The 144,179-nt window shown below is 44.4% G+C and overlaps 2 protein-coding genes and 1 non-coding gene across 3 annotated transcripts in view; 2 read left to right on the top strand and 1 right to left on the bottom strand.

The window, feature by feature from the left end:
* Window positions 1-44,191, top strand: part of ATF7IP2 (activating transcription factor 7 interacting protein 2) — a 52,331-nt gene extending 8,140 nt beyond the window's left edge. Inside the window, exons 4-11 of the mRNA XM_030798634.1 lie at window positions 945-1,079; window positions 3,530-3,628; window positions 20,167-20,324; window positions 35,016-35,089; window positions 36,373-36,428; window positions 36,806-36,872; window positions 41,445-41,530; window positions 42,372-44,191. Of these exons, the coding sequence (XP_030654494.1) occupies window positions 945-1,079; window positions 3,530-3,628; window positions 20,167-20,324; window positions 35,016-35,089; window positions 36,373-36,428; window positions 36,806-36,872; window positions 41,445-41,530; window positions 42,372-42,785 (1,089 nt within the window). The 3' untranslated portion in view covers window positions 42,786-44,191. The remainder of the gene's footprint in view (window positions 1-944; window positions 1,080-3,529; window positions 3,629-20,166; window positions 20,325-35,015; window positions 35,090-36,372; window positions 36,429-36,805; window positions 36,873-41,444; window positions 41,531-42,371) is intronic.
* A 12,760-nt stretch (window positions 44,192-56,951) lies between these two features.
* LOC115831420 lies at window positions 56,952-57,055 on the top strand. The gene has a single exon (XR_004026918.1). It is a non-coding gene; the product is annotated as a U6 spliceosomal RNA (small nuclear RNA).
* Window positions 57,056-93,133: 36,078 nt separating this feature from the next.
* On the bottom strand, window positions 93,134-141,823 carry EMP2 (epithelial membrane protein 2). Its single transcript, XM_030798379.1, has 5 exons — window positions 141,657-141,823; window positions 107,832-107,964; window positions 103,891-103,981; window positions 98,288-98,434; window positions 93,134-93,454 (listed from the first exon to the last, which is right to left on the bottom strand). The coding sequence occupies exons 2-5, from the start codon at window positions 107,907-107,909 to the stop codon at window positions 93,267-93,269; spliced, it is 504 nt and encodes a 167-aa protein (XP_030654239.1). The 5' UTR covers window positions 107,910-107,964; window positions 141,657-141,823; the 3' UTR covers window positions 93,134-93,266.
* Between the last annotated feature and the right edge of the window lie 2,356 nt (window positions 141,824-144,179).

The raw sequence follows: 144,179 nt of genomic DNA, 5'->3' as shown, positions 1-144,179 counted from the left end.
CCGAGTAGCTGAGACTATGTCGCCTGCCACCATGCCTGGCTAATTTTTGTATTTTTAGTAGAGTCAGGGTTTCACCATGTTGGTCAGGCTGGTCTTCAACTCCTGACCTCGTGATCTGCCCACCTCGGCCCCCCAGAGTGTTGGGATTACAGGCGTGAGCCACTGCACCCAGTTGGCTTCTTTCAGTTTTAGCACCATGCTGTAACTAGCTGAGCTAACCAATTGATTGATATTATTTCCATTTTAACAATAAGAAAGGCACCTCCTAAAAAAATTATGGAAGTAGTGGCGATTTTGTTACATATTTATTTCTCTCATATCAATTCAATGTTTTTTATTTTATGGTGCTCTTTTGCGTATTACCTTATGTTCCTATAAAAATCCTTTGAGTATCACTTGTTCAACATTTATTATCTACTCATTTGTCAACAAGGAAAATGAAGCTCAAAAATAATGTGACTGACTAAAGGATCAAGTAGCTTATTAATGGTAATGTCAAGTCTCACACTTGTGTAATTTGTTCTATATCTACTACAGACCAACCAACCATTTTCATCAGGCTCTGGTTTTCAGATAAGTAGAGTTCCTTTATATGGAATAGTAACTAGGAGTTATGGACATTAAAAAATATAAATGGCATATAGTCTTTTAATTGTTTCTATAATGTATAGTATGGAATTTAAGTGGAACTATAGGAAACTAAAGTTAGCATTATGAGAATAAATTTAATTTCTAACATGTCCAGTATACTTAAATATTGGGTGTGTTCTGAGTTTAATATTCAAGTTTTATAAAACTTACTGGTGTAGTTATATAAACATACATATATAAATATTTAATTGGTTACAGTAAATCTGGAAAAGAGCAAGGCTTTTTAAGTAGAAAGTAAAATTGCTTTTAAATTTGAAACATAGGGTGTTTTGGTTTTTATTTTAAAATTCTAGGTCAGACATTTGATTCAACAGGAGATCCATAGCGTAAGTTATGAACTATTTGATAAGAAACTGAAAGAATTGAACCAACGCATTGGGAAGACAGAGTGCAGAAATAAACATGAAGGAATAGCTGATAAACTCTTGGTAAGTTTTGATTTCACTTGAGTCTTTTTTAGGGGAGTAGGGGGTGTTGTTGCTCTGTTGCTCGGGCTGCAGTATGGTGGCTCACTGCAGCCTCTGCCTCCTGGGCTCAAGCAGTCCTCCCACCTCCGTCTCCAGAGTAGCTGGGACTACAGGTGCACACCACCAGGCCCTGCTAATTTTGGGTTTGTTTTTTTTTTTTTTTTTTGGAGAGATGAGGTTTCACCATGTTGCCCATGCTGCCCTCAAACTCCTGAGCTCAAGTGATTCTCTAGGCTCAGCCTCCCAAAGTGCTGGGACTACAGGTGTGAGTCACCACACCTGGCCCATTTGAGTCCTTTTAAAAAGAAGAATTTGGTGATATTTTTCATATTAGCAAAGGAAAACAAAAAGGGAAGACATACCTGACTTCTGGCCATTAGCCTAATGTACGAACATATCATAGGCAATGTAATTTATTATAGCTTAGCAATATTGGCTTTTGAGAAATACTCAGAACTGTTAGGCATTCTGTGTCAATTGACAGGCTTAATACTTAGGCAGTTTTGGCCGGGCGCAGTGGCTCGTGCCTGTAATCCCAGCACTTTGGGAGGCCAAGGTGGGCAGATCACAAGGTCAAGAGATTGAGACCGTCCTGGCCAACATAGTGAAACCCAATCTCTAATAAAAATACAAAAATTAGTTGGGCATGGTGGTGTGTCCCTGTAGTCCCAGCTACTCGGGAGGCTGAGGCAGGAGAATTGCTTGAACCAGGGAGGCAGACATTGCAGTGAGCAGAGATGGCACCACGGCACTCCAGTTTGCCGACAGCGAGACTCCATCTCAAAAAAAAAAAAAAAAAAAAAAAAAGTTACATAGGCAGTTTCTTTTAAACCTAAATATATCCTTTATTAGAACTTGTACAACCTGTTTCAAGTTTTTTTGGACTTTTTGTTTTCCTCTTCTAGTATTACTTGCTGATTGATGTTTTTAACCACATTAATTTTATTATAGACCAATTAGAAGTTTGAGTTTTTTGTTTTGTTTTGTTTGAGATGGAATCTTGCTGTGTCGCCCAGGCTGGAGTGCAGTGGCGCGATCTCGGCTCACTGCAAGCTCTGCCTCAGGGTTCACGCCATTCTCCTGCCTCAGCCTACTGTAGTCCCAGTAGCTGGGACTACAGGCGCCCGCCACCACGCGCGGCTAATTTTTTGTAGTTTTAGTAGAGACAGGTTTCACTGTGTTAGCCATGATGGTCTCAATCTCCTGACCTCGTGATCCACCTGCCTCGATCTCCCAAAGTGCTGGGATTACAGGCATGGAGCCACCGCCCCCCGGCCTTTTTTATTTTTTTTTTTTTTTTTTTTTTTAAACAGTCTCACTCTGTCGCCCAGCCTGGAGTGCAGTGGCGTGATCCCAGCTCACTGCAACCTCCACCTCCCAGGTTCAAGCGAGTCTCCTTCCTCAGCCTCCCCAGTAGCTGGGACTACAGGCGCGTGCCACCATGCCTGGCTGATTTTTTGTATTTTTAGTAGAGACGGGTTTCACCGTGTTAGCCATGATGGTCTCAATCTACTGACCTCGTGATCCACCTGCCTCGGCCTCCCAAAGTGCTGGGATTACAGGCATGAGCCACCGCCCCCGGCCTTTTTTTTTTTTTTTTTTTTTTTTTTTAAACAGAGTCTCCCTCTTTTGCCCAGACCGGAGTGCAGTGGCGTGATCTCGGCTCACTGCAACCTCCGCCTCCCAGGTTCAAGCGAGTCTCCTGCCTCAGCCTCCCGAGTAGCTGGGATTACAGGCACCTGCCACTACACCCAGCTAATTTTTTGTATTCTTAGTAGAGATGGGGTTTCTGCATATTGGTCAGGCTGGTCTCAAACTCCTGACCTCAAGTGATCTGCCCGCCTCGGCTTCCCAAAGTGCTGAGATTACAGGCGTGCGCCACTGCGCCCGGCCGAAGTTTGAGATTTTTATCTTCCTTACCTTTAACATTATACAAGCACAGGCTGGGCATGGTGGCTCACGCCTGTAATCCCAGCACTTTGGGAGGCAGAGGCGGGTGGATCCTGGGGTCAGGAGTTCAAAACCAGCCTGACCAACATGGAGAAACCCCGTCGCTACTAAAAATACAGAATTAGCCAGGTGTGATGGCACATGCCTGTAATCCCAGCTACTTAGGAGGCTGAGGCAGGAGAATCGCTTGAACCCAGGAGGCAGAGGTTGCAGTGAGTCGAGATCGCACCATTGCACGCCAGCCTGGGCAACAAGAGCAAAACTCCGTCTCAAAAAAAAAAAATTGTATATATATTATACAAGCATAAAATGTGATTTCAAGCTTTTGCATATATTAGAATTTCTCATTTGGGTAGATGCCTAGGTCTTACACAACTACTTTGGCAAATAATTTACCCTCTATCTCTATATGATATATAGTACTCCGGCTTAGTATTCCTTTTTTTCTCTTTTTCTTCTAGGCAAAAATAGCAAAACTTCAAAGACGTGTTAAAACAGTATTATTATTTCAAAGGAGTTGTTTGAAACCAAACATGTTATCCAGTAATGGAGCCTGTAAGGTTTGTATAAACACACAGGAATTTTAATAATCTATTTTACTCGTATAAGTGGTTTGATTAGAAGAAATGAATATATTTCCAAGCTAGGACAGAAGGCGTAAAGGTAAGTAAGTTTTTACTTAGTGTTCCCATGAATCTGTCTCTAGAGAAGACACCCTTAGGTAGTACCTGCCACTTGTATTTCTGTAGTAAAGGGAGTAGAAAGAGGATTGGTGATTGCCAAGATTGGCTTCCCCCACCCCCATTTTATCATGAAAAGTATCAAATATATAGAGCAAAGTTGAAATTATGTATTTTTAATTATAGTTTAAGTTCTGGGGTACATGAGCAAAATGTGCAGTTGCATTACATAGGTATACACATGCCATGGTGGTTTGTCAGACGCATCAACCTGTCATCTACATTAGGTATTTCTCCTAATGCTATCCCTCCCCTAGCCCCCAACCCCCCGACAGGCCCTGGTGTGTGATGTTCCCCTCCCTATGTCCATTTGTTCTCATTGTTCAACTCCCACTTATGAGTAAGAATATGTGGTGTTTGGTTTTCTGTTCTTGTGTTAGTTTGCTGAGAATGATGGTTTTCAGCTTCATCCATGTCACTGCAAAGGACATGAATTCATCCTTTTTTTGGCTGCATAGTATTCCATGGTGTATACGTGCCAGATTGTCTTTATCCAGTCTATCATTGATGGGCATTTGGGTTGATTCCAAGTCTTTGCTATTGTAAATAGTGCTGCAATAAACATACATGTGCATGTGTCTTTATAGCAGAATGATGTGTAATCCTTTGGGTATATACCCAATAATGGGATTGCTGAGTCATGTGGTAGTTCTGGTTCTATACATCCTTGAGGAATCGCCACACTGTCTTCCACAATGGCTGAACTAATTTACACTTTGACCAACAGTATAAAAAGCGTTCCTATTTCTCCACATCCTCTCCAGCATCTGTTGTTTCCTGACTTTTTAATGATCACCATTCTAACTGGCATGAGTTAGTATCTTACTGTGGTTTTGATTTGCATTTCTGTAATGACCAGTGATGAAGAGCTATTTTTCATATGTTTGTTGGCTGCATAAATGTCTTCTTTGGAGAAGTGTCTGTTCATATCCTTCACCCACTTTTTGATGGGGTTGTTATTTTCTTGTAAATTTAAGTTCTTTATAGATTCTGGATATTAGCCCTTTGTCAAATGGATAGATTGCAAAAATTTTCTCCCATTCTGTAGGTTGCCTGTTCACTCTGATGATAGTTTCCTTTGCTGCGCAGAATCTCTTTAGTTTAATTAGATCCCATTTGTCAATTTTGGCTTTTGTTGCTGTTGCTTTTGGTGTTTTAGTCATGAAGTCTTTGCCCATGCCTATGTCCTGTATGTTATTGCCTGTGTTAGAAACAAGAGCTTGGAGTCACAAAGAAAACAAGCACCCAAACAAAAGACTTCTCAGCAAGGCAAATTTACTTCTGCAGAAAGGTGCTGCCTGCATCAGTCACGATCGCAAAAGCATACTGAACAAAGGAAAGCAGGGGATTTTATTCCTAATGCCATTCCTGTTTCTGTGTCCTCCCCCCATTAATTGGGGTCGGATTGCACAATCTAAACTGATCCCAATTGACTAGATTTAGCATTTAGAATAGGACAAAGAACCAGGAAGTTTGTTTGTACCTAACACCTTAAAGTAAGGTGGTGTGGGTCAGCTACAACCTTGGTAGATAGAGGCATGCTTGGGTGTGTTAAAGGCAGGAAAGGTTACTTATAAAACAGAATAAAGGACAAGGAGGGTGAAACCCTTTGAAGAGAAACTTTGTTCCTAACAATTTTCCCCCTCTTGAATTTATACACTTTCTTCTTCAAACTTACCTAACATGTCTTGATTTTGCTGTTCTTCTTGATTGTCTAGAAGTAAAAGCTTGTCAGTATAGGGTGGAAAAGAAATGAGGAAAATTTTAGTAGGGGCTGTTTTTATAAGTTTTATTGTTTTATTGAACTAATCCATGAATAGAAGGTATGATACAGCAGCCAATGGGAATGAGTACCCTAACTATAATTGCGAGGGAAGTAAAAATAGAAGCCATGAGTCCTTTCCATTTACCAAACCACCTTTGTAACCATCCTGTAAAGGGGTCATTTACCCCAGAATTCCTGGTTAACTCATTAGATAAGGAGGTGAGACTTTGTAGAGGTTTAGTGATTATTCCATGAGGGGCTGTATTGTTAGAGATGAAGGTACAACATTGGGTTCCTGTCATGATTCAGACTCCATCTTTTTCTGCTAGTATCATATCTAGTGCCATCCTATTTTCACAGGCCATTTGGCCCTAATTGCTCAGCTGTTCCTTTAATGGCATCCTTAGTATAATTGACAAATTGTTGTTCGTTATAGTAGATATAATTTATCCAATCCACGTTTTTACTAACAGTTACCCACCAGAACAAGGATTCGAACCCTGCAGCTGTTTGGTTTCGTGCTTTAAATTTATCTGGTACCCCCTGTGGGACTCCAGTGGCATCTATATAAACGTGAGAATCAAAAGATCTTGAGGGGCCTCTCTTGTTTTATGGTGGTGTTTTTCCTTCTTCTGGTTGATGGAATGCCAGGGTGAAAGGGATGGCCAATTGAATTAGAGCGCAAGTACTACTCCAGTTATTTGGCAGAGTGTCCAATAAGGGTCCACCACAGTACCACCATACATCCATTCAAGGATGAGTAAGGGCAGACCGATTGGTAAGCTCTTAGAAAGGCTTAAGCTCACTGCATCCCTTTAGGTCTCCAAGAAATGCCAAATTTTCTCCCTGTTGTGAGAGACACAAAGTAAAATTGGCATCGTTAGATGGAAGCTGGGTGGTCCTCAGGGACTGACCTGCAGGGTGCTGGACTTCAGGGTATAGCAGAGAGAGAGCTTGGCATGACTTATTATCCCAGGCTGTGGGGTGCTAGAAGAGAGCTACCATACAGTCCACGCCAGGTCGATTTGAAGGCCATGCAAGTGGAAAGGGGACAACCTGGGCCTCTGGCCTACCGTGTGCACAAGCGTAACAACTGCTTTTGTTGAGAGTGCAAACAGAATATTCAATTCATTGCATGCAGGCATTTGCTTCTTGGTATCCAGTCTCAATTGCTAAAGTCTGTTTTAAATCTTTTACTTTTACAATAAGGCTTTAGGGCGGCAAAGGGACCTTCCGTGAAAGTCCAGCCTTGGTACTGAGTGGTCCAATAAACATGTTCCCAAGAGCTACATGGTTTCAAATACCATGCTAGATGGTCACAATGGTGAGAGTTAGGGGTGGGTTCTGTGTGTTCTAGAGGGCAAGGGCAAAGGTACTTACTTGAAGAGGCTAGTTGCCTTTGGGTTTGTAGGTTCCCACAGAGCATAACAAGACAAGCATCAAATGTAATTGTTTGAGGAAATGATGATCAGGTTACATTGATAATAAAATGTTCCTGGGTAGCTAACGAAAGAAAGAGGAAGCAAGTTGGACAGGTTAAGTTGTTTTGAATATTAGTTTGGAAGGTGTTGGCCCAGGAGTGACAACCTATGACTCCAAAGGGGGTCATGCCTTTTTCACCTGGGTGTGATGGGTCTACCCTTTCTTAATGGTCCAGACTGCTGTCTCAGTGGTTAGGAGCACTAGATAAGGTCCCTCCTAGGTTGGTTCGAGTTTTCTTTCCAGTTTTTGATGAGGACATAATCTCCAGATCGATATGGATGCACTGGAAACTCAAGAGGCGGTGTTTGTGCTAAGAGACCTTGGGTCCTAAAAGAAGACAAAGTAGAAGATAGACCAAGTATGTAATGTCTTTTTGAGGGGCAGTTCAAATTCTGAGCAGGGCAATGGGGAGACACTTGGTCCAAGGCAATGAAGTTTTCAAAATCAATTTAAATGATTCTTTAAAGTTTGGTTCATTTTTTTCTACCTTCCCCGATGAAGGTGGATGCCATGGAGTATGATATTCCCAATTTATTCCTAGAGTTTGAGTAAGCCCTTTAACAATATTTGCAGTGAAACGAGTTCCATTATTTGAATCAATATTTTTTATTATTTCAAACCTGGGTACAATATTTTCAGTTAATGCCTTAACTACATTATTAGCAGTTGCATTTGAAAAGGGAATAGCTTCTAGCCAGTGAGTGAGGTGATCTGCTATTACTAGTAGCTATTTTAGATGACCGATTGAGGTATTTCTGTGTAATCAGTTTGGACTGTGGAATGGTCTTAGTCCTGGACGTCTTCCCCCAAGTGCTGATTTTTTTAGAGTTTGCTTATTAGTTTTCTTACGTATTAAGCAGCTAAATATAACTTGTTTGGCTAGGGTATAAATTCCTATATACCTGTAAACTCTGAGAACTGCATCACACATAGCTTGGGGTCACCAATGGGTACCTTGATGCAGCTGAGACAAGACCTCCTTCATGAGGGGTTTGGATAACATTTCTCTTTGGTCTGATAATACCCATTTCCCTTCTGAGTTTTCTTTAGCCCGTTTTTATTAATTTTTCTTTTTCAGTGGAAGAGAAAATGGGGACTGCGGTAGGGGGAGGAAGGCAAGGAGTTAAGTGAAAAACAGGCCTCTCAGAGGAAACAGCCACTCGTTTGGCTATTTGATCTGCAAGGTTATTTCCCCGACTTTCAAAAGAAAGGCTTTTCTGGTGTCCTGGGACGTGGACAATAGCTATTTATTCTGGCAGCTGGAGATTGTTTATTTTATTTATTTATTTTTTTGAGACAGGGTTTCACTCTTGTTGCCCAGGCTGGAGTGCAATGGCGTGATCTTGGCTCACATCAACCTCTGCCTCCCAGGTTCAAGCAATTCTCCTGCCTCAGCCTCCCAAGTAGCTGGGATTACAGGCATGTGCCACTGTGCCCGTCTAATTTTTTTGAATTTTTAGTAGAGACAAGATTTCTTTATGTTGGTCAGGCTGGTCTCAAACTCCCGACCTCAGGTGATCTGCCCACCTCGGCCTCCCAAAGCACTGGGGTTACAGGCGTGAGCCACCGCACCTGGCCCTGGAGATTATTTAATACATGGGTGATTAACTCTTTGTGAATTAGGTCTTGACCTTTGCTATTAATAAGGCCTTGTTTGGTCCAAATTTTTCCAAAAGTGTGAGCTACCCTGAAAGCATACTTGGAATCAGTATAAATAGTCCCTTCTTGGTTCTGCAAGTGCTTTAGGCTTGATATAATGCAAACAATTCACATGTTTGGGCAGACCAATTATTGGGCAGTCTTCCTGACTCCCTCAAGGGCTTCCCCACTGATTGACTACTGAGTACCCATTATATCCTTTTCCTTCAGTTACTCAGGAAGAGCCACCTATAAATAAGTGCTGCCCTGTTTTGAAAGGGGTCTCTCTTAAATTAGGCCTAACTTTTGTATGGTAATTAATTAATCTAAACACTCATGTTCAGGTCTCTTTGGATTTGGATCTCCAGTCAAGAAACCTGCTGGGTTAAGTGAATTATCAGTGGATAGTGTTAAATAATCTCTTTCTAACAGGATAGCTTCATATTTTAAAATTCTTGAGTCAGTAAGCCACCTTCCTGCCTTTTGATTTAAGATGGTTCTAACTTGACGAGGTGTGATTACAACCAACTTTCCACCAAAGGTTAGTTTTTGACTTGTTCCCTCGAGAGTCTTTAGGGGATGAAGGAGTACAGGTCCTTGCCACCAACACAGGGCATAACCTATTTCCTCTTGGGAGGTAGGGCTCTTACTATTAATATGTTCTATTGAAAGCTGACAAATCCAATCCTCATATGACCCAAACTTTGGCCAGAAAACTGAGGGTTCGAGGATTGGTTCCTGAGTCCAAATGAAACAATATTTTGTCATCTGTTGCTTTTTCTTGTGTTTAGTCTTTTCATTATCTTTCCAATATTTTAATATAAGCCGTAGGGGACTATCAGGGGGAATGTTATTGCTGCTAGTGTTATCCTTTTTATGCCCTACCTTATTTGGGGTATTTCCCATCTTGGGGATTTTGGGGTGAGGCTCAATATCCCCTATTGGAAATTTCTTGCCTTCCCAACTATTGGAAGTTTGTGTGAGGCTCAGTGCCCCCTACTGGAGATTTCTTGCCTTTTCTTTCCTACAGCCTCAACCCGCCCCTCAACCACTGGAGGTTTCTTGCACTCTTCTCCTTTTGCTTCGTCTTCTCTGGCCACTTCTCCAGAGGGAATTTAGGTCTCTCTTAACATTGATGGATCAGTATAAAACCCTGACGGGACCCCCAAAGGGCCGCCATAAGTTGACCACGGAACTGCAGATTGGACTCACTCACTCTGCACAGCAGTAGTGCTTGTTACCATTCACGCACTTTCAACCTCCAAGATATCCCAACCATCAAGGAAGTGCTTCACGGCCCCAGCGGGTTTTCTTACCTTGGTCTGTGCATATAGTTACCTGGTGGCCACAGTATTTGTAGTCCTTCTCTTCTCGTGTTGCTGAGATTCCAGGTTTATTTGTCACAACGGGTGGGTCTCAGTCTCCAGCCTTTGAGGCCACTGCACTGAGTCAGTGGGATGCATCCCCCCCCAGAAGATGACCGGAGACCCTTCCCCAGAGGAGAATGGGATCCCAGGCAGGGCCCCCAAATTGTTAGAAATGAGCTGGGAGTTGCAAAGAAAACAAACACTCGAAAGACTTCTCAGCAAGGTAAATTTACTTCTGCAGAAGGGTGCTGCCTGCATCAGTCACAATCACAAGAGCACACCAAACAAAGGAAAGCAGGGGTTTTTATTCCTAATTCCGTTCCTGTTTCTGTGTCCTCCCTGCCTCCCCCCACCTCCCCTGTTAATTGGGGTCAGACCACACAATCTAAACAGATCACAATTGACTAGATTTAGCATTTAGAATAGGACAAAGAACCAGGAAGTTTATTGTTTGGACCTAACAACTTGAAGTGAGGTAGTGTGGGTCGGCTACAAGCTTGGTGGATGGAGGCATGCCTGGGCCTGTTAAAGGCAGGAAAGATTACTTATAAAATAGAACAAAGGACAAGGGGTGTGAAATCCTTTGAAGAGAAAATGTTCCTAACACCTAGGTTTTCTTCTAGGGCTTTTATGGTTTTAGGTCTTCTGGTTAAGTCTTTAATCCATCTTAACTTAATTTTTGTATAAGGTATAAGGAAGGGGTCCAGTTTCAGTTTTCTGCATATGGCTAACCAGGTTTCCCAACACCATTTATTAAATACGGAATCCTTTCCCCGTTGCTTGTTTTTGTCAGGTTTGTCAAAGATCAGATGGTTGTAGATAGGTGGTGTTATTTCTGAGGTCTCTGTTCTGTTCCGTTGGTCTATATATCTGTTTTGGTACCAGTACCATGCTGTTTTGGTTACTGTAGCCTTGTAGTATAGTTTGAAGTCAGGTAGTGTGATGCCTCTGGCTTTGTACTTTTTGCTTAGGACTGTCTTGGCTATGTGGGCTCTTTTTTGGTTCCATATGAAATTTTAAGTATTTTTTTCCAATTCTGTGAAGAAAGTCAAGGGTAGCTTGGTGGGGATAGCATTGAATCTATAAATTACTTTGGGCAGTATGGCTATTTTCACAGTATTGATTCTTCCTATCCATTAGCATGGAATGTTTTCCATTTATTTGTGTCCTCTCTTATTTCTTTGAGCAGTGGTTTGTAGTTCTTCTTGAAGAGGTCCTTCACATCCCTTGTAAGTTGGATTCCTAGGTATTCTCTTTGTAGCAATTGTGAGTTCAAATGGGAGTTCACTCATGATTTGGTTCTCTGTTGTTGTTATATAGGAATGCTTGTGATTTCTGCCATTGATTTTGTATCCTGAGACTTTGCTGAAGTTGCTTATCAGCTTAAGGAGATTTGGGGCTGAGACCATGGGGTTTTCTAAATATACAGTCATGTTATCTGCAAACAGAGACAATTTGACTTCCTCTCTTCTTATTTGAATACCCCATATTTCTTTCTCTTGCCTGATTGCCCTGGCCAGAACTTCCAATACTATGTTGAATAGGAGTAGTGAGAGAGAGGGCATCCTTCTCTTGTGCCAGTTTTCAAAGGGAATGCTTCCAGTTTCTGCCCATTCAGTATGATATTGGCTGTGGGTTTGTCATAAATAGCTCTTATTATTTTGAGTTATGTTCCATCAATACCTAGTTTATTGGGAGTTTTTAGCATGAAGGGGTGTTGAATTTTGTCAAAGGCCTTTTCTGCATCTATTGAGATAATCATGTGGTTTTTGTCATTGGTTCTGTTTATGAGATGGATTAAGTTTATTGATTTGTGTATGTTGAACCAGCCCTGCATCCCAGGTATGAAGGCAACTTGATCATGGTGGATAAGCTTTTTGATGTGCTACTGGATTCGGTTTGCCAGTATTTTATTGAGGATTTTCACATTCATGTTCATCAGGGATATTGGCCTGAAATTTTCTTTCATTGTGTCTCTGCGAGGATTTGGTATCAGGATAATGCTAGACTCATAAAATGAGTTAGGGAGGATTCTGTCCTTTTCTATTCTTTGGAATGGTTTCAGAAGGAATGGTACCAGCTCCTCTTTGTACCTCTGATAGGATTCGGCTGTGAATCCATCTGGTCCTGGACTTTTGGTTGGTAGACTATTAATTACTGCCTCAATTTCGGAACTTGTTATTGGTCTTTTCAGGACTTCGATTTTCTTCCTGCTTCAGACTTCGGAGGGTGTATGTGTCCAGGAATTTATACATTTCTTCTAGATTTTCTAGTTTATTTGCATAGAGGTGTTCATATTATTCTCTGATGGTAGTCAGTATTTCTGTGGGATCGGTGGTGATAGCCCCTTTATGATTTTTTATTGTGTCTATTTGATTCTTCTATCTTTTCTTCTTTATTTGTCTGGCTAGCGGTCTATTTTGTTGGATCTTAAAAAAAAAAAAAAAAAAACCCAGCTCCTGGATTCATTGATTTTTGTTTGTTTGTTTGTTTGTTTTTAAGGGTTTTTCATGTCTCTGTCTCCTTCAGTTCTGCTCTGATCTTAGAGTTATTTCTTGTCTTTTGCTAGCTTTTGAATTTGTTTGCTCATGATTCTCTAGTTCTTTTAATTTTGATGTTAGGGTGTCGATTTTAGATCTTTCCCGCTTTCTCTTATGGGCATTTAGTGCTATAAATTTCCCTCTGAACACTGCTTTAAATGTGTGCCAGAGATTCTGGTACATTGTGTATTTGGTCCCATTGGTTTCAAAGAACATCTTTATTTCTGGTTTAATTTTGTTATTTATCCAGTAGTCATTCAGGAGCCAGTTGTTCAGTTTCCTTGTAGTTGTGTGGTTTTGAGTGAGTTTCTTAATACTGAGTTCTAATTTGATTGCACTGTGGTCTGAGAGACTGTTAGGATTTCCATTCTTTTGCATTTGCTAAGGAGTGTTTTAATTCCAATTATGTGGCCAGTTTTAGAATAAGTATGATGAGGTGCTGAGAAGAATGTATACTCTATTGATTTGGGGTGGAGAGTTCTGTAGATGTGTATTAGGTCCACTTGGTCCAGAGTTGAGTTCTAGTCCTGAATATCCTTGTTAATTTTCTGTCTCGTTGATCTGTCTAATATTGACAGTGCGTTTTTAAAGTCTCCCACTATTACTGTCTGGGAGTCTTAAGTTTCTTTGTAGGTCTTTAACAACTTGCTTTGTGAATCTGGGTGTTCCTGTATTGGGTGCATATATATTTATGATAGTTAGCTCTTCTTGTTGCATTGATCCCTTTACCATTAGGTAATGCCCTTCTTTGTCTCTTTTGATCATTGTTGGTTTAAAGTCTGTTTTATCAGAGACTAGGACTGCAACCCCTGCTTTTTTTTTTGTTTTGTTTTCCATTTGCTTGGTAGATCTTCCTCCATCCCTTTATTTTGAGCCTATGTGTGTCTTTGCATGTGAGATGGATCTCCTGAATACAGCACACCAATGGGTCTTGACTCTTTATCCAATTTTCCAGTCTGTGTCTTTTAATTGGGGCATTTAGCCCATTTACATTTAAGGTTAATATTGTTATGTGTGAATTTGAACCTGTCATTATGATGCTAACTGGTTATTTTGCCGGTTAGCTGATGCAGTTTCTTCCCAGAGTCGATGGTCTTTACAATTTGGTGTGTTTTTGCAGTGGCTGGTACAGGTTGTTCCTTTCCATGTTTAGTGCTTCTTTCAGGAGCTCTTGTAAGGCAGGCCTAGTGGTGACAAAATCTCTCAGCATTGGCTTGTCTGTAAAGGATTTTGTTTCTCCTTCACTTATGAAGCTTAGTTTGGCTGGATATGAAATTCTGGGTTGAAAATTCTTTTCTTTAAAAATGTCGAATATTGGCCCCCACTCTCTTCTGACTTGTAGGGTTTCTGCAGAGAGATCTGCTGTTAGTCTGATGGGCATCCCTTTGTGGGTAATCTTACCTTTCTCTCTGGCTGCCCTTAACATTTTTTCTTTCATTTCAACCTTGGTGAATCTGACGATTATGTGTCTTAGGGTTGCTCTTCTGGAGGAGTATCTTTGTGATGTTCTCTGTATTTCCTGAATTTGAATGTTGGCCTGTCTTGCTAGGTTGGGGAAGTTCTCCTGGATAATATCCTGAAGAGTGTTTTCTAACTTGGTTCCCTTCTCCCTGTCACTTTCAGGTACAACAATCAAACGTAGATGTGGTCTTTTCACATAGTCCCATATTTCTTGGAGGCTTTGTTGGTTCGTCTCTAATCTTGTCTTCTCGCTTTATTTCATTAAGTTGATCTTCAATCTCTGATATCCTTTCTTCCGCTTGATCAATTCAGCTGTTAATAGTTGTGTATGCTGCATGAAGTTCTCATACCATATTTTTCAGCTCCATCAGGTCATTTATATTCTTCTCTAAACTGGTTATTCTAGTAAGCAATTTGTCTAACCTGTTTTCAAGGTTCTTAGCTTCCTTGTATTGAGTTAGAAAATGCTCGTTTAGGCTGGGTGCACTGGCTCACACCTGCAATCCCAGCACTTTGAGAGGTCTAGAGGGGCACAAGGTCAAAAGTTCGAGACCACCCTAGCCAACATAGTGAAACCTCATCTCTACTAAAAATACAAAAAATTAGCTGGGCGTGGTGGTGCGTGCCTGTAGTCCCAGCTGCTCAGGAGGCTATGCAGGAGAATCGCTTGAACCCGGGAGGCAGAGGTTGCAGTGAGCCAAGATCGCTCCACTACACTCCAGCCTGGGTGACAAGAGCAAAACTCCATGTCAAAAAAAGTGCTCCTTTAGCTCATTGGCGTTTGTTATTACCCAAAGCCTACCTCTGTCAATTCGCCTGAAGCCTACTTCTGTCAATTCGCCACCCTCATTCTCTGTCCAGTTTTGGTCTGTTGCTGGCAAGTAGTTGTGATCCTTTGGAGGAGAAGAGGCATTCTCGTTTTTGGAATTTTCAGCCTTTTTGGGCTGGTTTCTCCCCATCTTCGTGGATTTATCTGCCTTTGGTCTTTGATGTTGGTGACCTTCGGATGGGGTCTCTGAGTGGACATCCTTTTTGTTGATGTTGATGCTATTCCTTTCTGTTTGTTACTTTTCTTTCTATCAGGCCCCTGTGCTGCAGGTCTGCTTGAGGTCCACTCCAGACCTTGTTTGCCTGGGTATCACCAGTGGAGGCTGCAGAACAGCAAAGATTGCTGCCTGTTCCTTCCTCTGGAAGCTTCATCCCAGAGGGTCACTGACAGATGCCAGCCAGAGCTCTCCTGTATGAGGTGTCTGTTGGCCCCTACTGGGAGGCATCTCCCAGTCAGGATATACGGGGGTCAGGGACCTACTTGAGGAGCCAGTCTGACACTTAGCAGAGCTCAAACGCTGTGCTGGGAGATCCACTGATCCACTGCTCTCTTCAGAGTCCTGTCCAGCAGGGACATTTAAGTCTGCTGAAGCCCTCAGCTGCCCCTTCCCCCAGGTGCTCTGTCCCAGGGAGATGGGAGTTTTATCTATAAGCTCCTGACTGGGGCTGCTGCCTTTCTTTCAGCGATGCCCTGCCCAGAGAGAAGAAATCTAGAGAGGCAGTCTGGCCACAGTGGCCTTGCTGAGCTGCAGTGGACTCGGCCCAGTTCAAACTTCCCAGTGGCTTTGTTTACACTATGAGGGGGAAACCGCCTACTCAAGCCTCAGCAATGGTGGATGCGCCTCCCCTCACCAAGCTTGAGCATCCCAGGTCAACCTCAGACTGCTGTGCTGGCAGCGAGAATTTCAAGCCAGTGGATCTTAGCTTGCTGGGCTCCGTTGGGGGTGGGACCTGCCAAGCCAGAACACTTGGCTCCCTGGCTTCAGCCCCCTTTGCAGAAGAGTGAACGGTTCTGTCTCACTGGCGTTCCAGGCACCACTAGGGTATGGAAAAGAAAAACTCCTGCAGCTAGCTCAGTGTCTGCCCTAACAGCCACTCAGCTTTGTGCTTGAAACCGAGGGCCCTGGTAGCATAGGCACCAGAGGGAATCTCCTGGTCTCTGGGTTGTGAAGACCATGGGAAAAATGCAGTATCTGGGCTGGAGTGTACCGTTCCTCACGGCATAGTCCATCACGGCTTCCCTTGCGTAGGGAAGAGAATTCCCTGACCTGTTGTACTTCCCTGGTGAGAGGCCCACCCTGCTTTGGCTCGACATCCGTGGCTACACCCACTGTCCAACCAGTCCCAATGAGATGAACCAGGTACCTCAGTTGGAAATGCAAAAATCACCTGTCTTCTGCATCAGTCTTCCTGGGAGCTGCAGACCGGAGCTGTTCCTATTCAGCCATCTTGCCAGCAATCCGAAATAATTTTATAGTGAATACTTGTATACTCAGCACTTAGATTCTGAAAACTGAGCAAGGAGCTTTCTTTTTTTATTTATTTATTTTTTTCAGATGGAGTTTCACTCTTGTTGCCCAGGCTGGAGTGCAGTGGCACGATCTCAGCTCACCGCAGCCTCCATCTCCTGGGTTCAAGTGATTCTCCTACCTCAGCCTCCCACGTAGCTGGGATTACAGGCATGCGCCAGCACACCTGGCTAATTTTGTATTTTTAATAGAGACAGGGTTTCTCCATGTTGGTCAGGCTGGTCTTGAACTCCCGACCTCATATAATCTGCTTGCCCTGACCTCAGGTGATCCACCTGCCTCGGCCTCCCAAAGTCCTGGGATTACAGGCGTGAGCCACTACACCTGGCCCGCAGCTTTCTTCGTAAGAAGGATTTTACTTCAAAATCCAATTCTTTCGTAGGTACAGAGCCATCCAGATTTTTTTTTTCCATCTTTTATCAGTTTCGTAAGTTATCTGTGTAAGGAATTTATCCATGTTTTCTAAATTATTGAATTCACTGTCAAAGTTATTAGTAAAATTCACTTGTCCTAGGCTGGGCACGGTGGCTCACGCCTGTAATCTCAGCACTTTGGGAGGCTGAGGCGGGCAGATCAAGAGATCAGAATTTCGAGACCAGCCTTGCTAACACGGTGAAACCCCATCTCAATTAAAAATACAAAAAATTAGCCAGGCATGCTGGCAGGTGCCTGTAATCCCAGCTACTCGGAAGGCTGAGGCAGAAGAATCGCTTCAACCCGCGAGGCGGAGGTTGCAGTGAGCCGAGGTCATGCCACCGCACTCCAGCCCGGTGATAGTGTGAGACTCTATCTCAAAAAACAAAACAAAACAAAAAAAATTTCTTGTCCTTTTAATGTTTGGGGTTCTACAGTGTATCACTGTACTTTGTTTCTGATATGGGTTAATCTGTATTTTTATATTTATTATTTTTCCTTTTTGATCAACCAAATTTTGTTATTTCTATCATTTGTTTTATTTTGATTCCTGTTTTTTTTTTAATTGTCTTTCTTTTGCTGACTTTAGTTATAATTTGTTCTTTTTCCAGGTTTTTAAGAGACCTTTTCTAACATTAAACATTTAAAGCTAAATTTCCAAGCATCACTTTTTCTAAGCATCTTCTTAGTGGTTAGATTATGTACTACTTAATGCAAAGATTATAATCTTTGATACGTCATATCTTTGTTTTCCATCAGTTCAAAATGATTTATAATGTTCCTTGTATTCTTTGACGTATGAATTATTTGGAAGTGTGGGTTTAATTTCAAAATATTTGTGACTTCTAGGTATTTTATTTTTATAATACCTGATTTCATTTGGTCAGAGAACATACTATGTAAAACTTAAATTTTGAAAGTTAAACTTATAGGCCAGCATATTATTTTACTTGATGAATGTTCCATGTACAGAATGTTGGTTCTAATGTTCTGTAAATGTAATGTTTGAGTTAATTGTGCCAAGAGGGTTGATAGTGGTTTTTCGACCTTCTACAGCTGTGGTAGATGGAAAAAATGGTCCCTGCAAGATGTCCATGACCTAATTCCCAGAACTTGTGAATGTTACCTTACGTGGTGAAAAGAGTCTTTGTAGCTATTATTAAAGTACCTTCAGAGAATGGGTAGTTAATCCTGGATTATCTGTGTGGGCTCATTTTAATCAAAAGGGTTCTTACAAAAAAGGTGGCAAGAAGGTCAAAGGCAGAAAAAAGAAATGGGACAATGGAAGCAGAGGCTAGAATGAAGTATACTGAAGATGGAGGAGGGCCTCAAGTCCAGAAACGCAGGCAGCCTCCAGAAGGAAGGCCAGTACCTTGATTTTAGCTTAGTAAAACTGACTTCAAACTTTTGGCTTCTAAAACTGTGATAAAATAAGCCATGCAGTTTGTGGTAATTTTGTTAAGGTAGCTTCAGGAAATTCACAGAGAATTTGGTACCAGGAAGTATGGGGTGCTGCTGTAACCAATACCTAAAAATGTGAAAGTGGCTTTGGAGTAGGGTAATGCATAGAGACTAGAGGAGTTTTGAGGAGCATGCTTTATAAAAAGCCTAGATTACCTTGAACAGACTCTTAGTAGAAATTTGGAAGTTAAAGACTGCCCACAGGGGTTAAAAGGAAATGAGGAGCGCAGTGGAGAAAACCTACCATGGACTTAGTACCTAGATCTTCATAAACAAACTTTTGGTAGAAATATAGACATTAAAAGCATTGTTGTTGAGGACTTGAAAGGAAGTGAGGATACATGTTATTGGAAACAAGAGGAAAGGGGATTTGTGTTACATAGTGGTAGGAAGTTTAGTTGCATTGTATCATACAGTTACATGGAAAGCAGAACTCGTAAACAATGAAGTTGGATTTTGTTTGACTTACGAGATTTTATTCCTTTTTTTTTTATTATTTTTTTTTATTTTTTTTGGAGTCAAAGTCTGGCTCTGTTGCCCAGGCTGGAGTGCAGTGGCACAATCTCTGCTCACTGCAATATCCGCCTCCTGGGTTTTTAATCAATTCTCGTGCCTTAGCCTCCTGAGTAGCTGGGATTACAGGGGCGTATGAGGTTTCTGAGCAAAGTGTTGAAGGTTTGGCCTGATTTCCTCTTGCTGCTTTTTACAATGTGAGAAAAAAAAAGAAAAATTGAAGAAGAAACAAACTGTTTAGCAGAAAGGAACCAGGACTTAATGATTTAGGCAATTCTCAGCCTGACCAGATTGCAGAAGACTCTAAGAGGCTCGCTATCAGAAGAGTATGCCCTGGAGAGAAAGTCAAGATTTTAGCTGGACACCCTTTTGCTAGTGCCTTGGAAGGATCAAATGTCTCAGTATCCAGTCACATGGAGGGCTGTTTGAAAACACTAAGCATAGGACTCTCTTTCAGCAGGAAGTTCCCATTTAGGTTTAGTGTGTAGCTCCTGGCCTCTTCGTTTAAGCTGCAGTTTTAATGACAGTTTACTTTTCAGAGCTCTTACAGTGCCATACTGCTTAGCTTCATTCTTCGGGCTCCACTGGGTCTCCCATTTAGCCCCTGCCGGTGCGACCTCAATCCCCAGTGCCGTTGGGTGGGAAATTCAGGAATAGTTGGCCTATGGTCACTACCACTGCAACAGATTGGTAGTGATCTTGCCATTGACCCAGATGTCAGATGAGCACCCAACTGATAGTGCTGCTGTGGTGAATTGGGCCCCCGATCCTGTAAGTATGGAATTGGGGGGTTAGCCACCACTGCTACAGGTTTGGGGCAACGGATGGGTGCCTGGCTTCCATGGCATCCAGTGCATTTTTGTTCATGCTCTCCCTTGATCCTTTTGAATTAATGTACATATATATTTACATATATATAAAATGCTGCAAGTTCTCAACCAAAGCTGAGAACACTGAATGTTTCAGCTTCAAGTTTTAAAGCAAGTTAGCAATCTGAGTTATTTCTAGTCTTTATTAAAAGTATAACAAAAGTAAAATTTTCTTAAGCATAGTGTTTATTAGTTCCTAAAACTTAGTCTAATAGGAATAAAGTGTTGTCTAACTACCTGAACATTTCTTTTTCCTTCTTTCCATCCAAGCTAGGAAGTTGATGTATACCATTATTTTTATTTCTTCAGAGTTTTTAAAAATTCATTTTGGCAGGCAAATCACAATCATGGTCATCAGCCATCGAAATACATGTGATTTAACTTATGTTTTGCCATATGTATGCAAGAATACTTTGAAAATGCTAATTTTGTTTGGAAGGATACAATTGGTAAAATTACCCTCAACTGCTTTTTTCTCACCTATTTAATAGGTTGCAAATTCAGAGGCTATAATTTTGGATAAGAATTTGGAGTCAGTTAATAGTCCAATTGAAAAGTCTTCTGTGAATTATGAGCCTTCTAACCCTTCAGAAAAAGGAAGTAAAAAAATTAACTTGTCACCAGATCAAAATAAGTCTGTTTCTGAAAGGTAGGTGTTTCTGCAAAAATGCATAAATTTATCTAAATCTATAATAATGAATTTTTTCTTCATTACAGTTTTGGATCTTTATAATATTGATTATTCTTAACATTCACTCTTAAAATGTCCTGTAGTTTTACTTTTACATATTATACTTCAGTTGTGGGGTTTTTTTTTGGTTTTTGGGTTTTGTGGGTTTTTTTGAGATAGGGTCTCACTTTGTTGTCCAGGCTGGAGTATAGTGGTACAATCATGGCTCACTGCAGCCTTGATCTCCTGGGCTCAAGTGATCTTCCACCCCAGCCTCCCAAGTAACTGGGACTACAGGTGTGCAATCACCATGCTGGGCTAATGTTTTATATTTTTTGTAGAGGCAGGGCTTCACCATGTTGCCCAGGCTGGTCTGGAATTCCTGGGCTCAGGCAATCCGCCTGCCTCGGCCTCCCAGAGTGCTGGGATTACCGGTGTGAGCCACTGTGCCTGGTCCTATACTTGAGTTTTTAAAAAGAGGAAAACATACAATCAAAAATAAGTAGATTAAATGATGGCCATTGTTTGAAGAACACCCTTTCCCACAAATAACTATGCATACACAAGGACACTCCAAAGGAGAACAAAGGAGAAGCATTACAGATCTAAACCATTTATGTTTGTTTTGGGGGATTTAACATGCAGTTGTGACCCTTCAGGAGATGCCCTAATATTCTGTAATATTGGGCCCACATTTTAGTTTTAAGCCAGGAAGCTGCTGTGAAGGAGGCATTTAGTTGATGAAGGCAAGAGCCACATTTCAATGACACTTTGCAGTGTGACCCCTTATTGATCCATGTGCTGAGACTCATGAAGTAACAAAAAATAAAAAGTGCTAGTAATGGAAGTGAAAAAGACACCATTAAAATAGTGCTTTATAGAAAAATATATCCAATTTAGCAGTGGTTTGTGTCTTTTATATGAACAAATCTATCTCATGTTCTATTCTGAAGGAAGAACCCTGCAATTTCTAAAACTGTTTGAGGCAGCACTCTCAGCCCAAGGTGAATGTGCGGATAGGTGTAACAAATGTGTAACTTGATTCTGATGGCTTTTATGGTGAGTTTTATAAAATATTTAAGCAAGAAATAACACCAGCTTTGAGCAAACTCTTCCAAGGGATAGAAAAAAAGGGAACGTTCTTCAGCTCATTTTATGAGACTAGCATAACCCTAATACTATTATAAAATCAATTTTAAAATTTTACACAAATGGAAAATTATAGCCTGCTTTAAACCACAAAATAGATGCAGGTGTCCTAAACAAGATAACTAGTAAACCAAGTTCAATAGTCTACAAAGTTGAGTTTGACTCAAGAGTACGGGAACCTTGGTTTAACAATTAAACATCAATTAATGTGGCTGGGCACAGTGGCTCACGCCTGTAATCCCAGCAATTTGGGAGGCTGAGGCAGGTGGATCACTTGAGGTCAGGAGTTTGAGACCAGCCTGACCAACATGGTGAAACTCCATCTCTACTAAGAAAAATAATAATAATACAAAAAGTGGCCAGACACAGTGGCTCATGCCTGTAATCCCAGCTCTGGGAGGCCAAGGCGGGCAGATCACCTGAGGTCGGGAGTTCCAGACTAGCCTGACCAACATGGAGAAACCCTGTCTCTACTAAAAATACAAAATTAGACCGAGTGCAGTGGCTCAGGCCTGTAATCCCAGCACTTTGGGAGGCCGAGGTGGGTGGATCACGAGGTCAGGAGATCGAGACCATCCTGGCTAACACGGTGAAACCCAGTCTCTACTAAAAATAAAAAATTAGCCGGGCATGGTGGCGGGCTCCTGTAGTCCCAACTACTCAGGAGGCTGAGGCAGGAGAATGGCGTGAACCTGGGAGGCAGAGCTTGCAGTGAGCTGGGATCACACTACTGCGCTCCAGCCTGGGTGACAGAGCAAGCCTCCATCTCAAAAAGAAAAAAAAAAAAAAAATTAGCTGGGCATGGTGGTGCATGCCTGTAATCCCAGCTACTCAGGAGGCTGAGGCAGGAGAATGGCGTGAACCTGGGAGGCAGAGCTTGCAGTGAGCTGGGATCACACCATTGCACTCCAGCCTGGGAGACAGAGCAAGCCTCCATCTCAAAAAAAAAAAAAAAAAAAAAAAAAATTAGCTGGGCATGGTGGTGCATGCCTGTAATCCCAGCTTCTCAGGAGGCGGACACAGGATAATTGCTTGAACCCGGGAGGCAGAGGTTACAGTGAGCTGAGATCACGCCACTGCACTCCAGCCTGGGCGACAGAGCAAGACTCTGTCTCAAAAAATAAAATAAAATAAACTAATGTGATTTGCCTGGAGAAAAACCATTATCAACTCACTATAGATGCAGGACTTGATAAAATACCCATTTATGATTAAAATAAATTCGTGGCAAACTCAGAATTAAGAGGTAACTTCTTTAATCTGACAAAAATTATCTACAAAATCCCTAAGACAAATCTGATGGTAAAACATTGGAAGTGTTCCTTGGAGATACAAAAGAAAGATGCCTGCTGTCACCATTTTATATAACATACTGGATGTCTTAGCTAATGCAAGAATGCCAAAAAATCAGGGAAAAAGGAAAAATACAAAGTATAGTAAAGAAGGAACAATATTATTACTATTTTTGGGTGACTGGGGTGTGTGTATGAAATCTAGTGAAACCTACAGATTAATTATTAATAAAGAGTAAAACAAGATTGCTGAATGCAAATATCTAAGAAATCTTTCATCTTCCTGTTCAGAATCAAGATAGAAACAATCAGGAAATAAAATTTTGGAAAAGCTGTAACACCATTATAGAAGCCCCAAAACATATCAAGTACCTAGGAATACATTTAATAAGACAAACAATAGCTGAAGAAAATATAAAACGTTAGATATTAAAGAAAAATCAATTAAAAAGGTATACTATATGGCGTGGACAAAGGAGTATTATATTTATCGAGTACAATTTCAATCAGTATCTCTCTGTAATTTTATAGAACTTAATGACGTGATTCAAAAATGCAATGGGTTCAGAGGTCAAGATACTCTTTAATTAGAGAAAATGGAAGGAATTTGCCATCAGATGTTAGGGTATTACAAAGCTACAGTGATAGCATAGTATGAGATTGGCACGTGCTGGACAAACAGATCAGTGTAACAGTAGAGAATCCAGAAACCCATGTATGTATGTACGTGTGATATGTGATGGAGATTGTGTGGCAGTCAGTCATTTGGGAAATGATTGACTTTTAGTAAATGGTAACATCTTGTTTGCTGTTTATGTTGGGGGGAATATGAAATTAGACTTCTATGTAAAGCTATACAAAAAAACTCATGGATTATGGAACTAAAAATATCTAAAGGAAATTATAAAGCTTTAGAATATATATTATAAAGCTTTTAGAATATATAATGTCTTCATGAACTTGGATAGGGAAAGATTTCTTAAGACATAAATGCCCTTGCCATAAAAGAAAAATTAATTTTACCACATTAAAATTAGAAACTTCTTTTCTCAAAAGGCACTATAAAGATAGTGAGAAGACAGGCCATCCGAATTGGAGAAGATACTCGCAGCACATATAACCTGTAGAGGACTAGTACGCAGAATATATATAAAGAACTTCAACAAATCAATGAGTAAAAGCCCAATAATACAAAAGAAAAATGGGCAAAAGACTTGTGCATCCACTTCACAAAAGAGGAGTTCGAAATGGCCAATAAACATATGAAAAGGTGTTCATCTTCATTAGTAATCAGGGAAATGCAAATTAAAACCACAATGAGATATCATTTCATATCAGGTAAGGAAAAAATACATTTAAAAATCTGACTACTGGGTAATGGTGAGGTTTTGAAGTAAAGGGAGTAGTATTTAATATTTTGTTGTTGGGTGAGTAAATTGGTATAGTACTCTAAAAGAAAATTGGCATTATCTGGAAATATCAAAGATATGAATATCCTTTGACTTAGCAGTCCCAGCTCTTGATATATCCTAGTTAGAGGTATATCTATTGCATGTTGATATGCCATAGAATATATGTATAGGAATGTTTATTAGCAGCATTTTTTATACTGGCCAAAAACTGAGAGGAAAAAGTGTCCATCTACCGTTGAAAAAGAAATTACAGTAAATCTATATGGTGGAATGTTGCACATGAAAGAAAATGAAGGAACTGCAGTCACATGCAACAGTATGGATTATTCCCACAAAGTATGATTGGAAAGCACACACAAAAGACTTGTATGATTCCGTTTAAATGAAGTTCAAAAATAGCCATAAAACAAAAGTGCATGATTCAGGGATTCTAAGCTGGATAGTAAATCTAAAGAGTAAAACAAGGAGATTAGTACCACATATGCCATTTATGGTGAGGAAGTTTATGATATAGGATAGAAGCATATGGATTTCTGAAGTGCTGATAATTTAAAATTACCGGAATATGGCTACATGGGCACTAGCATTGTATTTATTTAATGGAAAATATATTTTTAATGTAATCTGAAAATAATTATCTTTTAATCAGAAAAGTGATTTATGCTTAGTGTAATCTGACTGATGTGTGTGGATTTATAATTACAATCTTACTATCTGTTTTCTATTTGCCCTGTTTTATGGTCCTTTTCCTCATATGTATCTGTTTCTCTGTTTTAGCCATCTTTTGAATTAATCTTTTTTTCCATTCCCCATTACCTTGTTAATTTTACCGTTTTCATTATTCCTTTAGAAGTTATCCTAAGATAATGATAAGTATTCTTTACTCGTTGGAGTACTACTTCTGCTATTTTATAGACAGTGCTTGATCTTAGAATACTTTAGCTTTGTTTACTTGTTTTCCCCATCTTATGTGTTTTTGTACATTTCAATTTTACATTAAGTCCCAGAGAATGACTACTATGTACCATCATTGTTTATTTAGAGTTACCCACATACTTATGTTTTCTCTTGCTCATTTCTTCCTGTAGTTTCATCTTTCCATCTGGGCTCATTTTTTTTTTCCCACAAGAAGATCTCCATTTATTATTTCTTTTGCTTTTAGTTTTGCTTAGAAAAAATTCCATCAGTTTTTATCCAGAAATGACTTCATTTTGTCTTTATTTTTGAAGGGTATTTTAACTTGGGTATAGAATTATAGGTTGGCAGTTATTTTCTTTCAGCACTCTCATTTTCATCACATTGCTTTCTGACTTCTATTTCTGTTGAAATGTTTTAACATTTGTTTTATTTTTGCTTTTTCGAAGATAAGTCTCTAGCTGCTTTTAAGATATTCTACTTTGGTTTTCATCAATATACTATAAGATGTTACTATAGGATGTTAGGTGGTGGGGGGGTGGTAGTATACGTTGCCTTTTAAATTTATACGGATGGGGGCTTGTGGCCCTTCTTGAATCTGTGGCTTGATACCTTTCATTATCTTGGGAAAATTCTTGACATTATTGCTTCAGATACTGCTTCTGGAGCATTCTATGTCTTCTGTCTTACTGGTTTCTAATTATATGCTTTTCTGTATACTCCCATCTGTTTTGCTCTAGATACTTTTGTCTGGGTATTTTCAACTAACCTGTGTTGTGTTGCAGCTTATTAATCTTTTCTTTTATTGGATCCAAGTAGCTATTAAACCCATGTATTGAATTCTTATTTCAATTTGTATATTTTTAAGTTCTTGGTTATTTTTTACAGATTCACGTTCTTCGGTGAAATTCTTTACCTTGCCATCCATGTGTTGAACATTTTAGTCACTAAGATTTTCAGATCGATTTCTGATGACTGTCCTATCTGGGTCACTTTGAACTCTATTTGTGGTTGCTGTTTTACATCTTTGTCCTGTTTTTTAGGACAGTTACTAATTTTGTGTTTGATTACTGGATATTGTATATTGGAAACTGTAAAGGCTCTAGATGATGTCTTCCACCAGACTAGGTTCACTGTGTACTCTGGAAAGCAGCAGAGAGACACAGCACCTGTGATGGATTTTAGATATGTCCACAAACTTTCAATACCCCTCCTTTAAAATGTGGAGCCTAATTTCCATCTTGGACTATACTTAGTGACTCACTTCTAATGAATAGAATATGGCACAAGTGACATTATTTTAGTAGGTCATAAACGACATTAGCTTCCTTGCTGTCTCTTAGATCACTTGCTCTGGAGCAAGTTAACTGTCATGTCATAAGAACATCAAGCAATCTATGCAGAGCTCTACATGGTGAGGCAGCCTGCTAATAGCTATGTGAATGAGCCATTTTAGGTTCTGACCCCCAGCCCTGGTCAGACCTTTGGTGACTACAGCACCTGCCAACATCCTGACTGCAACCTCATGAGAAAACGTGAGCCAGAACCCCTGAACAACACGACTTCCTACTTATTTACCCACAGGAACTGAGATAATGAATGTTTGGATTTTTAGGCCATTACGTTTTGGGGTAAATTATTACATGGCAATAGAGATACAATACAATATTTCAGTCTGTTCAGAAATTGAGCAGAACTGAGGCTGATCTACAGATTTTATAAGACTTGGTGATTTCTTATTTTCCCCCATTCTTGTGTTACAGCCCTCTTGCCTGGGATATGGTCTGTGGCACCCCTCCTATTGCTGGTCTTATATTCCAGTTCTTGGCTCCTCAATACCAGCCCTCTGTGATTTCAGTCACATAGCATCCTGCGTGGCTGAGTTCACAAATGCCTTGAGAGAAGAACACTGGCCAAGTGTCTAGCTCACTTCTCTTGGATCTTGGTCTCTCTACTTATTGGTCTCTCAAGTTATGGCTGCCACCACAGCTTTCTAATGTCTTCAAATAGATATTTTTTCCCCAATTTTTCAAATTGCTCAAGTGTGGGGCTCCATCATAGCTGTTCTACATGTCCTTCATGTACTTTTGTATACATTATCTTCTATTTTTAAATTAAAAACATTTAAGAAATAAAGGAACCCTTACAAAGGAAAAAAGAAATATATTGTTCCCTCTGTTATTATCCTGGCTCTAGAAAAAACCAGGAGATTTTATAATTGTTTTTTCTCATGCCACAGGTATTGAAGGAATTAGTGCCACTGTTGTCCATGTCTACAGTATGGCTAGATTTAGAAGTTTAAGCATTTTTGTTTTTAGAATCAGGAGGAAATGGGAAAGGCACTAACAACGGAGCTGCAGAAGCTCATAGAAGAGAAAGTTTATGGCCCAAAACACATGACAAAAATGAAACTTGCTCAAGTTGGAAGAAAATGCCTTTATGTGCAATTACTTCCAAAGAGTAAGCATCAGGTTCTAAGGCACCAAGAGCAGACCATTTCACCGATACTGATTGAATAAAATATTAATACTGCCTAAAAAAATCTCGCATTGAATTTCGTGTGATAAAGAAATGTTTACAGAGATAGAAAGGGGGACAGGAAGGAGTTACTAGCCATAGTATCTTAAGAAAGTTACTACTATTTTGCATGTGTTGCTCCCTACTCATTCTTTTGTTGCTGTTGTTGATGTTGTTTGGAAGACGGAGTTTGGCTCTTGTTGCCCAGGCTGGAGTGCAATGGCACGATCTCAGCTCACTGCAACCTTTACCTCCCGGGTTTAGGCGATTCTTCAGCCTCAGCCTCCTGAGTAGCTGGGATTACAGGCATGTGTTGCCACGCCTGGCTAATTTTGTGTTTTTAGCTAGCAGAGACAGGATTTCGCCATGTTGGTCAGGCTGCTCTCGAACTTGTCACCTCAGGTGATCCATCTGCCTCAGCCTCCCAAAGTGCTGGAATTATAGGCGTGAGCCACCACGCCTGTCCATCCTACTCATTCTTTATTAAAATTTATTTAATCCTAATAATAAATGTATCCCTCTTTTACAGAGTTTCTTGCCCCAAAACACTCAAGTAGTAAATGGCAGAGCTGGGATTTGGATCTAAACATTCTGTCTCCACAAACTGTGCTCTTACCTACTACATAATAACAATGTCTAGAGAAATGAATCACTAATTTTAGACATAGAAAATGTTTCTGCAAGGTGAACTACAAGTACATAACATACGTTAGTCACATTCAGGCTTCCATAAAAAATTAGCAGTTTCCTCAGTTTTCCTCCCAGATGTGGTTCATTAAAAAAGAGCTGGGCCGGGCACAGTGGCTCACGCCTGTAATCCCAGCACGTTGGGAGGCCGAGGCTCCTGAGCTCAGGAGTTTGACACCAGCCTGGGCAACACGGTGAAACCCCATCTCTACTAAAAACACAAAAAAATAGCTGGGCGTGGTGGTGTGAGCCTGTAGTCCCAGCTACTCAGGAGGCTGAGGCAGAATTGCTTGAACCTGGGAGGTGGAGGTTGGAGTCACCTGAGATTGCGCCACTGCACTCCAGCCTGGGGGACAGAACAGGACTCCGGCCCATAAACAAAAAAGAGCTTTCATTGGTAGCAGTTAGTTGAATAGTTTCATGAAAGTTTCATATCATTACATTAAAATCTAGTGGAATTCCAGTTAGACCATAAGTTTGCCGTTTTACAAATGGATTTCTCAGGATAAGCCTTAACAGCTTTATATACAGACATAATTTTTAAAGTTAGTTGACATGTAATATCTACTAAAAGCTACATGAACAGTATGTTAGCCAGATGAATTTTCACAGTGACAAATGACCCAGATTAAGAAACACCAATGGCATCCAGCCTGCCTCATGCCTGTTCTCCTAGTCATCAGTCTTCTAACACCATAAATTGTTTTTGCTTTATTTTTGCCTTTATAGAAATGGAATCATACTCAGTGAGCTCTTTTATGTCTTCTTTCATCCCACATTATGTGTTAGGAGATCCATCCGTGCTGTTGCTATTCAGCAGTTTATTCGTTGCTATCATAGAATATGCCACAATTATATAATATCTATCATATGAATGTGCCACAATTTATTTAGTTCATGGCCATTTGGATTGTTTGCAGATTGGGGAAAATATAAATGGTGCTGCTGTGAACATTCTTTTACATGTCTTTTGGCGAATGTACATAGATACACTTCTGTTGGACATACGCCTGAAGTGGAATTGCTAGGTCATAAGGTATCCGTATCTTGAGGTCTAATACCACCAACCAGTTTACCAAAGAAGTTGTACCAAGTTATACTCCCACTATATAAGTACATGAGATTTTTATGACTGCATATTCTTGCCAGTTCTTGGTGGTATCTCTTTTTAGCCATACTGGTGTATAGGATCACATTGTGGTTTTAATTCGTATTTCCTTCTAATAATGAAAATTAAGCAAATTTGCATGTTAGCCATTTGGATATCTTCTTTTATGAAGATTTTTGCTTTGTCTTTTCAACTTTTTTTTTTGACAGATACATTTATTATAAATATCTTTCCTGAGCCAAAGTCATGTTGTTTCTCTACTGGTGTCTTTATATGAACTGACTGTACTTAATTTCAGTGTAGTTTTTTTTCATAGACTATATGCTCTTCTGATGAATGTTCTAACTGTTTGCCCCTACTTCCATATTTTAAAAATTATTAATCATAGTTGTTTTAATGCTCTTGTTTTAACTCCAGTATTTGGATCACCTGTGCATCTGTTTCTATTGTTTTTCTATCAGCCTCCTGTTTTTTTTTTTGGCATGCTTGATAGTTTCTGAAAAATTGTTGAGGCTCTAAGTGATATCTTGCCATAAGACAAGGCTAATCCTCTGCTTGCCAAATAGAGTAAGATCTGATCACCTAATCTACTCAGGGAATGGTATCCCAAGGCTTGTAGTAATCTTGGTAAGGCTCCTTCTACCTCTAGTTCACTCTGGTCTCTAAGACATAGCCTACCATGGTTACCATCTGAAAGCGTGGACTGTTTGCCAGGGCTCCTTCACCTTGGTGGGTCCCAAGTATTATTATTTACCTCATAAATACAATGAGACTGCCAGAAATTACCTCCTTTTTAAAGATTTTCTGCTCAGTTTCTTATACTCTCAAATAGCAATAATTTAAAGTACTGTAGCTTCAACCAAAGAAAAATTAAGTGAAGGATTTTGAGATTGATAAAATATTTTGACTGTCGTATAATGAATATCTGAGAAGAATTACTTAAAATTTTCTTAGAGATTAGCAATGAAAAATAACAGCTATCAGTCTTGCATCCAATTTATGACTATTATGAGAAGACAAAAATATATATAAAAGAAATTTAACAATTTAGAGTGTAAATGTGGATAGAAAATCAATTTTTTTTTTTTTTTGAGATGGATTTTCTCTGTCACCCAGGCTGGAGTGCAGTGGTGTAACCTTGGCTCACTGCAACCTGTGCCTCACGGTTCAGGCGATTCTCCTGCCTCAGCCTCCTGAGTAGAGCTCCCACCACGCCTGGTAATTTTTTGTATTTTTAGCAGAGATGGGGTTTCACCATGTTATCCAGGCTGGTTTCAAACTCCTGACCTCACGTGATCCACCCGCCTCGGCCCCACAAAGTGCTGGGATTACAGGCGTGAGCCACGGCTCCCAGCCAAAAATCAAATATTCTTTTTTTTTTTTTTTTTTTTGAGACACAGTTTCGCTCGTTTCCCAAGCTAGAGTGGTGCAATGTCACGATCTTGGCTCACCACAACCTCTGCCTCCTGAGTTTAAGCGTTTCTCCTGCCTCAGCCTCCCGAGTAGCTGGGATTAAAGGCATGTGCCACCACGCTCGACTAATTTTGTATTTTTTAGTAGAGATGGGGTTTCTCCATGTTGGTCAGGCTGGTCTCGAACTCCCGACCTCAGGCGATCCTCCCATCTCCACCTCCCAAAGTGCTGGGATTACAGGCGTGAGCCACCGTGCCTGGCGTAAATCAAATATTCTTAATAAAATTTAGATTTAAATATTTGTTTTTGTTTCTTAGTTAGAAATAATGCCAAATGTTAGAGTCCCATCGAGAAATGTGATATTTAAAAAATTGTTGAATTTGTGTTTTTTTTTAAATCTTCATGGAAAACTGTTGAGCATGAACTGAGAAATGATTTTTGCCTCTCCCCATGCGGTCAACAGCTACAAGAACTGACATTTTGCTGTAAACAAGGCAGATCGGGCTAAAAAATTGTTTTCAGATATTGTTCAACCAGGAGCTTAGGATCATGATTGGGAAAACAAATGAAATGAACTCTACCATTGTCCCAGCTTCCTGCCTGGAGGCATTTTCCAGGTCAAGAGCAGGGATGGAGGAGGGATTCCAAACAGAGCCTTGTGGTCCTGCTGAGTTTAGGTCAGAGATTGGAGAGTCTGAGTTGGCCAGAATTTATGAAGTGGAATAGTGAAGAGAAAAAAACTCAGAGCTCTGAACATCTGCAAAGGGGCCTTGAAATATTGGCTGAATACAGATCTGCATGCAAAGGATGAAACTACGAGAGACTGGGGAAAGAACTATTGGAAAGAAGGCCAAGTGATTGATTCCTAGAAGTCATACATCTTGTTTTCCCTCTGGCTAGCAGGAAGATTGGCAACATTTTGCCTTCCCCTTGGCTAAAATGAAGAAAATTTGTAATCAGAAGCAACAGGTAGGGTCCACAGATGGGTATTGCTTCAGTGGGGCTCAATTAGTCCCAGAGACTGCAAAGAATCTATACACAGAAAAGCCAAAAGCAAGCTTCAAAGGAATCAGGCTAATCCTAAGTAATTTAATTGCATGCCAGAACAAAGTCTAACACTCTTTTGAAGGAATGAAACAACATCCATTACCCAACAGCATAAATTTTACAATATCTGACATCTAATGAGAAATTCCCAGGCATGCAACATAGCAAAAAATACGACCCATTAACAAGGAGAAGAATGAAGTGATCTACCTAGAAATAATTTGGACTTAGCAGACGACATAAAAGAGCTATTGCCAATATATCAGTGAAATAGGTGTAGAAAATGTTCAGTTTAAAGCATGGAGAGGAAAAAGACTGAAAAAACAATGAACAGAGAGCATCAGAGACCTATGGAACATTATCAAGCAGTCTAATACACATATTGGAGTATCACTAAGGCAGGGGTTAAGCAAATGTTTGAAGATGCAGTGTCTGAAAATTTTCCATAGTTGATGCAAATTCTAAATCCATAAATGAAAAAAAGTTAAATTCAAGCAGAAGAAACATAAAAGCATACAAAACAACGTCATCAGATTGCTGAAAGTCAGTGAGGAAGGGAAAATTTGAAAAAGTAGCCACACAAAAGACACATCACATAGAAAGGAACAGAAAGTCCGACCAACATGGAATAAACCCCGTCTCTACTAAAAATACAAAATTAGCCCAGCATTGCGGCGCATGCCTGTAATCCCAGCTATGCGGGAGGCTGAGGCAAGAGAATCACTTTGAACCAAGGAGGCAAAGGTTGCGGTGAGCCAAGATTGTGCCACTGCACTCCAGCCTGGGAAACAAGAGCAAAACACCGTCTCAAAAAACGAAAAAAAAAAAGGGAACAAAAAGTAAGAATGGCACCAGACAGACTTCTTGCTGTAAGCTGTGCAAACTAGAAGACATCTCCAAAATTGAGATCATAGCTACTTCTACAGTATTGAAAGGTTAAAAAAAAAAAAAAAGTCCATTCAGAATTCTATACGCAGTGAAAATGTTTCCACAGTGTAGAGGAAAAACCGACTTTTTAAGCCAAAAAAGGGTGAGAGAATACATCAACAGACTTAGGCTACAAGAAATTTTGGAAATTTTTCAAGCAAAAGGAAAATAGTATTAAATAGAAATTTGGATCTGTACAAAGTAATATAGACTGACGGACATTGTAAATATGTTGGCAAATAGAAAATGTTTTTGGTTCTATACAGTGTATACACACAACACATACTCTATATAGAAACACTACATCCTGTATATGTAGAATATATAGTTCAGAAACTATATATACACACACAAGCAAGAAACAATTGGAATATGAAATTTAAAATGGATGCCATTTACAATAACTTCAGAGAACATAATTAGGGATAAACCAAAACCACCTAACCTAAAACTACAAAGTATTACTGAAGAAATTAAAGGAGACCTAAATAAGTGGTGAGATATGCAACTTTCCTGAATTCATTAAGATGTAACTTCACCCCAAATTGTTTATCTATCAATGCCTCAGCCATTTTTGTAGAAAGTAACCGATTAAAAACTTAAGGCCAGGCATGATGGCTTACACCTATAATCCCAGCACCTTGGGAGGCCAGGGCAGGAGGATCACTTGAGGTCAGGAGTTCAAGACCAGCCTGGCCAACATAAAAAACATTTTAAAAAAAATTTTTTTTAAAAGTTAGCCAGGCCTGGTGACACATGCTGTCGTCCCAGCTACTTAGGAGGCCAAGGTGAGAGGATCCTTTGAGCCCAGGAGGTTCAGGCTTCAGCAAGATACATTTGCACCACTGCACTCCAGCCTGGGAGACAGAGCAAGAGTCTGTCTCTTAAAAAAAAAAAAATTGTAGATAAATATTTATATATATATTATATCTAATATATATATCTAATATATATATTAGATATAATATATATTTAATATATATGAAAATGCAGAGACTTAGAAGATGAAAACAATGTTGGGAAAGAAAGAAGACTACACTATCTTTGTTCAAGACTTAACTATAAAGGTGTAGTATTAAGACAGTGGTGTAGGCATAGGGATAGGCATGTTGACCAATGGACACACTAGAGAATGCACATGTAGTTCATTGGTTTACAACAAAGGTACCAACGTAGTTTAACAGGAAAAGATGTTCTTTTCAACAAATGTTGCTGGAATAGAGGGAAGAGTGAACCTCAGCTCTTAATTCATACCATAAACAAAAATTAACTCAAACTGGATCATACACCTAAGTACAAACAGTAAAAATATAAGATGTCTGCAAGAAAATGTTATAATTGGACTGGGCGCAGTGGCTCACACCTGTAATCCCAGCACTTTGGGAGGCCAAGGTGGGCAGATCACGTGAGGTCAGGAGTTCAAGACCAGCCTGACCAACATGGTGAAACACTGTGTACTAAAAATACAAAAATTAGCCGGGCATGGTGGCATATGCTTGTAATCCCAGCTACTGAAGAGGGTGAGGCAGGAGAATCGCTTGAACCTGGGAGGCAGAGGTTTTGGTGAGCCAAGATTGCACCATTGCACTTCAGCCTGGGGGACAAGAGCGAAACTCCATCTCAAAAAACAAGCGTCACTCATAAAAAAACAGGGTCAAAATGGCTTGAAATATTCTATAACCATAATCAGCATCATTTATCATCATTGCCTCAATTAAATTTGTGGTAAATATTGCTACTGGAGAGATACAATAAAGAGTAGTAGCAGTTCTTTTTAAAATAATTTTCTTTGTTATAGTTTTCTACCTTTAGGAGGCCAGGTGTCTTTATGGGTCTTAATAGATTTCCTTCATTACATGATGTTTCATTTTTATAGAAGCGAGTATATATGCTCAAATGAATTTGTATGTTTTATACATTTATGTCCATTGTATATTTATATATATTTTGAGTCATTGTGAAAGACCCATAAAATGTAGTAGGGATCTAATTATTGGATTTTGATGAATCTTTGGTCATATAACTGAACTGGTAATAAATGGGGTTTTTTTGGGTATTTGGTTTTATCATTTCTATTTCCCCCCAAGATTGTTCAATTAAAACATTATGAAATGTTGTTAGAGGACTCCTAACCACTAATTGCATGTTTAAGCCTGATAATGCATGTTTAGTTTTTGTTTTTAATTTCTTTTTATCATTTTAGTAACAATGATGATGTTATGTTGATTTCTGTGGAAAGTCCTAATTTGACAACTCCAATTACATCAAATCCAACAGGTATCTTATAGCTGATTAGAATATGCTCTATCAAGTTAGAAGGCCTTAAATCAATGTTTGCTTTAAAGTGAAAAATTGAATAATATCTTTTAATAAAATGAAAAATTTAAATGTACTCTCAAATGTTCTAATTTATATCATGGTTAATATTACCTAAATAAATGATTCCTTAATGTAATTGAGATTTCATTTTAACCTTGTATTTTATCAGTTTAGGGTCTTTTGTTTCTTTTATGTGTTTAATGACTTTATAAGTTGTAAAACTACTTACTTATTTTTAATCGTTGGCCCTGGCCTTTTTTTGATGGTAGTGATGGTTTGTTTTTTGTCTCTTTATTTTTTATCTATTATCTTATAGTCTACTTAAGATTTAAAATTTGTCTAGTCAGTCTGGGTGTGGTAGCTCACGCCTGTAATCCCAGCACTTTGGGAGGCCGAGGCAGGCAGATCACCTGAGGTCAGGAGTTCAAGACCAGCCTGGCCAACAAAGTGAAACCCCATCTGTATTAAAAATACAAAAATTAGCCAGGCATGGTGGCAGGTGCCTGTAATCCCAGCTACTCGGGAGGCTGAGACAGGAGAATTGCTTGAACCTGGGAGGCAGAGACTGCAGTGAGCTGAGATCGTGCTACTGCACTCCAGCCTGGGCAACAGAGCAAGACTCTGTCTCAAAAAAAAAAAAAAATTTTAACCTTACATTTCCAATGATAACTTTTCTCTCTCTCTCAAAAATAGCCATCTTGTTTGGCTCATAATTTCTTATTCAAAATTCCCCATTTTCATTTTCTACTATGTTAAGAATATTTGCATCTTAATTTTAACTTTGCCTCCACTTATAGCTACTTAATTGTCCCCACAGTTTGAGCTAAGATTGTGAATCAGAGAATTACAGAGGATGTTAATCATTTATCTTAGGGTTCCTACTGGTTCCGGGAAGAGTGCTTCTCAGCCATGTCAGGCAGTTGTAGTCTAAAGATACTGTGAATTAAAAGTGTGTGCATTTCCAAGTGTATTTTCTCATGGAAATTTCTAGGTAGATTTTCAAAAACAGAGTTACTAACATAGTTGCAAAGTTACAGAAAGAAAAAATGGTTTGACCCAAAATTACATTTTTAAAAAATATTTCATTCAGTCTTTGGAATAGGTAAAGTCAGTTGAGTTACTTTTTATCACTATATAATTAACAGCTAATTAGCATCCGTATTATTTTGTTCTAGCATTCATATTTCACAAAGCCCATAAATACTGTGTAATAAATTTGTCAAATGTCTGATTTCTTTCAGATACCAGAAAAATTACATCAGGAAATTCTAGCAATTCTCCCAATGCTGAAGTTATGGTGAGTAATAAATACTGACTCTGAATATTGTTCATTTAAATATGTTGGTTCAAGGAACTTTAGTGTTTGCTGCACGTTGGATGATTTAGTTTTAGTCCAGCTTACACACTGAAAAGCAGACAGCTAATGATAAGCATAATTCATAACGATACTCATTTACCAAATTCGTTTACATTCTCCATAGTCATATTCTCAGAAACCATTTAGTATTTTATAAGAGCTTTTTAATAGTAGAGTTAAACCACAAGAGACTTAGAGAATGTTCCATCTAGTTTCTGAATGGTGATTTAAAATTACCAAATGTTTTTAAATTTTTAAAAACATTTTCAGCTATTGAGGCAAAGCTGAATTTTTTTTTCTTTTTACAATTTTTTTAGGCTGTACAGAAGAAACTTGATTCTATAATTGATTTGACAAAAGAAGGCCTATCCAACTGCAATACAGGTAAAAGGATTTTTTAGATCTTTCTTTTGTAAAAAGGAGGGAAGGGTAACAACTCACAATGCACTAGGTCTACTTGTGAAGTTTGTTTTAATATGTTAGTGTGCCTATGTTTATATCTCTATGCAGTTTTAGCTCATGTGCAGATTCATGTAACTGCCATCACAGTGAAAGTACAGAGCCTGTTGCCACAAGGCTCCTTCCTGCTACCCCTTTGTACTCATACCTTGTTTCTGCCCCAATCCCCGGCAGCCACCAATCTGTTCTGTACGATAATTGTTATTTCACAAATTTATATAAATTTGATAATGTAATATGTGTCCTTCTGAGATTGACTTCTTCCACTCAGCATAATTCTGAGGGTCATCCACATTGTTGTGTATCAGTAGTGTGTTCTTCTTTATTGCCAAGAGTAGCCCGTGGTGTGGATTCATCATAATTTCTTTGTTCATAAACCCATTGAAAGACATCTGGCTTGTTGGAGACTTTTACACATTTATTTTCTTCCTGTGGTACATACTTTTTTCCCTAACCACAACAATAGCAGCTGAGAGGACGCACAGAGAGACAGAAACTGGGATATAACATGAAAATGTAGAGGGAGAGTGACAACAGTGTCTGTCGTCTTTCACAGATTTAAGGAAAAAGAAGTGAAATACAATCGTGGGGCTGGGGATCAGTTATAAGGTCTCATTCAAATTTAATGAAAAGTATAAAGCCACATATCCTAGATGTTTAATAAACTCCAAGATAAATGTGAAAGAAGTCACACGAAGACATATCATAGTCAAGTTCCTGAAATCCAGTGATAAGGAGAAAAATGAAGATACAATGTAGCTGAAAGAACAAAGAATTCACAGGTTTCTAGACTAGAACAATGCAAGCCAAAAGACAGTTGAATGACTTCATTAAAAGGCTGGGGGAAAATAACTGTCAACCTGTAATTCTTTATCTAGAAAATATGTCTTTCAAAAATGAAAGCAACTTTGGGAGGTCAGGGCAGGAGGATGGCTTGAGGCCAGGAGTTTAAGACCAGCCTAGGCAACATAGCAAAACCCTATCTCTACAAAAATAAGAAAAAAATAAAGCAAAATTAAAATTTTTCAGATCAACAAAATTTGTTGCCAGCAGACCTTTGCTATCAGAAATAAAGGAAGTTCTTCAAGTGATAGTAAAAGATACCAGATGGAAAGTAGATCTACACAAAGGAATAAAACTATATTGTAGAATGTATATAGAAGTCAAAAACTATATTGTATAATGTATATAGAAGTCAGTAGGTGAAAACAGTGCAAAAGATAGTCATGGGATTGGAAGTATGCTGTTATAAGGCTCTTAAATGGAGTGGTGTCATGTTATTTGAAGCTAGACTATGGTAAGTTAAAGATATATATGGTAATGCCTAGAGCAACAGTTTTTTCTTTTAAATAGAAGTAAAGCTAAGAAACCAAGTAGTAGAGATAAAACGGAATTTTTAAAATACCCAAATTTGCTGGGCGCAGTGGCTCATGCCTGTAATCCCAGCACTTTGGGAGGCCAAGACGGGCGGATCATGAGGTCAGGAGATCAAGACCATCCTGGCTAACATGGTGAAACCCCATCTCTACTAAAAATACAAAAAAAATTAGCCGGGCGTGGTGGCGGGCACCTGTAGTCCCAGCTACTCAGGAGGCTGAGGCAGGAGAATGGCGCGAACCCGGGAAGTGGAGCTTGCAGTGAGCCAAGATCGTGCCACTGCACTCCAGCCTGGGCAACAGAGCAAAACTCCATCTCAAAAAAAAAAAAAAAACCCAATCTAAGAAGCCGAAAAAAAAAAAGGCAGAGAAAGAACAAACAAGACTAATAGAGAACAGAAGGCAAAATGATCAATTTAAACCTGACCACACTGATAATAAATGTAAATGGTCCAAACACTCCATTGAAAAGCATTGTTAGACTGGAGAACAATACAAGTCTCAACTGTGATTACAAGAGATGTACTTTAAAAAGGAAATAAATATTACTTGGGTTGGAATGAAAGTCCTGTTTTGTCTCTTGTTATCATAAAGTTAAGCTTCTGTTGTAGTCTGTTTTAATTTACCAAGGGCCTGTTGACTTACTGCCTTGAAAGAAGGAATATTATTTACAAGAAATTATATTTGCTAGGATATTTTAAATATTCAGCTGTTGGCTAAAAATTTAAAGGTTATTTGTATTAGTTCTTAACCTGTAGATTATAATTTTACAAATCTGTCTCTTAAAACTAGTGCAAAAGAGCTGAACAGACTTTCTAAAATAATAAACGCATTACTTCTTCTAGGAAGGTTTTTGTAAAAATACCAGTAAATAAGGTGACTAACTCTGAAACACAATACAGAATCTTGTTCATCTTTGTCAAAAGAAAAATATAAGTAAAAGAAATTTCATTTGGAGGATTCATAAAATATATTAGTTACATCACAGGATATAAAGGATCTAAAATGGTTTTTACTGCTTAATTGTAGGATTTTTAGCTACCCAACTTTCATACTTTCCAATATAAACCCCCGTTTCTTAACCATCCCTTTATTTACTCTCCCCAGTTGTGTTTTTTTTTTTTTTTAACTTTATGTTCTGGGGTACATGTGCAGGATGTGCAGGTTTGTTACATAGGTAAATGTGTGCCATGGTGGTTTGCTGCACCTGTCAACCCATCACCTAGGTATTAAGCCTGGCATGCATTAACTATCTTTCCTGATGTTCTCTCTACCCCCTGCCCTCCCCCAACAGGCCCAGTGTGTGTTGTTCCCCTCCCTATGTCCATGTGTTCTCATTGTTTAGCTCCCACTTATAAGTGAGAACATGTGGTATTTAGTTTTCTGTTCCTGCGTTACTTTGCTGAGGATAATGGCTTCTAGCTCCATCCATGTCCCTGCGAAGGACAGGATCTCATTCCTTTTTATGGCTGCATAGTATTCCATGTGTATATGTACCACATTTTCTTTATCTAGTCTATCATTGATGGGCTTTTGGGTTGATTCCATGTCTTTGCTATTGTGAATAGTGCTGAAGTTAACATATACATGCATGTGTCTTTATAATAGAATGATTAATATTCCTTTGGGTATATACCCAGTAATGAGACTGCTAGGCCAAATGACAATTTTATGATGAAATCGCCAGAAGCAATTGCAACAAAAGCAAAAATCGACAAATGGGATCTAATTAAAGAGCCTCTGTACAGCAGAAGAAACTATCATCAGCGAACAGACAACCTACAGAATGGGAGAAAATTTTTGCAATCTGTCTATCTGACAAAGATCTAATACCCAGAATCTACAAGGAACTTAAGCAAATTTACAAGAAAAAGCAACCCCATTAAAAAGTGGGCAAAGGACATGAGCAGACATTTCTCACAAGAAGACGTACATTTGGCCAACAAACATGAAAAAAAGCTCAACATCACTGATATCAGAGAAATGCAAATCCAAACCACAATGAGATACCATCTCATGCCTTTCAGAATGGCGATTATTAAAGTCAGAAGACAACAGATGCTGGCAAGGATATGGAGAAATAGGAATGCATTTACACTGTTGGTAGGAATGTAAATTAGTTCCACCATTGTGGAAAACAGTCTGGTGATTTCTCAGTGATTTAGAACTGGAAATACTATTTTTTTTTTTTTTTTTTTTTTTTTTTTTGAGATAGTCTAACTCTGTCCTCTGTCACCCAGGATAGAATGCAGTGGCTTGATCTTGGCTCACTCCTCCCGGGTTTAAGCAATTCTCTGTCTCAAATTCTCTGTCCTAAACCTCCTGGGTTTAAGCAATTCTCTGTCTCAGCCTCCCGAGTAGCTGGGACTATAGGCATGTGCCACCACACCCGGCTAATTTTGTATTTTTAGTAGAGACGGGATTTCACCATGTTGCCCAGGCTGATCTGGAACTCCTGACCTCAAGTCATCTGCGTCCTAAAGTGCTGGGATGACAGATGTGACCCACTATGCACAGCCTCCCCAGTTGTTTTCAATCCATTCTTTTGCCTACTTGTACCTTCTTTCCCTCCCACCCACCCACATTTTTCCTATTCACCTCCTTTCTTCTTCTCACCATCTATTTTCCTTTCTGTTTCTCCTTCTTCCCCTCTTCTTTTCCCCACTCCACATTTTATACCTAATTCCTTCCAGACGAGCACAGACCTCATTAGTTGAGATTTCTTTAACCCCAACCCACATGATTTTTAGTTTGAATTCCTAAAACTTGGGTATAGATTATAAATGGCTCTGTGTTTGTGGACATCTTTGTTGGCCTAACAAGAAAACTTGCCTCTAAGATCATTGATCAGAGATCTTTGTCCCATGTGTAAACGTATCTAGTTCCCAGTTACACAATGTCTAAAGTGTTTACCTTAAGGGGAATTTTTGTCACCTTAAAAATTTTCTATATTTGGTACCTCTGTATCTTGAACTTTAATTAAAAGTGTATCTTCATAATTCACAGTTTTATAATTTTAATTCACATTTAATTACCACCAAAGATGTAAACTATAGCTTAAAGGCTATGGAATTGATTACTGCAGATAACATTTACTTCTTAAACCTTGTGTTGTTCACAGAAAGTCCAGTATCCCACCTGGAGTCACATTCGAAAGCTGTTTCAAACTCAAAAGAAACAACCCCATTGGCACAAAATGCAGCCCAGGTACTGATTCAAAGTGCTCTGTAAGGGATATTTATTCCAAATTGAGTGGGAAGTACCTATGTTACTCTTGAAGAAACATTTGGGTCACGTTTCAGCTTAGAAAACAATTTAATGTGCTGTTGTTAATCTACTTATTTATACAATTAAAATTATTCAGTTGAGTTTTACAGAAGCTACAGAAATTAAAACAAATACTTTTTTTGTTGAACAAATTGGAAAAGAAGCAATAGCCATTGTTGATGAGGATGGGAGGAAAAGGGTGTTCTCAAACACTGACACTTTTTTTTTATTTTTTATTTTTTATTTTTTTTGAGACTGAATCTAGCCCTGTCGCCCAGGCTATAGTGCGGTGGCGTGATCTCAGCTCACTGCAACCTCCACCTCCTGGGTTCACGTAGTCCCCTGCCTCAGCCTCCCGAGTAGCTGGGATTACAGGAACGCACCACCTCGCACAGCCAATTTTTGTATTTTTAGTAGAGACGGGGTTTTGCCATGTTGGCCAGGCTGGTCTCAAACTCCTGGCCTCAGGTGAGGCAACGCACCCAGCCACGCTGACACTTCATGTAAATTACTATAGTGTTTGAGAACGCAATTTGGAAATGAGATGGAATATTTATCCCACATGTCTGGAACCTAACCTATTCTGGATTATTGATATTCCAGGATGTAGAAATCTTAAATCCAAAAGAGGATTATGCTTAAAGGACTGGATCCAGCCTCACATATTACTGGAATATCCTTTTATTATTTTGATAAATGGATTGAAGAATGAGAAATATGTATTTCTACAACTGCAGTTGACCACTTTAAAAGCTATATTTTCTTACAATTGTGTTTTTAGGTTCCTGAGTCCTTTGAGCACCTGCCACCTCTCCCAGAACCACCAGGACCACTACCTGAATTAGTAGACAAAACCCGAGACACACTTCCTCCCCAGAAGCCTGAGCTCAAAGTGAAACGGGTTTTCAGACCCAATGGCATTGCCCTGACTTGGAATATAACCAAAATCAATCCCAAGTGCGCTCCTGTAGAAAGCTACCACCTCTTCCTGTGTCATGAGAACTCTCATAATAAATTGATTTGGAAGAAGATTGGAGAAATTAAAGCTTTACCACTCCCCATGGCCTGTACTTTATCTCAGTTTTTAGCTTCCAACAGATACTATTTTACTGTCCAGTCAAAAGATATTTTTGGACGATATGGACCATTCTGTGATATAAAATCTATCCCTGGGTTTTCTGAAAATCTTACCTAAAAGAGAGGTCTTTAATAATGATATACTACTTTTTTTTTCCATATTTGTTTGTTTACAATGTTACTGTAATACTATTTGCCGTTGTAAAAGGCCAGCTCAGATTGTGAGCCCTTTCCATTGGGACAGCCCTCTTCTGTATGTTGTAAGTGGCCAGTCATTTGATGAATTTCTGGTTTGTATTAAATACATCCTTCCAATGGATAAGTTCTAAAACATACGCTATCATGGGCCTATGTTGCTGAGGTGCGTTGTGAACAATACCTTTGGTGACTTTGGAACTGCTGCTACTATCAGAAGACCTAGGATACAAGCAGCCACTGTTTCCTCCATTAACAATCAGCTTTTAGTGACCTGCTGTGGTCAGCATAGCTACAGGAAAAGTCAGCCCTTGACTGAGAGCCAGATCATCCCTGGAGTGCACCCCTACCAAGATTTTATGAAAAGAAAGATGACATGTTGGGCTGCATGATAAAAGTTAATTATAAAAATTAAAATTTTTTTTTTTTTTGAGATGGAATATTGCTCTGTTGCCCAGGCTGGAGTACAGTGGCACAATATCAGCTCACTGCAACCTCCATCTCCCAGGTTCAAGCAATTCTGTGTCAGCCTCCCAAGTAGCTGGGACTATAGTCGCTTGCTACCATGCCCAGCTAATTTATTTTTAGTAGAGATGAGGTTTCACCTTGTTGGTCAGGCTGGTCTCTTAACTCCTGACCTCAGGGGATCCACCTGCCTCGGCCTCCCAAAGTGCTGGGATTATAGGCGTAAGCCACCATGCCTGGCCAAAAATTAAAAGATTTTATGAAAAGAAACGGCTTCCCATTCTATTCAGCTTCTAAGTGGGCTATTCATTTGTGCCCTTCCTCTTTTTTATTTTGTTTTGCACTTTTGTCAATCATTTGGGGAAACAGCCGAGAGGTCTTTCCTGAATCTGTTTCTAGACATAATAAAATTTGTGTGCTGTGTACACAAAAACATAATAGTATCTTACGAAAGCATTACCCAACCTGTTTGAGTTGAGAATGGATTTGTCCACCTTAGATTTGAGGCTTTAGTTTGCTGATTTCCTAAATGCTACCCTTTGATCATTTCCTGGCTGCCATCACAATACTAAGGGGCTCAGGTGTGTCTTGTGCCCACCTCTTCCTGAGAAGAGATGGAAGTGGAGCTGTGACTAGTACAAGCAGCCCAAGAAACTGAACAGGGCCCAATGGAGGCAAACTTGAGAAAATAACTAGGATGATAAGAAACAAAAATAATCCCAACTGTTTGAAAGTTCGAAAGAGGGGCATTCTTTCCTGGTACATGGTGAGAGTTCAGGCTCCAGAGGCTCAAAACGGAATGGTTTTCCTTGGCATTTTGTAAATGCTCTCACATCTGCAGTAATAAAGCTGTTATTTTCTGCAGTCTTCTATGTCTTTATTTTTAAGAAAATGACTGATTCATGAGAGGAACTGCCCTGTGAGTTCCATTTCCTGCTCAGAGCCAGGAACTCACCCTGGGATTGCCATGGACTAGACATTCACTCACTGTGAAGCCCAAAGACGCAGCATATAAACAAGATTTTGGTACCCATTACCAGGTGAACCTGCATCTGCAACCAGTGGGCCATCTGGAACGATGATCGATGCTCAAGTCTCTAGCAAATGAGCCTTTATGATCACAGGAAGAGGGAGAAAGGCTGACAGCAAACCTCTTAAGAGGTGGTACCTCAGAAAGCACTACTGTAGCCAGGCACGGTGGCTCACGCCTGTAATCCCAGCACTTCGGGAGGCTGAGGCAGGTGGATCACGAGGTCAGGAGATGGAGACCATCCTGGCCAACATGGTGAAACCCCGTCTGTACTAAAAATACAAAAAGTTAGCTGGGCATGGTGGCAGGCCCCTATAGTCCCAGCTACTCGGGAGGCTGAGGCAGGAGAATGGTGTGAGCCCGGGAGGTGGAGCTTGCAGTGAGCTGAGATCGCACGACTGCACTCCAGCCTGGGCGACAGACCAAGACTCTGTCTCAAAAAAAAAAAAAAAAAAAAAAAAGCATTACTGTTTTGCCTTTTGGTGAGGCAGGGGCAAGATCAACAGTTTTGTTTGTTAATTTGTTTTTGAGATAGGATCTCTGTTACCCAGGCCAGAGTGCAGTGGCACCACCATCAGTGCCCCTGCAGCCTCGACTTCTTGGGCTCAAGTGATCCTCCCACCTTAGCCTCTCAAGTAGCTGGGACTACAGGTGTGCACCACCATGCATGGCTAATTTTTTTGAATTTTAGTATTGATGAGGTCTTACTATGTTGCCCAGCCTGGTCTCTAGCTCAAGGGATCCTTCCACCTCAGCCTCCTAAAGTGCGTGGATTATAGGCAGATCCTCAACTGTTAACACAGCAGTGACACCAGGAAGGAGCCAGCCAGCCTAAGGACGAAAGTCCTGCCAGTAACACAGTCACACAGTACAGAGAACCCACACCCTGACCCCACCCCACGAAATGCTTCCTATACTTCCAGTGGGAAACCTTTATACCTTCATTAGGTAACAGAATCAAACTGAGTGATGACTGAAAATTGAATACATTGAGAAAAGGCTATGGAGTGGCCCAAGGAATCACTAGGAATCCTTGAGACTCAAGGAAAAAAATACTTTGCAACAACCCAATGAAGTTTGAAACCTGATACAGTTTATGCAATTCACGTTCTTCATAATGATACGTTAGACATTTTATGCCCACTTTAAAGATGGAGAGACAGGCCCAGAGAGCTTAGGAGACTTGTGCAAGGTCACAGAGGCCCAGGGAATAATTACAGCCAGGATTCAAAACCAGCTACGTGGTTCTGATTCATGCCGTGTACACCATGCTCTGCTGTCTATGGGAACTAGACTGAAGGAACAGTTAGAATTCACACTCTTTGCTGCCTTGTGGCTCCAGATTGAAATCCCAGCATCTGATTGGCTTATCCTAGGGCATTATGTTTAAGTTGCAAGGTGAATTGGGGAAGCAAACCTCTGGTATTTCTAATCTTCAGTGAGAGGTATACACAAGGTAAGTGTGGTGGTTCTGGACTGTGTCCCCGTAGCTAAGCTAGAACTACCTGCCCAGGATTTCCTTCCCTGGCTGGTTAAAGGTTAGCATTGATCACGAGACATTTGCTGAGATTTGGAGAGCAGAAGTGAAATGGCATCACATGTCTTAGGTTCATGTTAAATTAAAAACCCCTGGGGAAGTAGTAAAGAGAAAGCAATGTACCCTATTCCCTTACAAGCCAGGATAAATTTAAAACCTAAATTGATAATTGAAGGGCAGTGCAGGACATCAGAACGAGGCGGCTGGTGTGCATTGTTGCTCATCTGCGAGTTGATGGACCTGCAGTTGCCATCAAAGCCACCTCTAGCCTGTCCAAGTACAGGGCACGTATGGGTGCTGCTGCATGGTTTTCCCACAGCCCATTATTCCCATGGCTTCAAGGTGGCATTGGTGACACGGGTTCCAGTTTGTACTTGGTCCCAACCACATCCATCCTTCCTCCCCAACAGCGTGCCTGGTTGACCGATGGTGACTCCAGGCTTCACAATAGACACAAAGGGAACAGTTTGTGTGGCCTTCTCCACCAGCTCTCATGCATAGGAACAAGTCTGGCCCCATGAGAGATCCTTGTTCTTGTTGAATACCATGAGTTCTACATTTCTCTTCAAAGAATCAGTATGTTCAGTTCTTTGTTCTCCATTTTAAAGCTTAACTTCCTCATTCTCCTCACCCCTAGTTGCAGTAAACAACCTTTTCCACCAGTTCTAATCAGTAGTTCACATCTGTTCTCCTGGTCACCTGCTCTGTCCTGAGTCACCCTGGTCACCTGCTCTGACTTGAGTCATCCTGAGTCACCTGTTCTGTAACTGCCCTTCCCACCAAACTACTCACTCCACCACTCTGGCTGATACCCCTGCTCTCTTTAAAATAGCTAAGCAGAATTAGCTTAGACTCTGTGGTCCAACCATAGCCAATAGGGGAATGACACAGCAGTAGGGGCTACCTGAGTCAGGAATAAAAACCCCTTCCCCCTCCCTTGTTCAGGTGTGCTCTCACCATTGCTCCACCCATGAGTCGCACCCTTCTATAGAAGTAAAATTGCCTTGCTGAGAAAATTAAACTTATATTCGAGTGCTATTTCTTTTGTGGCACCGAAAATTTATTTATAACAATTTGGGGCCAGGCGCTGTGGCTCACACTTGTAATCCCAGCACTTTGGGAGGCCAAGGCGGATGGATCACAAGGTCAGGAAATCGAGACCATCCTGGCTAACACAGTGAAACCCCATCTCTACTAAAAATACAAAAAATTATCCGGGTACGGTGGCAGGCGCCTGTAGTCCCAGCTACTCGGGAGGCTGAGGCAGAAGAATGGCCTGAACCCAGGAGGCAGAGCTTGCAGTAAGCCAAGATAGCGCCACTGCACTCCAGCCTGGGTGAAAGAGAGAGACTCCGTCTCAGAAAAAAAACAATTTGGGGGTTTGCCCGAGATTCCCATTCTCCATCTGGGGCGGGTCTAGACCGCTCCCTTCAGGAGAAGTGCCCCACTGCCTTGTTGCAGCAGCCTCGGTAAGGAATTGAGACCCACTGGGTATGATGAATAAACCCAGACTCTCAGCAACATGGAAAGAAATCGACCGGCAACCTTGGGGAAAGGATCCTCACATACCATGGCAACTAGGTAACTCTGTACACAGACCAAGGTAAGAAACATTGCAAAAGCATCAAAGTATTTCCTTGGTGGTTGGGACATACCAAGGCAAGAAAAGCCTCAGGGGTGCTGAAGTATTCCTTGGTCAGGGTATCTTGGAGATCGAAAGGGTAAGAAGAAGTGGCAAGACATTTCCAGTAGGGGAAATTGAACCTCACTCCCAAAGTTTTGGTGAGCAATTTCCAGTAAGGGAAATTGAGCCTCACCCTAAAACGTGAGAAATTTCCAGTAAAGGGAGATTGAGCCTCACCCCAAAACCATCAAGATGGGAAATAAGCCAAGTAATGTAAGGGATAAAAAGGATAAAGCTAGCAACAATAATATTCCACCTAATAATCCCCTAGGCCTAACGTTAAAATATTAGGATAACGAAAGGACCAAAAACAGGAAAAATCAGCTGCTGTCCCAGACCCTTCTCCTATCCCTGTTGTCCCCTTCCTTATAACCCTGCCTCTTGGGAATTGTCCCAAGAGCCCACTCACTACCAGCCTAAGTACCTTGCCCTAAAAGGACTTCAACGCGAGACAGAGCAATGTAAAAAGGATATTCAGAATTTCCCTTTCCCCTCCTCTCACAGGAAAGAGGCATGATCCATAGAGCCGTTATGGGAGCCTAGGAACCGTGAACACCCTCCTGGCCAAAACATTCCTACAACAGATCAAAAATTTCCCACCGAAGACCCCCGGTGGGACAATGACAACACAGCCCACCAAGAAAATATGCAGGACCTTAGAGAATTGATTCCCGTCTTTTGACCATGTCTCGGGATGAATGTGTTCTTCGTCTGCAGTGGGGAGCAAGTTTAGGGAGGGGAGGAATTTTCCATGATTGATTTGGAGGCCTAAGCCTAATTCTAGCATCAAATGTCTTCCTAATAGATTTGTCCCTGTACCCCAAACCTAGAATCTGTACCTGGGTCTAATCTGTACCCCGAACCCAGAATCTTACCTGAACATTTGATATACAGCAAGTGAAAGATGAAGGGCCTATAGAATTTTTAGACAAATTAAAGGAACAAATGAGAAAATGTCCTGGTCTAGGTCTCGACGATCCTCTTGCATAGGAAATGTTAAAATTTCATTTTGTCACTAACAGCCAGATATTAACAAGAAATTACAACAGAAAGAGAACTAGAAAGATAAACCTATAGAAGAGTTTCTAAGAGAAGCCCAAAAAGTATATGTAAGAAGAGATGAAGAGGCTGGGCGCTGTAATCCCAGCACTTTGGGAGGCCAAGGTGGGGGGATCACCTGAGGTCGGGGGTTCGAGACCAGCCTGACCACCATGGAGAAACCCCGTCCCTACTAAAAATACAAAATTAGCCGAGCGTGGTGGCACATGCCTATAATCCCAGCTACTTGGGAGGCTGAGGCAGGAGAATCGCTTGAACCTGGGAGGTGGGGGTTGCGGTGAGCCGAGATCATGCCATTGCACTCCAGCCTGGGCAACAAGAGTGAAACTCCGTCTCAAAAATAAAGAGATGAAGAAAAACAAAAGCAGAAGGCAAAAATTCTGCCCACCATGCAACAAAGTACCCAGGGGCCCAGAACCTGTAAAGAACCCAGACCCCCCCCTCTTCAGGCAATATAAAGGGTATGAAAGTAAAGCCAGGAGACTCAAAGGTAGAAGAAAAAAAAATCTGAGAGAGAAAGAGAGAGACAGAGTCAAACAGAGAGAGAGGCAGAGAGAAAGAGAGGCAAAGAGGGAATCAGAGAATCAGAGAGTGAGAGAAAGAGTAGAAGAGAGTTGAAAAGAGAGAGAGAAGCAGAGAGAGAGAGGCAAAGAGAGAGGGACAGAAAGAGGACAAAACAAATGCTTCAAATTAAAAATAGGTCACCCTCAAAAGAGAAAGTTTCATATAGGAAGAAGAATAAAAGTCATATATAAAAGAAAATCAGCTAATATTAAATTTCTGTTAATTCCGGAAGCAGAGACAAATCTATTACGAAGAGATTTGATGCTAGAATTAGGCTTAGGCCTCCAAATCAATCATGGAAAATTCCTCCCCTCCCTAAACTTGCTCACCACCGCAGATGGAGAACACATTCATCCTGAGATACGGTCAAAAGATGGGAATTGAGGAAAGTTACAGATTCCTCAGATTCATGTTAAATTAAAAACCTCTGGGGAAGTAGTAAAGAGAAAGCAATGTACCCTATTCCTTTACAAGCCAGGATAAATTTAAAACCTATAATTGATAATTGAAGGTCTTCTCCGTGATGGGCTTCTTAAACCCTGTATGTCTCCCTATAACACTCCAATACGGCTTGTAAAGAAGCCAGACGAGTCATACCGGTTAATACAAGACCTTAGAGCTATTAATCAAATAGTCCAAACTACCCACCCTGTTGTTCCCAATGCTTATACTATTAACAGTAGGGTCCCATATAGTCACCAGTGGTTTACAGTAATAGATTTAAAAGATGCCTTCTGGGCTTGTCTGTTAGCAGAGGACAGCCGCAACCTATTTGCCTTTGAGTAAGAAGACCCTCACTCCAGTCAAAAATAGCAATACTGATAGACAATCTTACCCCAAGGGTTTACAGAGTCTCCAAATGTATTTAGTCAAATATTAGAACAAGTCATTTAATTAGCAAAGGTAAACAGAAAATTGAGCTTGAACGGATTGAAGTCATTATATCCTTGCCTCTGCCAGAGACTAAATAAGAACTTAGAAAATTTTAGGATTAGTCGGGTACTGTCATCTATGGATAGGCTTTTATACAAAAAGTGCACGCAAGATGGGCCAAACCCCACCATTTGGCAATTACCAGAAATCCAATAGGTGGAAAGGTTAAAACATCTATGAGTAACTGCCCCTGTCCTAGCTTTACCCTCTGTAAGCAGCCATTCCATCTTTTCGTCAGTGTGAACAAGGGCATAGCCTTAGAAATACCCAAAAGCACAGAGGCCCCTGGCAACCCATAGCCTTCCTATCAAAAATCCTTAATCCAGTAACCCGTGGATGGCCCAAATGCATTCAATCTGTAGTGGCAACTGCTTTGCTAACAGAAGAAAGTAGAAAAATAACTTTTCGAGGAATCCTCATTGTGAGCACACCTCACCAGGTCAGAACTATCCTAAGTCAAAAAGCAAAGGTAGCTTACTGACTCAAGAATCTTAAATCAGGCTATTCTGTTAGAAAAAGATGATTTAACATTAACCACTGATAATTCGCTTAACCCAGCAGGTTTCCTGACAGGGGATCTAAATCTGAAGAGAGAGCACACATGTTTAGATGTAATTAATTACCATACAAAGATCTGACCAGACCTAGGATAAACTCCTTTCAGGACACGACAACACTTATTTATAGATGGTTCCTCCCAGATGAATGAGGGAAAAACACAAAAAGACACAATAGGTGTTCAGTAATTGATAGAGAAACTCTAGTAGAAATAGTTAGGAAATTTGCCTAATAATTGGTCTGCTCAAACTTGTGAGCTGTTTGCACTCAGCCAAGCCTTAAAGCACTTACAGAACCAGGAAAGAGCTATCTATACCAATTCTGAGCATACCTTTGGAGTGGCTCAGAGATTTGGAAAAATTTGGACTGAACGAGGTCTTATTAATAGCAAAGGCCGAGACCTGGTCCCCAACGAATTAATCACCCAAGTATTAAATAACCTTCAATTGCCAAAAGAAATAGCTATTGTCCATGTCCCCAGATACCAGAAAAAGCCTTTCTTTAAAGTCCCAAATTTACAATTTTCAACAAAAGTAAAGTTTGCTAAAAGTTAACAGTGTAACATGTATTATCCTAACTTCTAATCTTGTGCCGTAGGCAGTCTAGTCCACAGACATGAAGGAAGTTTGCTTTAGGAAAGAACGGTTATCATCTCTGACATTAAAAAAAAAAAAAAGGAGAATTTACGTAAAAACAATCTTACATGGTAAATTCTTGTCCCAAAATAAATTAACTGGTTGTTGAAAGAAAATGATGTTTACAACAAGTCAGAAAGTTAAGGCATGTTAAAGATTGTCTGTGAAAGTCGTGAAAAATGTTATAAAAGGGAATTTATGCAAGAAATGTTGTATAATTTAAAAGTAATTAGGCCTCCTGAACGTAAAACTATTGAAGAAACACTTTATGTGCAAGGTGTGTAAGAAAAATAAAACATACTTTTGGTAAAAGGATTATAAGGAGCCATAAGAATGTGGATTTTTACCTACATTAAAAGGTTAAAAAATTGTTTTGAAAATTTAAGCAAGTTTTGCAACGTTAACTGTAAAGGAAATTCTGTGTGTAAACATAGTAAAGTTAAAGGGGTATCATCCAGTTTTTCTGTGAACTGGGCATTAAAATAAAAGCAAAACAGGTTTTTCTTAAAGCACTAACCTGCTCTTTAACAAAAATTGTAAAGGGTTTAAAAGAGACTATAAAAATCTTACCTTATGGTCAGACATTAAAATTGCATAAATATGTCACCAGGTTTTATTAAAATTGAGTTCAACATTAATACCACATTAATATAAAGGTGAAATGTAGCTTAACCGGTATAAAATCATACAGGAAGCACTGTCAAATATAAAATGCTGTCTGGCTTTCTTTGGTCTAAAAACCAATAAAAAATAGGTGCTAAAGAGAATTCAGAAGGAAAATGGATACTGCCAGACCAGAAAGAAATGTTATCCAAACCCCTTATGAGGAAAATCTTGTTCCAACTGCATCAAGGGAACCATTGGGGGCCCCAAGTCATGTGTGATGCAGTCCTCAGAGTTTATGGGTGCAGAGAAATTTATACCCTGGCCAAACGGGTTACAGACAGTTGCACAGTAAAAGCTTCCCCTTTAGGGAAAGGAGTTCAGGCTTAAGGCAATTCCAAAGTATCCAGATTGATTGCACAGAGATGCCTCCAATTGGTCATCTAAAGTATTTATTAGTAATAGTAGATCACCTTATTCATTGGGTAGAAGCTATTTCCTTTTCAACTACAACTGCTAATAATGTAGCCAAGGCATTAGTTGAAAATATTATACCCAGGTTTAGATTGTTAGAAAACATTGATTCAGATAATAGGATTCATTTCACTGCAAATGTCATTAAGAAATTAGCACAGGTACTGGATATAACATGAGAATATACTCCTTGGCACCCATCTTCATCAGGGAAAGTAGAAAGGCTTATTACGCTGTTGAGAGTCTGAACTGCTCCCCGAAAAGACATAGGCCTATCCCCTTATGAGATGCTTTATGGATCGCCTTATCTACATTCTATTACTGATCTTCCTACATTTGAAACAAAAGATCAGTTTCTCAGAAATTATATACTTGGTTTATCTTCCACTTCCTCTTCCCCCAGAACTAAAGGTCTTTTAGCACAGGTACCACGCCTAGAGTTTCCAGTACACCACCATCAGCCTGAGGACCACGACCTCGTCAAAAGTTGGATGGAAGGAAAACTCGAACTGGCTTGGGAAGGACCCCTACCTAGTGCTTCAAACCACTGAGATCACAGTTCCAATAGCAGAAAAAGGATGGACTCATCGCACCTGGGTCAAAAGAGCAACACACCCTCCAAAATCACGGACAGCTATTCCAGGGCCAATTCCAAGCAAGCTAAAGCTAAAACGGGTTTGATCCTCTTATATTGCACCTCCTTCTTTCCCCCTTCTATTGTTAGTCTTCTCGTTATTAATGTAACTAGGTCAAGTTCACCCCAAACTATTACTTTTGATGCTTGCCTTGTGATGCCCTATGGAGATTTGCCAAACCAGAGGCAACTCTCCACTTCAGAAAAGTATTTTTATTCTTCCTAGCTCTCCTCAGACTGGAAATCTGTTAACTGGGATAAGTTAGTTTGGGAAGAGTTTGACGAAGATTTCCAGTATAAACCGGGAGTCTTGTCCTCCTAGAGCAGAGCTTCTCTGCCAAAGTTGGTGCAATGCTCTACAAAATACCAAAGAGCAAGGATGGACCGCCCCAACTAGTACTTGCAGCTTCTCAAAACCATATATTCATTTTACTAAAGAAGTTACCCTCCCCATTGTCAGCTGAACCAGTATAATCCAGTACAGATGACGATCTCTGCTCCCCAGAGGTCTTCCCCTTCATTAAGCTGTTTCTATGATACAAGAACAGAAGTCTCAGAGAAGGACCCCATAAGATCCTTTGAAATGAGCTTCACTGCCTCCTCACCTCCCGCATGGCCTTCTCCCTCTCCTCAGTTCTCCTCTAAACAAACCTTCTCTTGTTATGTACTCAGTGATAGGATGAAAGTAGACGTTGAGGAAGTAAATGATTTAAAACAAACTTTAGCAACAGAGACAGGATATCAAGATGCAAATGCCTAGTTGGAATGCAGCCAATATTCTGTTCGCATGCTAAACGAAAGCAATTGTTATGCCTGTGCACACGACAGGCCAGAGGCCCAGACTGTCCCCTTTCCACTAGGATGGTCCTCCAGTAGACCAGGCATGGGCTGTATGGTAGCTCTTTTCCAGGATCCCACAGCCTGGGGTAGCAAGTCGTGCCAAGCTGTCTCTCTGCTATATCCCGAAGTCCGACACCCTGCGGGTCAGCCTCCGAGGGCCATCCAGACTCCATCTCCCAACACTAAGTTCACTTTGTGTCTTTCACGACAAGGAGGGAACTGATTCCTTGCAGACCTGAAAGCACACAAGACTTTTCAGGAGCTTACCAATCAGTCAGCCTTGTTCATCCCCGAGCAGACGTGTGGCAGTACTGTGGTGGACCCTTACTGGACGCTCTGCCAAGTAACTGGAGCGGCTCTTGTGCTCTAGTCTAACTGGCTATCCCTTTCACCTTGGCATTTCATCAACCAGAGAGAGGGAAAATGCAACATCATAAAACAAGGGAAGACCCTTATGGGTCTTTCGGCTCTCATGTTTATTTACATGCGACTAGAGTCCCACAAGGAGTACTAGATAAATTTAAAGCCCAAGATCAAATAGCTGCAGGATTTGAGTCAATATTTTGGTGGGTGACAATAAGAACGTAGAGTGCATAAATAACATTTATTACAACAAACAGCAGTTTATTAACTACACTAGAGATGCTGTTAAAGGAATAGCTGGGCAATTAGGGGCTACTAGCCAGATAGCTTGGGAAAATAGAATAGCCTTAGACATGATATTAGCAGAAAGAGGAGGAGTTTGTGTCATGATTAAAACTCGGTATGGTAGTTGCCAGGTGTGGTGGCTTATGCCTGTAATCCCAGCACTTTGGGAGGCTGAGGGGGGGTGGATCATGAGATCAGGAGTTCAAGACCAGCCTGACCAATATGATGAAACTCCATCTCTACTAAAAATACAAAAATTAGCCGGGTGTGGTGGTGTGCACCTGTAATCCCAGCTACTCAGGAGGCTGAGGCAGGAGAATCGCTTGGAGCTGGGAGATGGAGGTTGCAGTGAGCTGAGATCACGCCATTGGACTCCAGCCTGGGCAACAGAGCGAAAGCAAGACTCCATGTCAAAAAACAAAAAACTCAATATTGTACCTTCATCCCAAACAATACCGCCCCTGATGGAAGTATAACAGAGGCACTGCAAAGTCTAACTGCTCTGTCCAATGAATTAGCCAAAAACTCAGGAGTAAATAACCATTTCTCAGTGTGGCTAGAAAGGTGGTTCAGTAAATGGCAAGAAATCATAGCCTCAATTCTTACTTTTCTTGCAGCTGTAATAGGTGTACTCATTCTTGTTGGGTGTTGTGTCATACCATGCATCCGTGGGCTGGTGCAGAGATAGAGACAGCACTTACTAAAACCTCCCTTAACTGTCCTCCACCTTATTCAGAGAAGCTTCTTCTTTTAGAGAATCAGGCAGAACAACTAACCCAAGACATGTTAAGGAAGTCTGAAGAGAAAGTAAAATTCAAGAGGATGGAGCTGTTGAATACAGTGAGTTCTAAATTTCTCTTCAAAGAATCAGTATGTCAGTATGTTCAGTTCTTTGTTCTCCAATTTATAGTTTAACTTCCTCATTCTCCTCACCCCTAGTTTCAGTAAACAACCTTTTCCAGTTCTAATCAGTAGTTCACATCTGTTCCCCTGGTCACCTGCTCCGTCCTGAGTCACCCCGGTCACCTGCTCCATCCTGAATTATCCTGAGTCACCTGTTCTGTAACCGCCCTTCCTGCGAAACTACTCACTCCACCACTCCAGTTCATACCCCTGCTCTCTTTAAAATAGCCAGTCAGAATTAGCTTAGACTGTGAGGTCCAACCCTAGCCAATAGGGTACATGGCAGTAGGGGCTGCCTGCGTCAGGAATAAAAACCCCTTCGCCTCCCTTGTTCAGGTGTGCTCTCGCCATTGGTCCATCCGCGAGTCACACCCTTCTATAGAAGTAAAATTGCCTTGCTGAGAAAATTAAATTCATGTTCGAGGGCTATTTCTTTTGCAGCACCAAAAAATTATTTATAGCTTTCTGTAGCTCCCTCCCTGAGATGATGGGGACTCCCAGGACACAGGAAGAGCAACCTTGCTCTGAGGAGTTGAAGAGGGCAGTAGCTTCCCAACCTATCCTGGAAAGCAGCATATCTCATTCACTGGTGTGTGCTAGAATTATGGACTTCACAAATACACCCTTGGGTCTGAAAGTCAGTTCCAACACTTATTAACTGCTTTGGGCAACATGTTTTATGTCTCCGAGCCTTCTTTTTCTCTACGTGCAAAATGTAGGCAGTGCTGGCCGCCTACATTTTGTAATAGTTTCCTTCCCTTCTGTGCCCTTCTCCTCTTTTCTCTTTCCCCCTTCTTTCCTCCCTCCTTCTCCCTCTTTTTCTCTATTTCTTTTTCCATAATTAACTGGTTCTTCTTCTACTAAGAGGTAGACTAGGCCAGGTGTGGTGGCTCATGCCTGTAATCCCAGCACTTTGGGAGGCTGGGGCAGGCGGATCACCTGAGGTCAGGAGTTTGAGACCAGCCTGGCCAACATGGCGAAACCCCATCTCTATTGAAAAATATACAAAAGTTAGCCAGGCGTGGCGGCGCACACCTGTAATCCCAGATACTTGGGAGGCCAAGGAGGAGAATTGCTTGAACCTGGGAGGCAGAGGTTGCAGTGAGCTGAGATCATGCCCCTGCATGCCAGCCTGGGTGACAAGAGTGAAACTCTGTCTCAAAAAATAAAAATAAAAAAAAAGTGAGACTAAGAATCCTGATAGATACATACAGTGCCATTGTAAGGAATAAATGAGTGTGGTAAACTCTTATAATTTTATGGTTCTATTTGCTTTTTTTTATTTCAATAGTTTTTGGGGTATAGGTAGTTTTTGGTTACAAGGATGAATTCTTTAGTGGTGAATTCTGAGATTTTATTATACCTGTCATTTGAGCAGCGTACACTGTACCCAATATGTAGTCTTTTATCTCTCACCCACCTCCCAATGTCACCCCACCCCAAGTCCCCTAAGTCCATTATATCACTCCATATGTTTTTGCATCCTCATACCTTAGCTTCGCCTCAAAAGTAAGAACATTGCTTGCTTTGGCAGCACATATACTAAAACTGGAATGATACAGAGAAGATTAGCACGGTCCCTTGTGCAAGAATGATACACAAATTCGTGAAGCATTCCTTATTTTTTTGGCTGGGTGTGCTGGCGCATGCCTGTAATCCCAGCAATTTGGAAGGCAAGGTGGGTGGATTGCTTGAGGTCAGGAGTTCAAGACCAGCCTAACCAACATGGTGAAACCCTGTCTCTACTAAAAATACAAAAATCAGCCGCGTGTGATGGCACACGCCTGTAATCCCAGCTACTGGGCAGGCTGAGGCAGGAGAATTGCTTGAAGCTGGGAGGCGGAGGTTGCAGTGAGCCGAGATTGCCCCACTGTACCCCAGCCCAGGTGACAGAGACTCTATTTCAAAAAAAAAAAAAAAATTAAGAACATACAGTATTTGATTTTCCATTCCTGTTACTTCACATAGAGTAATGGCCTCCAGCTCCATCCAAGTTACTGCAAAAGACACTGTTTTGTTCCTTTTTATGACTGAGTATTCCATGGTGTATACACACCACATTTCCTTTATTTACTCCTTGGTCAATGGGCATGTAGGTTGGTTTCATATCTTTGCAATTGCAAATTGTGCTGCTATAAACATGGATGCATATGTCTTTTTCAAATGACTTTTTTTTCTTTTGTGTAGATACCCAGTAGTGGCATTGCTGGATCAAATGGTAGATCTACTTTTAGTTCTTTGAGACACACTATTTTACAAAGTAGTTGTACTAATCTACATTGCCATCAGCAGTGTAAACATGTTCCCTTTTCACCACATCCATGCCAATATCTATTGTTTTTTGACTCTAATTACGGCCATTCTTGCAGGAGTAAGGTGGACTCTCATTGTGGTTTTAATTTGCATTTGTATGGTTCCATTTTGGAATACAAGTTACACTTTCCCATACCAGAAGCAGGGCTTAGTTCCAATTTGCAGTTCTCCACCTCCTCCTAGTTCCTCAGTGTCACCCATCCAGATGTCTGCCCTATCCTGGTGACCACCTCCCCATGGGACAGCTAGATACAACCTGCCTGACTCACTCCAGTGACCCCCACAGCCCGCCTGTGCTGTGCAGATATGCCGCAGTGATCACCTCTCAGTTATAGCCCGACCCGTGCCTGCTTGCTTTAAACCAGGGCTGTCCAACCTTTTGGCTTCCCTGGGCCACATGGGAAGAAGAGGAGTCATCTTGGGCCACACATAAAATACACTAATGCTAATGAAAGCTGATGAGCTAAAAAAAAAAAAAAAAACAAAAACACACAAAAAAATCTCATAGTGTCTTAAGAAAGTTTACGAATTTGTGTTGGGCCACATTCCAAGCCATCCTAGGCCACAGGCAGCCTGTGGGCCGTGAGTTGGACAAACTTGCTTTAAAGCCACCAGTGGGAACTCCCCACAGGAAACCTGCTGGGGTGATTCCGTGGACCCGAGTAAAGGCTTTAGTCCTGCAGATCATTCTCTCTCTTGCTCCCCACCCACTGGATGAGCTCCCTGCTGCCTTTGGACATCCCATCAACCCTGTGGTCACCACTCTTCTCTCTGGACCTGTGAGTAAGAAAGTGCTGCTATGATTTCCTGTGTTTTGTTGCACTGCCGGCTCTGTGTCTCACCTGACCCACACACCTCAGCCTGACTCTCCTCGTGGTCAGGGCTCTCCTCCCAGAGAGTGGCTGTGTTGGTAAGAACAAACTGGACACAGGTCAGCACGAGCAAAAGGGTGTCTGCCAGTACAAACAAGTCTCGTGGGAGAGGGACACCTGGTAACCAGTTGGACACAGGCTTTAGGACGTCCACCAGAAAAAGAAGAATCCCATGAAAGGCATGCTCCAAACGCCCACTTCTCCTGGAGCCCCATCAGGACAGGGCTAGAGTTTATAGATCCTTGCCCAAGAGAGACTTCAAGACCAAGTCGGAGCAAAATCCCAACAATGAGATAACGTAAAATACCTAGGACAAAACAAAAATGCTAGGCGAGGCAGAGAATGAAAAATACCTTGTTTCCTAACTGCTGACTTACTGAGACAAGAGGGTCAACAGGAGACGGCAAGTCAATCAGAAGTAGTCATGGAGATAAATATATATATAAGTTATTTATTTTTGTATATAATAAAAATAAATAAAAGATATATATTATATAACACATATCATTTATTTTACATAGCACTTATATATCACTTATTTTATATATAATTAAAATAAATATATAATTATATATCTTTTATTTTATTTATAAAGATATATAACTATATATAATATATAAAAGATATATATCATTGAATTATATATTTATTTTATATATTATATATTTATAATATATAATATAATAAACATATATAATATATATTTATATATAATAAATACATAAGATATATAAAATATAGATGTTATTTTATATTTTGTATATTTTATTATATATTTTATACATATAATAAATATATAAATATATATTTATTTTATATATATAAAATATATAAAATATATATATAATATATAAAAATATATAATATATAAATATATAAAAATATATTAAAAATATATAAAAATATAAAAATATATAATATATAAATATATATAAAATATATCTATAAAATATATAAATAAAAAATATATAAATATATAAATATATATATTTTATATATTTATATATAATATATTAATTAATATTATATATTATTATTTTATATATTTATATATTAAATATATAAAAATATATATAATATATAGATACATATAAAGTATAATATATAAATAAAAATATATAAAAAAATATAAATATATATTTATATAATATTATATATTAATTAATATTATGTATATTAATTGATATATAATATATAAATTATATATAAATATATAGAAATATAATATATATTATAATATATTATATATGAAATATATAATATATTATATATAAAATATAATATATAATTCAATGATGTATATCTTTTATATATTATATATAGTGTAATATATTTATACTTTATATTACTATATCTTATATAAATATATATATTTATAATATATAATATATATTATATTTTATATATTTATATATAAAATATAATACATAATATATAATAATATATAATATATAATATATATTATAATATATAATATATATTATAATATATAAATATATATTTATATAATATACAGTAACATATTATAAAGTATAAATATGTTACACTATATATAATATATAAAAGATATACATCATTGAATTATATATTATATTTTATATATAATATATAATATATTTCATATATTATATATTATAATATATATTATATTTCTATATATTTATATATAATTTATATATTGTTATATATATTAATTAATATATAATATTAATTAATATATAATATTAGTTAATATATAATATTAATTAATATATATTTATATATAAATATATAAATATATATTTATATATAAATATATAAATATCAATATATTATAATATATTATGTTATAATTATATATTTAATATAATATATAATAAATATTATATATTTAATATAATATATATTATAAATATTATATATTTAATATAATATATATTATAAATATTACATATTTAATATAATATATATTTATATATAACATATTATAAATATATATAACTATATCTTATATATAAATATATAAGATATTATATATAAATATATAAGATATTATATATTATAAATATATAATATTGCAACTCCGAAGTAGCTGGGAGTACAGTTGCCCGCCACCACGCCCAGCTAATTTTTTTGCATTTTTAGTAGAGACGGGATTTCACTGTGTTAGCCAGGATCTCCTGACCTTGTGATCCACCCACCTCAGCCTCCCAAAGTGCTAGGATTAGAGGTGTGAGCCACTGCACCCAGCAGCCTCTTTTCAAAAAAATCACAATATGTGAACATACTCCCAACAGAAAATTATTTTATAAATACAGCACTTAAAAAAAATCAAAAGTCTCATTTTAGCACCACTCACTCCCAGCTCAGTCTTTCCATGGCAGGGCGGGTCTCACTAACACAGGCCTCCATAACAACTGTCTCAGCACTGACGGAGTGGTTAAAAGCTGAGAGAGCCAGTGCCCTTATACAAAGGCTGGAATGTGACAAAAGCCCATGAAGAGTTTTGCCTAGGCTTTTCCTGGGCATTATAAAGCATGACAAGATAATGAAGGAATTCTTAATGGGACCTGTTTAGGATTAAACAAGTTTTATTGGGGGTCTGAAAAAGCTCCCCAGGCCTCCAGTGAAGAAGTTTATTGGGGGTCCTGTTAGAGCAGAGGGAAAGAAGAGAAGACGAAACAAGAGAGCGGCTCAAACACGTGAGACAGGTTTATTGAGAGTAAACCAGAGAAGGGCTTCTGAGTGGCAGGATCAGGAGCAAACTTCTCTTACAGCCTGAGGCATTTCCAAACGGCCCAGCGGGGGAGGTGGGCTCTGGGTGTGGTTCCTCTGGGGGAGGGGTTAGGGGAGTGCTGGCTGGTTGGGACTGCTGGGGACTTTGATATGCTTGCTTAGGGTTGTTACACTCTGTTGAAGATATAGGTGGGGCTGACTTTTGCAGTTTGGTCAGGTGGCAATGTACATTTCTGAGAAATGGAAACTTGATAGTTTAAGCTGGTGGAGTCTTGTTAAGATGGTGGTACTCTTGTCCCATCGGGTCTGAAGGAATTCCCCAAACCTCCATGATTTAGCAGGAGACAAGCTAAGGGTAATCACCCCAGCACCTGGAGCCATTTAGATTAAGTAAATTTACAGAGGAAGGTCTTCAGGATTGAGGCCTTAGTTATAGATTAAAAGAAGTTAGCTGGGTGCGGTGGCTCAAGCCTGTAATCCCAGCACTTTGGGAGGCTGAGGTGGGTGCATCACCTGAGTTCAGGAGTTGGAGACCAGCCTGGCCAACATGGTGAAACCCTGTCTCTACTAAACATACAAAGATTAGCCGGACATGGTGGCACGTGCCTGTAATCACAGCTGCTTGGATGGCTGAGGCAGGAGAATCACTTGAACCCAGGAGGCAGAGGTTGCAGTGAGCCAAGATAGCGCTACTGTACTCCAGCCTGGATGACAGAGCAAGACTCTGTCTCAAAAAAAAAAAAAAAGAAAAGAAAAAAGAAAAAAAGCTAATCACTTATGTCTTTAGATGAATGCACACTTACATGTAGACATATAGCGTAGAAGGTATATAAGCACTGGAAAACTTCTTAATTTTGCGTTAGTCTGGTGATATTTTCCAGGCCTTCTCCCTGTAACCAGTTACCCAAATACAAATTCCCTCCTTTCCTAGTTCATCTGCATCTCGTTGTTGGGCCACAAGAATAAGCAGCCCGACCCTCAGTTTGGTCCGGGAACATTTCTGCTGAGGAGGTAACTACTCTTACCAGTTGGGTATATTTTCTTCCAGGCTTTTCAGGGCACTTATCGGTGTAGAATCCTGACAGATTGTTCTCAAGGCTTCATTCACCACTCCACACTTCCACACTTCTATCCGTGTCAGAGATGTTTGAAACAGAACAACCCCGTCTTGAATAGGGGCTGGGTAAAATGACACTGAGACCTACTGGGCTGCATTCCCAGGAGGTTAAGGCATTCTTAGTGACAGGATGAGATAGGTCAGCACAAGATACAGCTCACAAAGACCTGGCTGTTAAAACAGCATGCACTAGAGCCAGGCGTGGTGGCTCACGCCTGTAATCCCAGCACTTTGGGAGGCCGAGGTGGGCGGATCACAAGGTCAGGGTATCCAGACCATCCTGGCTAACACAGTGAAACCCCGTCTCTACTAAAAATCCAAAAAATTAGCCGGGCGAGGTGGCGGCCGCCTGTAGTCCCAGCTACTTGGGAGGCTGAGGCAGGACAATGGCATGAACCCCGGGGGGCGGAGCCTGCAGTGAGCCGAGATCAAGATCGTGCCACTGCACTCTAGCCTGGGCAACAGCAAAAAAAAAAAAAAAAAAAAAAAAAACAAAAAAAAAAAACCAGCATGCGCTAAAGCTGGCCCAAACCCCACCAGAACCAAGAGGACCACGAAAGTGGCCTCTGGTCACCCTCACCACTCATTATACGCGAATTATAACACATTAGCATGCTAAAAGACACTCCACCGGCACCGTAACAGCTTACAAACGCCATGGCAATGCCAAAGAATTACCCTATATGGTCTAAAAGGGGAAGGAACCCTCAGTTTCAGGAATTCCCAGAAAACTCATGAATAATCTACCCCTTGTTTAGCATATAATTGAGAAATAACTGTAAGTATTCTCATTTGACCAACCCATGCCACTGCTCTGCCTATGGAGTAGTCATTTTTTTTTTTTTTTTTAAATTGAGACACAGTCTCGCTCTGTCACCCAGGCTGGAGTGCAGTGGTGTGATCTCAACTCACTGAAACCTCTGCTTCCCGGGTTCAAGCAATTCTTCTGTCTCAGCCTCCCGAGTAGCTGGGACTACAGTTGCCCGCCACCATGCCTGGCTAATTTTTGTATTTTTGGTAGAGATGGGTTTCACCATATTGGCCAGGCTGGTCTCAAACCCCTGACCTTGTGATCCACCCGCCTTGACTTCCTAAAGTGCTGGGATTACAGATGTGAGGCACCGCGCCCAGCCAGAGTAGTCATCTTTTATTCCTTTACTTCTCTAATAAACTTCCTCTCACTTCTTTTTTACACGAGGTCCAAGAACCCTCTCTTGGTGTTTGGATTGGGACCCCTTTCCAGTGACATCTGCTCTAGACTAATCTTATGTCCTGCGGTTGATGAATCGGGAATCTCAGGTGAATAGGAAAAATTGTTGGATTGGGAGCAGATTCTGGTTTCTGGTTTCCCTGGCTCTCATTTAATATGTAACACTGAGTAGGTAGCTTTCCCTTCCTAAATCAGCTTCCTCAACTATAATGAGAGGATTTAGATCTCCAAAGTCTCTTTTAGTTCAGACCCTCAAAAAAATCCAAAACACACAGCTAGGCGCAGTGGCTCATGCCTGTAATCCCAGCACTTTAGGAGGCCGAGGCAGGTGGATCACGAAGTCAGGAGATCGAGACCATTCTGGCCAACATGGTGAAACCCCATCTTTACAAAAAATACAAAAATTAGCCAGGCATGCGTGGTCATGGACCCCTCTAGTCTCAGCTACTCAGGAGGCTGAGGCAGGGGAATTACTTGAACCCGGGAGGCGGAGGTTGCAGCAGTGAGCTGAGATCGTGCCACTGCACTCCAGCCTGGGCGACAGCAAAAACAAACAAACAAAAAAAGCTACATACCTCCCTCACAATTTTCCCAGAAGGAAATTGCTTGTGGACAAGAGACAGACAAAACTCAAAGTCTTCCTTCTGCTCACTTGAGACAAATGCCTATCTGATTGCTTCCTCTGCCCTATTGTTTCACTAAACCAGACTAAGGCCTAAGTGACTATTCCTCTACCCTCCTCTCACATGTAAATTGCATATTCAGGGAGAGGCTAATCAGAGACTCAAAGGAATGCAACCCTTTGTCTCTCGCCTACCTATGAACTGGTAATTCCCACCCTATACCCAGTTGTCCCAATGTCAGAGATGATAAATTAATCTTCAAAAAGCTTTAGTTCTCTGTTCTTTGTTTCTTACGACCAACTTCCTTGTATTTCCTTGTCTCTTAGCTACCTGTTCTGTAAACAACCTTCTTGCCTTTGTGGTGCTCAGACAAGTCCTTCTTGCCTAGTAAAGGACAGTCCCTCTTCCTTCCCATCTAATAGACCCTATTCAGTTTAAACCTTGGCTTAGATTGTGAAGTCCAACCTCAACCAATGGGGAAAGGACACAGAAGTGCTAGGAACTGCGTTAGGGATAAAAACCCATTCCACGCCCCGCTCGGTGTGCTCTTGCAGTCCATCTGTTTCTCTCTCTGTCTCTTTCTCTCTGTGTCTCTGTCTCTGCCTGTCTCTCTCTCTCTGTGTCTTTCTTGTGTCTTACTGTCTTTCTCTGCCTGTCTGTCTGTCTGTCTCTCTCTCTCTCCCTGTCTGTCTGTTTCTCTCTCTCTCTTTGTCTGTGTCTCTCTCTTTCTGTCTGTTCCTCTCTGTCTGTCTGTCTTTCTCTCTCTGTCTCTTTCTTTCTCTCTGTCTGTCTCTGTCTCTCTCCCTCTCTCTCTCCCTCTGTGTGTGTCTGCCTTCCATCTTACTCTCATGACTGGTGCAAGCTGCACCTTTCTGCAGAAGTAAATTTGGCTTGCTGAGAAATCTTTTGTTTGAGTGCTCATTTTCTTTATGACTCTGAGCACTTACTTCTAACACCACCTTTCCAGGCCAAACCAATGTACATCATACACATATTGATTGATGTCTCATATCTCCCTAAAATGTATAAATCCAAGCTGTGCCCCAACCACAGTAGGCACATGTCATCTGGACCTCCTAATGTTAGAGGTGTGTGAACCAGAGTAACTCCATCTTGACAGGGGCTGGGTGAAATAAGGCTGAGACCTTCTGGGCTGCATTCCCAGACTAAGTCGTTCTAAGTCACAGGACAACATAGGAGGTCAGCACAAGATACAGGTTATAAAGACCTTGCTGTTAAAACAGATTGCAGTAAAGAAGCCGGCTAAAATCCAACAAAACCAAGATGGCGACGAGAGTGACCTCTGGTCGTCCTCACTGCTACACTCCCACCAGTGCCATGAGAGCTGACAAATGCCATGGAAATGTCAGGAAGTTACTGTCAGGCCTCTGAGCCCAAGCCTGTATGTATTCATCCAGGTGGCCTGAAGAATCACAAAAGAAGTGAAAATGGCCTGTTCCTGCCTTAACTGAGGACACTACCTTGTGAAATTCCTTCTCCTGGCTCATCTTGGCTCAAAAGCTCCCCCACTGAGCACCTTGTGACCCCCACCCCTGCCAGCCAGAGAACAACCCCCTTTGACTGTAATTTTCCACTACCTCCCCAAATCCTATAAAACAGCCCCACCTCTATCTCCCTTCGCTGACTCTTCGGACTCAGCCTGCCTGCACCCAGGTGATTAAAAAGCTTTATTGCTCACACAAAGCCTGTGTGGTGGTCTGTTCACATACACACGCGTGAAAGTTACCCTATATGGTCTAAAAAAGGGGAGGCATGAATAATCCACCCCTTGTTTAGCATATAATCAAGAAATAACCATAAAAATGGGCAACCAGACACGTGCAGTGGCTCATGCCTGCAATCCCAGCACTTTGGGAGGTCGAGGCGGGTGGGTCACCTGAGGTCAGGAGTTCGAGACCAGCTTGGCCAATATGGTGAAACCCGGTTTCTACTAAAAATACAGATATTAGCCAGGTGTGATGGCCTATGTGCCTGTAGTCCCAGCTACTCTGGAAGCTGAGGCAGGAGAATGGCGCCACTGAAGTCCAGCCTGGGTGACAGAGCAAGACTCTGTCTCAAAAAAAAAAAAAAAAAAGGCGGGCGGGGGCAACCAGCAGCCATCAGGGTTGTTCTGTCTATGGAGTAGCCATTCTTTTATTCCTTTACTTTCCCAATAAGCTTGCTTTTACTTTAATCTATGGACTCACCCTGAATTCTTTCTTGTGTGGAGTCCAAGAACCCTCTCTTGGGGTCTGGATTGGGACCCCTTTCCTGTAACACTGAGGCTGTGTATCACAGGCCCATCCTTAACCTTGGCAAAATACACTTTCTAAATTGATTGAGATCTGTCTTTGATACTTTTGGGTTCACAATTGAAATGTGCAGTAAGACTTATTTTATACCATGTTATTTTGTGAATTTTGTTTATTATCCTTTTTGTTGGCTTATTTTCCTCCTTCTATTCCTTCTGTTGAAACCTTTCTTTTCTTCCTTCTTCCTTCTGCTTGTTTACAGCAACTTGTTTTTCTGTTATTTCAGTGACTTCCCTCAAATGTCAACATATATTACTTTTTTTTTTTTTGAGATAGAGTCTTCCTCTGTCACCCAGGCTGGAGTGCAGTGGTACGATCTTGGCTCACCGCAACCTCTTCCTCCCAGGTTCAAGCGATTCTCCTGCTTCAGCCTCCCGAGTAGCTGGGACTATAGGTGCCTGCCACCATGCTCAGCTAATTTTTGTATTTTTAGTAGAGGCAGGGTTTCACCACGTTGACCAGGCTGGTCTCGAACTCCTGACCTCAAATGATCCACCCACCTCAGCCTCCCAAAGTGCTGGGATTACAGGCTCGAGCCACCGCGCCCAGCCAACATATACTACTTTAAACCTTTTTGTTATGGAAATTTTCAAACGTATACAAAAGTAGAAAGACCAATATAATAAAATCCCATGTATCTGTCAAGTAAAAAACAAATCTAGCCTTAGGGAAGGAGAAACTTTATTGTAAAAGACTTATCATAATAGAGAAAATGCTGCAAACACAAGATCTACAAGTGTCTCAGAATAAAGGTGGGAATGGTTTTCCTTTACAGGAAGAAGTAAAGTAAGTCTAGAAATTACTAGATGTGGGGGAGTGGGGTGCTCCAGCAATTGGACAGAAAATATCTCAATCAGCAGGTTCTTGGGAGGGACCTGCTGTTAAGGGGGAGGGTAGAGTAGGAGGTGTTGCACATTTCATTGCTCACTGAAATTGAAGTGCGGCCAGAGTTCAGGAACCGGGGGAAGAGAGATGTCTGCCTAAAATACAGTCATCTAGCAGGCATTTTGTCTAGATTGGTCAATGGGAACAGACAGTTCACCTAATCATTTATGTGACAAACAATGGGAATTTGGAGGGTGTGTGTCTGTCCTTGTTATAAGGTCAAACAATGGGTCTTATCCGAGTCTCATGGGGAAGAATGGATTTCTTTGCAGTAAGCCATTTCCTGGGCCACCTAAGGTCTGGGGTATTTCTTAGCCATTGCTATTTTCCAGAAGCACACATGAAGCTCAATATTGTGATATCTACCCGTCACTCACCTTTAACAATTTTCTTTTTCCTTTTTTTTTTTTTTTTGAGACGGAGTTTAGCTCTTGTTGCCCAGGCTGGAGTGCAATGGCGTGATCTCGGCTCACCACAACCTCCACCTCCCAGGTTCAAGTGATTCTCCTGCCTCAGCCTCCCAAGTAGCTGGGATTACAGGCATGTGCCTCCATGCCCGGCTAATTTTGTATTTTTTAGTAGAGACGGGGGTCTCTCCATGTTGGTCGGGCTGGTCTCGAACTCCCAACCTCTGGTGATCTGCCCGCCTCGGTCTCCCAAAGTGCTGGGATTACAGGCGTGAGCCACCGTGCCCAGCCAACAATTTTCAACTCATGTCAACCTTGTTTCATCTAAACCCTGTATACCCTCTCAGCTCCCATCAGGCACTGAATTACTATGATGCAGATCTGTGATATGTCATTTTACTCGTAATGTTTTAATATCAACATACATTCAAAACCTTTTTTCCCAACAAAGTCTAATCCATATTTCTGACATCCTTCCAATCAAGAAAAGGATCTTACAAGAAAATGCCTTAACTGCAGGTTCCCTACCCCAGATAAACACCTACTGACTGATTGATTGATTGAGACAGAGTTTTCGCTCTTGTTGCCCAGGCTGGAGTGCAGTGGCACAATTTCAACTCACTGCAACCTCTGCCTCCCGGGTTCAAGCAATTCTCCTGCCTCAGCCTCCTGTGTAGCTTGGATTACAGGCATGTGCCACCATGCCCAGCTAATTTTTTGTATTTAGTAGAGACGGGATTTCACCACGTTGGTCAGGCTGGTCTCGAACTCTTGACCTCAGGTGATCCACCCGCCTCAGCCTCCCAAAGTGCTGGGATTACAGGTGTGAGCCACTGCACCCAGCCTATTTGTTACTTTTATCAATAAGTTTAGACCCATGTTTTAAAAGCAAAAAGAGCTCATTACGGCTGTTTCCAGTCAATAATTGTTTAATTTACTGGCATTTTTATCACATTTCTGTATTCAGCATTTTTTCTTGCATCCCACACTTTTTGTTTCAATTAGGGGCTATAGGTGTTAAATTCTCTGATTGTGGGTGTATCTGATATATCTTTATTCCACCCTCAATCTTGAACTATGGTTCCAGGAATTGCCAGATTCTTCTCATTAATGGATATCTAATGAATTCTGCAATATGCTCTTTACCATCAGCCTTGGCTCCAAACTGCTTTAACTTGGAAAGATGTCCAGTCTGTTCACCCTTACTTCTTCCAAACTTCCACAGTTCTCTTGCTCTCTTTACTTAGGTTCTGCATTGAGTTCTTGCACTTCTCTATCAATATATAGACTTTAAGATGAGGTGGCATAGAAGAACAATAAGGGGGGATAGTTTCACATTAAATACAGATAAGTAGAGCTTAAGCAGGATTTTTGGAAAACAGAGAGAATGCTAGAGTAACAACAGGTTTAGTTGTCAAAGGATTTCTCTCTATCCATCTCAGCAAGAGAGAATCAGGTGTCCTGAGATTAATTGGTTTTATTTAATTTATTTATTTTTTAAGATGGAGTCTCACTCTGTCACCCAGGCTGGAGTGCAGTGGTGCGATCTCAACTCACTGCAATCTCTGCCTCCCAGGTTCAAGCGATCCTGCTTTACCCTCCAGAGTAGCTGGGACTACAGGCACGCACACCACCACACCTGGCTAATTTTCGTATTTTTTTTAGTGGAGTTGGGGTTTCACTGTGTTGTCCAGGCTCCTCTTGAACTCCTGACCTCAAGCAATCTGCTTGCCTCCGCCTCCCCAAAGTGCTGGGATTACAGGTGTGAGCCACCGTACTTAATTGGTTTTAACTAAGTATTCCAGGCACAAAAAGTAGAAAGAGAAACAGGTAACAGTCAAATTAAACACCTCTAATTCTGAAATTCACACCTGATCTAGCTCTCATAGAGAAATGCTGGTCCTCAACCCTGGTCACATATCAGAATCATCTGGGAAACATTTAAAACACAAAAATGTTTTGAACAAATTCAATAATAAATCTCTGTAGCTATAGGCTTCATGGAACCTATCACTTCTTCCTTTTGCTATTTTAATAAAAGCGCTCAGTTTTAGAAGCAATTCAGGAGTCGATTTTGGCTGTATTTGGACATTCCAAAAGTTAAAGTAATTGGTCTAAGGACATCTGAATAAGGACATCCTTTTATATTATAAAAGAGCATTCTTTTGTAGTATAAGGACATCCTTGTATAATCTACCTAGGATATTCATTCAGTAATGAAGAATTTTTGACTTTTGGCCTGGCCTGTGCTACAGTTGACCACCTTAAACTGTTAACAAAATGCAGATCCCATCAATGAGCGTCCTGTGACTGCAAGCAAGTGTGTTGGGGGAATTACTTATAGGAAAGCTACAGGTTGATTCACAGAAAGAAAAGAATATCAGATTTTCTTTGTGATGCTCCCATTGGAATGACTTAATATGCCAATCTTTGGAACAATAATTGTGCTAGGGAAGGGGCTAATGTGATTTACATTCCCAACTACCCCAGAGTAAGGAAAGAAATGCCAGACAGGCAAAATTAACAGGTGTGTATGCCGGGCACGGTGGCTCATGCCTGTAATCCCAGCACTTTGGGAGGCTGAAGCGGGTGGATCACCTGAGGTCGGGAGCTCGAGACCAGTCTGACCAACATGGAGAAACCCCATCTCTACTAAAAATACAAAATTAGCTGGGTATGGTGGCACATGCCTGTAATCCCAGCTACTTGGGAGGCTGAGGCAGAAGAATCGCTTGAACCCAGGAGGCGGAGGTTGCAGTGAGCCGAGATCGCACCATTGCACTCCAGCCGGGGTAACAAGAGCGAAACTCCTTCTCAAAAATAAAACAAACAAACGAGACTTGGCGAAGTAGGAGCCCTGTGTGATCGTGCGTCAGAGTCCGGGCTCGGACCGGTCCTGGCCAGGCAGTTAACAGGACGGTCTCCGGAGGCCGGGATTCGCGGAGGGTCCACCGGCAGGAAGAAACCCCAGGAGGAAGAAACCTCAGACAGCTGGCCGGGGAGGTAGCGCGGCATCCCAGCCTCAGGCGTGCGAGGACAGTGTGCCGGTGAGTCTCCCCAAAAGTGGTGCCCTTGTGATGTCGATGACAGGTCTACCTGTGTGCCCGTGGGCTGCTCTCTCGCCGGTGGGTCATAGTCGCGGAGAGCAGAACCCGGCAGCTTCAGGGGCTGCCTGGGGGTGGGTATTACCTGCTCTGTGTGTGTGTGTGTGTGTGTGTGTGTGTGTGTGTGTGTGTGTGTTACTATGTAAATGCTTAAACAGTTGGGATAAGTTATGGTGGACTGATCCGGTAATTCTCCCCATTAAGTGACATGTTACTGAATAGGCCAGAGCAAAGCTGATTTGGCATCCTCTGTCGTTGTTTGGAAACTTGGATCTCAGTTCAGGAGCTAAGACCATGTACTTGGGTCAGGCAGCAAGCATGAGCCCGCCTGACTCTAAGTTCTTGGCTGCCACCTGGTGGTAATATTGAAGGAACACACCACTCCCATCTACAGATTAATGTGGACGGAAGGGACTGCACTGAAGACTTCATCTGGTTGCTGAGACAGGAACTGAAAATACAAATGATGATTTTTAAGGGGCACCGCTCTACAAATGTGTGTGGTTCTCTTGCTAATGAAGAAAGAGAAACTCTACTCCATCATCAAGAAGTGTCCTCTGAGCCCTTCCAGCATTTATCTGCACCCCGTGTGCAGCTGGTTGAACTGGGTCCCCACCCCAAGAGATGTCTTCATCCTAGAACCTGTGAATGTGACCTTATTTGGAAAAAAGGATCAGCCAGGCACGGTGGCTCATGCCTGGTGTAATCACAGCACGTTGGGAGGCCAAGGCAGGAGGACTGCTTGTGCCCAGGAGTTTGAGACCAGCAACATAGTGAGACCCCATTTCTGAAAAAAAATAAAAAATTAGCCGGGCATGGTGGCCCACACCTGTAGTACCAGCTACTCAGGAGGCTGAGTTGGGAGGATCGCCTGAGTCCAGGAGGTTGAGGCTCCATGAGCTATGATCATACCACACTGTACTCCAGCCTGGGCGATAGAGTGAGACTCTGTCTTAAAAAAGAAGAGGGGAGGGGAGGGGAGGAGAGGGGAGGGGAGGGGAGGAGAGGGGAAGGGAGGGGAGGGGAGGGGAGGGGAAGGGAGGGGAGGGGAGGGGAGGGGAGGGGAGGAGGGGAAGGGAGGGGAGGGGAGGGGAGGGGAGGGGAGGAAAGGGGAAAGGAGGGGAGGAGAGGGGAAGGGAGGGGAGGAGAGGGAAGGGGAAGGGAGGGGAGGAGAGGGAGGGGGAAGGGGAGGGGAGGGAGGGGATCTTCACAGATGTAATTAAGAATCTCCAGATGAGATCATCTTGGATGATCTGGGCCCAAATTAAATGACAAGTGTCCTGATAAGAGACACACAGAGATGAGAGAGAGAAGAGATGCAATGTGAAGACAGAGGTGGAGATTGGAGCAATGCAGCCAAAAGCCAGGGAATGCCTGGAGCCACCAGGAGCTGGAAGAAGCAAGGATGAGTTCTCCATGAGGGCCTCCAGAGGGGGCATAGTCCTGTGGACACCTCAGCCTCCAGAATGGAGAGAAAAATAATTTCTGTTGTGTTAAGTTACCAAGTTTATAGTAATTTTTTTTTTTTTTTTAGAGTCTCACTCTGTTGCCCAGGATAGAGTGCAGTGGTGCAATCTCGGCTCACTCCAACCTCTGCCTCCCGGGTTCAAGTGATTCTCCTTCCTCAGCCTCCCAAGTAACTGGAATTACAGGTGTGTGCCATGACGCTCAGCTAATTTTTGTATTTTTAGTAGAGATGGGCCATGTTGGCCAGGCTGGTCTCAAACTCCTGACCTCAGGTGAACCGCCCACCTTGGCCTCCCAAAGTGCTGGGATTACAGGCGTGAGCCACCGCACTTGGCCGTCTATGGTAATTTGTTACAGCAGCCCTAGCCTGACTAATACATTCTGTCTCCACTGGGAGCCATGGCTTGTTCAAAGAAATGACACCAGGCCCTCACCCCATATGCCATGGAGGTGGGTTCCCCTGCATACTCTTAGACACTCACATTTGCTGGGAGACGTTTTACCCACCAATAAGGAAGCTGCAAAGCCCTCCATCAGTCCCCTCAAGAGCTCTTACCTCAGTCAGATGTGCCCAGCATCATGAAAGCAGAGAGACCTTATCCTGAATTGTCAGATGGCAGTCAAGGTTGCAAAAGCAGAGACAGACTAATGATCTTACATATTACCCATGACCACAAATCCAAGATGACAGAGTGGAAGAACTGAACTGAACTTAGAGGAAAAAAAAGAGGACGGGTGCAAAATTAACGTGTGTATGCCGGGCACGGTGGCTCATGCCTGTAATCCCAGCACTTTGGGAGGCTGAAGCGGGTGGATCACCTGAGGTCGGGAGTTGGAGACCAGCCTTACCAACATGGATAAACCCCATTTCTACTAAAAATACAAAATTAGCTGGGTATGGTGGCACATGCCTGTAATCCCAGCTACTTGGGAGGCTGAGGCAGAAGAATCGCTTGAACCCAGGAGGCGGAGGTTGCAGTGAGCCGAGATCGCACCATTGCACTGCAGCTGGGGTAACAAGAGTGAAACTGTGCCTCATGCCTGTAATACCAACACTTGGGAGGTGGAGGCGGGTGAATCATTTGAGGTCAGGAGTGTGAGACCAGCCTGGCCAACATGGTGAAACCTCTCTCTACTAAAAATTTAAAAATTAGCTGGGTGTGTTGGCGGGTGCCTGTAAGGAGCCTGAGGCAGGAGAATTGCTTGAACCCAGCAGGTGGAGGTTGCAGTAAGCATTCCAGCCTAGGCGATACAGCAAGAGTCCATCTCAAAAAAAAAAAAGAGAGAAAGAAAGAGCCCTATAAGGAAGACAAATATAATCCTTTCAGCTCCTCCCTTTCACCCTCATGAGACTTTGGGAGGAGGGGCGTGCATCTACCTTGATTTTCTATTGGTGTTGAAGGGGATCAGAATACATTACCCCAAAACAGGCCACTTTGGCATAAGGATTATTTTGAGCTGAGGGCAACTGAGAAACCGCAGACAAAAAGAGCTCTCTACCCACTCCCTTTCTGCCTAAAAGCAGGGAAATTCCCCATGTAAAGATGTTTCTCTATTCCATAGCAGGGTGACTGGCACAGAGATGAGTTGGCATGACAAACATTACTAAACAACCCTTACCTTACCCACCACTTCCTAGTCATCTTTCCACAAGTTACCAGCCCTAGGAACCCAAACTCTCCCTCCCTCCCTCTGTCTTTCTCAGAGTCTCTGTCACCTAGGCTAGACTGCAGTCACACAATCATGGCTCACTGCAGCCTCCAACTCTTGGGCTCAAGAGATCCCCCCACTTCAGCCTCCTGAGTATCTGGAAATACAGGCACACACCACCACTCCTGGCTAATTAAAAAAAAAAAAAAAATTCTTTTTTTTTTGATCGTGCACAGTGGCTCATGCCTCTAACCCCAGCACTTTGGGAGGCCAAGGTGGGTGGATCACCTGAGGTCAGGAGTTCGAGACCAGCCTGGCCAACATGGTAAAACTCAGTCTCTACTAAAAATACAAAAAATTAGCCGGGCGTGGTGGCTTGTGCCTGTAGTCCCAGCTACTTGGGAGGCTGAGGCAGGAGAACTGCTTGAATCCAGAAGGCGGAGGATGCAGTGAACCAAGATCATGCCATTGCACTCCAGCCTGGGTGACAGGGAGAGACTCCATCTCAAAAAAAAAAAAAAAAAAAAAAAAAAAGGGAAAATGGTATATAAGCCCCCAAGTCTAACCACTGCTTTGCATTTTTGCTCCTTTTATGTGAAGCCCCCGTGCATGTAAAAATATTAACATTTGTATGTCTTTCCTCCTGTTCATCTACCTCTTGTCAGTTTAATTCACAGACTCCAGTCACAGAATCTAACAGGATAAATGAAGTTTTTCCTCTCCTGCAATTCAACTACGAGTGGTGGGACTGTTTCTGGGGAAGAACCGACACAGTTCTCTCTATTGGAATCCAAACATCCAAACACACAGGCAAAGTCTAAAAAGACAGTAACCACAGGAGTTACAACAGATTTGCTATTTAGATAGTGGGAAAGGACAAAAATTAATTAAAACGCAAATACTGGTCAACAAGCAAGGCCCTTTCATATAGACGATGAAATAACAATCCATTCTATACCAGGATACAATATTTTTCTGAAGTCTCTTTGAAAGAAACAATTTCCCATAATTTTGATTCTAGGGTGGGTGGCTGGTTTGTGGGGAGGGCAACCATTTGTCAATGCCATTAAGTTATTTATTTATTTATTTATTTTTTTGAGACGGAGTCTTACTGTCACCTAGACTGGAGTGCAGTGGCACGATCTTGGCTCACTGCAACCTCCGCCTCCCAAGTTCAAGTGATTCTCATGCCTCAGGCTCCTGAGTAGCTGGGACTACAGGCACATGCCACCATGCCTGGCTAATTTTTGTACTTTTTCAGTAGAGACAGGGTTTTACCATGTGGGCCAGGCTGGTCTCGAACTCCTGACCTCAAGTGATCCATCCACCTCAGCTTCCCAAAGTGCTGGTTTTACAGGCGTGAGCCACCGCGCTTGGATGAAGTAAACTTCTTTAAAGATGACAGTAAGTTTGATCTATAAGGCTGATGTCAAGGAACATATCAACAGATGCTGTGATCACTGGGGCAAGGACACACTTGGACATTCTTTTTTCTTACTCTGATGGAGGTAAATGCTGTCTGATCTATGAAAACAATCTTTCTACACCCACGATTAAATAAAACTTTCTAACCCAGTTATGATTCTCTGGATTTGGGGGAACAGAATATCATAAATGCCATTGAAGAAGCTGGGATTGACTGGATTTAGCCAAGATAACACAAAAGCCAGATGGTATTTGATTTTTGCAACACAGTGGTTTAACTATTCAGATTCAGGAAAGTATTGAGCTTCCACAGGGAATTCCTAATGATCTGAATAATCTGCAGGATTGATGTTCCAGATGCCTCTGAAGGGAGGACATGGGTCAGCACAGGAGACTCCCTAATCACAGCCAATGATCAGTTCAAACCCATCTGACCACTATCGCAACAACACATGATGGTAATTATTTAGGATCACGGGGCATTCTCTGGACTACCCACAAATTACCCTAATCATCACTCCACAGCTTGAAATCAGTTCCCACTGGGCTAATTTTACTTATCTACCACTTATCTCCTTATGAAAAAAAAAATGTCCCATGAGCCAGGGACACTCACTTACCACTTGCTTGCAAGCTGGGACCTATGAGTAGCAAGCAGAGAGATATTTGGGATACTTAAGTAGTAGGATTGGAGGCCTTCTTTCAGGCCAACGGGTTCTGTATAAATCTGCTCTGGTACAGCTTATGGGCAGGAGTTACTTCTTGAAGCAAGATAGAGGCCAAACTTGGGTAGGTTGATTGTAACCCAAGACACAGAAGAAATTATTAGCAGTTGAACTAAGAGTTTTATGATACGGTAAAGGCTTGGAACATGCCACTCAGGCAACCCAAAACTCTGTGTTCACCTATTTGTTAAATTTTCATTCATCAGGGAACTATCGACCAATATGCCAGGCAGTGTACCAGGCACTATCATGAATAGCAAGACCAGACAGAATCCCTGCCTTCTTGCAGCTGACCTTCTAGTGGGGGACACAGGAGGTTAACATGTGAAAAGTACACACACGAGATTTCCAGAGAGCAGTGTGAGAGGACACGGACAAGGAGACATGAACTTTTAACTGGCCAAACCAGGTTGCTTTCGTTTATAAAGGCCTTAATTGGAAACAGAAAGGTACAGATCCCACGTCAAGGGGAAGCAAATAAGACCCAACTGCTGCTGGGGCTGGAATGTTTGTGTTCAACCTAGATTCAACGGCACGAATTTCACCCCTAAAAGACCTGAACAAACAATTTGGATAAATGCCCACCAGGTGGCAGGAGTGCCTCTTCCCTTCATTTCTGCAATTGAAATTAAACATGCACTTTATCCTTTTAAAAAAAAAAAAACCATTTTGTTTTCATAAGCTATTTTTATCCTTTTCAATGTTGAAACCAGTTGATTTCACAATACTACTAAATAACATACTTAAAATATAGTGCCAATGTAGCAAGTCTCTAAGCTAGTATCTAGGTAAAATATGGCCCTTACCTTCCAGGCCTCCACGTTGATCTCAGTTGCTTCTGATTCTTAACTTGATTCACAAATCTTACCTGGAATTGCTTTACAAGTCAGTCAGCTTCTTTCAACTCAGAGTCCAAAGCTTTCCCGTGGCTGTGTTCTGAATCCCAGAGCTTCAATTCTGCTGAGAGCCCAACATCCTTGCTGGCGGATTTTCTCATCAGGCAAAACGTTCCCTACTCTTTTCCGCTCTGCGTTCGTCCTTTTATAAAATTGGAGTTGAATGACGTCGATTAAAATAAATTAGTTTCAGCTGCAAATCCAACACAAGTGGAAAAGTGTTCAAATCTCAATGAAACCATAGAAGCCACGTACTGTATGTAGTCAACGATGACAAAGCTTATCTGACCGACTAAGTTGAATGTGGCCAAATAAATCACATAGGAAACCTCAACTCTTTCCTGCTCCCTGTGAAAATACAAAACAGGACGAAGGTTTCCAGAGCATTGCAGCAGGATGCAGTCATGGAATAAGAGAGAGAACCTTCAGCCAGGTGTGGTGGCTCACACCTGTAATCCCAGCACTTTGAAAGGCCGAGGCGGGAGGATCACTTGAGGTCAGGATTTCGAGACCAGCCTGGCCAACATGGTGAAACCCCGTCTCTACTAAAAATACATAAAAATTAGCCAGGCATGGTGATATGCACCTGTAATCCCAGCTACTAGGGAGGCTGAGGCACAAGAATTGTTTGAACCCAGGAGGCAGAGGTTGCAGTGAGCCGAGGTTGTGCCACTGTACTGCAGCCTGGGTGACAGAGTGAGACTCCATCTCGAAAAAATTAAAAAAAAAAAAGAGAGAGAGAAAACTTTCAGAAAACTCAGAGTTGCTGAGAGCACCAGAACTTAATCAGGAGAGGGGCTGGGGGAAGCACATGGGGTAGCCTCCAGAATCTTGCTGTGGGCTAGAGAAGGCTCAACACACAGCAAGGAGAAAATCAGAGAAGAGGCTGAAGGGGAGACTTGATAGGAGACAGGTGCTAGAGGAATCAAGACCAACTGGGTTTCCATCCTTGTGGCATCCCACTGGGGAGCCCAGGAGAGGCTCCGAAAGAGGGAAGTTGATTGGCCTCACTTGGGTCATATGCTACAAATCACTTTGATTGACCTCTACTAGAGATTGCCCACAGGGAGGGAGAGAGAGCTCTCCAGAAGGAATTCGGGGTGTTGATCTAGTTTGTATATTTGTCCCCATCCAAATCTCACATTGAATTTTACTCCCCAGTGTTGGGGGTGGGGCCTGGTTGGAGGTGATTGGATCACGGAGGTGGTTTCTCATGAATGGTTCAGCGCCATCCACTTGGTGCTGTCCTTGTGATAGTGAGTTCTTGTGAGATCTGGTCATTTAAAAGTGTGTGGTGGTTGGGCATGGTGGCTCACGCCTGTAATCCCAGCACTTTGGGAGGCTGAGGGAGCAGATCACCTGAGGTCAGGAGTTCGAGACCAGCCTGGCCAACATGGTGAAACCCCATCTCTACTAAAAATACAAAATTAGCTGGGGGTGTTGGCACCTGCCTGTAATCCCAGCTACTCAGGAGACTGAGGCATGAGAATCACTTGAACCTAGGAGGCGGAGGTTGCAGTAAGCTGAGATCGTGCCATTGCACTCCAGCCTGGGCAAAAAGAGTGAAATTCTGTCTCAAAAATAAATTAAAATAAAAATGTGTGGCACCCCCACCCTTGCTCCTGCCCTGGCCATGTGACATGCCTGCTTCCCCTTTGCCTTCCACCATTCCTGAGGCCTCCCCAGAAGCTGAGCACATGTCAGCATCATGCTTCCCATAAAGCCTAAAGAACCATGAACCAATTAAACCTTTTTTTTTTTTTTTTTTTGAGACAGAGTCTCTCTCTGTCACCCAGGCTAGAGTGCAGTGGAGCGATCGCAGCTCACTGCAAACTCTGCCTCCTGAGTTCAAGAGATTCTCCTACCTCAGCCTCCTGAGTAGCTGGGACTACAGGCGCCTGCCACCATACCTGGCTAATTTTTGTATTTTTAGTACAGACGGGGTTTCACCATATTGGTCAGGCTGGTCTCGAACTTCTGACCTTGTGATCCGCCTGCCTCAGCCTCCCAAAGTGCTGGGATTACAGGCTTGAGCCACTGCGCCTGGACTTAAACTTCTTTCTTTATAAATTACCCAGTCTCAGATGTTTTTCTTCTCCTTCTTCTTCCTCTTCTTCTTCTTCTTCTTCTTCTTCTTCTTCTTCTTCTTCTTCTTCTTCTTCTTCTTCCTCCTCCTCCTCCTCCTCCTCCTCCTCTTCTTCTTCTTCTTCTTCTTTTCTTTATTTTGAGACGGAGTCAGGCTCTGTCACCCAGGCTGGAGTGCAGTGGTGTGATCTTGGCTCACTGCAACCCCCACCTCCTGGGTTCAAGCAATTCCCCTGTCTCAGCCTCCCAAGTAGCTGGGACTACAGGTGCCCACCACCACACCTAGCTAATTTTTGTATTTTTGGTAGAGACGGGGTTTTGCCGTGTTGGCCAGGCCGGTCTCAAACTCCTGACCTCAAGTGATCCACCCGCCTTGGCCTCCCAAAGTGCTGGGATTACAGGAGTGAGCCACCGCGCCCGGCCTGTTATTATATTTTCAAGACACCTCTTAGGGCCACTGTGTTTATTGTGCTTAGAGGGGAAAAAAGAGAACTGACAGGGAAGAAGGAAGCTCTGATGCTCTGGGTCATAACCACCTCCTGAACTGAGCTAATTGGCCTAGTTTACGGAATCAAGCATCCCACAAGTATTCCCAATTGCAATCGCCAACGTCCCTCAATCCAAATCCCTGGAGAGCCTGTCAAAATGGCAGATCCCAGGGCCCCAGCCCTTGAGGTTCGGACTCAGCAAGTCTGGTGCGCAGCCCAGGAATCTGCAATCTCAAGATGTTCCCCATGGATTCTAAGGCAGAGCATCCATAAACCATTCTTTAAGCAACTATCTTCCCAGCCAGCAAATTATAAAGACTTTTTCAAGTACAACGAGACAGAAAGCCAAGTGAAGCTTAAAATTAGTTGACCTGCTGGCTAAATCTGCTAAGTGGGCACTTGCCCCATATCACCCTCTGGCTCTCTGCTTCCTCTGCCAGGAAAAGAGCTCAGCAGACCAGGCTGGAGCATAGAGGGCGGAGTCGCCTGTCCTTTAGCAGGTGCTCTGGTTACTGGGTCAACACACACATGAGGCAGGGAGGCGGAGCCTGCAGGCCACACCTTGCCATCAAGTGGAGGCAACTCTTTTGTGGGTGTGAATATTCTTTCTTTGTTTTGTTTTTTGTTTTTTTTTGAGACAGAATCACTATATCACCCAGGCTGGAGTGCAGTGGTGCAATCTTGGCTCACTGCAACCTCTGCCTCCTGGTGTCAAGGGATTCTCCTGCCTCAGCCTCCGAGTAGCTGGGATTACAGGCGCCTGCCACCATGTCTGGCTAATTTTTGTATTTTTAGTAGAGATGGGGTTTCACCATGTTGGCCAGGGTGGTCTTGAACTCCTGACCTCAGGTGATTCGCCCGCCTTAGCCTCCCAAAGTGCCGGGAGGCTAATTTTTAAAATTTTTTGTAGAGACAAGGTCATACTACATTGCCCAAGCTGGTCTTGAACTCCTGAGCTCAGGTAATCCTCCTGCCTCAGCCCCACAAAGTGCCAGGCTTACCAGCATGAGCCACCACATCTGGCCTGCCATCATTTCTTTCTGGACGGGGCAATGGCAGACCACAGCAATTGAACTTCCCTTCCTGGCCAAAAAAATAAAAAATAAACATAAAAAATCTGTGCTTTAAAGTAACCCTGTGCCAAGGTGAAGTAACACCTCTCTTCCCTCACATGTGTTCAAGACCCTGGTGAAATTACACTACTGTCCTTCTGCAAACACAGAGAAGCCGTTTCTTCCTGGTTCCTCTGGTCTGTTTGTTCTAGCTGATGACAAATATTGAGCAAATGTGCCGTTTCAGCTTTGGGCTGGGGAACATCCTGTGCTATTCTCCCGTGTGTTCAGAGAGACAACAAGGGCCCTGGTGGGGGAGACTGTCATTGGCTTTCCTTCCAAATGGGTGTGAGCTACTCTAGGCCAACCATCTTCGCTGGCAATTTCCAACAGCCCCCAAGCAGCCCCACCATCATGGTTGCCGATCACCGTATTTCCTGGTGTATACAGGACCCAACAGCAGTGGCTCTCCCTCGGAGGCAATTTTGTCCCCACCCCTTGTAGGGGGCATTTGGCAATGTCTGGAGATATCTTTGGTTGTCACGACAGTGGTGGGGGGTGGGGTGCACTATTGACATCTAGTGGGTAGAGGCCAGGGATGCTGCCAAACATCCCACAGTGTACGGGACAGTCCCCACCAATAATTCTGCAGACCAAATGTCAATTGTACCGATGCTGCAAAACTCTGCCCTACAGGTATACAATATGGAGTTCTTACAAGAAAAACTTTAGAAAGAAAGAAACTTTTGAAAGAAAACACTCACAAAGACTTTTCATAATACACCTATTTAAAATGAGTTCAAGGCCGGGTGAGGTAGCTCATGCCTGTAATCCCAGCACTTTGGGAGTCTGAGACAGGTGGATCACTTGAGCCCAGAAGTTCAAGACCAGCCTGGGCAACATGGCGAAATCCCATCTCTACAAAAAATACAAAAATTAGCTTGGCGTGGTGGCATGTGCCTGTGATCCTGCCCCCTACTCAGGAGCTGAGGTGGGAGGATCATTTGAGCCCGGGAGGCAAAGGTTGCAGCGAGCTGAGATCTGACTACTGCACTCCAGCTTGGGCAACAGAGCAAGACTCTGTCTCAAAAATAAATAAATAAATGAATGAATAAAGAGTTCATAATAGGTTTGTACTGAAAATATATTCTTTTTCTCATGCAAGTATAGTCAATTCTACACTGACATTCTGTTGCAAACTGTAAATCTGTGTCAATGTAGTAATATTCTACTAACCAAAAAAAGTACAAAAATCCCATGGCTGATCCCATGGCTATATATTAATAAACTGAGATAAATGAAAAGAGGTACATAGCCATGTTCTAGCAGTAACAGATTTAACTCTAAATTAATCAGGGTTTGTACACATTAGCTTTTATCAACTGCGTTGGGTTTGGCTAAGTTGGATGTGCAATTGGTATATTTGCTTCAATGTTTTATTGCTATACTGTGTTGTCACATGCCACCCCTAGGGGGTGGTAGTAGTACCCGCTCTTCCACTTTCTGGACGCTTGGCTTCCCCTGGCCATAAAGCAAATGCATTGGAAGCAGGAAAATTTTGAGATACATGTTTTGAGGGAGGAGTAGAGATTCATACTACATGTTGACATGTAAAACACTTTGGGTCTGGGTGTGGTGGCTCATGCCTGTAATCCCAACACTTTGGGAGGCTGAAATGGGCAGATCACTTGAGGTCAGGAGATTGAGTCCACCCTGGCCAGCACGGTGAAACCCTGTCTCTAGTAAAAATACAAAAATTAGTTGGCGGTGGGTTGGGCGTGGTGGCTTACACCTGTAATCCCAGCACTTTGGGAGCTCGAGGCAGCCAGATCACGAGGTCAGGAGTTCGAGACCAGCCTGACCAACATTGTGAAACCTGTCTCTACTAAAAATATGAAAATTAGCCATAAGTGGTGGCGGGTGCCTGTAATCTCAGCTACTCGGGAGGCTGAGGCAGGAGAATCGCTTGAACCTGGGAGGCGGAAGTTGCAGTGAGCCGAGACTGCGCCATTGCACTCCAGCCTGGACGACAGAGCAAGACTCTGTCTCAAAAAAAAAAAAAAAAACAAAAAATTAGCTGGAGGTGATGGCACATGCCTGTAAACCCAGCTACTCAGGAGACTCAGGCAAGAGAATTGCTTGAATCTGGGAGGTGAAGGTTGCAGTGAGCCAAGATCATGCCACTGCACTCCAGCCTGAGTGACCGAGTGAGACTCCGTCTCAAAAAAACAAACAAACAAACAGAAAACAAACTTTGGGAGGCCAAGGTGGAAGATCGCTTGAGCCCAGGAATTCCAGATTGCCTGGAAACATAGCAAGACCCTATCTCTACAAAAATAAAAATTAAAAATTAGCCTGGTGTGGTGGTACACGCCCATGGTCCCTGCTACTTGGGAGGCTTAGATGGGAAGATTGCTTGAGCCCAGGAGGTTGAAGCTGCAGTGAGCTATGATTTTGACACTGCACTCCAGCTTGGGTGACAGAGTGAGACCCTGTCTCAAAAAAAAAAAATAAAAGCTAAGTATGTAACAACAGTGCAGACTGTACATAATACAGCAAAGAATATGTAGGTGTGATATGGATGAATATAGTTTGGAATTAGCTGTGGGTAGACAGGGAACTGGGCTTCTGATAGGATTTAGTAGACATTTGATATTTTGTTTGCCCAACATCTGAACTTCCTTCCTACGTTGGGGAATTCCCTTTCTTCTGAGTCTTGGTGGGTTGCAAAACTAACTACCATGATGTAAACTGAAGATGGCTGCTCATCATTTCCCAGCCTTCCCTGCAGCCAGTACATGGTCATGTGATCCAGGCTTCACCAGTCAGAGGCACCATGCCAGGCTCCCAATCCACACAAGGAGGGATAGCACAGGTGCAAATATTGGCTGCAAACCGTACCATCTTGTGGTGACGGCAGTGGTTTTCTTGTTTTGTTTGTTTTTTGTTTTTTGAGACAGAGTCTCACTCTGCCACCAGTCTGGAGTGCAGTGGTGCAATCTCAGCTCACTGCAGCCTCTGCCTCCCGGGTTCAAGTGATTCTTTTGCCTCAGCTTCAAAAGTAGCTGGGAGTACAGGTGTGCACACCCATGTCCAGCTAATTTTTGTATTTTTAGTAGAGACAGGGTTTCACCATGTTGGCCAGGATGGTCTCGATCTCTTGACCTCGTGATCTGCCCGCCTCGGTCTCCCAAAGTGCTGGGATTACAGGCATGAGCAAATGTGCCCGGCCCTGACAGCAGCAGTTTTCTTACCAAATTGTTGTGTGGAATGATCTGAGGCAACTGGGGGGAATTTGGCACATGCTTTCAAGCCTGGGCACTACTAGCTTTCCCTTTAGTAAATTTCTTTTCTGTTTAAATCAGCCAGAGTCACTATTGCTTGCAACTAAGAACCTTGACTAATACTAAGTTTGGTAGCTTATGTTAGTGCTGCAAGCAACAGACACTCTCACGTGGAATTGGCTGAATGGCAGTGGCAGGTCAGAGGGCAGTGGAGATCCTGTTATTCAGGCTGGGAAGCTGTTACCCTTGTCACGCTATGTCAAAACATTTGGTTTGACAAACTTTTTCTGGAAAGAGCCAGATAGTAAATATTTCAGACTTTGTGGTCTATATGGTCTCTATTGGAACTGCCCAACTCTGCTTTGGAAAGCATCCATGAACACTATGTAAATGAGTGGGTGTGGCTTTGTCCCAATAAAATTTAATTTACAAAATCAGGTGGTGGGCTGGATGTGGCCCATGGGCCATAGTTGAAGCCTGGTTCAAACTGTCACCTGTTTTACACCAACCATGAACCTGTGGATGTTGTGGTATCAGGAGAAACTGTAGAAATATATCAGGATGTTGGCAAATTCGACTTCTTAGAGCCTTCAGTAAGATCTAACAAGAAAAAGTAAATCTTGGGTCAAACATGGTCCAATGGCAAAATGGAAGAAAACGCGGCTTCCCTAAGATTCCTTCTGCCTGAAGCCTGCAATCTACATTGATGGAGAATCCAAAGATTTAGAGAGTTATAGATATAGACAAGTCAAGTGCTAGACCAGGAGTTGATAAACTTTCTCTATGAAGTGCCGATAGTACATATTTCAGGCGTTGCAGGCCATGTGAGGTTTTTTTTTTTGTTGAGACAGAGTTTCGCTCTTGTCACCCAGGCTAGAGTGCAGTGGCGTGATCTCGGCTCACTGCAACCTCCGCCTCCCAGGTTCAAGCAATTCTCCTGCCTCAGCGTCCCTAGTAGCTGGGATTACAGGTGCCTGCCACCACACCTGGCTAGTTTTTTGTATTTTTAGTAGAGATGGGGTTTCATCATGTTGGCCAGGCTGGTCTCAAACTCCTGACCTCAGGTGATTCACCCGCCTGGGCCTCCCAGAGTGCAGAGATTACAGGCATGAGCCACCACGCCCAGCCCAAATAAAGTCTTTGTTGTATATTCTTCTTTGCATTATTTTACAATTTTTTTTTTTTAAAGGCAGAGTGTTGCTCTGTTGCCCAGGCTGGAGTGCAGTGGTGTGATCTCAACTCACTGCAACCTCCATCTCCCTGGTTCAAACGATTCTCCTGCCTCAGCCTCCCAAGTAGCTGGGATTACAGGCACCTGTCACCACACCTGGCTAATTTTTTAATTTTTAGTAGAGATGGGGTTTCACCACATTGGCCAGGCTGGTATCAAATTCCTGACCTCAAGTGATCCACTCGCCTCGGCCTCCCAAAATGCTGGGATTACAGGCGTGGGCCACTTGCCCCGGCCTAAAACATTTTTTTCCTTTTTGATGAAACAGTGTCTCACTCTGTTGCCCAGGCTAGAGTGCAGCGGCAAGATCACAGCTCACTGCAGCCTTCACCTCCCAAGCTCAAGCAATCTTCCTGCCTCAGCCTCTCAAGTAGCTGGGACCATAAGCCTGTGCCACTATTCACAGCTTTTTTTTTTTTTTTTTTTTTTTTTTGGTAGAAACAGCGTCTTGCTATATTGCCCAGGCTGGTCTCAAACTCCTGGGCTCAAGCGATCCTCCCGTCTCACTCTCCCAAAGTGCTGGGATTACTGGTGTGAGTCACTGTGCCCAACCATTTTCACAACATTTTAAGAACACAAAATAAATTCTCAGCTTATAAACCGTATAAAAGCAAGTAATCTGCTAAGCCCTGCTATAAACTAAGGATCATTAGAATGGCGGCACAAAGCTAAGCAGAAGAGAAGATGAATGGGATTCCAGCAAAAGATATGCTAGATCCTTTAGCAATTTTCACCAGACAGAGGGACAGGCATAGAGAGAGAGCTCAGATTAGAAGGGCTTTGCAGTTATTGCCTCAAGGCTGCAGTAAAGCTCAGAGGCATGGGCCAGGAATTCTGAGGCTCAAATTATTAGGCCCATCACATAAAAGCCATAGGCAGAACTACCTAGATAAGCCACTACTGGATTCCTGACTGTCAAAATCTCTGTGATAATAAATCTTCTGTGCTTCGAAAAAAAAAACTTAAAGAAATTGGGTCGAGACAAGATCTTGCATGGCCAAAGGAACCCCAGCTGTGACTGAGAAGAGCCTGTAACTATACAACCCTGAAAATTACCTCTCAGACACTAGGCCTCATACCCAGAGGAAGAAAGAAAATTCCCGGACAATGCACGCTTCGTTTGGCTGGGCGCGGTGGCTCAAACCTGTAATCCCAGCACTTTGGGAGGCAGAGGCGGGCGGATCACGAGGTCAGGAGATCGAGACCATCCTGGTGAACACGGTGAAACCCCATCTCTACTAAAAATACAAAAGAAAAAAAAAATTAGCCGGGCGTGGTGGCGGGCGCCTGTAGTCCCAGCTACTCGAGAGGCTGAGGCAGGAGAATGGCGTGAACCCGGGGGATGGAGCTTGCAGTGAGCCGAGATGGCGTCACTGCACTCCAGCCTGGGCGACAGCGAGACTCCGTCTGAAAAAAAGGAAAGAAACAGCCTGCTCCACTCTACCCATCTTAAATCTGACCACTGGGGACAGTGGATGAGGGAGATGGTTCCACTGAGCAGAACCAAGAGCAGCAGATTGAGCACCCACAAGTCTCCCTCCCCCCAGGGAAAGGGCTCCCTGGTATTTGTGATCAATAATGAACCTGTGGCCACTGCACATTGGTTCTCTGCCTGTCCCTTTTCCAAGGGGACAATTCATGGTGACATCCTGTGCCTTTGTCTCCATTACATACTAGGGGCTTTTGGGAGGACATGATTGAACCTTTAGCCACGCATTACCAGACATAAGGAGCCCCAACTGGACCCTACTGAGACATAGCACATCACCCATCGCCCTGGAGTAGGAGCTGGAAGTGGAAACTGGTTGAGACTTCAGGCTAGATCCCTCTTGGGAAGGGGTTAGTTCATTTCAGGAATGTGTAAGAATTTTTATTTTTTGAAACAGAGTTTCTGTTATCCAGGTTAGAGTGCAGGGGCGTGATCACAGCTCACTGCAGCCTGGACCTCCCAAGCTCAAGCGATTCTCCACCTCAGCCTCCTGAGAAGCTGGGACTACAGGAGCACACCACCAGGCCTAGCTAATTTTTAAATTTTTATTGGGATGGGGTCTCGCCGTGCTGCCCAGGCTGATCTCAAACTCCTGGCCTCAAGTGATCCTTCTGCCTTCACTTCCCAAAGTTCTGGGATTACAGGCGTGAGCCACTGCACCCAGACCCTCATGTTTACATAATTTGATCTCACTCCTGACTCCAGCCAAGCACTGGGGCAATGATGAGTGAGTGTGTTACCCAAGACAGACCCATCAGAATCTAGCCCTGGAAACTTGAAACTGAGACTAATATTATCTAGATCAAGGCAGGGACTAAGTTCATCAAGGCGGCTCCCACTCCAGGGCGATGGGTGATGTGTTGTGATCTCAGTCGTGTCCAGCTGGGGCTCCTTATGGCCTGGTAATGGGTGGTAAAGTTTCAATCACGTCCTTCCAAAAGTCCCTAGTATGTAATGGAGACAAAGGCACAGGATGTCACCATAACACCTAGCACAGTGCTGGTACCATTACAGCTATGCAAATATTTGGTGAATGAATGAATGAGAGGCTGATTTTCTGAATGGAAGAAATACAAAATTGAGTGTTGTGGGATGATCACCATCCTCCAGCCATATGGACAAGAAAAAAAAAAAAATCCAATCTAGAAACACAAAGAAGGCAGACAGTAGCCTTTGAAGATTTTAGTTTGCAAATCCTGTGTGACTGTAAGGAAATGAGTGTTCTCAAGATACAAAGATATCTTTTGCTACCTTTGGCATTCCTTAGATAGAAGCTAAAGGGATCTCTCTCTCTCTCTCTCTCTCCCTCCTTCTCTGTCTGAATTTTTCAGTTTTCAGCAGAGTATGTGGTAGAAAATAGTCGCATTCCATCCTGACCTCATCTTTTAAAGCAGAGGTCTTTATTAAATACAAATGAAATGAAAGAACACGATCTAGTAACAATGAACAGGAAGGTTGAAAAAACGAACAGGATCAGTCATTTGTGGGGATCCCTGAGAAGTGAAAATATGGGGCTGCTTGTTCAAATATGAAGAACTTTAAAGCCGGGCGCAGTGGCTCCCACCTGCAATCTCAGTGCTTTTGGGAGCCAAGGTGGGAGGATCACATGAGCCCAGGAGTTCAAAACCAGCATAGGCAACAGACCCCCCGCCCCATAAAAGAATGAATGAATGGATGGATGAATGAACGAATACGTACATTTTAGGAGCATTCTTCTCCATGATTACGAAATATTTATTTCTTGCAAGAATGTTCTACTTTATGCCGGACACAGTGAGTGGCTCACACCTGCAATCCCAGCACTTTGGGAGGCCGAGGCAGGAGGAACGCTTGAGGCCAGGAGTTCTAGACCAGCGTAGGCAACATAGCGAGACTCTGTCTCTACAAGAAATATATAAAATAATTTAAAATGGCACTAGCAGATCATTCTCCAAGCATGGGGGCCTTGGATGCATGGAATTGTGTGCGACTACCCAGGCTGCAGGGCTGCAAAGCTGGCCCCATTAAAGAAGCAGAGGGAGACTGTCCAGTGATAAATTGTCCATTTATCAATTGCTTACTGTAAAAACCATACATTATCTTGATGAGAAATCAGTTGACCCCCTGCCCCTCAAAATGGCAGCAGTCTGCCCTAGATGTCATCACCGTTGGGAACATTAGAGTCTGGCTCTGGGCAATCTGGTTTTAAACTTTATTTTCCATGTACAGTTTCAGATTATACAAAACATAGAAAATGGACTATTTGAAAGGTACATTAAGTAGAAAGTTTCTAACTACCCTAAAAGCACAAACCAAGATTCAAAATGAACTCTAGGCCTTGCCCTAACATTTCCCCAACACCACAAAATTGTCCAACTTGCTGTGTTGTAAGTAACTTTTAAACTATCAGTGAGTTTAGTAACATCCTGCAAGGCAGATTTTAAACTATGATACAGCTTCTATTTAGGCCACTGTGTTTAGTGTGTTTATTATCAGGCTTGGAGTTCTATGTTTCTTCATCATCAGTGAACACAGAGCGTCCTAGAGCGCCAGCCTGTTCATGAGGGGTGTGCACAAAAACACACAAACTATAGCAGAGTGTGTGGGAGTGAGGAGGTCTCCAGTGTTCCTGTATTCGGGTATATGTATACACATTCACACAGACCCACAAGTCAAGCATTCTCCAAACTCATTCGAACAGAGACCCAAAATAATTTTAATGCAAATAAAACAATGAGTTAGTCTGTCTCCATCACATAGCCCCTCAATGAAAGAATTACAGTACTTTATAAATATGTCATAAAATGCGCAAACTACAGTTCCTTCAAATACAGTTGATGCTATCTTTGGTCCTAATATTTGCTTCTTGGATGTCGACTAATTTTGTTGTTGTTATTGTTCTTGAATAACTGGTAATAAGCACCAAGTGAGGGCTGATTCTACCTACGGGTAAGAAGCTTGGATATTTTCTCCCTGATGTTGTCATTTCTTTCCAACTTCCCAAATGCATGTCATACATCAGGGAAGAGGCATCTCTCATGTCTCCAAAAAGCTTAATGGCACAGGTGGATGTGGGCACTGAATGTTGTACAGTAGTGGCAACCAGCCAGGAAAATCCACAGGATCATTTCAGACTGCATTCAACACAGATACTCACATAGCCCTGACGTTTCTTGGGAAGGGAATTGATGTATTGCTTGAGGGGGTCGATCTCTGGTTCTAAGCTGTTTTGTTTGTTTCCATTGTGACTACCAGAAAATTATAGAAGGCCGGGTGCAGTGGCTCATGCCCATAATCCCAGCACTTTGGAAGGCTGAGGTGGGCGGATCACCTGAGGTCGGGAGTTCGAGACCAGCCTGACCAACATGGAGAAACCCCAACTCTACTAAAAATACAAAAACTAGCTGGGCATGGTGGGACATGCCTGTAATCCCAGCTACTCGGGAGGCTGAGGCAGGAGAATCACTTGAACCCAGGAGGCAGAGGTTGCGGTGAGCCAAGATGGTGCCACTGCACTCTAGCCTGGGCAACCGTAGCGAAACTCAGTCTCAAAAAAAAAAAAAAAATTATAGAAAAGCCACCAAGCTAGAAAGTTTCAAGGGAACTTAAGATTCAACTTCCTCCATGACCTTGGGTGGCATCCTGTTAACCCTAGGGGTGTAAGCCACACTCTTGCCCACAATATGACTAGTGACAGTATCTCATGGACAGTATCTCCTGACAAATGTGAGGAGGTGACATCTGTCCTGTCTCTGGGCCCAGGTCACCCTGTACTGCATTTGGTGGCTTCTCCATAGGGAGGGGGTCCTATCTCATAGACTCCAAGCTTCATGAGGGCAGGGAGGATATCTGGATTTGCTCACCCCTGTATTTTCAGAGCCTCACAGTGCCTGGAACATGGTAAACATTTAATACTATCTGTCAAAAACAAATGAATGAAAGAGTAGACGGAAAGAGCCAATCTTGCACTGAAGAGATACCCATGGTGGCCCTAAAACTACTCAAACCAGATGTCTCTTCAGCTCCACTGGAACTGAGCTGATGGCAAACCATCACTCCACTCAGCAGAAGGTCAAGTGCAAAAGTATTTAACTAGCACAAGGTCCCACACCCCATCCCAGGACAGCCCCCAGCACCCTGCTCCGACATAAGCAGAAAAAGACAATGAGGTGCAAAGAGCTTGTCTCCTGGGATGGTTCCTGGGTGGCCTGCATTGCCACACAGCACATCATGCTTTGATCCTGAAGGACAAGGCCCCAAAAGCCCTTTTTCTCAGCACAGTCTTAAAATCACCTGGAAATCATTCACCCAGACCCGCTAAATCCGCCTGTCCCAGGCGGCACGGGAACCCCTAAAGCTTGAAAATTCCAGCTCTACAGGACCCTCTCACGCATTTACTGTCGGGACCATGGGCCCCTCCACAGATGTGTTTTCTGGGTGTTACACAGACAGGTATTGCCCAATAAATGTCATCTGCACGAACTGAATGGAGCTATATTTAGACTGATCTAAATGCCTAAATGCCTCCAGGAGCATTTAAAAATAGGCATGTGTAAAGCAGGCTCCCTCCCATGCCACAGGCCTCGATTTTGAATTATTTTATTTTATATGTATTTTTTGAGACGGAGTCTCAGACTGTTGCCTGGGCTGGAGTGCAGCGGTGCAATCTCGACTCACTGCAACCTCTGCCTCTCAGGTTCAAGCGATTCTCCTTGCCTCAGCCTCCCAAGTAGCTGGGATTACAGGCGCCTGCCACCACGCCTGGCTAATTTTGTTGTATTTTTAGTAGAGACGGGGTTTCACTATGTTGGCCAGGCTGTTCTTGAACTCCTGACCTTGTGATCCACCTGCCTCGGCCTCCCAAAGTGCTGGGATTACAGGCGTGAGCCACCGCACCCAGCTGGTTTTGAATTCTTAGTGGTGTTCTTTGCAGCCTCCATCACAGTAATTAGTTTCTTTTCTTTTTTTTTCTTTTTTTGAGATGGAGTCTTGCTGTGTCACCCAGGCTGGACTGCAGTGGCACGGTCTCAGCTCACTGCAACCTCTGCCTCCCGGTTCAAGTGATTCTCCTGCCTCGGCCACCTGATAGCTGGGATTACAGGCATGCACCACCATGCCCAGGTCATTTTTGTATTTTTAGTAGAGACGGCTTTCACCATTTTGGCCAGGCTGCTCTTGAACTCCTGACCTCAGGTGATCCAGCCACCTTGGCCTCCCAAAGTGCTGGGATTACAAGCATGAGCCACTGCACCCAGCTAGTTTTTCTAATTAAGTTTTAATCTGTCTCCTCCACTAGGCCATGAGCCCTAGGAGGAGACTGTCTCGAGAGGGTATCCCCTGTGCCTGGCACATGCATGCAAGTCATGATTTAGTCTGATGAATGAATAAATGAATGAATGGTGGATGGGTCCTCTGAGGCGCTAGAAATAGGGGTGAGAGGCCAGCCAGGTGTAGCATAAAGGGCTGGACAAGAAGGGAGAGGCCTTCTGGGATAAAATGGGAAGGAGGCTGTACCCCATTCCCTGAAGGTGTCTATGAGTTCACATGGCTCAGGAATGGAGTTTGGGGGCCCTAGATGTAGACAGCTGTGGCGATGCAGGCCAAGGTTTTGGACTGCTGTGGGGGTTACATTTACCTCTCCATCTCCACATGATGACATCCTAGCATTTATGAGGCAGCTCTGCCGATCTGGCCCAGGCACCATGGTCCCCAACTTCAACGCATCTGAAGCGTTGCCCAGGGAGCGTGTTAGAAATGCAGATTCCCTGGCCCCATCCCTTGAAGACTCTGATTCTGTAGGTCTGGGGCGAGGTGGGGGGGGCTGTAGGTTTTGCCTAAAGGTGAGCCTAAATCTGGCACGCAGGTAAAGGATCACCATTTCTAAGGCAAGCAGGTGACACTGTCGGCAAATTGAGGTGAGACTTTTTCTGACCCACCCCGATACCGGAGGGTTGGTTGGGCTCTGGTTTGGATACAGACAGAATGCCAGGGACTACACCTGCTTCTCACTTGGAACTTGGGCTAAACCTCTCAGGAAGCTGTCATTCTTCTCCTGTACCCCACCTCACCCTCTTCCACCTACCACTAGCAGAGAGATTCGGGAGGGGCTTGGGGCAGCTGAAACCCACAGGAAGCACAGCCCCAGAGACCTGGCTTTCCCAGCCTCTCGCCTCCTCTCATCACAGCCCCATGGTTAAGAAATGTCCTGCCGAGCGCTTTTGGATTTGAGCATTGCTGGATTTTTGCTTGTGTCTTGTTGAGACTTTTGAGTGGGCAGCAGTTCTGAATACCAGCCTTCATAGTCTATTCTCTGATCTCAAGAATGCAAAAACTCTTCTCTCTTTTGGATTTTTTTTTCTTTTTTCTTTTTTTTTCTTTTTTTTTTTTTTGGCTTTTAAAGGAAACAATACGTTTGCTAGAAAAACCTCAAAAAAATAATGATTATATACAAAATGGTTATCTGAATGTGGATTCTGTACTGCAGCAAAAGCAACCCAGCTCCGGAACTCTATTTGCGCTTCCTCAGTATCAGGTACATCATGCCGCTGACGAAGGTGCAGGCGAAGGCCACCCACGCCAGGATGTAGGAGTAGCCATAGCTGCCTTCTCTGGTCACAGAATAGAATTGCGTGTTTTTCTTGTGAATGTCTTCACGCCTGTCTGTATAAATGGAGGCCGCAATCATGACACACAGACCTGTCAGGAAGAAAGGTGAATTTTGAATAAATCACGGACCACAGTGCACCCTGGGTACCCCAGGGGCATACGGCCAGAGTTGAAGACAAACTTCAGCTTTTATTCTTTATTATTATTTTGTTGTAGAGACAGGATTTTGCCATGTCACCCAGGCTGGTCTTGAACTCCTGAGCTCAAGCAATCCTCCTGCCTTGGCCTCCCAAAGGGCGGGGATTACAGATGTGAGGCACCGCGTGCAGCCTGAAGCTCTTATTATTAATAGGTATTTATTTTAGCCTATTGGAAAAATTACAACTGATATTTTGTGGAAGGATATTGTCACCTACCCTGTAGCTATTTTGCTTCCCATTCTTGCTAACTAAACCCGGTTTTCTTTGGGCAGCCACATCACCAACCCAGAGGGTGAACATAATTGGTCTAAGCCAGAGGTCCCCAGACGTACCCTGTAAAGGGCCAGACAGTAAGCAGTTTAGGTTTTCTGTGGGCCATAGTCATACAAGTCTGCCACAGTAGCATGACAACATGCATAGACAATACAAAAATGAATGATAGTGGCAGTGTTACAATAAGATTTTATTTACAAAAACATGTGGCACGCCAGATTTGACCTACGGGCCATAGTTTGCCAACCTTCTTCTAGGCAATCTGGTTCCTATAGCTATGGGTTATAGCTTATGGGTCAGTATGTATCCCAGTTCTGACCACAGAAAACCTTCAGTGAAAAATACGACTCCCTGGGCCGGGCACGGTGACTCATGCCTGTAATCCCAGCACTTTGAGAGGCCAAGGCGGGTGGATCACCTGAGGTCAGTAGTTCGAGACCAGCCTGGCCAACATGGTGAAACCCCATCTCTACTAAAAATACAAAAAATTAGCCGGGCGTGGTGGTGGGTGCCTATAATCCCAGCTACTAGGGAGGCTGAGGCAGGAGAATCGCTTGAACTCAAGAGGCGGAGGTTGCAGTGAGCTGAGATCGCACCATTGCACTCCAGCCTGGATAACAACAGCGAAAACTTCCTCCCAAAAAAAAAGAAAAATATAACTGCCTGAAAAGAGAGAGAGAGGGAGGAGAAAGCTTTTTTAAATTGCTCTCCTTTCTCTTGCTGACTGCTTTAAATATTGTCAGGGCAGGATGAAATGTCTGGAGTTGCAGCAGACTTTTTGGAGCCACGAAGACGTCAACACCAACACTAAAGATGACAGAATCGAAGGATGGAATGAGTGGAAGTGCTTGACGCTGATGCTGCTACATCAGCTCTGGAATCTTTTCTACCTCCAGAGTACTTGTTATGTAAAAATAGTAACTATCTTTGTGGCTGAAGTCACAGTTAATTCAATTTTCTCTTACATAAGGCCAAAAGCACCCTAATTGTAATACTTGTGGTCCTCGGCTGGGTGCGGTGGATCATGCTTGTAATCCCACCACTTTGAGGTTGAAGCGGGCAGATCACTTGAGCCCAGGAGTTTGAGACCAGCCTGGCCAACGCAGCAAAACCTCATCTCTACTAAAAACACAAAAATTAGCTGGGTGTGATGGTGCACACCTGTAGTCCCAGCTACTTGGGAGGCTGAGGCACGAGAATTGCCTGAACCTGGAAGGCGGAGGTTGCAGCGAGCCAAGGTTGCACCACTGCACTCCAGCTTGGGCGACAGAGCGAAACCCTATCTCAAAAAATAAAAAAAGAAATACTTGCTGTCCCAATATTTACAGGCATTAGAGCTAAGATGAGGTTAGGTGCTGTGGTTTTCCTTGGGGAACCTATCCCTCTCCTGGCCAGGCAGTTTCGGTGGGACTATCCTTCAAGATGCTCACACATTCTCTGGCCAGGGGCCAAGCACATAGACAATCTCCGCCAATCAGACTCTCACTCCTGGAAACCTGAATCTAAACAGTGACCCTGTCAGGGTTCCTTGATTCCGACAGCTCCTCCCTGGAGCCACTGCCTGTCAGTTGCTGGTGCCTGGATCTTCTTCCCAAGACCTGGGTTTTCAGCTTTATGCTTTGATTCTTGCAAGCCACCCCAAGAATCCTATCTCTCACATGAGTTAGAGTATCTGCTGCTTGTGTCTAAAGATCCCTGCCTGGTACAGCATCTAAACACTCTGCAGTTTGAAGCAGAACATGGAGGGCCACGTCTTTGGACCAGAAAATGCCCAAACGAGTTGGGGATAACGGGATGCTATGGAAGGAAAATGGGAAGACGTGACTTTCATATTAAAATATGAGGGAATTTTCATATATACGAAAATTTATATATATATATAAAATTCCTAAATATATATATTAGGGTAATCAATTTTGACCAGGTGGCCTTACAGATCAACAGACAAACATAGACAAGAACAGAAAATAAATTTCAGAAGCTGGGTGCGGTGGCTCATGCTCGGAATCCCAACACTTTGAGAGGGTGATGCTGGCAGATTGTGAGACCAGCCTGCACAGCATGGTGAAATCCCATCTCTAGAAAAATTAGCCAGGCATAATGGCACATGTCTGTAGTCCCAGCTCCTTCGGAGGCTGAGGTGGGAGCATTGCTTGAGCCCTGGAGGCCGAGGCTGCAGTGAGCCATGATCACGCCACCGTACTTTCGCCCGGGCAAGAGTAACCACCCAAGTCCCGCCACCCCAAGTTAAATGACAGGATTCAATTGCCTTTAATGGGGTCGGTAAGGGTGGGGGTCCATGCCTCTAACTGGCAGATACAGAGACAGTAAAGGAGGGGGATCAGACACCTCGTGACTACCTCGCCCGGGGTCCTCGGGAGGGTCGCGTTCCCCCTTTAGGCCTCATTTGTTCTGGCTCATTGCTCTCCAACGCTTGGCTCGCGGACAGCAGTACAAATCCCCAGGCTTTAACCCAGAGATGCTGATTCAAGAGGGCAGGCTGGGGCCTTGGGAGTCTGCACTTTAGAAAGGTCCCCAGAAGGACTGTGGTGGACTTGGGGGGTTCTCCAGATCAAGTGACCCTCCGAGTCTTTTGCACTTGAAAACACTCTCATTCTCCGCCTGTACCTAGAAGGGGTGGTACCTGGCTGTCCAGTAAAAGTGCCCCAAGGGGAGGGGATGCTGAGTGTGACCAACCACCCCACTTTGCCCCGGACTGGGGTTTCCTAGGATGCGGGACTTTCAGTGTTTTTATTTTATATTGTATTCTATTGTATTTATTTTATTTTATTATTTTTCGAGACAGAGTCTCACTCTATCCCTCAGGCTGGAGTACAGTGGTGCTATGGTTTGGCTGTGTCCCCACTCCCCACCCAAATCTCATCTTGAATTGTAATAATCCCCACAGGTCAAGGAAGGGGACAGGTGGAGATCACTGACTCATGGGGGCAGTTTCCCCCATACTGTTCTCGTGGTAGTAAGTCTCATGAGATCTGATGGTTTTATAAATGGGAGTTCCCCTGCACAGGCTCTCTTTCCCGCTACCACGTAAGCCCTTTTGTTCTTCCTTCGTCTTCTGCCATGACTGTGAGGCCTCCCCAGCCATATGGAACTGTGAGTCCATTAAGCCTCTTTCCTTTACAAATTACCCAGTCTCGGGTATGTCTTTATTAGCAGCGTGATAATGGACTAATACAAGTGGTACAGCACCCCACAGCTCACTGCAGCCCTTACCCCTCAGGCTCAAATGATCTCCCACTCCAGCCTCCCAAGTAGCTGGGACTACAGGTGTGCTCCACCATGCTTGGCTAATTTTTTTTCTTTTTGTATAGACGAGGTCTCACTATGTTGCCCAGGCTGGTCTTGAACTCCTGGGCTCAAGCAATCCTCCTGCATGGGCCACCCAAAGTGCTCCTGCACCTGGCCGGGACTTTTAGTTTTAAAACAGAGGATGGTCCCAGGCAAACTAGACCAAGTTGTCACCGCACTGCACTGATGACACGTCTCAGGGTCATCCTGAGGGCATGGCAGGTTTGGACCTGACCCTAGCCGGGGAGGTGGAGGGCTGGAAAGAGGTGGTAGTTAATAGTGGTTAGGGCCAAGCAGCCTAAGTTGGCTCCGACACCCAGATTTCTTGCCTTCATCAAGCCACTTGTTAACTCCTGACCGGAAAGCACCCTAGAAGGGACTTCTGCGTTTTGTCATCAGAAAGCTTTAAATCGTCACTGAGAAACAACGAATGATCAAGGCATGGCTTCTGACTTCTGATCTGACTTCAGCCTTGCTAAAATTCCTAAGCAGAAAAAAATGCTCTGAGACCTCTGCTTCCTCCAAGTTCCTCCAGGACTGAGGCTGTGCCTTGTTCATCTCTTGAGCCCCTGCAGCCAGCACAGGCCTGGCACAACGTGGGCACCTCTGTCACCCACCAGCTTGAAACCCGTTGATGGCTTCCCATCAGCTTAGAACAAAGACCCCAAATCCTTTCTATGGCCTGCAAGACTCCATGGGCCGTGGCCCTGCCTGCCCTGCTGGTTCACTTCCCACTGCACTCCAGCCCCACTGGGCAGCCCTCCGTCCCTCCCATCACAGGGCTTCCGTCATGCTGTTCCCTCTACCCACGACACTGTTCCCTCCTCTCTGTATTGAGATAGAACATTGTCGACAGCAACTCCTACTCACCCTCCAGATCCTCTGGCTTCATGTCTCCAGGATGCCTTCCCTGGACTCCCAACTCAATCCAAACTCCCGAATATAAAACGTCCCACTGTGGTACAGCATGCATGTGCCCACAAACATACACACACACAAACACACACCGGCACACAGCACCGCACGGCTGCCAATTTCTCCTTTCCAAATCCTGCTTCCTCCTGGCTTCCCTCTTGGTGGCTGGGAAGGGACTGCTTATTCCAGAAAGCCCCTTGTTAGGGAAGCCCATTGATGTACTTACATGACATTAGCTGGATGATGGAGGTTAGGACAAACCTCTCTCCCTGCTTCAGGCGGAAGAGCTGGAGCACAAAGATGAAGAAGGCGATGCAGCAGAGAATGGTGGAGAGGATCATGGTGGCCTGGACCGCCTGCAGCGTGGAGTACTCTGCGGGAGAAGGGCGGGGACGCAGGACTGAGGACCTTGGCCAGCCGGCACTGCGGGGTGCACAGTGACCGCGGCAGCTCGAGTAGGGGTGACAGGAGGCAAACAGGCAGGGGTTCAGGCGGTCGTCTACATGGTCTGAGCACAAAGGCAGCCAAGGAGTCTTTCAGAACCCCTGCCCTTCACCTCCAGTGTCCATTTGACAAGACAATCCTCGGCCCCCTCATCTGGAAGACGAGGCAAGAACCACCTGCTCTGCATTCTTCCTGGTCTGAGTCACAGATTCCAAATGCTTGGCTCATGGACAGCGGGATCTTTTGAAGTACAAACCTCAGGTTCCAACGCGGTAGATTCTGACTCAAGAAATCAGGATGGGGATTTTAGAGAGGGATTCTCATGGACTCAGGGCTCATGGGACTGTGACCTTGTGAAGTGCTCTGTGGACTCCATAGTAGCCTGTAGGTATCAGAGGCTGATCTTCACAGTCACTACTTACAAAGAGGAGGAAAGCTCCTTTCTTTTCAGGTCAGCCTTAACAGAGGCTGGGGTATGAAGGTTTGGGGCTCAGTACAGAGAAGTTTCAGTGGAGAAAGGAGGCCTAGGGTGAAGGGTGTCACATAGGGGCAGGTCACAGTGAAGCTATGTGTAGAAAGCCATGTGGCACAGCGAAGGCGTCCTGCACATGGGTTACCTTCGTGGGCCTCAGTTTCCTCACCTGTAAAATGGGGATATAGATATATTTTTTGAGACAGGGTCTCACTCTGACATCCAGGCTGGAGTGCAGTGGCACAGCCATAGCTCACTGCAGATTTGAACTCTTGGGCCCAAGTGATCCTCCTGCCTCAGCCTCCTGTGTAGCTGGGACTACAGGCATGTCTGGCTAATTTTTAAAAAATGTTTGTAGGGATGGAGTCTCGCTATGTTGCTCACGCTGGTCTTGAACTCTAAAATGGGGATACTAATAGCTCCTTCCTCATCGGGCTGGGAAGGGAGAGTAAACTCATCTACGTAAGGGGGTTTAGAGGGTGCAGGCAAGGTGGGAGTCCTGTATAAGAGCTGAATGCTGAATGTTACCACCAGGATGAGGCCAAAAGATAAGGTGAGGGGACAGCGTCCACGCTGCACAGAAAATCTAAGGACACACCTTCCTTTTCTTTTTCTTTCTTTTTTTTTTCCTTCAATTTTGCAGTTTTGCCTGAAAACTCACTGGAGTGAACATAATTGGTAAGTACTTAATGAAACGTCTAGAGCTGTGGATTTAATCCATTCTGGCTACAAATTATGGTTACTTGGAGAGCATCTAGCCTCTCCCCCAATTCCTTATGGGGAGTGAAAGGAGTCTGACCGGCTCCCCCACTAGGACACACACCACATGACCCCATTCCCATGAGGCCCAGGAACAGGTGGAAGTGAGTTTTAGTGACAGAAGTCAGAAGTGGTTGCCCTCGGGGCAGAAAGCGGTGGCAACTGTGTGGAAGGGGGCCCAAGGAACTTTCTGGAGAGTTGGGAATGTTCTCTGTCTTCTTTTGGATGGTGGTTACATGGACGTTTATACAATTGTCAAAACCCACCAAACCGAGCCCTTAAGAAGCCTGCATTTCCTTGTCTGTAAATTATAACTCCATTAAAAAAGAAAAAGAAAAAGAACACCCAGCAGGCTCTACTGAGATGAAATAAATCAGAAAGTCGGGCATTGACAGCAGGCACGAGGGCTTCATAAAGCCACCGAGGGAATTCCAACATGGAGCCCAAGTGGTGACCCTCTGGCTTACAGCAGTACTTTCCAAATCTGCCCAATCCCAGGGATCACCTGGGATTGCTTATTAAAAATACAGACTCTTAGGCCTCTCCCCCTGGAGATTCTGCTACCATTGTCCTGGAGTGGGCACCAGGAATCTGTATTTTCAGCAACAAGTGACCCATGATGGGGCAAATGGGGAAAACATGGCTTTGGGGGAGAGGATGAATACATGTTCCTAGAACAGGGTTTCTCAAAGCTGGGAGGGGGTGCAGGATGTACCCGCAAGGCAGCCCCTGAGATGGGTGTATGTGGAACCCAGTGAGGACGGAAAACAACAAAAATTCACTGAATGAGAGGGATGCTCACTTTGCTCAGTTTAAATTCCTCTAAGGGCTGGGTGCAGTGACTCACGCCTGTAATCCCAGCACTTTGGGAGGCAGAGGCAGGTGGATCACCTGAGGTCAGGAGTTGGAGACCAGCCTGGCCAATATGGCAAAAGCCGGTCTCTATTAAAAATACAAAAATTAGCTGAGTGTGGTGGCGCACACCTGTAATCCCAGCTACTCGGGAGATTGAGGCAGGAGGATGGCTTGAACCCAGAAGGCGGGGGCTGTAGCGAGCAGAGATCGCGCCACTGCATTCCAGCCTGGGTGATAGAGCGAGACTCTGTCTCCAAAAAATAAATAAATAAAAATAAATAAATAGATTTCTCTAAGGACCTCGAGGAGGAGTTCTCCACCAGCTGCTTTTGCGCTTTAAAAATACCCACTAATATCTGGGTGTTTGGGGTTGTTTGTTTTTTAACATGAAAAGGACCAGAAACAGGCTTAGAGGCTTCAGGAGGGAAGTGTGACCAGACTTTGATAACATCACTGGGCTTTCAACCTAGTATTTTCAGAAAGCTTCCCTTCTTTTATGGCAAGTGATACTAGTTTATCACTCATGGGAGGGATGTGACGTTCTCTTTAACAGAGACTTATGGTTTGGGAGGCCAAAGCAGGTGAAGTGGGAGAATGGCTTGAGCTCAGGAGTTTAAGACCAGCATGGGCAACATGGTGAAACCCTGTCTCTACAGAAAATACAAAAATTAGCCAGGTGTGGTGGCGCACACCTGTAGTCCCAGCTACTGGGGAGGCTGAGGTGGGAGGATCACTTGAACCTGGGGGGCAGAGGTTACAGTGAGCCGTGATTGCACCACTGCACTCCAGCCAGGGTGACAAAGCAAGAGCCTGAGTCAAATAAAAAAAAAAAAAGAAAATAGATTTATGGGCGAGCGCGGAGGCTCATGCCTGTAAATCCCAGCACTTTGGGAGGCCACGGTGGGAGGATCACTTGAAGCCAGGCATGAAAAACCAGCCTGGGCAACATAGCAAGACCCTGTCTCTATGAAATAAATAGAGTAGATTTATGTACAGAAAAGTGGGCTATTTTAAAAGTAAACTTTTTAAAGTAAAAAAAGTTGGCAAACTTTTTCAGTAGAGGGACAGTGAATATTTTAGGTTTTGTGAACCGTATGGTCTCTTGTTGAATGCTTTTTTTGTTTTGTTTTTAGGGGTGTTTGTGTGTGTGCATGTGTGTGTGTGTGTGTGTGTGTAAACAACTTTTAAAAATGTAAAAACTGTTCTTAGCTCCCGGGCCAAACAAAAACAGGCCTTGGACTGAATTTGGCCAGTGGTTCGCCAACCCCTGTTTTAAAGAAAAATAAGTGAATAATCCCAGGTAGAGGATTCAGAAAAACATTCACAGAGCACAGCAAGCCCTCCCAGCTGGCCTTGCACAGTGGCGACAGCTGGGGCTTGCAGAGCACAGGGAAGGAGGGCTATTCCCAGGGCCAGAGGTTAGCATGATAGAATAAGAGACAAGATGGAAGGGAGCACCAATGGTGTTCCATGGTTAAGGGCACCGGCTTTAGAATTGGTCACATCTATAGTGGAATCCTGCCGCCATCATTCGCTCCTGGCTATGTGGCCTTGGGGAACTTAACTGCTCTGTGCCTCAGTTTCCTCATCTTAAAATGGGGCCTATGGTCCCTGCCTGATGGGGCTATGAGCTCACCTATGTAAAGGACTTAGACCCATGCCTCACAGTCAACTTTAAGTAAATGGTGCCTTCTACTGGTATTTTTGCTGCTTTTATGATGAAGATGGATATTGTCATTGAGTGTGTGAGAATATGGGACCCAGGGAGTAGGCTCCTTTGCTCCCTGATAGGCTTGTCAGATTTGGCAAACAAACCAAAACAGACACAAAGACAGGATGCCCAGTAAATGAATATCCAATAGACAACAAATAACTTTTAGGAGACGCATGGTGGCTCCTCCTCCTCCTTTAGGCTGAGGTAGGCAGATCTCTTGAGCCCAGGAGTTCAAGACCAGCCTGGGCAACATGGTGAAACTCCATCTCTACAAAAATTGGAAAAATTACCTGGGCATGGTGGTGAGTGCCTGTAGTCGCAGCTACTTGAGAGGCTGAGATGGGAGGATCACTTGAGCCCCAGAGGTCAAGGCTGCAGTGAGTCGTGATTGCACCACTGCACTCCAGCCTGGGTGACAGAGTGAGACCCTGTCTCAAAAACAAACAAACAAACAAACAAAACCCAAAAAACTAAACCCTCCCCCCTACCCAACAAAACCAAATATTTTTTAGCATAAGTATGTCCCATGTAATATTAATATCTGGGCCATAGTCATACTAAAAAAAAGTACTTACTGTTTATCTGAAATCTCTAATTTAACCAGGTATACTGTATTTTATCAGGCAACTGGGATCCCAAAGTATCTATTTCATGAGTTATATGAGGAAAAACAGAACCGTTCATTTCATAGTGAAAAACAGTTGTCAGCAGTTTTTGAACGGGATTTTCTGTATTTCAAAGCCTTTTCATGTATTTAGCTCATTGAAGAGGTGGGCACAGCAAAGGCATCATTATTACTTCTGTTCTACAGCTGAGGATGTTGAAATTGACCTGCCCAGTGCAAGGCTACACAGCTCGTCTAGGAAGGGAAGCCAGATCTTGGATTTCTGTTTGTTTGTTTTTGAGACACGGTCTCACTCTGTCACCCAGGGTGGAGTGCAGTGGCGTGATCTCAGCTCACCGCAATTCTCTTGCTTCAGCCTCCTCAGTAGCTGGGATTACAGGCATGCACCACCACGCCCAGCTAATTTTTATATTTTTAGTAAAGATGGGGTTTCGCCATATTGACCAGTCTGGTCTCAAACTCCCGACCTCAAGTGATCCATCCGCCTCTGCCTCCCAAAGTGCTGGGATTACAGGCATGAGCCACTGCGCCCCGCCAGATCTCGGATTTCTTACTGCTGGACGGGGAAAAGTGCCTGGAGAGTAAATTATGGTCTCTGAGCCCATTTAGAGGCGAGGCTTGGATAAAAAAAGAAGGGAAGAGAAAATTCTAGATGAGAGCTGAAGCTGGAGAAAGGGTGAGAAAGGGAAACTCGGCTGTGCCAAGAGACAGAGAAGAGAAGGCACGAGGTCCAACTTAGCTGGAGTTGGTCCCCCTCCAGCCTCCGGCTTCTCCACACCCCTGGCACGTCCAGCTTGTGCCATCCTCCACTGCAGCACACACTGAGCAAACGCGGCCAGGCCCACCGGAGTACGCAGCGAGCGGAGGAGAGGGTGCGGAGGCGGAGAACCCGAAACCTCACTTCTGACCGTTCCTTCCTCCTTCAGTGCTTCTCAGTCAGCTTCCTTCATTCACACTTACCTTGAAAGCTGTCATTGATTTCTGTACAATTCGTGTTGTTGATACATATTCTCCAGACATCTGCAAAAAACTCATCTCCTACCCACCAGGCCTGTAACACAAAATGGAAATAGAGAGAAAGTCTGTCCGTTCATTTTTTTTTTTTTTTTTTTTTGAGATGGAGTCTGGCTCTGTCGCCCAGGCTGGAGTGCAGTGGCGCTATCTCTGCTCACTGCAAGCTCTGCCTCCTGGGTTCACGCCATTCTCCTGCCTCAGCCTCCCGAGTAGCTGGGACTACAGGCGCCCGCCACCACACCTGGCTCATTTTTTTGTATTTTTAGTAGAGACGGGGTTTCACTATGTTAGCCAGGGTGGTCTCGATCTCCTGACCTGGTGATCCACCTGCCTCGGCCTCCCAAAGTGCTGGGATTACAGGCGTGAGCCACCGCACCCGGCCGAGGCTGTCCGTTCATGATGCAAAGACTGACTGCTAATTAGGCAGGAGGCATGGTGGGCTTCCGAGATTCTCAAACTACAGCACATGTGAGCATTGCCTCGGGAGCTTATTCTAATGCAGACTGATTCAGGAGGTCTGGGGTGGGGACTGGGATTCTGTATTTCTTCCTTTTCTATTTATTTATTTTTTTGAGACAGGGTCTTGCTCTGTCGTCGAGGCTGGAGGGCAGTGACACAGTCTTGGCTCACTGCGACCCTCCCATATTGGGTTCAAGCAATGCTCCTGCCTGAGTCTCACGAGTAGCTGGGATTTAGAGACATGCACCACCACACCTGGCTAATTTTTATATTTTTAGTAGAGACAGGATTTCGCCATGTTGGTCAGGCTAGTCTAGAACTTCTGACCTCAGGTGATCCACCTGCCTTGGCCTCCCAAAGTGCTGGGATTACAGGCGTGAGCCACTGCGCCCGGCCAGGATTCTACATTTCTAACTGGCTCCAGGTGATGCTCTGCTACTTTCTCCCAAAGGATAAGAGGTGGTCCAGGCCCTCAGAGAGTATGGGAGAAAAGATGAGGCTGAGTTGGTGGAAATAATAGCAGTCAGGGCTGGGCATGGTGGCTCATGCCTGTAATTTCAGTACCTTGGGAAGCCGAGGTGGGAGGATTGCTTGAGCCCAGGAGTTTGAGACCAGCTGGGGCAACCCATCTCTAAAAAAAAATACAAAAAATCAGTCAGGCATGGTGGTGTGTGACTGTAGTCCCAGCTACTCAGGAGTCTGAGGTGGGAGGATCACTTGAGCCTGGGCAGTAGAGGCTGCAGTGAGCCGTGATCACAACATTACACTCCAGCCTGGGTGACAGAGAGAGACCCTGTCACAAACAAACAAACACTGCAATGGATGGGATGACCAGACAAGATTCTCCTGTCTTCAGCCAAAAGCATTCATTTCCCTCTGTGCTTTGGTGGCTGCTGCCCTTCCCCCACTGCCCAAGATGGCCTTCCTTCTACTTTCCAGTTGCCAAGCACAATTCCAAACGCATAATGAATACCCTCAGACTCACTGATGGACAAAAAGTCCATCTGCGTCTTCACAGTATGTGCCATGATAATATACATGCCCTGGGGGTGCTGGATACGATTCACTAAGGCTGATGGTTTTCCTGCCCCTAATGTCTGTCTGTCCTTTTCACTGGGACCTTTTCAGGATCCCAAAGGACTAGATGGGAAGAAATAGAAAAAGGAGATTCTAAAAGAACATTCGGTCCCATTTATTTCACAGTAACCTCCTGGAATGGTGGGTCCACATACTATAATCCAGGGTTCCCCAACCCATGGGCCATGGACTGGTACCTGTCTGTGGCCTGTTAGGAACCAGGCCATGCAGCAGGACGTGAGCGGCCAGTGAAGGCAGCTTCATGTGTATTTACAGCTGCTCCCCATCACTCACATTACTGCCTGAGATCTGCCTCCTGTCAGGTCACCAGGGGCATTAGATTCTTATAGGAGTGTCAACCTTATTGTGAACTGTGCATGCAAGGGATCCAGGCTGCACACTCCTTATGAGACTCTAATGCCTGATGATCTGTCACTGTCTCCCATCACCCCCAGATGGGACCATCTAGCCCAGAACAACAAGCTCAGGGCTCCCACTGATTCCACATTATGATGAGCTGTATAATTATTTCATTATATATTACAATGTAATAATAATAAAGTGCACAATAAATATAATGCACTCGAATCATTCTAAAACCATCCCCCTGCAATGCCCCCTCCCCAATCTGTAGAAAAATTGTCTTCCATGAAACCGGTCCCTGGTGCCAAAAAGGTTGGGGACCACTGCTATAATCCATAGCATCAATGTGGTCCCTGCCCAGGCCACTCACAGCAGCTCAGCAAGAAGTTCCAGAACCCAAATGCGATTACTGTGCTCATCTGCCCTGACAGGCTCCAGGACCAGCAGCCTCTGCAATGGCTCAAATCCTGGCTCTGCTGCTTACTGCACTGTAAACTCTGCCAAGTGCCCAAATGGCCCTGAGGCTCAGTTCCTTCACCTGTAACCCAGTGCAAGGAGATGTTGGTGTCCTACCTGGTACAGTTGGGGTGGGGATCACATGAGATGACATGCATAAAAGGGCCATAGTGATCGCTAAGTGACAAGTGTTATCATTTATGTTATTACTGTCATGATGATTCATCAACAGGAGCCGTATATGTAGACAGAGTTGGTGACCACTCGTATGGTGTACTTTTTGGCTTTCTGAGCCATGTTTCTGCCCTTTAATTATATCTGCCATCTAAAATGAGCAGGATGGAAGCCAGGTCTTTGGAACAGCGTATAGGCTATTAAGAAGCTTCCCTGATGTCACTCCCTGCTTGGAGGGATATTAATCTATGCCAAGAGGTTATTTATCCAATACATTCCTGCCATACGGCTGCAAGCTGGATACTAAAGGAAAACATTAAATTTTTCATAGGGGCATAGGTAGAGTCTGGAAAGTTCCATGCATGAGCTCTGCTGGGGAGGACATGGCCGGGTGGGCTAGCAACAAGGGACCCTGGTTGATAAGGAGGTGTCAGGGGTTGGGGGCAGAGGCCACCTGAGATGGGTCACCTGGAAGATCTAGAGCAGCGGTCCTCAACAGAGGGTGATTTTGTTCTCCACGGGACATTTGACAATGTCTGAAGATATTTTGAATTGTCATAACCAGGGGTGGGGGTGCTACTGCATCTAGCGGATAAGGCCAGACACGTTGCTGAACTTCCTACAATGCACAGGGAGGCCTCCATAACAAAGGATTATCCAGCCCAAAATGACAATAGTGGCAAGGTTGAGAACTCTGATCTAGAGGAAAGCTGAAGTCACACAACATCCTCAAAGGGCTTCCTAGAGCCAGGCTCTATGAAAGAATCACGGATGGGAGGACAAACGTCCTTGCCTGCCAGGACCTGCCACCAAAACCTGAACATGGGACGGCCTGAACCTTCACATTTAGGCCAAGAGTCCTCAGCCCTTGGGTCAGAAGACGGGCGTGCCTTTGCAGGGAGGACAACCCCGAATCGTGGTTGAACCTTGGCAAGGTTCTCAACCTATGATACGGTTTGGCTGTGACCCCACTCAAATCTTGAATTGTATTCCCATAATTCTCACATGTCATGGGAGGGACCCGGTGGGAGGTAACTGAATCATGGGGGTGAGTTTTTCCCATACTGTTCTTGTGGTAGTGAATAAGTCTCACAAGATCTGACGGTTTTATAAAGGGCAGTTTCCCTGCACACGCTCTCTTGCCTGCCGCCATGTAAGACGTGGCTTTGCTCCTCCTTTGCCTTCCGCAGAGGCCTCCCAGACACGTGGAACTATGAGTCCATTAGACCTCGTTTTCTTTATAAATTACCCAGTCTCTGGTATGCCTTTATTAGCAGCATGAGAACAGACCAATACAACCCACTTCTATTGACTCCAGGACCCAGGGTTCTGCGTGAGTGGCAGGAAAGGAAACTTACATTGTCGATGGTGGCAACGAACAGCAAGGCTGCAGAGGTGATGTGGAAGGCGATGATGAAAGCAAGAAGCACCAACATTTTCACAGGGCAGGGCGAGGCAAGGGGTCACGTTTAAAGCCCAGAGCAGGATGTGCTGAAGAGGGTAGGAAAAAGAAATTCAAAATCTGTCAATGACAAAATAAAATTACAATAAAAAATAAACACCTTTTAGCTGGGCGTGGTGGATCATGCCTATAATCCTGGAACTTTGGGAGAAGGCGGGAAGATTCTTGAGCCCAGGAGATTGAGACCAGCCCGGGCAACACAGTAAGACACTGTCTCTAAAAACAATAAAAGAAAACTAGCTGGGCGTGGTAGTCATACCTGCAGGCCCAGCTACTTAGGAGGCTGAGGCAGGAAGATTGCTTGAGCCTGGGAGGTTGAGGATGCAGTGAGCCATAATTGCGCCACTGCACTCCAGCCTGGGCAACAAAGCAAGGCTCTGTCTGTTAAAAAGAAAAGGCAACATTTCATGGGGTCTTAGAAAAGCAAAAACAGTGCTCCCCATTTTTACTTGCCTGGATACTTTACTGGACAAAAGTCTGGCATGAGAGGAGCTGTCTGCTGTCACATCCAGATGCCAAATATTCCTTGTGGAGGAGGAGGGTGAGGACTCATTAGAATCCCTAACTCAGAAAAGCATCACACCTCTTGGGCGGGAAGGAGTGGCTCTCTGTGTGCTAAGATGCTGTTCCTGATTCCCCACACCCAGAAGCTCATTGTCTGAGGATTCCTGATCAGAGCCCCTACTTCATAACAAGCAAAAGTGATCACAGTACAGAAATATTTCCTAATGATCTGACCATTCATAAAGTTAATCCCCAGCTGGGTATGGTGGCTCATGCCTGTAATCTCACCACTTTGGGAGGCCAAGGCAAGAGGATGTTAATGAAGCCCAGGAGTTTGAGACCAGCTTGGGCAACAGAGCAAAACTCCATCTCTACAAAACATTTGAAAAACTAGCCTAGTGTTGCGGCATGTGCCTGTGGTCCCAGCTACTTGGTAAACTAAGGCAAAAGGATTGCTTGAGCCCAGGAGGTGGAGGCTGCAATAAACCATGGTCTCACCACTGCACACTAGCCTGGGTGACACAGCAAGACCCCATCTCAAAGAAATAAAAATAAAAATAAAATAAAATAAATACCCACTCATACACCGTTCTTCTTAATATATATTCCCATTTGAACAACAGTGGACCCCAAAAAAATACAACATGTGGCAGACAGCTGCCATTTCATTTTCCCCTCTCTGATCACACAGGAAGACTATATTTCCTGGACTCCCTTGCAGCTAGGTGGGGAACTCATGACTAATAGGCCAGAACTGCATGACATGGCCATTTCCGGGCTGATGAAGAGGCGAGCAGGTACTCGTGACTAATTCTAACCAATGGGTCTGAACTGCATGACATGGCCATTTCCGGGCTGATGAAGGGGAGAGCAGGTACTCGTGACTAATTCTAACCAATGGGTCTGAACTGCATGACACGCCCATTTCCGGGCTGATGCAGAAGACAGCAGGTATGAGTTCTCCATGCTCCCTCTCCCTAAGGAGGTAGCTGGGGATGGTGCAGCCATAGTAGGTTGAAGCCTCACACCTTGGACAGATATTATGATTGGGGAATTAATAAGCCTCTGGACGTTAAACCACTGAGATTTCAGGGTAATGCTTTACTTTGGCAGGACAGTTTGAGTGACATACAACAGGAAGCAACTGCAAAGTGAAATTGGAAGTCTTACAACAGAACTACAGTTGTCCAAAGTTGATAAAAATGTCATGGGAGATCAGATGAAAAGCCACTGAGGGCATGAATACATGAGAACTTGTCTGAGCTGGACAAGTTCCCAATAAATGAGGAATAAGCATTCCAAAGAATGCTTTAACTATCAAACAATTAAAAGTCACACTGGGGAAAATTGATAAAATCTTTGAGTATTTTATAACCATCATCTTGGTCAACAAAACTCAAATGTCAAGAGAAGATGTCACATCAAATGATCTGGTTGGAAGATGCAACCTCCTAATATCAACACTTGGTTCATTCTTCTTTTATTCCAATAATTTGTGACCAGATAGTTACTACACTGTTTGGAAAAAAATTAATTTGTAGTTTCATGTTTTGAAGTACAGTGCAAATCAGACCTTCTGTTCACTGGTATGAAATTGTAGCCCCAGTTTTAAATGGATTAATGCACACACACACACACACACTCACACACACACACACTCTCTCTCTCTGAACCACTTGCGAGTAAGTTGCCTAAACCATATAAGTGCTTTAGTGTGTATTTCTGAAAAACAAGGACATTTTCTTTCTTTTCTTTTTTTTTGAGACAGTCTCGCTTTGTCGCCCAGGCTGGAATACAGTGGCGCAATCTCAGCTCACTGCACCCTCCGCCTCCCGGGTTCAAGTGATTCTCCTGCCTCAGCCTCCCAAGTAGCTAAGACTACAGGCACATGTCACCATGCCCAGCTAATTTTTGTATTTTTAGTAGAGATGGGGTTTCGCTATGTTGGCCAGGCTGGTCTCAAACTCCTGACCTCAGGTGATCCGCCTGCCTTGGCCTCCCAAAGTGCTGGGATTACAGACGTGAGCCACCGCCCCTGGTTGGAGATTTTCTTACATAACCACACTATGATGATCACGATGGAGAAATTTAACATGATATAATATAACTATCATATCTATAGTCCATAGTCAAATTGCCCCAATTATCCCAATAATGTTCTATATGGCTTTCTTTTTCCTGCCCCAGGATCCAATCCAAGATGATACAGTGCATTTTAGTTTCAAGTCACTTTAGTCCCCTTTAATCTGGGACACTTCCTCAGGCCTGTCTTTTTTATAACATTGATATTATTTAAGAATATTGACCACTTATTTTGTAGAGTGTCTCTCAAATTTGTGTTTGATGTTTCCTGATGATTTGATCCAGGTTATATTTTTTAAGCAGGAATGGCATATGAGCCATGTGTCCTCAATGGATCCCACCAGGAGGTGCAGTATGCCAGTTTGTCCCATCATTGGTGATGCTAACTTTGATCACTGGGTTGTGTTCTGCCAGATTCTTTCACTGTACATTTCCCCTTTGTAAGTAAAAAATACTTTGTAAGGCTGGGCATGGTGCCTCATGCTTGTAATCCTGGCACTTTGGGAGGTGGAGGTGGGTGGATCACCTAAAGTCAGGAGTTCGAGACCAGCCTGGCCAACATAGTGAAACCCTGTCTCTACTAAAAATACAAAAATTAGCCAGGCGTGGTGGTGGGCACCTGTAATTCCAGGTACTCGGGAGGCTGAGGCAGGATAATCACTTGAACCCAGAAGGCAGAGGTTGCACTGAGCCGAGATCGTGCCACTGCACTCCAGCCTGGGTGACAGAGAAACATTGCATCTCAAAAAAAAAAAAAAAAATTGTAGAAGTGATATTTGATAAAATACACATACAACTGACTATTAGTGTAAATGAGACACATTACATTCCCAATATTGTATATCCATCACCACTATCCAGTTCTAGAACATTTCATCACCCCCAAAGTAAATTCTGTACTCACTAAGCAGTTATTCCCTATTCTCCTTTCCCCCTAATCCCCAGCAACAAATAATATATTTTCTGTTTCTATGGATTTGTCTATTTTAGATATTTCATATCGTTGGAATCATACAATAGTGTGGCCTTTTGTGTCTGTCTTCTTTCATTTAGCATAGTGTTTCAAAGGTCCATCCATGTTGTGGCATGTGTGGGAAGGTATTTTGAGATAATGTAAAGATCCTCTCTCATGAAACTTTCACTCAGAGTTTAAGCAATCGCTGATATTTCTGAAACAGGATTTTTGTTTGTTTGTTTTTGAGACAGAGTCTTGCTCTGTTGCCCAGGCTGGAGTGCAGTGGCACAATCTCTGCTCACTGCAACCTCTGCCTCCCGGGTTCGAGCGATTCTTCTGCTTCAGCCTCCCCAGTAGCTGGGACTACAGGCACGTGCTACTATGCCTGGCTAATTTTTGCATTTTTAGTAGAGACGGAGTTTCACCGTGTTGGCCAGGCTGGTCTCAAACCCTTGACCTCATGTGATCTGCCTGCCTTGGTCTCCCAAAGTGCTGGGATTACAGATGTGAGCCACCATCCCCAGCGTGAAATAGGATCATTTTAAAAGGTCTTTTTCTGGTATCAACTATTCCCCCTCCTCTAGTGGACATGCGCTGACTGCACAAACCCTCCACCTTTTCACTGCCAGCTCTCCTCTCCAACCATGCTCACTCTCACCCGCATTATCCCCCCACGGAATGGATCAAGGCTCATGGGCTCATACAGGGTCCACTCCTTGAGACCTAGGACGTATTAACAATGAGCCAGGAGCTGTATGGCTGCAGAACTCAGTTGAGAGGTCCTGGCTGTGATTCTGTGCATCGCCAATTAGCAGGACCCAATGAACCAGCTTAGAGATTCTTCTAATTCTTTCAAAAAAGACAAATTCCCCTTTGTTTAGGCCTGCGTCATTCTTAGCTGCCATCATATGCTGCTGCCTCCGAAAGGATGCATTCCTTTTTTTTTTTTTTAATAGATGCATTTCTGACCCTGGGGGGAAAAAGGGCTCATGTACCATGCTGAATGCCCTGTTACTTTAACATCAGCAGGAATGCCCAAATGCCAACTTCACCAGGGCCATTAACTCCAGGGTGATAATGGCTTCATATGCTGTCCAGCTAGGATGACACAAATGCATATGGACATGTAACTAAAACTTTCTAGAAAATAATAATTAAAAAAAAAAAAGGTTTTAACCCATTGTTTCCCAAAGGATGGAATTAAAATGTTATAAGGCATGATTTTGGATAGTGCATTGATAGAGCATTAAGCAACATTGAACCACATGGTGAAAAAGTTCCCATTCCAATCCTACTGAGTTCACCAAGGAAAAGACCAGTTTGGTGCCAGTCAGTCTCCAATACTTGCTAATTTCTTTTTGACAAAAAGAGAAAGCAGATCTTTGGTTAAAACGTATTTGTTGCTAGAATGTAATAACATCATTCTGAGTTTATTGTATTTATTTTTAACGTTCTTTCTTTTTATAAGGAAGAAACACCACATATAGTAGTGATATAAAGTATTTTAAAACCAAGTTACTGAAGCTTTAAAAGTGAACAATTTAGGGAAAATGTTATGTAAGTAAAAGGACAGGTGGTCCTCGGGGTCAGTAGAAATCCTTAGGGTGGTTGTCAAATGCTGATGTCTGGGAGGTACTGCTTTAAGCTCTGGGAATGGTTTCAATTGGACATTTCAGACATCAGGAACAAGCTTCTACAGAGAAAGGGATACGTTTTTACGAGAAGTCAAGTAAGGTTTCCAGTACAGTGTAAGGGAAATGGCAGCTAGAGGTTGGTTTCAACCATTAGGCACTCCAAAAAATAACAGACAAGTAAAGGTCTCCTATGACATCTGGAATTCAGATCCCCACTAAAAACCAAAATAGGGTAGCTCAATTTTAGGACTTGTGAACCCAGGACATTGTTGGTGACTTCACCCGAGGCTTTGGAGTAAGTTATTCAGAAGTAGCGGAAATCCCCCGAATGTTTAAGAGGGAATAAAAATAACCCTTTACTCCTGCATCTCTATACCAAAATAAGTCTCTTCTGCGCCACAATTCCCGACGCCAGTCAGCCACTGCCCTCTTAGAGGCAACCATGCTTCTCAGTTTCCTGTGCCTCCTTCCAGAGATATTTATTGGGAGAACACTTATTCTTCACTCCACGTTTCCGTGTGGGGTGAGCTGTACCAGAGTAACACTCCCTGCCTCTTGTCCCGCCCCTCACTTATCTCTTCACACCTCATTGGAGGAAGCGCCACTGTCCGCTTTCTGGATTGGTGGAGTGCATTTATTCAGGCCCCGGTGCAGTGCCTTGCCCTTCCCCGCACCTTCTCCTGAGCATGGCTGCTGCTCCCACCGAGCCCCAGTCAACTTTCTTTGGCTGGAGGGGCCAAAGGCTAGTAGGGGACAGGAGTGTGGAGCTGGGAGCTCCAGCAAGCTCCTTTGGCCACAAGTCTAAGCCCCAACCCCCAACCTAGCTTTTCTAATAATATCCCTCAGAGAACATTCTTTCCCTGTGCCTGCGAATCCACCTCATTCCTTGAATGGCTGCCTGGTGTTCCGTTGTGCGGCTACACTACAATTTACTTAACAAGTTCCTATTGGTAGCCATTTAGGTCGCTTCTAGACTTTCTGCGGCTCCATACGGCACTAACGAGCAACCTTCCACTTATTTCTTTGCACACCTTGCATTAATATATTTAAAGATAGATTCCTAATAGTGAAGGCGTTGAATCAAAGAGTATGTGCATTTATTTTACTTGTGATTTAAACAATTTAATTTACTGCCATGTATACTGGACACTGTTCATACTGTGTCAGCCCTGATCTTCAGAGGGTCTTCAGACAGTATCAAAACGTTTCTCTTTTCTTTTCTTTCTTTTTTTTTTTTTTTTTGAGACGGAGTCTCGCTCTGTCACCCAGGCTGGAGTGCAGTGGCATCATATCGGCTCACTGCAACCTCCACCTCCCGAGTTCAAGCGATTGTCCTGCCTCAGCCTCCTGAGTAGCTGGGATTACAGGTGTGCGCCACCATGCCCAGCTAATATTTGTATTTTTAGTAAAGACAGAGTTTCACTATGTTGGCCAGGCTGGTCTCAACCTCCTAACCTCAGGTGATCCACCAGCCTTGGCCTCCCAGAGCGCTAGAATTACAGGCGTGAGCCACGTTGCCCAACCAAGCACTGAACCAACTCTTAAGCATTTATGTGAGTGGGTGGAGAAGCCTTGATGTTATGTCTTTGGCTCCTGACATAAGTTGCCCCCAAGAAACATAATTCTGGTCCCTAGAGACCAGCTTCCCCAGGGCTTTTCCAAGTGGTGCTGTCTCCTTGCCACTACATACACCCATGTTGCATCCTGCCCTCTCTGATGATACGAAAGAACAAACAAACAGTTCCCGGGGCTGTGTGTTGGATGAAGGCTGGTCCACCAAGCCCAAGGTGGCATCGGAATTAATCCTTGCCATTCACAAAAAGTTACTTTCCCTTCGAAAAATGTAATAGTAAATACCGATCCATCTCCTTCCGCCACCACACCCCAACCCCTATGCCCGCCTTTGTGCCTGCAGGCTTCAGTGCTCTGCTGCTTTAGGGGAACTAGTCTTGTCTCCGTTCCCCTGAACACGGTTCCCTGGAGCGGTCTCTCCGTTCACCCTCAGCTGACTCTCTGGCATTGTCTAGGTCTCAATTCAAACATCACCTCCCCAGAAAAGCACCCCTGAGCATACCATGTAAAGTAACCACACCCCCTCCAGCATAATCTAGCCCATCCCCCCCTAGTTTATTTTCTTTGGAGGACTGCACGGTCTGAAAGCATCTTATTCGTTCAGTTGTTTATTGTCTCTCCCCCTCTGACAGCTATTTGCTATCATTGTCCAGTTCTAGAAATGTAGAGCTGTAAAGGCCCTTGGAAAACTCAAAGCCCTATTGTCCAGAGGCATTAACAGAAACCAAGGAGGGCCAAGACTTGCTCCATCTCACAGCAAAGCAGGAACAAGGTCAGGACTAGACCAGGGTCTCCTGGCTACTACTCCAATCACCCTATCTCAGTGGGAGACTCCTCAGAATGCCCAAGACAATCTTTCAAGAGTCAGTGATGTTCCCCCAAAGCCTCTGCCACTTGGGAGCATAACTTTCGCTGTGGAATACAAACTGCTTTTTTCCTTCTTCAATTTCTTCAGGGGCCAAGCAGAACATTCTAAAAGGCCACCTGAGTTTGGGCGTTTACCCACCTGAAGGTATGAGACTGCACTAGATGAAATGTTCAGTTTCTGTGTAGAAATCAAAGTCCTATGATTTGCAGAACTTCTCTTTTAAAAATGTTTTGATCTACATAGAATAATGATTTTTTAAAGAAGATAACAGAACCAAAAGGCATATGGTGAAAAACAGTCTTCTGTCGTACCCCTGTCCTACAACCTGGAAGCAGTCACTTTTTTTTTTTTTTTTAGATGGAGTTTTGGTTTTTTTCCCCAGGCTGGAGTGCAATGGAGCGATCTCAGCTCACCACAACCTCTACCTCCCGAGTCTAAGCAATTCTCATGCCTCGGCCTCCCAAGTAGCTGGGTTACAGGGACGCGCCACCATGCCTGGCTAATTCTGTATTTTTAGCAGAGATGGAGTTTCTCCATGTTGGTCAGGCTGGTCTTGAACTCCCAATCTCAGGTGATCCACCTGCCTTGGCCTCCCAAAGTGCTGGGATTACAGGCATGAGCCACGACACCTCGCCAAAGCAATCACTTTTAATCTTTTCAGCTGCTTCTACTCTACTTCCCATCTCCATATTTCCAAACAATATTCATGCACTTCTATTTCTTAGTTAACTTAATTATTAACTTCCTGCTTAGGGAAAAGTGTCTCTTTTTCACCATCACTTGCCCCCCATCTCCTTCCTTCCATCATCTCAATACAGTCTACAGTTAGATCAATAATTGTCATTTACATGATTGCTATATAAATATTGTACTCTACAGAGCCAAATAGTGTACTATGATTGTACTTTTCCTTGAAAAACTCCTTTTCCCCTAGCATTTCTAGTTTCCTTCCTTCTTTTCTTCCTTCCATCTTTCCTTCCTTCTTCTCTGTGGTTCCATCTATTTTCCATATTGTTTCAGTTCCTTCCAATTTTTTTTTTAATCATTTCAAGTCTTCTGTTGCAGAACCCCAAACGCAACAAATGTATGGTTTTGGTTACAAGCCTGTGGTTGGCCTGATTCTTTGCAGTGCACATTCTCTAGCCAGTCTCTCTCCTGACTCTGCCTTTCCCTGCTGCCTGCCAGGTGCGGCCTCAGCAACTGCTGCTGTCACAGGACAAGTAGGACAAGCAATCCATGTGTGGTACTTTTCAGGAAAGATAGCAAATTCACTTCTAACTGTGGGCAGGACACAGGGGTTCAACATAACCCCAAGATAAGTAGGCGATAAGGAAGATCCCTGGGGAAGGGGTGCCCATAGAGGTCATGCCACATGAAAATGAGACTCCTCATGACTAAAGGTCAAGCTTCAGCTTACGCAGCACATCCTGCATGGGATTTTCATGTCAATCTTATGATGCTGGCAGAGCAAGGTATCATTATCCCAATTTTACAGATGAGAAACCAAGGGTCCTAATGGCTCTGGGTGATTTGCCAAAATTCACAGGACTGGAACTCACTAGTTTTCCAGTTCCAAATACAGGGCATTTTTCTACGACTCTCTTTCCTCTCACATGCTTAGGGCCTGGTGAAAACCATGCAGCAGCCTAATTAAGATCAGCAGAGAGGGCACAAGGCAGTATCAAATCATCTTTGTGTCCAACTGAGCTTTGTACCAGGCAGGGGGAATCTGTGAAGGTAACCTCTCTCTGCACTGGCCAATTCGCTAAGGTTGAGGGATGACTGGGCTAATTAAGAGAGGGCCTGAAAAAGAAACATGCTTTAGGCTGGGTGCAGTGGCTCATGGCTATAATCCCAGCACTTTGGGAGGCCGAGGCAGGCAGATCGCTTGAGACCAGGAGTTCAAGACCAGCCTGGCCAACATGGCAAAACGCTGTCTCTACTAAAAATAACAAATATTATCCAGGCGTGGTGGCAGGTACTTATCGTCCCAGCTACTCGGGAGGCTGAGGCATGAGAATCGCCTGAACCCGGGAGGTGGAGGGTGCATTGGGCCAAGATCCCACCACTGCACTCCAGCCTGGGTGACAGAGTGAGACTCCGTCTCAAAAAAAACCCCAGGAAACAAACAAACAAAAAAACCCATGCTTTAGGCTGCATAGGGTTGGCTGCATTTTTCATCCTGTTAGCTCACTGGCCAAGCTGAAGCACTTGCTGTCTTTATGGATCTAACTTTGAGATTGGTTTGGATTATGGATAAAGTTTTTCCTTGATATCTAAAAGGAACTAAGCATATGTGGTAGAATGGGTTCAATTCTGTTTTCAAAATTAATTTCTAAATGAATCACTTTTTCTGAGTATCCAGAAACTCGGTGAGGTGGAACTCACTGAGTACACTAAATGGCCCTGAAGCCCCAACCTTGATTCGATGCATTGTAGGTACCATGGTGAGCTGTCTTCAGATTCAAGGCCTGAATACTCCCCATTCTGTGAAATATCCATAAAAAGAATCACATAAAATAATACAGAAACAGGAAATTACAACTTCAGACTTAAATTTCTTTTTAAAGGAAAAAGAACCCATATCCAGGGTAGAAGAACAGCCAATGGGTTTTTCAAGCAGCAACAAGAAACCTCCAGGCATCAGAACTGGAGAGAGTGGGGCTGTGGAGGAGGAACAAGAGGGAGGAGAAAGGGGTGAGACACTGGGAACTGTGGGTGGCGTTATGGAAATTCTGCACGCAAAGTGGAACATTTGTGGCTCAGTGAGTTTCAAGTTTTTTTTTTTTTAAACAGGATCTCTCTCTGTTGTCCAGGCTGGAGTGCAGTGGCTCAAACATTGCTCACGGCAACCTCGAACTCTTGGGGCTCAAGCGATCCTCCTGCCTCAGCCTCCCCAGTAGCTAGGACTACAGCTGTGCACCACCGTGCCTGCCTAATTTTATTTTTTGTAGCAATGGATTCTTGCTGTGTTGCCCAGGCTGGTCTCAAACTCCTGGCCTCAAGCCATCCTCCCACCTCGGCCTCCCAAAGTGCTGGGATCACAGGCATGAGCCACGGTGCCCAGCTGGAGTTTCAAGTACTATAGTTTGACAGGAAGAAGGATAGTGCTCCCAGAAATGTCCATCCTGACCCCAGATAACAAAGAGAATTGACATCTCCTCGCTGTTTCCTAAGTGGAGGTGCCGTCCTGCTATGCCTTAGTCCAATGTTTGCTTAAAGTGTGTGTGTGTGTGTGTGTGTGTGTGTGTGTGTGTGTGTCGCACGTTTAGCTCTGGGTGTGGAGAAACACAAACAACCTTCTGGAGGCTCACTGGCCCTCCCTCTTCCAGAAGCAACATTTGGTTTGCTGTTGCTCGTGGAAAGTCACCGTGAGGGTCTCGCGGATAAATAAGCCTGTGAGATCTGCCCACGGACAGGGTAAGGGTCCACTCCTGTCTTCTTCTTCATAAGAACCACGAATCTCCACCTGTGAGCCCCATCCCCTGCTTGCTGTTGCCAAAGGCAGTCACTTTGGCACATGCTCCCTTACGTGCCAGGGAACAAGAGTCAGAGAGTCCAGCTGGCTTCCCGCGGAGGGAGAACGTGCTGTTAAGATGACCGCTCCGAGCGCCAACTCCATTCCCACCCTCGGGAGTTCTTCCTACTATTTAAACCACAGCCGATTCCCAGTCGGAGTTGGAGCCTTTTCCAGGAACTGTAGGCAAGAGGACAATCCCGAGGTGTGGAACCTTTCAATACAGACCTGAAATGTTTGGCGTCTGGAGGTCCGAGGCAATCTCCCAACTCAGAAGCGTTCCACCCACAGCTCCTGCTCCAATGGCCAGGGAGGCTCTGGCCCAGAACCCTGGGGAGGGCCGGGCTGGTGAGCAGTCACCCAGGCCACCCTGCAAGGACTCCTAGGCCTGCTCCGGGGCTGGTGGCTCAACCTCAGGCTGGCCAGAACCCAGGCCCCTCCCACTGCCCAGAGCACTCCGAGGGGACGGTGGCTTTGGCCTCTGTTTTCAGGAAGGCAGAGGTCAGCCCAGCCTCCTGCCCTAGTATCTGGACACCAGCCAGCCAGGAATATTCAGGCGTCTGAGATGCCGTGGGGAAGGAGGAAGCCCATTTACCCTGGGCCGCCCAGCTCCATGCTCGCTGTGGCTGGAGCTCTGGGCACAAAGTCAGCATTTGGCTCTCTCCGGAAATGGCAACAGGCGGGAACACTGGAATTTGGCAGTGCCCCAGGGCAGAAGCCACTGAGGATCATTCTGTCTGTGCAGCCCTGGCTCTTCCAATCTCTTGGAATAATAACAACCACAATTTCAACAATAAAGATAGCCAACATTTGTTGTCTAGTGTGTCCCAGGCACTGTTCCAAGCCCTTTTGCCTGGTTTAATTTATTCATCACTCACCAAAACACTCTGATGAAGGTTTTTTAATTAGCCTTGCTTTATTTTTATTTTTTTGAGACAGAGTCTCGCTGTGTTGCCCAGGCTAGAGTGCCGTGGTGGGAACTCAGCTCACTGTAACCTCCACCTTCCAGGTTCAAGCAATTCTCCTGCCTCAGCCTCCCGAGTAGCTGGGATTACAGGCACCTGCCACCATGCCCGGCTAATTTTTGTGTTTTTTGTAGAGACGGAGTGTCACCATGTTGGCCAGGCTGGTCTGGAACTCCTGACCTCATGTGATCTGCCTGCCTCGGCCTCCCAAAGTGCTGGGATTACAGGCGTGAGCCACCGTGCCCAGCAGCCTTGTTTTACAGGTAAAGAAAATAAGGCCCAGAGAGGTTAGACAACTTCCCCAATGTCACACAGCTAGTAAAAGCTGGAGCTGGCATTTGAACCCAAGCAGCCTGGCACCAGAGAAACCATTATGTAGCCCACTTAAATCTGAATTTCCCTTCCCTTTTGGGGTCCTGTTACTTTAAGAGCTGATCAGGGATCTAGCCAAAGACCTAGGCCCACACACATAGCTTCAGATGCTGGCCACTGCTAAGTTATTCCTGCAAGTCCCACATCCTGGGAACATGCTTTGCAAAGCACACTGGGGACAAGGGAAGCAGAGAACACAGGTCATCCCCGAGTCCTCCACGCTGACGGCTCTTCCCACCGCTGCATGCAGGGTTGATACCTGTCAGTGAGGGGACAGTCCTGTCAGAAGGACAGGCAAGGACTATGATCCACTTTGTGGGTGAGAAATCAAAGTTAAGGAGTTGGTTCACATCATCCAATTTGCAGGTGGCAGAGCCAGGGCTCTAGTCCCAGGCTTCCGATCACTGTCCCATTGCCCGTTCTTTAAAAATGGAGCAGTTATTCACCCAGCATTTATTGAGCACCTGCTATGTACTGGGCATGAGTAAGGCATGCTCTGTGTGCCCTGGGACTGCTGGGTCCCTAAAGGGCAAGGGTGTGTAAACAGACGGACACGACGTGACGGCATGCGATGGGAGACACTTGTGGTGTGATTGGCCCTGTGTTGGGGTGGCAGCAGCATCAGAAGCTTCATGGAAGAAGCAACACCTGAGCTGGGCCTCTAAGGATGGGCGGAGTGGTAGGGAGAGGGTGTCACAGGCAAGGAGTTCGGGACGCCCCACAGTGCAGAGTGGCACACTTAGGAGAGCATGTGCCGGGCTGGGCCCCAAGATGGACCAGGACTCTCCACTGACCAAGAAGCTTAAGGGCCTCGGAGACCACACAAAGGAGAGCAAATGTTATCCTGGAGGCCATGGGTGCTGGGGAAGCTTTGTAAGCAGAAAAGGCATGATCTGCTTCTAGAAGAAAACCATTCCACGGTCAGAAGGATGGAGTAGCAGGAGGCAAATGTGGGAAAGCTGTTGGAGCAGCCCTGTTGAGAAATGATGAGGGTCTCAAATGAGGTGGGAACAGAGGGGTGGACAGAAGGGAGGGAGCCAAGAGAGCTTCCAGAAGCAGAAGCAACAGGACTTGATAAGGGGCTGGGGAACGGGGCACATGATTCTAGTGCCATGATCTGCACTGGGACGGGGAGCAGAAGTAGCATGTTTGAAGGATGAGGGAAACAGTTCATTTGGTTTTAGAAATTGGTGACATGGTAGAAATGTGTTCAGGTAGTTGGAAATATAGTCAGGACTGTCACTCAGGACAAAACGGGCTAGAACCAGGAATCCTGGTGTCATGGGTACACAGGTAGCAGACAAAGCCACTGGTAGATGAGAAATCCTGCTCAGGGAGAAAGCATTAACGGAGAAGAAAGGATGGAAGAGAGAAGGCCAGGGAAGGAGATGGAGGAGTGGGCATGGAGGTGGGAGGGCAACCAAGAGCACATGGTGGGACCCAGAAGCCAAGAGAGAAAAGACTAGAAAAATGGGACAAGGAGGGAGATTTGGCTCATGGGCCGACTCGGCAACCACAATTTTAGGGAAGTGAACTGAAGCCCTTTATTTTTCTTCCTGTAGCATCTCTCAGGGCCTGACGTTGCCGTGTAGTTGTTTACTTGGATATTACATATCTGCCTGCTACAGTGTCAGGTGCCTGGCATGTTTTTGCAGGACAGTATTCGCAGCACTTAGAACACGTCTTCCTTATAGATGGTGCTCAGTGAATATGTGTTGAATTAATGACTAAAGAAGCCAGATTTCACGGAGCTAAAGGGCTAATAACAAGTAAAAAATGAAGTTAGACCTTTCTTTAAAATCTGGCAATAAAAGGAGAAAAAAAAAGGTTTATCCAGGGCCTGGAGTCTCTTCTCATAGAGGAAACTCCAGGCCTAGATGGCTTCATGGGTGAACTCTGCCAAACACTTAAGGAAGAATAATACCAATTCTAAACAAACTGTTCCAGGAAATTGAAGAGAAGGGGACACCCCAACTCATTCTGTGAGGCCAGCATTGCCTTGATTCCAAAACCAGACAAAGACATTACACAAGAAAGGAAAGACAGACCAATATCCCACATGTGCATGACTGAAAAAAAATTTAAACAAAATTTTAGCAGATCAAATCCTCCCATCAAGAGGTGCAATCCAATCTATTTCTCCACCTGCTGAGGCCCAGCTGGCCTTGTGATTTTTTTATCAATAAAAGGTGGCAGAAGTGTGACATTGTGCCAATTCTGGGCCAAAGCCTCAAGAAGCCTCATGCATGTCCTCTCTCTCTCTCTCTCTCTCTCTGCCCAGTAACTGTGTGAACAAGCCCAGGCTGGCCTGTTGGAAGATAAGATACCACTTGGAAGACAGACAAGGTTTACCAGTGAAGGACACCCTAGACCAGCCAGCCCCCAGCTGACCCACTAGGTGACCACAGACACATGAATGAGCCCAGCTGAAACCAGCAAAACCACCCGGCTGAGCTCAGCCCAAATTCCCCACCTACAGAATCATGAACAAAATCAGGGTTTTCTATTTTAAGCCATTACATTTTGGGGTGGTTTGTTACCCAGCAAGAGCTAACTGATACAGTGGAGATACTGTTGTATTAGATTCAGAGTTCCTCAAGTACAGAAACCATGACTCACTGACCTTCCCCAGTGCCCAAGGTTGCTCAGCAAGTACTTGTTAAATGTTTGCTAGTTTGTGCAGCTTTCACAGAGCAGCTAATAACTGCCATCCTGCCAATGACTGCTGCCTGACCCTGTCAATTAAAGAGCTCACTGCTGACGGCTGTCATCCAAAGAGCTCCTATAATTATGCTACCCAGTAAAACCACACTGCAGCCCAGAGAGGGTTAATGATATACCTATAGGCACACAGCATGTCAGTGTGAGAGTAAGGTTGATGTGGATTACATTGCTCAGGATGAGGCAGGTGTCAAATGCAGGGTGTTCCCCAGCCTCACACCCATTAGTTTAGGAATATTCTTTCCTTCACAGAGCACCTTGTCTTGGTGACTTTCGAGTAATCCCCAGGCCCATCAGTCACTCTTGGTTTAACAGCTTTTCCTCTTTTTTATTATTATTACTATTTTTTGAGATGGAGTCTCACTCTGTCACCCAGGCTGGAGTGCAGTGGCATGATCTCAGCTCACTGCAACCTCTGCCTCCTGCATTCAAGTGATTCTCCTGCCTCAGTCTCCCAAGTGGCTGGAACTACAGGCATGCACCACCACATCCAGCTAATTTTTGTATTTTCAGTAGAGATGGAGTTTCACCATGTTGGCCACGCTGTTCTCAAACTCCTGACCTCAAATGATCCACCCGCCTTGGTCTCCCAAAGTGCTGGGATTATAGGCATGAGCCACTGCACCCAGCTACTTTTTCCTCTTTCATAAGTGACAAGACCTATCATTTTTATAGATGGATCTTTGCTGGCGAGTTAAAGACTGTGCATCACTGTCGACAACCCAGCCAGGCCCAAGGAGTCTCAAGACTAGGAAACCAGGGTCCCACCTGGTTAACCTGCAAGTTAACATAGGAAGGGGTCACAGGGTAGAAGATAAGCAGGAAGTAATTTGAGTGAAATGAGGTAAGAGCACAGACTTGAGCCAGACTGACTGGACTGTAGACTAACAACCACTCAGTGTCCCTATTTCTCCACTCTAAAGTGGGGTGACATTGGTATCCCTACCCCCTGGACTGCTGGGAGATAATGAAGTGAAAGTAGTTAGAACAGCACCTGGCATGTAGCAAATGCTATGAAGTGTTACTGACACAGGGCAGGCGAGCCCACAAATTGGGGCTTCACCCAGGAGGCTTCTTGGCTTCACCCAGGAAAGAACTGAAGGGTGAACCAGTGGTGTTAGCAACTTTTCTTGAAGTGGCAGTGTACAACAGCAGCAGAGGCACGGCTCCTTGGGGAGCAGGGCTACCCCATAGGCCGTATGCCTGGAGGTAGTTCACCACTTTTAAGTATATGCAAATTACGGGGTGGGTTATGCATAAATTTCTAGGAAAAGTGAGGCATCAGGCAGTTGCCATGGAAAGGTGCAGTCACTTCTGTGTGGACACGTCTTATGGAAAGGTACTTCTGGCCAGGAGCAGTGGCTCATGCCTGTAATCCCAACACTTTGGTAGGTCGAGGTGGGTGGATCACCTGAGGTCAGGAGTTCGAGACCAGCCTGGCCAACATGGTGAAACGTGTCTGTCCTAAAAATACAAAAATTAGCTGGGCGTGGTGGCAGGCACCTGTAATCCCAGCTGAGGGAGGCTGAGGCAGGAGAATCACTTGAACCTGGGAGATGGAGGTTGCAGTGAGCTGAGATTGCGCCACTGCACCCCAGCCTCAGCGACAGAGTGAGACTCTGTCTCAAAAAAAAAAAAAAAAAAAAAAGGTACTTCTGCCCTGTCCCTATTTTAGCTAGTTTGGTGGTCTGACGTGTGGGCCCTACCTCCCAGTCCCACCTCCTACCTCATTACCAATCAGCACCAGCATCGTAGTCAAGGAATCTGTCATAGAACAGATACCCCCAGGCCTTTTTCTTCCCCAGAAAGCCAGTGTTCTCTCCTCCCATCCACCACCATCATTCTCAGAAAGGAAGCCACCAAATGGACATAAACCACCAGGGCAGCCTCCAGGAGGGTAGGAAATGCAAACAGGCAGCTTGGGGCATGTGGACAAGTAGGGGACATTTCAGGCACTGTCCCAGCGACGCTTATGTGGACATTTCCCCAAATCTGCCATTCCTGTTTAGCTTACTCACTTTTTAAACTTATATTTTTATAAAAGGCAACCTTATATCGCAACTGAGATGGAAAGTCAGCATCACCTGCCATAAATAGAAGGTGCTGGAAAAAATAAATACAATGAAAGCAAAACATTGTTATTAAATTCCAGCTCCAAGCTCTTGCTGCTCAAAAGCTCCAAGTCCAAGGCTGGGTTTCTATTTCTTTGCTAAAACAGGATGTCACACATGTTTGGGAAGTTTTAAAGACATATTCACACAAAACTGAGATTTCCTCTTTGAAGAGGTGAAAGAGAATTTAAAAGGGAGTGATTTGAAAAGGATTCTGTGTTACTTAATGCTATGTGTCTGGTCCAACGAAAGCATCTCAGATAGTTCACTTAATGCGTCAACTTGTCTGGGTCACAGTGTTTCTGTGAAGGTGCTTTGGGATGAGATTCACATTTGAATCAGTGGACTCTGAGTCAAGCAGATTGCCCTCTCTAACGGGGTATGCCTCATCCAATCAGTTGAAGGCCTGGTAGAACAAATGGCTGACTTCCTCCGAACAAGACGGAATTCTGCCAGCAAATGACCTTCAGATTGAACTGCATCATCAGCCCACGGGTCTCCAAGCCTGCTGGCCCACCCTGCAGATTTTGAACTTGCCAGCCTCCATAATCCCATGAGCCAATTCCCTAAAACAAACTCTCTCTCTAAATATATATGTACCCCTTTGGTTTCTCTGCAGAACCCTGACTAATACAGCATCACTCTCTCAGGGTACCCAGTCCATATGGACTCACCAACCTGAGAGCTGCAAGGCTGAGGCCCTTAAATGGGGACTTGAGTTGGGGAGGGATCCAACAGGAAGTGATACCACCAAGAAAAATTTAGCACCAGGGCAGATGCTGAGCTAGCACCATGGGAACCCATTCCGACGCACTTGGAATCCCACAGTAACATTTCCCTACTAGCTTGCCTAGGGGGCTATGAGATGGCCATGCTGGAAAGAAAGGCAACCTCCCAACCCCTTGCCTGTCCCATTGGAGTGCTTCTGATGATACTGCATCTGCTCAATGACATTGTCCGGCTGTGCAGTTGGGAAACTGACTCAACACAATGGGAATCACGCACTCATGCAGTCTCAGCTAAAAGGCGCTGGTGTGATCATGAGAACACCCCACCCCCAGCCTCTGCCTGGATTATTTTTCTAGCATCCAGTTTCCATCTGAACATGCCCCGGGACTGGGGACCTCACCATTGCCAAGACCACATCTGATTACTGGACCCTAAGCTTCAGAACAAGGGTTCCCAAACTTCAGTCATTTGTCTACCACCTTCTCGAGTACAGCTGGAAGATTTTCCTTCATAATTGTCCTGAACTCAACCCACTTTCTAACATAAATAAATGTATTTTAAAAAGAAATCTTTTGGCTCCCTGGGAATGGAAAATCAGCATCATTTGCCATAAATAGAAATTAATTGTGAAAATAAATACCCCCTGCCCCCAAAGTTCACAAATTCTGGTTCAAGGCTGTTGCCTGCCATAGGAACTAAGCTGCACACCTGCTCTAAGTTAAAAGAGGGGAAACTAGAGTTAAAGAGGCACTAAACACCTTAGCCTCAGCTAAGATTTCCCCTTTGATGGAATCGGAAGAACTGAAAGAGAACTGAACAGGGAATCGCTTTCCCACTGAGTGATTTAATGTCACGTAATGACAGAGCCATCGAAATTCACCCCAGCATCATGAATCCCACTGTGCAGAAAACAGCATTAAACAGGGATCTCTCTTCCATTGATTCCAGTTCTGTCTTCAGTGGTCTCCAACCAGGAAGCCACAAAGTGGGTGCCGTCACTTCCTTCCACCTCACCCAGCCCACTGCCCTGGGCCCAGCCTGCCCCAGAAGCTCTGGCAGGGCCTAGCTTAGACCCAGGAGCCCTGGCCCCTAGGAACCTGGTACAGACCTATAGGAATTTCACCACTGGAAGCTTCCTAGGAGCTAAGCACCAGGACAGGCCTTAAATTATTAAACACAGAGTCACCCCGTGACCCAGCAATTTCCCTCCTGGATATGCACCCAAGAGAAATGAAAACAGACGTCCACAAAAAGCTGGCACATGAATGTTTACGGCAGCATTATTCACAATTGCCAAAAGATGGAAACAACTCACACATCCATCAGCAGATGAACAGACAAATAGGATATATACATCCATGCAATGAAGTATTATCCAGCCATAAAAAGGAATGAAGCACTGATCCACACCACAACGTGGATGAACCTTGAAAATATGCTAGGTGAAAGAAGCCAAGGACAAAAGGCCACATATTCTATGATTCTATTTAGATGAACGCTCCAGAAGGGACAAAACCATAGAAAGAAAGTAGATTCGTGGCTGATTAGAAGTGAAGGAGGATAGGAAAATAGGGGAGGTGATATCTAAAAGGTATACAATGTCTTTTTGAGGTGATGAAAGTATTCTGAAATTGTCTGTGGTGATGGTCGCATATATCTGTGAATACATGAAAATACGACGAATAGTACGCTTTCAAAAACTCACTAAACAGGCCAGGGACAGTGGCTCGCACCTATAATCCCAACACTTTGGGAGGCAGAGGTCGGGGGATAGCTTGAAGCCAGAAGTTTGAGACCACCCCAGGCAACACAGCAAGATCCCATCTCTACAAAATCAAAAAATTGGTCGGGTGTGGTGGCACACACCTGTAGTCCTAGCTACTCAGGAGGCTGAGGCAGGAAGGTTGCAGGAACCCAGGAGTTTGAGGCTGCAGTGAGCTATGATTGAGCCACTGTACTCCAGCCCGGGCAACACAGCAAGACCTTGTCAAAAAAAAACCCTCCTTAAACAAAGATTTTTAAAAACCAGGAAATTCTGAGTTCACTGGAAGCGGGTACTTCAATACCTTTGTTCCCCTGGGTCTAACGCAAGAAGGACACCCTGATCAAAGGGCCCTCTGTTGCCCCTGCTGTGGGAGGGAGGGTGGAAACCATGGTCAGGAGCCAGGGTCTTGAGTTGGAAAAGGCTGGTCCGGGCTGGGAACCCTCTTGACCCTCAGACCATGTCACAGCTACAACTGATCAGCTACCCCCCAGGGCCTGGGACAGCATTAAACAGGGATCTCTCTTCATTGATTCCAGTTCTGTCTTCAGTGGTCTCCAACCAGGAAGCCAGTTCTCCACTCCTCTGAATGCCCCAAGAGGTGCGGCGTGTGTGTCCCCATTTTCACAGGTGGCTACCTGTCCATCAGTGTATTCGCTGAGTACACAGAGCATGCGAGGCTCTTTGCAGGCACTGAGGGAGGACAGAAAGACATGGACCACAGGGTCGCGGCCCTCACAGAGAGCTAAAAAAAACTGTCAGGTTGGTTTCATGCCTCAAACCAGTGCCCCTTCTTTCTCCCCAACAAACCAAGATCACCTCCCACCCCTCAGAGTAGAGGACCTTTGCATGTGCAGATCCCTCTTTCTGGAACGTTCTTAGATCTTGGTGTAACTGACTTCTTCTCTTCATTCAGCCCCAACTCCTAAGTCAGCAGAGAAGCCTCCCCCGCTTTTCTGGTCTACGTGACCTGCCTGCCTTCAGCTCTTGAATCACTACACATTATCTGCCATCTTCTTATTTATCTCTGTGCACTTCTTTTTTCTGTCTTGCCTCTCGGGAGTGGAAGCTCCCAGAGGGCAGGAATTTATGTCTGTCTCATCACTGCTCTGTCCCCGTGTCCAGCACAGTGCCTGGCCCACAGCAGATTTTGAAGTCGTTATCAGTGGAGTGAGGGATGCTGTTTTCAGGAGCGTCCCTTCCCCACTCCAGGTCTCGCCAAGAAGCCTCAAGCCTTGAGATGACAATATAGCATTCTCTTCCCCTTGGCAGCCCCACAGCCTCCAGCTCTCTGACTACTCTGAGGGCAGGGAGCATGAATAATTCCGTGGCTCATGATCTGCTTGGAAACTGGTAAAAACACAATGAGGATTCTTAGAGCAGGGGCAGTAGGGGCTCAGACCAGGCTCTGGAACACACCAGGGTGGGTGCGCCAGGCATTCGGTCCACAGCCCAGGGAGGGCCAGGAAGCTCAAGGTAAGGCCAGGTGTGGAGGGTCAAGCCCAAGGCGGGGCTTTAGCAGGACAGGACACTGGTTCTCTAGGAGCCCTAAGACCCCCTGAGGAAAAGGCAAAGTGGAGAGACTTGGGTTTCTCCAAAGAGGACTGCCAGGGCCGTAACACCCTCATACAGCAAACCGAAGCTCTTCTTGATTCACATCCTACCAGGGTTGTACACGGACTCCTGCTGTGCGCAGCATGAAACACCACAAAAGCAAGGGGGAAATGGAAGGATTGAGGCATCGGAGATCGTCTCCACCAGAATACCGTCTGCTTGGGTTCATTGCAATCCCCATTTTATAGATGAAAAAATGGAGGGGTGGCGAGGTTAGGTGGCTTGTCAAAGGTCACACCCCCAGTAAGTGGCAGAGCTGGGAGTGGAACAGTCATGCCCTTCACCACCATCTTGCCTCAGGAAGCCCAGAACTATAGAATAAAGGAAGATAGACACAGAAAACACAGCAAACGCTTAGCCACGATCAATTTACAGCAATACCAGGGCTGCAGAGAAATCAGGCTGCAGGAAGTAGAAGGGCATAGCATTGGGGCTTTACTCTAAACCAATTAAATCAGAACCTCTGGGGACAGCCCCCACCACTAGGTGCTAAAAGATGCCCAGTGATTCCAATAAACGGCAAGCTTTGCAAACCACTTCCCTTGGCCCTTAACATTCAAAGCACCAGCTGCCTCACGTTCCTGGTGAATTGAGGTCAAGTATAGCATATACACCAATATATATATTTTATATATGTATATATTTATGTATATACTTATATATGTATATATTTATATAATTACATGTGGATTCACAGGTGCCTCTCAGATTGCTTGGTTCCAGAGAGAGAACTAAATCTTTTTTTCATGATGCCTCCTGCGAAAGAGAACTGACTTATTCTCCCAGCACCAAGACCCTGCTGCTAGAGTGGCAAACCCGGTCCCACTAAAACACCAGTGAGTGAAAAAAAAGTCGTTGGTGCATCTTCCTTTATCTTTTGTTTCCTCCAACTGGCCCTGCCAGGGAGTCACAGGGTAACCTGGGGCAAGTGGCACCTGCTCACTGGGCCACAGTTCCTCCGAGAGAGACCAAGAGGATGGTCGGATTAAAGCCGCATTCCCTGAGCATCACCGCCTTAGGTCCGGTTACCTAGAAGCAAAGGCTGGGGTGTAGATTCCTGTGCTAGGATTTTCTTTCTTTTTTTTTTTTTTTTTGAGATGGAATTTCACTCTTGTCACCCAAGCTGGAGTACAGTGGCACAATCTCGGCTCACCGCAACCTCTGCCTCCCGGGTTCAAGCAATTCTCCTGCCTCAGCCTCCTGAGTAGCTGGGATTACATGCGCCCACCACCACACCCGGCTAATTTTTTGTACTTTTAGTAGAGATGTGGTTTCGCCATGTTGGCCAGGCTGGTCTAGAACTCCTGACCTCAGGTGATCCACCCACCTTGGCCTCGCAAAGTGCTAGGATTACAGCCGTAAGCCACTGCGCCCAGCTGTGCTAGGGATTTTCTAACGGATACTCTTGGGTGAAACTGAGAAGAAAGTCATTCGAAGCCTGCACTCATGACAGCTGGAGATGATGAGTACACGATCCAGCAAACGGGACATGGGTGGGCCCCCAGTGTCAATCACACCACTGTGATCATTTCTGTGGGTACACCACCTGTTCTACTCACTATTCAACAGTTTTCCTTAAAACACATTACGCTCCAATTGATTCATTTTTAAAACATTTATTCGGTTTTGTTTTTTGTTTTTAAAACAGGGTCTCGCTCTGTTGCCCAGGCTGGAGTGCAGTAGCATGATCACAGCTTGCCGCAGCCTTGACCTCCTGGGCTCAGGTGATCCTTTTGCCTCAGCCTCCTGCAGGTGTATGCCACCACACCTAGGTAATTTTTTTATTTTTTGTAGAGATAGGGGTTTCCCCAGGCTGGTCTTGAACTCCTGGGCTCAAGTGATCCTCCCACCTCAACCTCCCAAAGTGCTGGGTTTACAGGCATGAGGCACCACACCCAGCCCAATTCATCTTTAAACATGCATTACACTGTAAATGGAAAATCAGCATCACTTGCCAAGGGACATTTAAGTAATACACTGAAATGAACGCGAGCATAATACAGAGTTTAACATCGCCTGTATGCTACAGGAGTCATTTCCAAATGCCTGCGGGCGTGCAGACCCCACTCTGGGTGTGCCGATGATTAAGCCTCTCTCAGGCTCTGGTCTGGGAAGAATGTGACCCCGTGTCACACTGGTATAAACGGACGCTGATCATGCCACTCAGGCCTGATGTGGCTCCACACAGAGCCAACTGCAGGAGGGAGAGGGAGCAGCTGCCCTGACCCTAGTGACTTCTCAGGGCTTCCAAACCCCCTGCCCTTGCAGTCTCCAGCTCAACGCTCACCCAAGGCTCCCTTCCCCCACTCCTCCCCTGGGTCTGCTGAGACGCTGGGGGTACATCACGATGGTTATTGGGGTGCCCTTGTGAACTACCAGATAGGAAGCGATGGTCCCTGTGCCTTCCAGCCCTTGCTGGGCTTAAACAAATATCATCAGAACTAATGGCAGAGGAGAAAATCTGACTTAACTTAGGGCTAGAAAGCGTCCCTGAAAAAATGGTGGCTTTTTTTTTTTTTTTTTTTTTAAAAGACAGAGTCTCGCTCTGCCACCCAGGCTGGAGTGCAGTGGTGCAATCACAGCTCACTGTAGCCTTGAATTCCTAGCCTCAAGCAATCTTCCCGCCTTAGCCTCTGGAGTACCTAGGACGACAGGTGCACACCACCACACCCAGCTAATTTTTATTTCGCTTTATTTTTGAGACAGAGTCTTGCCCTGTCACCCAGAGCTTGAGCGCAGTGGCGTGATCTCAACTCACTGTAACCTCTGCCTCTTGAATTCAAGCAATTCTCCTGCCTCAGCCTCCCGAGTAGCTGGGACTACAGGCATGTGCCACCACACCTGGCTAATTTTTGTATTTTTAGTAGAAACAGGGTTTCTTCATGTTGGCCAGGCTGGTCTTGCACTCCTGACCTCGTGATCCACCCACCTCGGCCTCCCAAAGTGCTGGGATTACAGGCATGAGCTACCACGCCTGGCTGGCTAATTTTTACTTTATTTTTTTGTAGAGATGGGGTCTCACTGTGTTGCCCAGGCTGGTCTCAAACTCCTGGCCTGAAGTGATCCTCCTGCCTCGGCCTTCCAAAGTGCTGGGATTATGGGCATGAGCCACCATGCCTGGCCTGGTATGAGTCTTTTTTTTTTTTTTTTTGGTTGAGAATTGAATCGGCTTTCTTTTAAAATTATTTTCTTTTTTTTTTTTATTATACTTTAGGTTTTAGGGTACATGTGCACAATGTGCAGGTTCGTTACATATGTATCCATGTGCCACATTGATTTCCTGCACCCATTAACTCATCATTTAGCATTAGGTATAGTCTTAAAGGTATTAAAGGATAAAGAGAATTAGCTGGACAGAGAGACGAAGGGAACGTGGAAGAAGAAGAAGGGCAAGGGAAAGAGCAGGTAGAAGCAGTGGTGACAGAGGATTAAGAGTTGCAGGAACTGGCAGGGTCCGGTGGCTCATGCCTGTAATCCCAGCACTTTGGGAGGCTGAGGCGGGCGGATCGTGAGGTCAAGAGATAGAAACCAGCCTGGCCAACACGGTGAAACCCTGCCTCTACTAAAAATACAAAAATTACCTGGGCGTGGTGGTGTGCGCCTGTAGTCCCAGCTACTTGGGAGGCTGAGGCAGGAGAATCGCTTCAACCAGGGAGTCGGAGGCTGCAGTGAGCTGAGATCACGCCACTGCACTCCAGCCTGGTGACAGAGCAAGACTCAGTCTCAAAAAAAAAAAAAAAAAAAAAAAAAAAAAAGAGCTGCAGGAACTAAGAAAAAAGAGTAGGCTAGAGTAGAAAGCAACAGGGGAGAGTGATGAGTCCAGAGAAGGGGTTAGACCAGTACGTTTCACCACCAACCACACTGGGGCACCTTAAACCCCTGTGCCCTGGCCCCTGCCTCCAGAGATTCTGAGATAATTACTTTCAGGTGGGGACTGGAAATCAGCATTCTATCCAGATTCCCCAGGAGATTCTGAAGGGCAGCCAGCCAAGGACCTCTGAGTCAGATCACGTAAGGCTTGGTTTTTGCTTAGGAGCAGTTGAAACTACTGAAGAATTTTAAGTGGGGCAGGGGAAGAGTGACTTGATCAGCTTTGTGTCTCTATCAGATCCTTCTGGATGCATATGGGAAATGGACTGCAAGGCCATAGTGGATGTGGGGACACAGGTCATGAAGCTTGTGCAATTGTCAAGGCAAAAGATGGCAGCGGTCTGGGCCAAGATAGAAGCCACTGAGATGAAGAGAGGGGATGGATTCCAGAAGGACTGAAGGTTTGCATGAAGAGACAGAGGACTGCTCCAGGCTTCCACTGTAAGCCAGTGATGGGTGGTGGTGGTGTATACTGAGAGGCCACCACTGTTGGCTCAAAGACCAGCCTGGTCCACTGCTGTCAGCCTCTCCTGGGCTCTAGGCCCTGGGCTTTAGGGCTCATGACCGTCCATTTGAATTTCAAGACACTTTCCACATTAATAAGAGAGAGGACTCAAGGCTCCCTTGCCACATTTTACTCAAAAGATCATATCACGTGATGATTTAAATATATTCAGAAAAGTAAATGAGGGAGCAGGAGAAAGAGGGGATTTTTCATTTTTCTTCTGTACCCTAGACAGACAAGGGCAAAGACCCTTAAAAGATTTAGGTTGCAGCTGGGCACAGTGCTTCATGCCTGTAATCCCAGCACTTTGGGAGGCTGAGGAGGGAGGATCACTTGAGGCCAGGAATTTGAGAGCAGCCTGGTGACAAAGCAAGACCCCAGTATCTAGAAAAAATTTAAAAATTAGCTGGGGGCACCTGTGGTCCCAGCTACCCAGGAGGCTGAGGACAGAGGATCACTTGAGCCCAGGTGTTCGAGGCTGCCGTGAGCTGTGACTGCACCACTACACTCCAGCCTGGGTGACCCAGCGAGATCCTGTCTCAAAAAAAAAAAAAAAAAGATTTCGGTTTCTCTTGACCCTCCCGTAGATGACCTTCCATCCACTGCTAGATAAATTCCATTACAGAGGCCGAGTCCATTTTTGTTCACTGCCTGGCACACAGTAAACAGCCAATAAATATTAGAATGAACACACGAGGAATAAATCAGCATAGATGACCTGTCACAGAACTCCCAAGTTCAGGAATTAAGGATTATCTCCAGAATAAATGTCACAGCCTGGGAGTTAGTTTCCAAATAGCACCCTCTCGACCCTCCACATGTCTGTACACAGCCCCCCTGTAGCACCCCACAATCCAATTCTCTGATCCCACTGGCATCTGCCTACTGTCTTCAGAATGCACCTGTCACCCCTCAGCAGACACCATGTTATTCATGCCACAGTTAGTAAGCAGTCATTCTGGGACAGATGAGGACCTCAAGGCTGGAACACTGTGATGAGTTAGAGAAGCTCCCATCCCCACTCCAAAGACAAATGTCCACTATAAGGACAACTGGGACCCCAAAGCATCTCCTCCATCAGTTCTATGAGAGAAACAGAACTCTTCACTTCACAGTGAAAGGGAGTGGTCAGCAGGGGTTTTTGTTTTTGTTTTTGTTTTAAGAGATGGGGTCTTGCTCTGTCGCCCAGGCTAGGGTGCAGTGGCGCAGTCTCAGCTCACTGCAGCCTCAAACTACTGGGCTCAAGCGATCCTCCCACCTCAGCCTTCAGAGCAGCTGGGACTACAGGTGCGTGTCACCATGCCTGGCTAATTTTTCTATTTTTTTGTAGAGACAGGGTCTCATTATGTTGCCCAGGCTGGTCTCAAAACTCCTGTGCTCAAGCAATCCTCCTGCCTAAGCCTCCCAAAATTCTAAAATTACAGGCCTGAGCCACCACACCTGGCCACGGTTAACCCCCGTGAACAGCACTCAGACTGGAAACACATTATGTTCATTGGCATCTGCAATGTGACGTTCCGAGAGGGATGCTCCATGGGGACTGGACGACACCTGCTCAGACTGGTCACCATTTCCTTATCTCTGGATTTCCAAAACAATCCCTAACTGGTCCATCCATGGAGTCTCTGACCCCCCACAGCCAAAGGCATCATCTCTCCCCATCCTCACACCTGCACAACCTCCATTGCTTACCAAGGTCAGGGAAAATGAGTGCATTATTACTGAAGTCGGTAATTCATGCAGATACTCTCTTGGTTACAGATAAGGCTTGAGATAAGATTGTATCCTTTCAATCCAGTTCCTTCCCTACCCTCCCATCAGAGACAACCACATGGACCTACTCCGATGTCTCCTTCCAGACATTGTTCCTCATATAAACATGTGAGGCCACAGAAAGTACAACAAGAATTTATGTTTCTGTTTATATGAATAATACATTTTTCCACATACACTTCTCCTGGTTGTTCTTTTTTTAAACTCAGTAATGCCATAAAGCTCTTTCCATATGGGTACAATGGATAAACTTTTTTTTTTTTTGAGACAGAGTCTTGCTCTGTCACCCAGGCTGGAGTGCAATGGCATGATCTCGCCTCACTGCCACCCCCATCTCCTGGGTTCAAGCGATTCTTGTGCCTCAGCCTCCCAAGTAGCTGGGATTACAGGTGCACACCACCACGCCCAACTAATTTTTGTATTTTTGGTAGAGATGGGGTTTCACCATATTGGCCAAGCTAAACCTGAACTCCTGAACTCAAGTGATCCGCCTGCCTTGGCCTCCCAAAGTGCTGGGATTAGAGGCGTGAGCTACCGTGCCCGGCCCCTTGTTCTTTTTAACTGCTGTAAAATATTCTGCAAAATGGCTGATGGATATTTAGGTTGCTTCCACTTTTCCTTTTCTCTATTTCCTACCTATCATTGGATATTCTATTCCAATAATGCTCCATGAGCATCCTCACGCCTGCCTCCCTAGCCAGGTTCTTGGGGATGTGGAAGGGAAGCCAACTTCACACTGTGGCCCCCCTCATCGCTTCCTGCTCCATCTCCCTCCCTTCATACACTCAGCACTGAAGGCAAACCAGGCACCCATTGCTCCTGCAGCAGGGGTCCCTGCTCGCAATCTCTGCCTTTTCTTTTTCAAAATTATCCTTTTTTTTTTTTTTTTTTTTTTTGAGATGGAGTCTCGCTCTGTCACCCAGGCTGGAGTGCAGTGGCGCAATCTCAGCTCACTGCAAGCTCTGGGTTCACACCATTCTCCTGCCTCAGCCTCCCGAGTAGCTGGGACTACAGGCGCCTGCCACCACGCCAGGCTAATTTTTTTGTATTTTTAGTAGAGACTGGGCTTCACCATGTTAGCCAGGATGGTCTCAATCCCCTGACCTCGTGATCCACCCGCCTCAGCCTCCCAAAGTGCTGGGATTACAGGAGTGAGGAGCTTGCATTCTTGGACTTGTCACCCCCATTGCTAGATGATAACTTCTTCTGAAGACAGGGAAATTCCCCATTGTATTGCCAAAGCCTGCAGCAGCTCACTGCACAGAGTTGCTTAATAATAACCCATCAAGATTAAAGTGAGGAAGCCAGCATCTCCCTCTCAGCCTTCCTTTGGTTCAAGCAAACCACAAACAAATCAAGCCACTTCCATGTGCATCAATATATCATCTCTTCTGATCCATAGACAACTGGCAAAGGTCATCAGAGTGGAATCATGACCCTCATTAAAGATGAAGGGACTCCCTTGGAAGCTAAGTGGCAGGTCTCGGTCCGAAGCTGAATATAGGGGCCTCTTTGCAACACAGGGGCTTGGTCTGGGAGCTCTCAGATATTTCCGGATGAGCCATGTTTCCAAAAAGTGCGACACGTCCATCCCAGCCCCTCTTATAAAACCATCTCCCAAAAAGCAGGCACTCTAGTACTCAGCTTTTTGCCAAACGCAAGGACCACTGTGCTTATTAACTAAATTCTTTGAGTATCTTAAAATGTTTTAAAGTTTACAGCACCAACTTTTGTTTCAACCCAAGCAGAAGTATCTGTGAAACCATGAGTTTGTGTGCTACTTACATTTTTTTCCCCCAATGCCAATCAAGAAGAAGACATAATTATTCTTTTCTGTTTTTATGCCATGGGCCTTTGAGAATTATCTTGTGCGCCACCAGCGGTAACACGTTTTTGGAAAACATTCAGAAGATCAACAAAAAAACTTTGGGTCTTATTTACTCACTGCAAGTTTCTTAAATTCCTTGCATGTTGAGGAAAGACAGTTCAGAGAAGTTTGTGATCAGGTCATCAAGAGAGAAATCTTCAAAGTGCACAACTTTGCTATTGGGAAAAGCTTGCTTGATCTTAGACTACGAGCGGTCTGCACTGAGAGGCTTGGCTTGTCTGTCTGTATATCCTGCGTGGTGATGGCGATTTTGCATCCTAGATTTCTCAGGACAATCCTGGTGTCAAATATCACCCTGGTGACCCCTCCCTCAGCTCTGGACCCAGAGTTCCAGGAAGCTTCTAGAAGCTGATGTCATCTAGCCTGTCCCTAAAGAGCAGGAACTGGAGAAGTCTCTTCTTCATCCTCAGTCCCTTAACAGAAGCCCAGCTTGCCAAGGAAGATGAGGGCCCCAGGAATTCAATTATTCACTTTAACAACTACTCATTAAGCACCGGAGATACTGCATGAACAAAACCAGCAGTGTCTCTGCACGGGAAGGAGGGAGGGACTCATTCGGCCAGTTCTCCTCCAGCCTCTTTCCTCCCTATATCCTGCCCCAAGATGGGCCAGCGTTCCCAGGGTTCAACAGCTTTGCCCGGGAGCAACCCAGTGCTCAGTGGGAAGTGACCTACTGCCTGAGCGGAGGTCTTGCTCACCACTGTCCCATCAGCACGGGAGCACGGAAATCCAGCATCCTGGACAGATGACACGTGCTATAAGGGTCCCAGGCCTTGGGCACCTGGGCCTGGAATCCCACTGACCTCCCCTCAGCTGTGGCCTAGATCTAGTCCTGGGTCGGCTGCCAAATTGCTGTGTGACCTGGGCAAGTCACTCCACCTCTCTGAGTGTCCCTAGCTGTCAGTGTCATACTGGGACTTTCTAAGGTCCTTATGCCCTGAAATTCTCCAATCTTAGCCCAGGGCTGTCCCGAATGCAGTGAGCTCTCACCCTTTCAGGCACCTGAAGGAGCATGAGTACCTCTGGAACAGAGCAGGAGCAGGACGGGTGCTCCCATCACCACCAGCCTCCACTCAGGTGTCAGGTTACCAGCCCGGCACTCTCTCGCTGGGTGGCAGCTCTGCCTCTGATATTTTTAGACTCCCCCCTGGCCTGTCCCTAACAAGAGCCAGATGCATCTGATTCCTGCCACAGTGCTGCCGAAAATGCATTCTTTGGCTAACTTCTGCAGGGAGCCAGACTTCACCACTCCTGGGGTGAGAAGGGGAGACTGCTCGGCCTGTCACCACCACACCAATCCCCATTCCTTCCCTGCACATGCTGAAGCCATCGTCCAAGAGTCAGGCCTCCATCCCTTCTATGATGCCAACTGCCCTCTTCCTTCATACCAGCTGCTGCTGCCAATCACCTGCCCTCCTGAGACACCCCGACACACACACACACCCCTCCTGCACAGGCATCCCGAGGCTGGCCTTTAACTCTCTCCTCTGGGAGAGATCTGCCCCCTCAATCCCAGTGCCTGGGGCCCTACCCCACCTTTGGGTAAGTAATGTCACCGCCTCCCCTCTGGAACTCCCATGGCTGGAGAGCCCCGCCCTGTCCCCACCTTAACCCCTGTGGCCCGTGTCAGAGTCCCCACTTGGCTACAGAGCTGGGAAGCAGCCACATGTTGCCCCCACCGACCCCACACACACACAATTATCTGACCTCCCCCACCACCCTGCAAAAGGAGGGTGGCTGGACTCCTGCTTCCCAAACAAACCTCCCCAAGCAGCCAGCAGTCCAGCGCCAGCCCATCTGGCCTGGAAGGACATTTATATATTTTCATCTCGGCAGACTTCCCCTCCTGCTCCCGTCTGGCGGAGTTTACTATGACAAAGAAGTGGCCTTTGCTGTGCCCTCACTGACCTGGAAGGCTGTATAGCAGAGGCGAGGGCAGGAGAGTGTCACTCTATGCCTAGGGTGAAAAATGGGCTGGTTGATCCTCCCTGTTAATTACCTGTTGCTGGAAAATGGGGAGTCTGTGCACATAGGCATGTGGTTGTAGCTCCTACTATGAAGATATTATGTGAGAGACAGAGGAAAGAAACTGAGGTGAAACATTCACTTCCATTCCGGGAAGAAAGGATTTAAGTGCCATTACTGGGGTGGGGGTGGAGAAGCAGGGACGGGTTGCTAAATGGATGTGCTCCGCAGCCACAATAAAATGCCACCAAGCCCTTTTAGCCCCTCATTAGCTAGACCCTAATCTGGGGTGGTGCCAGCCAGAGCGGGTGCACCCTCTCCTCCGGCCCGAGGTGGGGCAGTGTCAGCCCCAAGCCTCACCCTCCTCATAGGGACATTTCCGCCTGGCCCTGCCCTCACCCACTCAGCTGGTCAACTCCATGGTTTCCAACACAAACACATTCTCTGGATTTCAGGCGCACCTCAATCTCTCCACTTGAGGGGCAGAGGAGGCTCCAGGTTATGTGGCCAACCCTCTGCCTCCTACTCGACTCCCTGGTTCCCCATGGGATGGAGGTGGTGAGATCCAAAAACCTTCAGTGGGAAAACAGGTTCTGCACCTTCCTGCCACCTCCACGCCTCTCCCTGGGCTGTAGTCTTGGCATTTGCCAAGGCCCCCGTGGGCATCCACGCCCTGTTTTCCCCAGAAGGGTCTCCCCTCATTCCCTGCAAACCAGCAGGGCATCTCCAGGTGGAAAGAAGGGAAGGGCTTGGGGAGACAGATGGAGGTTCAAGGTCTAGTTCTTTGCATTTACCAGCTCAGTGGCCTTGGGCAAACCGACTTAGATCTCTAGCCTGTTTCCCCACTTGCAACAGGAGAGTGTGCTGGAAACAGCTCAGGGGTGAGGCTCCCAGGGAGAAATGGAGATGGGGGGCGAGCACCAGCCAACTGCAAACCTCCAGCAGCTCAGGTCGCCATCCTTCCCCTTGTGTGACTCCTGGGAAACCAGGACCCCGTCCCTTCCTCATCCTCTTTAAGCTTTCTTAACTGAAGGCCGAATTCCAGGAAGAGGTGCCCAGCAATAATGTGTCGGTTCTTAGATTTCTCTCTGATTCAGACTGGAGTGCAGAGGTGGCTAGAGGTGGCTTTTAAAAAAAATTTATGATAAAATATGCATAACATCATAATCATCATTTTAACCAATAAGTATACAACTCAGTGGCATTAAATACCTTCACAGTACTGTGTAACCATTGCCACTATGTATACCCAAAACTTTTTTATCCTCCCCAACAAAAACTGTCCCATTAAACAGTAACTCCCGGTTCCCAGGTACCCCCAGCCCCTGGCAACCACCATTCTACTTTCTGTCTATAAAATTTGCCTATTCTAGGTGTCTCATAAAAGTACAATCACACCGTATTTGAACTGGAGGCTTCTTAAGTCCCTCACCAAGCCCCTTACTTAGACACAGCTGAATTATAAGTTCAAGGTGCACACACACCCTCAAAGCTTGGGAGGGGCAGTACTCCCTTCCCCAAACCCGAAGCTGGCAGGGGTTGGACTCTGTGGCCTGGAGGGAATGCTTTGCCCTGTGGTGTCTTCGGAGTCCCCATGTCCAGCCCCACATCTTCACCTAAAAGACCTCCCTGGAGGGCGCTCAGATCTCTGGATTTGGGGAGGGCGTAGAATCCACACCCCGAGCTGCAGCCTCCCCTCCCTCTGGAACCCATGGGTGTGGTCTTGCTTCTTTAAAGCCCCCCAAGCCCTACTAGAGTTGGCAGGGAGAGAGGTGTCATCCCAGAAGCGCCTCCGGGCTCCTCCACCGCTCCTGACCCCCAAGAAGTCGCTCCTCGTCGCTCGGGGGCGCGACGGAGCAGCGGCGGGGGCCTAGAGGGGTACGCAGCCCAGGAGGACCCGCTGGCCCGGCCTGGCGCACTAGTCCTGCCCCCGAGGCGAGGCTGGGGACGCTGCCCAGGAATCCCTCACGCGACCTGGGGATCTCCCTGGACTCCAAGAGCCCCGGGTGTGAGTCCGGCGGGGCGAGGGGAGGCGCCCTGACTCCTCCCCAAACTTTTCCCGCCCGCTTCGGCTCAAAAGGCGTGGGAAGCTGTCCTGGGGTGGGGAAGTGGAATTCGGGGGCCCGAGCGAGCGTGGCGCAGACCAGAGGTCGGCGGCATGGGTGGCACCTCGGCCCTCCCGTTACTGTCACCAATTCCGGGGGCTGCTCCCGGTCCAGTAAGTGGAGAGGTCGCGTCCCTGCTGCCCGAGCGTACGCGATCCCGGGGCCGCCCACGGATGTCGCCCCGCGCCCTGGGCGCGCCCGCAACTCACCCGGCGCTGGCGGCTGCGCTGGCTGCTGGATCGACGGACAGGCTGGGGTGCGAGGCGAGGCCGCCGGGCTGTTTTGAAGCTCTGGGCTGGGACTGCGCGCCCTCCCTCCACCCTCTTGGCGGCGGAGCCCCTCCTTCCCCGATCCCGCCTCCCGGGCCGTGACGTCAGGAGCCGGGAGAGCCGAGTGGGAGGGGCCGCCGGCGGAGGGAGGGGGCCCTGGAGGGAAAGGCCGAGGCCGGGAGCGCCCTGGCGCCCCCCAGTCCCAACCCGCCTCCCTGCGGCTCTGTGGCCAAGTTTGGGGCGGAGCCGGTGGCACGGGCCCGAGGGAAAAGGGAGAAAGGGAGGCTCCCGGGAGCAAGGGGCTTCCCTTCTCTGCAGGTTTCCACATCCTTCTAGTTCTCTTTCCTCTCCTCTTCTCCCCTTTTCTTCCCCTTCCCGAAGGAGTTTTGGAATCCGGGCTCCCTGCTCTAGAACCCCTTCTCTGGCCTTTTATGAACTTCCTGAGCTCGTCCATAATCTCCCCTGTCTCAGTTTCCTCTTCTGGGAATGGGAGTGATTATAGGTCGGAAGGTGATAATACGTCCACGGTGTTTGGCTCACGGTACCTACTCCATAGACGTCAGCCATTGTTATTTTTATCATCTCACCTGGAGGCCTGGCCTTGGTGTGAGATGCCCAGCAACCAGTCTTTAGACTCTTCCAGGACCCCCCGTTCACTCCCCCACCCCACCAATACACACACACACACACACACACACACTCACACTCACACAAACCACTCCCCACAGCCTTTCAACCCACAGTCCTGGAATTTAGTGTCCCTGGAAATCACATCAAAGGAACTGCCTTTCTTTCCAGCCTCAGTTTCCCCATCTGGAAACTGGGAGGGCTGATCTGCTCTAGGGGCTCTTGGGAGGATGGGGGAGACCAGAGGCGCCTGAGCCCCATCGTGTGTGTGTGTGGAAGGAGGGACTGGGAGTCAGTGTATTTTTACAAATTGGAGAAATTCCAAAAGAGGGTCACAACATATAACAGTATATTTTAAAACTTTTAATTTAACAAGTTCGTGTTACTTGCACATACCCCAGAATACAAGGCAATTGACTTGTGCCACTGACAAGAGAATGAGAAACCCTTTTAAGAAATGTTAATTTATTGTGCAATCGTGTGCTGTGGTTGGACTCCATGTTTAGATTTTCTGTTGAGCATCTTTTTTTAATCCTGCTGAGGAGCTCTGTCATGAGAGGGCCTTCTTGGGTCTAAATTAGAGATGCTTGGGGAATTTGAGATCCCCTCTAAAGGGCCACCCCCTCCCCCAGGCCTTGAGCTTCCCAAGTTGGCCTAGGGTCTGACCTGCCAAATCTCCTTTAATTCTACGGTTAACCAAGACTCACATCCCCCAAGATAATTGTGTGTGTGTGTGTGTGTGTGTGTGTGTGTGTGTGTGTGTGTGTGTGGAGCTGGAGAAGGGACAGGAAGGCACTAATATGAACTGAGTCCTCTTCCTCCATAAAAGGGGAGGAGGGTGAGGTCTGGTTGCTATAGAGGAGGGCCAGGCAGGGCCCACCTACCTGCCTATGGCCATGTGGAGGACAGAGAAAACCCCAAAGTCTCCCAGAATGGAAAGGCCAGGTAGGGGATGGAGCAGGCAGGTTTCCACATTTGCTGAAGGCTTAGTGTGTGCCAGTTACTTTACAAATATAATCTTCAATAGAACACGGCAGCCCTGCAAAACAAGTTACCCTCATTTTATCCGTGAAGAAACTAAGGCTCAGAGAAGCTACACCAGTAACTTACCCAAAGGCTCTATGCAATTGATAAAGTTTGCATTTGAACCCAGACTCAGTGCAGCAAACCCCATTCTCCTCTTTCCACCCTATCACTATTCACCAAATGCTAACCACACTCAAGCTCTAATTTTTGCCATTTCCACCTTCCACCTGAACTAGTATTCACTTAAGTGTTTTCTTTAAATGAACTCCGTTGATTTTAATATGTTTATTTGAAAAGAAAGCCCTATATTGCCACGGTAAACAGGAAACCAGTGCCATCTGCCAAAAATAGAAGACAAACTTATGAATATAAACACTATTGAAATAAAACAGTGTTAGTAAATTGTAGCCAGATACTGTTGCCTGAAAGAGTCCGTGAGCGTGAGGTTTACGGTCTATTAAAAAGGGAGCCAGGTGCTTACCTGTAATCCCAGCTGCTCGGGAGGCTGAGGTTGAGGGATCGCTTGAGCCTGCGAGTTCCGAGGCAGCCTAGGCAACATAGCAAGACCCTGTCTCTTAAAAAAACAGTGGGGGCGATCAGCAAGATGTTAAAAGCATGCTAACACAGAGAAGTCTTTCTCCTGTTATCAGAACTATTGCAAGATCATTGGAAAAGACAGTCATGTCCTCACTCTGATTCAGAGCCAGGAGATGCCTCCTCCCTGTACTATCTCCCAAGCCACCAGCTGGTGGGGTGTGTCCCAACTGGAAAGAACCTGCCCCGACCCCCAAGATCCCTCTCCAAGACCCA

This window comes from Nomascus leucogenys, chromosome 18 (assembly GCF_006542625.1).
Source record: "Nomascus leucogenys isolate Asia chromosome 18, Asia_NLE_v1, whole genome shotgun sequence".
Lineage (NCBI taxonomy): Eukaryota > Metazoa > Chordata > Mammalia > Primates > Hylobatidae > Nomascus > Nomascus leucogenys.
The sequence above is the reverse complement of the archived record's forward strand: the minus strand, read 5'-3'. Positions and strand labels throughout refer to the sequence as shown.

Bases quoted from the DNA above. Each gene is read 5' to 3' on its own strand.
- EMP2 (XM_030798379.1), bottom strand. From the start codon at position 107,909: ATGTTGGTGCTTCTTGCTTTCATCATCGCCTTCCACATCACCTCTGCA. The intron at 103,982-107,831 runs GTAAGTTTCCTT...TTTGTGTTACAG, and splicing joins TCGTTGCCACCATCGACAAT to GCCTGGTGGGTAGGAGATGA. The intron at 98,435-103,890 runs GTAAGTGTGAAT...CTTCTCCCGCAG, and splicing joins AATCAATGACAGCTTTCAAG to AGTACTCCACGCTGCAGGCG.